This window comes from Xenopus tropicalis, chromosome 5, assembly GCF_000004195.4.
Source record: "Xenopus tropicalis strain Nigerian chromosome 5, UCB_Xtro_10.0, whole genome shotgun sequence".
Classification (NCBI taxonomy): Eukaryota; Metazoa; Chordata; class Amphibia; order Anura; family Pipidae; genus Xenopus; species Xenopus tropicalis.
In genome coordinates, this window is record NC_030681.2 from 150,559,054 (window position 1) to 150,703,232 (window position 144,179).

A 144,179-nucleotide genomic window follows, 5' to 3' on the forward strand; every position below is an offset into this window, starting at 1 on the left:
GTGCCTGAGTCTGAGCTTTCAGCCAGCGCTACTCATTAGAACTGCTTTCAGCTAACCTATTGTTTCTCCTACTCCCATGTAACTGGAGGAGTCCCAAGCCGGACTTGGATTTCTTACTATTGAGTGCTATTCTGATACCTACTGGGAGCTGCTATCTTGCTCCCTTCCCATTGTTCTGCTGATCGGCTGCTGGGGGTGAGGGGGGGATATCACTCCAACTTGCAGCGCAGCAGTAAAGTGTGAGTGAAGTTTATCAGAGCACAAGTCACATTGCTGTGGCACCCTGGGAAATGAAGACTATGGTTAGCCCCATTAAATATAAAAATTTTTTTGCATTTTCAAAAAACAGATTACAATGCAGGATTCTGCTGGAGAAGCTCTATAAACTGATGGGTTTTGAAAAAAACATGTTTTCTCATAACAGTGTTCTTTTTCGCTTCCTGGTAGACAAACGTGCAAGTCACACTTGGCGTATAGGAGGACCTTACGCAAATAGCGCAATATTATTCCTAAACGGATCAAAATATTCGCAGGAAAAGAGTGTAGAGGTTACGCAAATAGCGTAATGTTACACCTACAGGCTTCGCACCACTCCCTTTGCTTACGGCCCCTCCCCTCCTGACTGGCCGCTCATGTGACTGAGTCAGGCGGTATTATGCGGAGGGCGGGGCCTGTTGCTGGGTGAGTATATACCGCTAGACTGAGGGGGTGACTTGTGCAGCTTGATTCCTTAGTGTGAGTGAGCAGCAGCCCTCAGGTAAGGGAACAGAGCGCTTACACCCTTCCGCCTGTTATGTTTGTGGGACCTCTAGTATAAATTGTAACCCCCTATTGGCTATTGATAATGGGATTTACCGCTTTCCAATTCTGTGAAGTTTCTTTCTTTCCGCTTGTAGCCTTGGCTGGTACCATTGTGGCTAGAGGGGTCCTTTAATATGAGGCGTTTTCCCGGAAAGTTCGGGGCAAATATAAAATATAGGTGACCAGCATTGCTTAAAACTAGTTTAAAAGCCCTGGTCCCACGGCTGCTGCGATTAAGGAAAGGGAGCGGGGTGCCCGGCTTGTACCCCCAGAGCAGCGCGGAGAGGAGTAAGCGGATTGGGCGGCGAGTCATGTGACCGTGTTATGGCTGTGCCTTGTTTACTGGAACCTTGTCCTTACCGGAAGTAAGCGCTAAATAATTCTCCCCCCCCCCCCCCTCAGAGGGGTCACAATGGTACAGTCCTGTTATAACTCCAGCTTTTATCTGCTGCCAGCTGCTGGAATGGGCCCTGCCCTCTCTCTACCCACATTCAGGGTTGGCAGGTTTTCTGCCAAATTGGGCTACTAATGTAAAGCCCAGGGGGGCTTCCAAAGCACAAACCCGCCAAGGTACAAATTTGGGTTAGTTTTGGGTTTGTAGTTTAGAAACTAGCCAAAGTTTTATTCCTCTGACATGCCTATCCCAGTGCATGCTGGGTAATGTAGTTTGTATCATCCTATTAGCCTATGGATAAGATTAATATAAAACTACAATACCCAGAATGCAATTATAGACAGAAGCTCCCTTTTCTATTCCTCTTTGCTGAACCTGAAGCAGCAGAACTACAGTAACCTGCAGGGACTGGGCACAGAGGGCAGGGAAACATCAGCCATCCCAGTAACTGGAGAGGGGGCGCAGGGCATGGATAGTGATTATACGCTTTAAAAAGGAATATTTTCCCATATATACTTTTATTTTTTAGACCTTTTTTTTTTTCACTGTGCATATTGGGCTGGTATAGGGCTACTTTCAAAGTGGTTTTGGGCTATTTTAGAACTGACTGGTTTGGGAAAAATAAATCTGGCAACCCTGACCCCACATTTCCCCTCTGGATTTCTTAGTGATGGTTGATATTAGCACTTTGCACTGCTAGTGTCAGTCGTTCAACTCAGACGCTCTGTCAGCAGCTTGAGGGTTAAGTGCCAGTGGAACAGACCATTGCCCCTCTAATCATGGGTGTCCCCCCGCATGTAATGGAACAGTAACACCAAACTATAAACGTATCTTACAGTAAAGAATACAATGTACTCTCGCCCTGCACTGGTAAAACTGTTTGCAGGTAGATTCCCATTGTATCCCACAGAACTTTTCTGTTATCTACTATGTAACCTGTGCCTTTTCTCCCTTTTCCAGCTTGGGGCAGTAAACAAGCTTTGTTTATATATAAACTATAGCCGTGTTCCTGAAGCGAAAATACTTTTACCAGTGCGGGGCTACAGTACAGTATTTGTATTACTTTAAAACCCTTTTCTGGTGTTACTGTTCCTTTAAGGGGGGCTGAATAACTAGTTGTACCTATGGGCTGTCCAGGAAGTGCCTTACCTACCGGGTAGGGTTAATCATACTCTAGTTTGATTGGGTGAGGGGGTGGCACTGCCCTTTGGCTGACTGTAAAAGAACATTGGGGTTTAAAAGCATCTGTATTGGGCACAGCTGGGCAGGCATTGGTATGGGGGGGGGGGGTTCAGGGATGGGCATGCAGTACTTGCTGGTCTCCTAACTCCCCCATTGTGGCTGCATTACCCATACTTCTCACACTGACAGTGATGTAATGCAGGAATGTCCCCCCTCTGGAATTCCCAGAATCCTCTTGGAGGTGCCACTCAAGGGGACTGGGGGGGGGGGGGCAGGGTGGAGGTTGTCACTTCCTCATTGAGCAGTCACATGCCCTGAGTAGTTTCCCCTCCTACTTATGGTTTCCTAGAGGGTGTAGGAAGGGATTAAAGGGGAAGTATAAGCTACGTGTGAATGTAATTGCTATAGGGAGCAGCGGCTGGGGATCAAAGCCATTCTCCTCCAGGTCTGTCAATCACCCGGCTTCTGCTGCATTCTCTCAGGAATATAAACTGTCATGTTTAGGGAAGTTTACATGGATTTACAGTCTTTTATTGTACAAAGAAGTTTGGGTGGAGTTTCCCTTTAATGATACATTTAGTGCCTGTGTTTACTGCAGCTTTGATACAAGGCCGTCCCTGCCCTTATCGTGTGATTGGCTGCTCCAGTAGGCCTGCTTGGGCCTGCGCTGATATCCAATGCTGCTTGTATCTGTAATTATATTCCGGCTGATACTATTGGGAAATAATATCTGCTTGTTTCCAACTCTGTACAAGGGCGGTCGGATAGAGTTACAGGCCCAAAGCCAAGGTCTGGGGTTTGTTTTTTAATCTCTGATTTTGAAAGTTTCTGTAATTATAGAGGTAGATACTTAAATAGATATGATTGTTTCAAGACCATAGAAACCAGCACAGATTTAGACCTCAACCACAAGAGCTTACACTCTAAAGCAGAACTATTTAACCCTTACATCCCCCTCCAGTGTGTGTTTTGGAGACTGGGTGGCTCCTCCATCCCTGCATGGTGTTGCCAACCTATTATTGGTATAAAGTAGCCACAAGTAATACAGCTGACAGTTGCACCTGATCTGCCTTGAGCGTTACATGGTGGATTTATGAAAGGAAAGTCCATTACTGGAAGGGAATTGGCAGCTCTGCCCTAGTGGAAACCTGCATATTGATTTGATGCATTATGCATTAGAGCTCTCCTGAGAGCGTGCGAGACTGCTGGGCGCTGTAGGTGTGGGCACACAATCTCCATAGGGGGTTTGAGAGCTCAAGGTACCCTTCCTTAGTGATCCTTAGCAACTACCCAGTGACCCATAAATGCAGTTCATTGCTTTACTACTCTCTGGAAACTTAAGCAGTTAACTACTCTTCCGATAATTTTTGTTTCTAAATGTGTTGTCCTCTTCTAGGGGAGTCCTGCAACAATGTGGCAGCCTGTAGTCGTACTCTGCTTCCTGGCCTCCATTGCCAGCGCCCGGCATCTCCCCTTCTTTGCCCCCTTGTCTGGTGATATGGTGAATTATATCAACAAGATGAACACTACATGGAAGGTGAGTGGCAAGAAGCCGATCTGCTCGTAGTGGTGGAACTGGTAGGGAATCATTCATTTGTAAGGTCAGCCATTTTGTATGGTGGGAGAGCGGAGGGGCTGCATTAGTGTGAGTCTGCTGAGCTGCCATTTTGCTCCTCTGAGTGTTAGCCTTCAGTAAAATACCTGTACTTTTAAAAATTAAGGTGGCCATATACTGTAAGATTTGTGGCCATACACAGCACAGTTATATTGTGCTAATGCGATTGTTAGGCCCTAGGGCAATGAAGGGGATAGGAAAAGTCTGAATGATCGGATAAAAAATTAAGCCTGTCCAATCGACATCTGGCCAATTTTTGGCCAGATATCAGTTGGGGAGGCCTGTCGGAGGGCCCCATGCACGGGCAGATAAGCTGCAGAGTTTAAATTGGGCCCTAGATGTGTGGCCATGTGGCCTTTAAACTACAAATCCCTTCCACAACCGCTTTGTACTGCCAATGTCCGTCTGTTTGTGGGACACACTAATAAGCAGTGCCCTAGTTTACCGCCCAGTCTAGTTCTAGATGGGTTAACTGGACTAGAGAGGCTACTCATAGGGCCCTATCTGTGTCTTTTTATTGCTAGGGAAGGGAGAAACAATGTAGGTCTCTATAAAAATATATTTAATCGGCTCATATGTAAAACCCTGCTTCATCTAAATAAACCATTTTCATATAAATATACTTGTTTAGCAGTATGTGCCATTGGGTAATCCTAAATAGGAAACTGCCATTTTATGTACTAAGGGCCGCCCCCTGGGATCATAGGAGTCACAGTGCACACAAACAAGCCAAGGCACACATACATGCTAGGCCCCATCAGCCAATGAATGGGCAGAGTTCTGCCTTTTGCTCCCACACTACTTCCTGTTACAGTTAGAGCTGCATCACTTCCTGTCAGCTGATCTCTGAGGGAGCACACAGCCCATCACTAAATGGTGGCTCAAGGGAAAGGATGTAAAGGGGAGAGCTGGGTGACTGGTCAGGTGACAGACCAACCAGAACAAAGGTTGGGCACTTAGTGACGCAGGAGCCTGGATAGCTCTCGAGGTCTCTCCTGTGCGCACCTGGAATGAGCAGCGGCACTATGTACCCACTCTGCACAGCAGTGACGTGCCTGGCACTCACAAGTGGCCTCTCCATGGGGAACATGCACTTGTGCCATACCCTACAGTGTTCAAGTGCCTGTGCAGCCTGATTGGCTCATTTCCCTAAGGCACTGGTGTGAGGCTTCAGTCCGGAACGTGCTAAACCCGGCCCTAGAACTTTGCAATTAACTGAGCTCTTTCAGCTCCCTTTCTAATTCTGAGCTGTTTGCTTGTGTTTATGTTGAGTCACTTGCTTTGTGGTTTGACCTTCAATAGACTGAGATCAGATACACATCCATTTTATTTGCCTAGTGGAAATATTCAGAGCTGAATGAAATCGCGTTTCCTCTTCAGCCTTGCCTAAAATGCCATTGCCTCAGGCTGTCTGGCCACAACCTTTATTTTCCCCTCCCGTTAGTCTTGCTGCTTGGGGGTGCAGTGGCAAAGGTCCATGGCATGATGCAGATTAAGGTATAGCTTGGTTAGAGATATCAATTTTAGTCTTAGCAGGAACAGCCCCCTGCTAAGGGCTCATAGCCTGTACAGAGCGATACCATAAAACTATGGCACATAGGGATTCCCCTGTACTAAGCACAATTCAGCAGGAACAGCCCCCTGCTAAGGGCTCATAGCCTGTACAGAGCGATACCATAAAACTATGGCACATAGGGATTCCCCTGTACTAAGCACAATTCAGCAGGAACAGCCCCCTAAGTTTGCTCATAGCCTGTACAGAGAGATACCATAAAACTATGGCACATAGGGATTCCCCTGTACTAAGCACAATTCAGCAGGAACAGCCCCCTAAGTTTGCTCATAGCCTGTACAGAGAGATACCATAAAACTATGGCACATAGGGATTCCCCTGTACTAAGCACAATTCAGCAGGAACAGCCCCCTAAGTTTGCTCATAGCCTGTACAGAGAGATACCATAAAACTATGGCACATAGGGATTCCCCTGTACTAAGCACAATTCAGCAGGAACAGCCCCCTAAGTTTGCTCATAGCCTGTACAGAGAGATACCATAAAACTATGGCACATAGGGATTCCCCTGTACTAAGCACAATTCAGCAGGAACAGCCCCCTAAGTTTGCTCATAGCCTGTACAGAGAGATACCATAAAACTATGGCACATAGGGATTCCCCTGTACTAAGCACAAGTGAGGAGTAAAATGTATGTTTGTAGTGATCTTTAATTGTAATTAAACATGTCTCCTAATGAATGGGGTTAGTGGATTAAATGATTTCTCCTATTTCCAGGCTGGGCACAACTTTGCTAATGCAGATCTACACTATGTAAAACGACTCTGTGGAACACACCTTAATGGCCCCCAGCTGCAGAAGAGGTGAGGCTCACACTGTGTAAAGTTGCGTTCCCTGCCATGTCCTTCCCAGAACCCTCTTTGAGCCCCTGATTATTTTTTTCTTTTATAAAAGGTTTGGCTTCGCTGACGGCATGGAGCTTCCAGACAGCTTTGATTCGCGGGCAGCCTGGCCCAACTGTCCCACCATTAGGGAGGTCAGAGACCAGGGATCCTGTGGCTCTTGCTGGGTAAGTGGCAGAGCCTGATTTAATGGAGGAATTGGCTGCTTCGTATGAAGGCTGTTGGTTGACGTCACAATGTCCCTCCTAGGCGTTTGGTGCGGTGGAAGCCATCTCTGACCGTGTTTGTGTGCACACCAATGGGAAGGTGAATGTGGAGGTGTCTGCGGAAGATCTCCTGTCCTGCTGTGGCTTTGAATGTGGCATGGGGTAAGTGGCTCTGGCACCTGGAATTCTATAGAATGGGCTAGAAATAAAGAGCTTGTTAGAGACCGATGCTGGGAGTTGTAGTTGTCACCATAGGGGGAGGCAGAGTGTTTAACATCCATGTTAAAGGGGCAGTAAGAGCCCTGGTCATGCTGTTTTGCATTTGGCCTTTCTATGGGGCTGGCTTATGGATGCAGGGCAAGTCTGCTCAGTAACCCATGGGGGGAGGGGGGGGCGGTTGGGAAATGCCCTTTACAGCAACCAGTCACACTTGCTTTCATGTATAATTGCTGCACTGAAGCAAATGAGCCCTAAGTAACAAAAATAAAAAATTGTTGGTAAACTTTGTATAAAATACTTGCAGAAAAAAAAGGAAAGGGTATTGACCCGAAACATGTCGTGTTGCCACTACCCACAATAAATGTTTTGCACCAAACCTGCTGAAGCTTTTTTTCCTACTTTTTGGAGCCCTAAGTAACGTTTCCATTTCTTATCTTCAGCTGTAACGGAGGGTACCCATCTGGAGCCTGGAAATTCTGGACTGAGACCGGTCTGGTTTCTGGGGGCCTGTACGACTCCCACTTGGGTAAGTAAAACTGTAGAGCGGTGCTGCTTGGGGGTCCGTTCCTGTCAGTCTGGGAAACAAGATCACCTATGGGCCCAATGCCTGCTCGGCTGAAAGGAACAAATTATCCAGAATACATTTGCCTGGGGGCATAGAAACTGCTTACAGGTTACATAGCAGATAGCAAAACAACATTGTATTCTACAGAAGTTCTGTTATCTGCTATGTAACCTGTGCCTTTTGTGCTTTGAATGGCTGCCCCCGGGGCTACACAGCGGGGTATTTATATAAACTATAGTAGGGTTTCTGTAGCAAACACCCCAGCTGTACCAGTGCAGGAATGGCTGCCCCCGGGGCTACACAGCGGGGTATTTATATAAACTATAGTAGGGTTTCTGTAGCAAACACCCCAGCTGTACCAGTGCAGGAATGGCTGCCCCCGGGGCTACACAGCGGGGTATTTATATAAACTATAGTAGGGTTTCTGTAGCAAACACCCCAGCTGTACCAGTGCAGGAATGGCTGCCCCCGGGGCTACACAGCGGGGTATTTATATAAACTATAGTAGGGTTTCTGTAGCAAACACCCCAGCTGTACCAGTGCAGGAACGGCTGCCCCCGGGGCTACACAGCGGGGTATTTATATAAACTATAGTAGGGTTTCTGTAGCAAACACCCCAGCTGTACCAGTGCATTATATTTTATATACTTCCATTTTTTTGGTGTTGCCTTTAAAGGGCCACATAGTCTAACATCTCAGCCTTAATGTAATATATTTGCTAAGTTTAGTGCTGCAGGTTCTATGTTACTAGTTGCACAGTGAGATACTGTATTCTAGTTGGTTAATTGGTCCATTAACCCTTTCCCTGCCAGCCTCTTTAGAACACAAGCCGTATAGCTGTATTCTGTTGAAGGATAATTGCTTTTTTTCCTTTTGTATTTAAGGCTGCCGGCCCTACTCCATCCCTCCCTGTGAGCACCATGTGAATGGATCAAGGCCGGCCTGCAAGGGGGAAGAGGGCGATACCCCAAAGTGTGTGAAGCAGTGCGAGGACGGCTACGCTCCAGTCTATGGCAGCGACAAACACTTCGGTGAGTAAATCTGCAGCTTCATATATTAGGACCCTTTGAGCAGACTGGGGGCCCTAAAAATCCTTTGGAGGGGCCACATCAGGCCAGCAGTTCTCCAGTTGGACAGCCATGTTCTGTAGTATTAATGTGACCCTCTAGGAGCTGCTAGAGGAGAGTCTAATGGATTAACCCTTTGCAACCTTGTCTTGCAGGAGCGACCTCCTACGGCGTGCCAAGCAGTGAGAAGGAAATTATGGCTGAAATCTACAAGAACGGCCCAGTAGAGGGAGCTTTCTTGGTCTATGCCGACTTCCCAATGTACAAGTCAGGTAAGTCCCTTTGTATGCTACCCGAGTCTCCCCTGTTACTGGGATAGTAATATCTGTATGTAACCCCTTCATCTCTTTCTTCCTTTAGGTGTGTACCAGCATGAAACCGGAGAAGAACTTGGAGGTCATGCTATTAAGATCCTGGGATGGGGTGTGGAAAATGGCACCCCCTACTGGCTGTGTGCAAACTCTTGGAACACAGACTGGGGTGATAATGGTAAGAGATGGTTCTTTAGTGGTGTCTTGGGTATGCAGGGGGCTGTTCCTTCTGAATTTTGCTTAGTACAGGGGAATCCCTAAGCTGCCATAGTTTTATGGTATCTCTCTGTACAGGCTATGAGCAAACTTAGGGGGCTGTTCCTGCTGAATTGTGCTTAGTACAGGGGAATCCCTATGTGCCATAGTTTTATGGTATCTCTCTGTACAGGCTATGAGCAAACTTAGGGGGCTGTTCCTGCTGAATTGTGCTTAGTACAGGGGAATCCCTATGTGCCATAGTTTTATGGTATCTCTCTGTACGGGCTGTGAGCAAACTTAGGGGGCTGTTCCTGCTGAATTGTGCTTAGTACAGGGAGATCACTGTTCATTGCTACAGGTACAACCCTTACTGACACGACTGTTCCATTTTCAGGCTTCTTCAAGATTCTGCGTGGCAAGGATCACTGCGGGATCGAGTCTGAGATTGTTGCCGGAATTCCCAAAAACTAGAGCTTTTATCAATTTCTTTTAACTGACGCCTGCTACAATATGACCTTTTATTTAGAAAGAAGGAAAACAGAACAAAACTTTTTTTTTTTTTTTTTTTTTTTTTTTTAATTCAAGTGTTATTAGTTTTACTAGGATATCGGAGTATAGGGGTAGTTGGCCAGGCTGGGGCTACTACTCTTTTAGAGCAGAGCAGGCTGGGAAACTATAGGGGGGGGTATCCTTGTTGCCCCAGTGAGCGCTGTACTGGCCCAGGGCTTGGCATGTAACTCTGCAGGTACTGCCACTCCCAGGAACCCGCAGGGAGTTGGGTTAAACAATATCTGTTGCAAGAGGCCAATCCCTGAGCGAGACACAAGCCAATAGGAGCCCTGGCCCCATACAATGTGACCAGATTTCTGTCTTTCATTCTGGGGGGAATCTCTACAGACTCCTCCCCCTGACTAATTAGGTTTCCATAGTTGTGATTGGCTCAATCATGCTGCCGTTTAATTGGGGAATGTTCTGTAAACGGATCTATAGATATTCTGTTCTTATACACAAAGGGCACTGGGGTTGTTATACGGCTGGTACTGGCGTTTTACCCATAACCACTATATATACCGTGCCCATTGCTTCTGCTGGGAGTTGCCCCGAGGGGCACGAGTGCATTGCATGGCGTTTAAATGGGCGGAGCTAGGGGGTAAATCCTTGTTGGATACCCACGTGCCACTTGTATACGCGCCTCACGTTGCCTTTTTTTAGTTCTTGTCTTTTAAAAAGATGGTAGTGTCAAGATTTTTTTTTTAAATTTGCCAATAAAATGCCTTGTCTTCCTTTTAATGACTGTGTGTTTGTGTTCATGTGTCGGAATCTGCGGCAGAAGCGACCTCCACAACATCACGTCTATGCAATAGGGCTGAGAGATCCAATGGAAATGGCCAGAAGCTGGGGACTGATGCATGCTGGGGGATCTAGATTAAACTCTTTCAGCCTCGAGCCAAAGCTGAGTTTGTTATAAACAAAACAAAAAATTCAAATTTCCACTCTGGCATTTAACATGTTACCTGGTTGCTACAAGCACTTACCCTAACAACCAGGTAGCACATTGATTGACCAGCAGTACTACAGGTTTTAATGCATGGATGTCTGGCTTCTTAAGGGTTAGTTTACCTTTTTAAAAGAAAATTATCCATTCTCAAAACTCTCCAGTACCCAAGTAGCCTGCTGGGAGTTAGAAGCCCCTGACTGCTTCATTTTAACCCCCCCCCCCTCCCTTCCCTTTCTTCCCCTACAATTCCAACAGAGGTTTACTAATTGGTTAAACCGTATGGGAGGCTTCCATTCATAGCAGCCAATCAGCAGCTAGTATTGACTGGGGCAAACTTTGTATAGACTGTACTAAATGCCTGGAGATCTGCCCTCCTATGGGGAAACTTGGGAGCAAGCTCTTGTGACAAATTTCCCATCAGGCTCCCAGTCCAATATTTGCCCTTTTAAAGGTGAAGATTGGATATTTATATATGTTGTTGCCCTAGTGCAAGTGCAGCAGTTAGGACTCGCTTTTCTGCATTCTCCTGCCCATAGGCACCCTCGGCTCAGTCAGACTCTATGGTACATGGGGCTTATTCTGTGCTGGAAGTGCCTAAATCCCACCAAGGCAATTGCTACAGGTGTCTGTTTTTACTGGCTGGTGATGCAGCTCATCTAAGAGGGGAGAGACAATTGCAGCAATGCCAATAGGTGAGATGCAGTGTATGCGCCACCTAGGGGTCACTACATTACTATAGCGTTGAGTGGGTTGGCACTTAAGCCATGGTTCACAAACTGGGATTCTTTTATATGTGATAGTCAGCAGGGGTGGGGCCTGATAGAGGGAACTAGATGGGGGCTTTTGTTTGGGGATTAGTTCTCCTTTTAAATTCCCAAACTATGTGATGAGGTGTAATAATCTGCCCCCTAGTGTCAGAATGAGGAATCTTTTACATTATGGACTGGGTTCAAAAATAAAAGTAACCCTAAATAGTATAGAGAAAACCAATCAAGGAGAAAGTGTCCCAATTAAGACCAACTGCAAAGTGACTTCAAATGTTTGTAAAAGTTGCAGGGAGGTCCCCAAAAGTAGAAACACGGGGGGAAGTTTTACAAGAACTTTTATTTAATAAAAATGAAAGCACATTGTATAACAATGTCACAATACAGGTTATTTCCAACACTCCTACGTGTACAGGAGTTGAACTGCTACTCCCAGCGCATTATTATCTACCAGTTTAACCAGTCGGGCAGAAGCCTGAGCCGATTGGGCTGAATCTTGGGAACCAATCATGGTGTGTTATGCCGTCAATGAGAACATGCGACACATGAACAGCGACATCACGTGTGGGCGGAGTCTGTTTATGGACAGCTATGACTAATAGGGCACATTGGAGTCACTATGGTAGGTCTGTCAGCACAGGGATATGCATGGCGCAGGCTTCCCTGTTTGTGTGTGTGTGCAGCTCCATAGGAAACTATGTGCCTGATTTGCTCAGTTCCCAGAAACATAGCTGCGACCAGATCAGCTACTGGAACAGTTAGTTCATTACCTGCCCAAAACATGGGGGAAACCGTGCGCTCCAATCCCCCCTCACATGACCCACCGATCTCAGTAGGAGATTCACATCTCAGGAAACAACAATTTGCTAAAATAAACTAAAATTTGCTGAAAATCTTCCTTTAAAACCGCTGGTTTATGGTACTACCTATTAAAATAACCCGTATAATATTTATATCTGCACATCAGCCCATTTCCCATTGGCATACACATTTCCAGTTAGTCCACAATGACCAGCCTGCCTCTCTCCTGTTAAACTACAACTCCCATAGTCCCACTGACAGCACAGGGTGATGGAGGGACCACAGCTTGGTAACGACCAAGGCATCTATCAGTGGGTGCAGGCAATATGGCCACATTTCTGCGCTGATCCCACCAATTAAAGTTCAGCCCCATCCTGTTGCTGGTTGGCCTATGTTGTTCACTGGCCAATCAGGTTTATGGGTTGAGTAAACAATGCTGGTGCAACTGTTGAATGCTACATTTCAGCCTGCATGTGTTGCTATTGTTCACACAGATTATTGGATTACTGTAGCACAGTGTGGCTAAATACAGAGCAAGGCAGACGCTTTAGGGGACCCCCACCCTTATACGGGTGCCCAGGCAAGATACTGTCCATCAGGGACCCTAAAATCAATACAACTGTCTCGTCTCGCTTCTGTCCGAAACCACCAACGTCATCCAGAAGGCAGGCAGTACCGTGGCAGGAGTCACATGTTGAGCCAGGAGAGCCAATCAGAACTGTCGGCGTTTGAGGGAAATAAATCAGGAAAACGTAGAAGGGTAAGAAGGCGCCTGTGGGGCGTCGGACTCTGGATAAAGGTGCATTAAGTGCTATTATTTTCCCAATCACAAACCATCATCAGAATATTGCTGATTCAATCCCATAATCCTTTGTGTAAATAAAGTCCATTTGGGGAGGGGCGGAAGGTTCCCTTTGTGCTTGCCACATTCTGCAGTGAGAAGGATCCCAGCGCCATGGGACGTCCCTCCGTAAGCCCCGCCCTCACTGGCGGCTGTGCACCTCCTCCGACCCCTGGGACACCGTGCTGAGGTACTGCCAGCTGATGGCGGCCAATAGCATCACGCACGACAAGTAGATGGGGGAGAAATGGTTGCGGGACGCTAACGAGCCAGAGTTGGACAGACTCAAATTCCTAATTGAAACGATGATGTGTTGGGTGCGGCCGGACGAGGGGTCTGTCAGGGGGATTTTCTGATAGATCTGCAGATTAAAAGGGGGAGATTATAATATATAGTAATAACGCTGGTGGGTGTGTCCTTTTCTCCACCTATGGGAGGCGAGTTTAGCGGCGGCACAGCACTCACCTCCTCTACATACTGGTACATAATGGCTCTCACTGCCTCTATGTTGGTGGCGTCCATCATCATGGTCACTGCCTGCCCTTTGCGGATCTTTACCACCCCCTTAAACACCTGCTGGTTATTGTAACATGCGGCCAAGGTGGCGATGGCCATCACCTAGAGAGGGGAGCAGAATAATTACACAGACCATGGTGCGCCCTAAAGGAACAGTTCAGTGTAAAAATGAAACTGGGTAAAATAGACTGACTGAGCAAAATAAAAAATATTTGTAAAATAGTTAGGCAAAAATGTAATCTATAAAGGCAGATGTCTAACATAATAGCCAGAACACTACTTCCTGCTTTCAGCTCTCTAAGCCAGGGGTCCTCAAACTTTTTAAACATGGGACCAGTTCATGGTCCCTCAGACTGTTGGGGGGGTTAAACTGTAGTCCTCAAACTATGCCCCCTGGTTCCTCAAACTACGACCCGCTCCCTGCTCCTTGCTGCGTCCTCTCACTCCCTGTTCCCCATTGCATCCTCCGGCTCCCTGCTCCCCCGCAGGGTCTGCAGACAGACAGTAGCCAGGGGTGAGGACGCAGCAGGGGCCACGTAAATTACCTTGGGGGGCCGGATCTGGCCCGTGGGCCGCAGTTTGAGGATCCCTGCTCTAAGCTGTTAGCAGTCACTAGCCAATCAGTGACTTGAGGGCGGGCATATGGGACATTATGCATACACTATAGGCACATTAGATCCCCTCTGATCACATAGCATGGGGGGCTGCTGGAAAGATGGGACCTTATCTACAGAACACTGTGATTGGCTGCTGGCATCAGGCTTTATAAATGGCCAATGTGCCCCAGTCCGAAACTATCTCCATTAACCAGAGATTTCAGGACATATATATCAGGGATTCCATGCTAGTTATCCTGCCCCACTCAGGGGGTGCTTAGATGGCTTCCCAGGCGTAAGGAAGATAGCCGATTCTGGAAAAGAAAGATGGCTGCCAGACGAAGGGGAAGATGGCCCCCTGAGCAGAAGAAAGTTGGCCAGCCCAGCAGAAGGATGATGGGCAAAGAAGCAAAATGGCTCTCTGACCTGTGGAATTGCACAGAAGTTGAAGACGCTCTGGTTCTTCAGGCGGGACAGGTAAGTGAGGACGTCGGGCACGTGGTGCAACGCGTTGGTTATCAGCTCGTTCATACAGTGCACGGCGGGGACGATCCTCTCCGGGTTGGCCAGGTCTGACAGCTTCTTCCCATACTTGCCCCAAACCTGACACACAAAGCAGAATGGAAAGGTCGGTAGGCAGAAAGCTTCACAGGGTCTGGGTTTTAGGGTGAGAGATGGGGGCCCTCCAGCAGCTAACGGAGACTACAGAAGTGGAGATTATGGCTACAAGTACAAAGCACATATATATTAATTACTAGATACTCCCGCCAATGCCTGACAGGGGATCCTGGGGTTTGTGGCCCAAGCAATGCTGAAGGGCCAGTCTAGCCACTTGCCTCTTTGGGCCAGAACTCGCGGCCCTCCATCTGGTCCTCCAGGTAGTCTCGGATGATGTTGGTTTTCTGCAGGAAAAGTCCCATAGAATTTGAGAGCTTGGTGTCCAGGCCCACGATTGGATCTTCCAGCTCGGAGGCTGAAAACAATCGGGACAGACCGATGCCGACCAGGCCAGCGACATAGTGACAGTACTGCCGGGGGGGAGGGGAGACAAAGTCATTCGCTAATTACTGACACGAATAAAACACAGGGTGGGATCAGATATGTATAGACTATAACTAACATTACATGTTTAGGTTAACTTGCACTTTAGCTTTAAAAAAAGAGATGGGTTGCACATCCCCTGTGAAACTGTAAGGCAGGGGTGGGCAAACTACAGCCCGTGGGCCACGTCCAGCCTGTTGGCCTTTTTAATCCAGCCCGCCCACTCCGCGGCCCCCTTTAAAGAATTACAGGCCCTGATTGGTTGCGCCCCGTGCATGCGTGTGACATCAGTACGCATGGGGCGCAACCTATAAAAGTGTTGTGATGCAGCGGGGAGGCGGGGGACAGATGCAGCCGAAGGACGGAGGAAGCAGGCCGAAGCTGGAGGTCCCTGGAGGATGGAGCTGGGGGGAGGATGCTGGTGGGAGGATGTTGAGGAGGATGCTGGGAAGTGGGGGGGGGGCCTAGAGGATGCTGGGGAGTGGAGCTGGAGGATGCTGAGGGGGGGAGCTGGAGGATGCTGGGGTGGGAAGCTGGAGGATGCTGAGGGGGGGGAGCTGGAGGATGCTGAGAGGGGGGAGCTGGAGGATGCTGAGAGGGGGAGCTGGAGGATGCTGAGAGGGGGAGCTGGAGGATGCTGGGGTGGGGAGCTGGAGGATGCTGGGGTGGGGAGCTGAAGGATGCTGGGTGGGGAGCTGGAGGATGCTGGGGTGGGGAGCTGGAGGATGCTGGGGGGAGCTGAAGGATGCTGGGGGGGGGAGATGAGAGGCCCCGTGATTTCTGATGGCAGCCCTGGGCGTAATGTTGGCCCAGCCCGGCTGTAAGGCATAAGTTCGTGATACCAAATGGCGAATGAGTAAAGGAAGCAAGTGATGTGTGGGGGCGCAGAAGCCGTATGGGGGGGAGGGGGAGCAGGGACGGTGCCCAACGCAGCCCATACCTGGTCCCACTCCTGCAGGGTCTCGACCTTCTTCTCCAAATATTCGGCCATTCCTACTCCCATCCTGTGGCAGATATCCGCTATGACTTCCTGGTAAATCACCGCCAGTTTCCGAAACTCCAGAGAAATCTGTGAGGGGACAAATGTATCATTAGGCCGGAGGGGGGCAGTGCCCCAGGTACAGGGGTGAGTGTAGGGGCCCTTAGGCCTATTTTGTAGATTGTAAGCTCTTTTGGGCAGGGCTCTCTTCCCCTCTTGTATCGGTTATTGGTTGCTTTATATGTTACTCCTTGTAGAGTGTAAGCTCTTTTGGGCAGGGCCCTCTTCCCCTCTTGTATCGGTTATTGATTGCTTTATATGTTACTCCTTGTAGAGTGTAAGCTCTTTTGGGCAGGGCCCTCTTCCCCTCTTGTATCGGTTATTGGTTGCTTTATATGTTACTCCTTGTAGAGTGTAAGCTCTTTTGGGCAGGGCTCCCTTCCCCTCTTGTATCGGTTACTGATTGCTTTATATGTTACTCCTTGTAGAGTGTAAGCTCTTTTGGGCAGGGCTCCCTTCCCCTCTTGTATCGGTTACTGATTGCTTTATATGTTACTCCTTGTAGAGTGTAAGCTCTTTTGGGCAGGGCTCTCTTCCCCTCCTGTATCGGTTATTGGTTGCTTTATATGTTACTCCTTGTAGAGTGTAAGCTCTTTTGGGCAGGGCTCCCTTCCCCTCTTGTATCGGTTACTGATTGCTTTATATGTTACTCTGTATGCCCAATGTATGGAACCCACTTATTGTACAGCGCTGCGGGATATGTTGGCGCTTTATAAATAAATGTTAATAATAATAATAATGGCGGGGGGGGAATGGCTGCCGACCCAGAGCCCCACAGCAACATCACCTTTGAGAGACACCTAAAGAGACTGCTCTTCTCTGCGGGGCCTTCATATAGCAGAACGGTGTGAGTGGCCATTTCTTAGCAAATTTTCAGTTGGTCTTCATTTTTATTCTTTCTAGTTTTTGATTTGCTTCCCTTTGCAAAGGGGGTCACTGACCCCGGAAGCCAATAAACTATTGCTCTGTGAGGCTGCAATTCTGTCCTTATTTATTTTATGACTTTTCTTTGTATTCAGACCCGCTCCTATTCGTATTTCTGTTTCAACCCCTGCCTGGTTGCTAGGGTAATTTGGACCCTAGTAACCATACAGCTGATTAAATGCCAAACTATTGAAGAATAAACTTGAACCCCAAATTCTTTTTTTTAATTAAATCATCCATATCTGTTATAAATGTATTTAACAATCTGAGCTGTCAATCATATATTGCCTGCCCCGCCTCTATGCTGCAGGCAAAGAGGCGGGGCAGGCAATATATGATTGACAGCTCAGGTTTTTAATAACAATGACTTTAACTTCCCATTCAGCACTTCCTAGATATCACCTAGATGGCAAATGCATAAGATTTTGGGGGGATACAAAGATCCGCCTTAATAACAATGCACACAAAATGGCGCCGGCCTGCTGGCTGTGACTGTATACTCCAGGACTGAAGGGGAAATAAATTCAATAATTGAAATAGTGTAAGTAAAGTTCATTTTGCTCTACTACCCCGATTCAAAAGGATTTGGAATTATTTCTTAGGGTCCCCTTTAAAGGTGATCAAGCCCATTAAGCAGATTCTCCCATTGGTACCAATGAGACCCCATGGGGGTTCCTTACCGTGGGGAAATCCTCCAGCACCTGTTTGTCCTTCTCCTTACTGTGCATGTAGCGCCAGTCCTCCTGGTACAGGTAGGTGTGGAAGTCGTGCAACATGGGGATCTTGGTCTCCAGGGCTATGGTCATGTCGTCTTCCACCGTATCCAGAGCCCGCAGCACCAGGTAGAATATACACACCGCGTGCCTGGCACAAAAACACACGGGTTACAGGCGGGTACAGCTTGGCTATGCTTATATACATGGGCGGAGCTAATTGGGCAACCAACCATTAGATCATGGTTGCCATGGTACTATAGGGAGTGGCACTGTGCAAACCATTATCACTCCTGCCTCGTTTCCCTATATACATATTGATGTACAATACTCAGTGCTGTATCTCTCTCATCCAATCCAAAGTGGCCAAACTACTCCCAGTGCCCAGTGGGTGAACTGAATAAGGTTGGGCAGTAACCGTATCAGACCAATCAGAAGGAGCAATTAGATGGGTAAAAAGAGAGAAGTGGATTTGGGGAGAGAATAGGCAGGAAGAGAAGCACAGCAGGAAGTGGTCAGCAAACGTGTGTTTAAAGGGTTCTCTTCCTCAAGCTTTCTTCCTGTTTCATTTTGGTTGGAGAATATTGGGCTGGGGGGGCTGTTTGTGCCTCTGGGTACTGGGAATGCCGGGGGGGCTGTAAGGTGCCACAGACAGTCACTATTTATTGGGCTGGGGGGCTGTTTGTGCCTCTGGGTACTGGGAATGCCAGGGGGGCTGTAAGGTGCCACAGACAGTCACTATTTATTGGACTGGGGGGGCTGTTTGTGCCTCTGGGTACTGGGAATGCCGGGGGGGCTGTAAGGTGCCACAGACAGTCACTATTTATTGGGCTGGGGGGCTGTTTGTGCCTCTGGGTACTGGAATGCCAGGGGGGCTGTAAGGTGCCACAGACAGTCACTATTTATTGGGCTGGGGGGGCTGTTTGTGCCTCTGGGTACTGGGAATGCCAGGGGGGGCTGTAAGGTGCCACAGACAGTCACTATTTATTGGGCTGGGGGGGGGGCTGTTTGGGCCTCTGGGTACTGGGAATGCCAGGGGGGCTGTAAGGTGCCACAGACAGTCACTATTTATTGGGCTGGGGGGGCTGTTTGTGCCTCTGGGTACTGGGGAATGCCAGGGGGGCTGTAAGGTGCCACAGACAGTCACTATTTATTGGGCTGGGAGGGCTGTTTGTGCCTCTGGGTACTGGGAATGCCAGGGGGGCTGTAAGGTGCCACAGACAGTCACTATTTATTGGGCTGGGGGGGCTGTTTTGTGCCTCTGGGTACTGGGAATGCCAGGGGGGCTGTAAGGTGCCACAGACAGTCACTATTTATTGGGCTGGGAGGGCTGTTTGTGCCTCTGGGTACTGGGAATGCCAGGGGGGCTGTAAGGTGCCACAGACAGTCACTATTTATTGGGCTGGGGGGGGGGCTGTTTGTGCCTCTGGGTACTGGGAATGCCAGGGGGGCTGTAAGGTGCCACAGACAGTCACTATTTATTGGGCTGGGGGGCTGTTTGTGCCTCTGGGTACTGGGAATGCCGGGGGGGCTGTAAGGTGCCACAGATAGTCACTATTTATTGGGCTGGGGGGGGGTGCTGTTTGTGCCTCTGGGTACTGGGAATGCCAGGGGGCTGTAAGGTGCCACAGACAGTCACTATTTATTGGGCTGGGGGGCTTGTTTGTGCCTCTGGGTACTGGGAATGCCAGGGGGGCTGTAAGGTGCCACAGACAGTCACTATTTATTGGGCTGGGGGGGCTGTTTGTGCCTCTGGGTACTGGGAATGCCAGGGGGGCTGTAAGGTGCCACAGACAGTCACTATTTATTGGGCCTGGGGGGGGGGCTGTTGTGCCTCTGGGTACTGGGAATGCCAGGGGGGCTGTAAGGTGCCACAGACAGTCACTATTTATTGGGCTGGGGGGGGCTGTTTGTGCCTCTGGGTACTGGGAATGCCAGGGGGGCTGTAAGGTGCCACAGACAGTCACTATTTATTGGGCTGGGGGGGCTGTTTGTGCCTCTGGGTACTGGGAATGCCAGGGGGGCTGTAAGGTGCCACAGACAGTCACTATTTATTGGGCTGGGGGGGGGGCTGTTTGTGCCTCTGGGTACTGGGAATGCCAGGGGGGCTGTAAGGTGCCACAGACAGTCACTATTTATTGGGCTGGGGGGGGCTGTTTGTGCCTCTGGGTACTGGGAATGCCAGGGGGGCTGTAAGGTGCCACAGACAGTCACTATTTATTGGGCTGGGGGGGGGGGGCTGTTTGTGCCTCTGGTACTGGGAATACCGGGGGGGCTGTAAGGTGCCACAGATAGTCACTATTTATTGGGCTGGGGGGGGGTGCTGTTTGTGCCTCTGGGTACTGGGAATGCCAGGGGGGCTGTAAGGTGCCACAGACAGTCACTATTTATTGGGCTGGGGGGGCTGTTTGTGCCTCTGGGTACTGGGAATGCCAGGGGGGCTGTAAGGTGCCACAGACAGTCACTATTTATTGGGCTGGGGGGGGGCTGTTTGTGCCTCTGGGTACTGGGAATGCCAGGGGGGCTGTAAGGTGCCACAGACAGTCACTATTTATTGGGCTGGGGGGGGCTGTTTGTGCCTCTGGGTACTGGGAATGCCAGGGGGGCTGTAAGGTGCCACAGACAGTCACTATTTATTGGGCTGGGGGGGCTGTTTGTGCCTCTGGGTACTGGGAATGCCGGGGGGGCTGTAAGGTGCCACAGACAGTCACTATTTATTGGGCTGGGGGGGCTGTTTGTGCCTCTGGGTACTGGGAATGCCAGGGGGCTGTAAGGTGCCACAGACACTCACTATTTATTGGGCTGGGGGGGGGGGCTGTTTGTGCCTCTGGGTACTGGGAATGCCAGGGGGGCTGTAAGGTGCCATACACACTCACTATTTATTGGGCTGGGGGGGGCTGTTTGTGCCTCTGGGTACTGGGAATGCCAGGGGGGCTGTAAGGTGCCACAGACAGTCACTATTTATTGGGCTGGGGGGCTCTGGGTACTGGGAATGCCAGGGGGGCTGTAAGGTGCCACAGACAGTCACTATTTATTGGGCTGGGGGGGGCTGTTTGTGCCTCTGGGTACTGGGAATGCCAGGGGGGCTATAAGGTGCCACAGACAGTCACTATTTATTGGGCTGGGGGGGCTGTTTGTGCCTCTGGGTACTGGGAATGCCAGGGGGGCTGTAAGGTGCCACAGACAGTCACTATTTATTGGGCTGGGGGGGGGGGGGCTCTGGGTACTGGGAATGCCAGGGGGGCTGTAAGGTGCCACAGACAGTCACTATTTATTGGGCTGGGGGGGGGGCTCTGGGTACTGGGAATGCCAGGGGGGCTGTAAGGTGCCACAGACAGTCACTATTTATTGGGCTGGGGGGGGGGGGCTCTGGGTACTGGGAATGCCAGGGCCTATTCTGAATCCCAGTCCGGACCTGCACAGAATAAACAGTGACAGCTTGAAATTTCCCGCACTCCATCCATGCAACGTGCCAGGCTCTGGGCTTTATAAATAAACACTGGGCGGGGCTGGGAGTGTTAGTGCCTGGGGCAGGCAGTAGGAGTGACCAACCTAACGACAACAATACACCCAGCCGGCTGAGGGGCACAGAGGGGCAATTGTGTAAAGATCCCAGGGAGCGCAGGCACCTCTGGCCGCACTGATAAGGACACACCCACTCTGTTCTACACAAAAATGATTGGTCGTTGCTGAAAACTGACCACAGATGAAACAACAAGCAAAGGCTGCACATCCCCATAGCAATGTAACTTAACACCGGGGCTTTGTGCCCGGCTGGCATTCCAACTGCACCGGGCACACACTACTATAGGTCAGCTACAGGACTCAGGGCAGTACAGATGGTTAGGCACAGGGTGGGGTATAATATGGTGCATTGCTACAGGACCCCAGGGCAGTACAGGTGGGTAGGGGGCACATAGTGGGGTATAATGTGGCACATCGCTACAGGACTCCAGGGCAGTACAGGTGGGTAGGGGGCACATAGTGGGGTATAAGGTGGCACATTGCTACAGGACTCCAGGGCAGTACAGGTGGGTAGGGGGCACATAGTGGGGTATAAGGTGGCACATTGCTACAGGACTCCAGGGCACTACAGGTGGGTAGGGGGCACATAGTGGAGTATAATGTGGCACACTGCTACAGGACCCCAGGGCAGTACAGACGGGTAGGGGGTACATAGTGGGGTATAATGTGGTACAGTCGGGTATGCTGTACAGGCGGGTATGAGGCACATACTGGTGTATATGGAGAGAGTGCATTGCTACAGGACCCCAGGGCAGTACAGGCGGGTAGGTGGCACATAGTGGTGTATATGGAGAGAGTGCATTGCTACAGGACCCCAGGGCAGTACAGGCGGGTAGGGGGTACATAGTGATGTATATGGAGAGAGTGCATTGCTACAGGACCCCAGGGCAGTACAGGCGGGTAGGTGGCACATAGTGGTGTATATGGAGAGAGTGCATTGCTACAGGACCCCAGGGCAGTACAGGCGGGTAGGGGGTACATAGTGATGTATATGGAGAGAGTGCATTGCTACAGGACCCCAGGGCAGTACAGGCGGGTAGGGGGTACATAGTGGGGTATATGGAGAGAGTGCAATGCTACAGGACCCCAGGGCAGTACAGGCATGTAGGGGGTACATAGTGGGGTATATGGAGAGAGTGCATTGCTACAGGACCCCAGGGCAGTACAGGCGGGTAGGGGGCACATAGTGGGGTATTTGGAGAGAGTGCATTGCTACAGGACCCCAGGGCAGTACAGGCGGGTAGGGGGTACATAGTGATGTATATGGAGAGAGTGCATTGCTACAGGACCCCAGGGCAGTACAGGCGGGTAGGGGGTACATAGTGGGGTATATGGAGAGAGTGCAATGCTACAGGACCCCAGGGCAGTACAGGCGGGTAGGGGGTACATAGTGGGGTATATGGAGAGAGTGCAATGCTACAGGACCCCAGGGCAGTACAGGCGGGTAGGGGGTACATAGTGGGGTATATGGAGAGAGTGCAATGCTACAGGACCCCAGGGCAGTACAGGCGGGTAGGGGGTACATAGTGGGGTATATGGAGAGAGTGCATTGTCCCCAGGGCAGTACAGGCGGGTAGGGGGCACACAGTGGTGTATATGGAGAGAGTGCATTGTCCCCAGGGCAGTACAGTACAGACCCCTATCTGTAACAGGGCTGTGTAACACGGATCACCCCTTGTACAGAGTATCTCCCAGACCATGTGACTCACCGTAACTCGCCATCCAGCGCTTGTATGACGGCGGCAAAGCTCCTGCTGGTCTCGTTGAGGTATCGGTAGCAGGTCTGCAGGCTCTCGCTCATGGAGTCCTGTTGGAGCAAATAGACAGGATGAACCCTGCACACTGCCTGGCTCTGCGGGGAGAAGCAGATCTGCACCGTGCGGCCCTCCTTCAGGCCCCTCTCCTGTAGGCGGCTGGCAGTCAGCAGGGAGCGCTGGCCACAAGGCTTCTGAGCTGGGCCCAGAGAGAGAGTCCGCTTGAACAGGGAGACTGCTGTTTTGCAATTCACGCTGGCCATCGGCCAAACTTGGCAGAACCTTCCCCCGTGCTGGGAACCTAAAATAATGTTGCGCGAGGCCCGGGGGCAAGTGCCCTGGGGTACAGAAGGGGGGCCCTAGTGGTGCCCATAGTCACTGGCATTGCAACAGGCAACGAGGGCTTCTCCCAACACAAACTGCCAACACGCCCACCCCCCTGCAATGTTTTCATGGCTCACCCAGAGTGGGCGGGGCCAGCCTCCGAAAAACTTTAACTCTCTGCACTCCAGACTGACTGCCAGGAAGGAAGGCACAAGCACTCAGTGTTACATGAAGGTCCCAGGCCCAAACGCTGCACTTGGTACATGCCCTTTATTCACACTATATATATATATACACAACATTCCTGCCCATTTCTGGCTCCTCTGTTCCCTTCCCCCCTAAGGATATTAATGTAATCATCCCTGTCATAATTATAAGCTTAGCCAGACTTTAATTAGCCTTTAATTAGCCTTGTTGTTTATGTGACAGGTTGGTGGGTGCCATTGGGCTACTGGGCAGGTTATGATACACATATGGGGTGCTCGGCCATGCCACCCTAGATTTATATTGAGCTTAAATACTGCACAGCGCTGAGCATTAGGGGGGAGGTACAGTATAACCCCCTTATACACCCTGACCTACACATTCCAAACAATGCAGTACCCTTACCCCCAGCATGCCATCCCATGGGACTGATAGTACTCCCTGCCCCCAGCATGCCATCCTACAGAACTGACCGTATCCCATGCCCCAAGCATGCCATGCTGTAGGACTGACAGTACCCCCTGCCCCCAGCATGCCATCCTGTAGGACTGACAGTACCCCCCCATGCCATCCTGTAGGACTGACAGTACCCCCCCATGCCATCCTGTAGGACTGACAGTACCCCCCATGCCATCCTGTAGGACTGACAGTACCCCCCATGCCATCCTGTAGGACTGACAGTACCCCCCCATGCCATCCTGTAGGACTGACAGTACCCCCCCCATGCCATACTGTAGGACTGACAGTACCCCCCCCCCATGCCATACTGTAGGACTGACAGTACCCCCCATGCCATCCTGTAGGACTGACAGTACCCCCCATGCCATACTGTAGGACTGACAGTACCCCCCATGCCATACTGTAGGACTGACAGTACCCCCCATGCCATACTGTAGGACTGACAGTACCCCCCATGCCATCCTGTAGGACTGACAGTACCCCCCCCATGCCATACTGTAGGACTGACAGTACCCCCCCTGTATGCTATCCTGTAGGACTGACAGTACCCCCCATGCCATCCTGTAGGACTGACAGTACCCCCCATGCCATCCTGTAGGACTGACAGTACCCCCCATGCCATCCTGTAGGACTGACAGTACCCCCCATGCCATCCTGTAGGACTGACAGTAACCCCCATGCCATCCTGTAGGACTGACAGTACCCCCCATGCCATCCTGTAGGACTGACAGTAACCCCCATGCCATCCTGTAGGACTGACAGTACCCCCCATGCCATCCTGTAGGACTGACAGTACCCCCCATGCCATCCTGTAGGACTGACAGTACCCCCCCAGTATGCTATCCTGTAGGACTGACAGTACCCCCCCAGTATGCTATCCTGTAGGACTGACAGTACCCCCCCCAGTATGCTATCCTGTAGGACTGACAGTACCCCCCATGCCATCCTGTAGGACTGACAGTACCCCCCATGCCATCCTGTAGGACTGACAGTACCCCCCATGCCATACTGTAGGACTGACAGTACCCCCCCAGTATGCTATCCTGTAGGACTGACAGTACCCCCCATGCCATCCTGTAGGACTGACAGTACCCCCCATGCCATCCTGTAGGACTGACAGTAACCCCCATGCCATCCTGTAGGACTGACAGTACCCCCCATGCCATCCTGTAGGACTGACAGTAACCCCCATGCCATCCTGTAGGACTGACAGTACCCCCCATGCCATCCTGTAGGACTGACAGTACCCCCCATGCCATCCTGTAGGACTGACAGTACCCCCCCAGTATGCTATCCTGTAGGACTGACAGTACCCCCCCAGTATGCTATCCTGTAGGACTGACAGTACCCCCCCAGTATGCTATCCTGTAGGACTGACAGTACCCCCCCAGTATGCTATCCTGTAGGACTGACAGTACCCCCCATGCCATCCTGTAGGACTGACAGTACCCCCCATGCCATCCTGTAGGACTGACAGTACCCCCCATGCCATACTGTAGGACTGACAGTACCCCCCCAGTATGCTATCCTGTAGGACTGACAGTACCCCCCATGCCATCCTGTAGGACTGACAGTACCCCCCATGCCATCCTGTAGGACTGACAGTAACCCCCATGCCATCCTGTAGGACTGACAGTACCCCCCATGCCATCCTGTAGGACTGACAGTAACCCCCCATGCCATCCTGTAGGACTGACAGTACCCCCCATGCCATCCTGTAGGACTGACAGTACCCCCCATGCCATCCTGTAGGACTGACAGTACCCCCCCAGTATGCTATCCTGTAGGACTGACAGTACCCCCCCAGTATGCTATCCTGTAGGACTGACAGTACCCCCCCCAGTATGCTATCCTGTAGGACTGACAGTACCCCCCCATGCCATCCTGTAGGACTGACAGTACCCCCCATGCCATCCTGTAGGACTGACAGTACCCCCCATGCCATACTGTAGGACTGACAGTACCCCCCCAGTATGCTATCCTGTAGGACTGACAGTACCCCCCATGCCATCCTGTAGGACTGACAGTACCCCCCATGCCATCCTGTAGGACTGACAGTAACCCCCATGCCATCCTGTAGGACTGACAGTACCCCCCATGCCATCCTGTAGGACTGACAGTAACCCCCATGCCATCCTGTAGGACTGACAGTACCCCCCATGCCATCCTGTAGGACTGACAGTACCCCCCATGCCATCCTGTAGGACTGACAGTACCCCCCCAGTATGCTATCCTGTAGGACTGACAGTACCCCCCCAGTATGCTATCCTGTAGGACTGACAGTACCCCCCCCAGTATGCTATCCTGTAGGACTGACAGTACCCCCCATGCCATCCTGTAGGACTGACAGTACCCCCCATGCCATCCTGTAGGACTGACAGTACCCCCCATGCCATACTGTAGGACTGACAGTACCCCCCCAGTATGCTATCCTGTAGGACTGACAGTACCCCCCATGCCATCCTGTAGGACTGACAGTACCCCCCAGCATGCCATCCTGTAGGACTGACAGTACCCCCCATGCCATCCTGTAGGACTGACAGTACCCCCCCCCAGTATGCTATCCTGTAGGACTGACAGTACCCCCCCCCAGTATGCCATCCTGTAGGACTGACAGTACCCCCCATGCCATCCTGTAGGACTGACAGTAACCCCCATGCCATCCTGTAGGACTGACAGTACCCCCCCAGTATGCCATCCTGTAGGACTGACAGTACCCCCCCATGCCATCCTGTAGGACTGACAGTACCCCCCCCCCAGTATGCCATTCTGTAGGACTGACAGTACCCCCAATGCCATCCTGTAGGACTGACAGTACCCCCCATGCCATCCTGTAGGACTGACAGTACCCCCCCATGCCATCCTGTAGGACTGACAGTACCCCCCATGCCATCCTGTAGGACTGACAGTACCCCCCATGCCATCCTGTAGGACTGACAGTACCCCCCCCATGCCATCCTGTAGGACTGACAGTACCCCCCATGCCATCCTGTAGGACTGACAGTACCCCCCCCAGTATGCTATCCTGTAGGACTGACAGTACCCCCCCATGCCATCCTGTAGGACTGACAGTACCCCCCCCCAGTATGCCATCCTGTAGGACTGACAGTACCCCCATGCCATCCTGTAGGACTGACAGTACCCCCCATGCCATCCTGTAGGACTGACAGTACCCCCCATGCCATCCTGTAGGACTGACAGTACCCCCCATGCCATCCTGTAGGACTGACAGTACCCCCCATGCCATCCTGTAGGACTGACAGTACCCCCCATGCCATTCTGTAGGACTGACAGTACCCCCCATGCCATCCTGTAGGACTGACAGTACCCCCCCATGCCATCCTGTAGGACTGACAGTACCCCCCCCCATGCCATCCTGTAGGACTGACAGTACCCCCATGCCATCCTGTAGGACTGACAGTACCCCCCAGTATGCCATCCTGTAGGACTGACAGTACCCCCCATGCCATCCTGTAGGACTGACAGTACCCCCCATGCCATCCTGTAGGACTGACAGTACCCCCCAGTATGCCATCCTGTAGGACTGACAGTAACCCCCCCATGCCATCCTGTAGGACTGACAGTACCCCCCATGCCATCCTGTAGGACTGACAGTACCCCCCATGCCATCCTGTAGGACTGACAGTACCCCCCATGCCATCCTGTAGGACTGACAGTACCCCCCATGCCATCCTGTAGGACTGACAGTACCCCCCATGCCATCCTGTAGGACTGACAGTACCCCCCATGCCATCCTGTAGGACTGACAGTACCCCCATGCCATCCTGTAGGACTGACAGTACCCCCCCCCAGTATGCCATCCTGTAGGACTGACAGTACCCCCCATGCCATCCTGTAGGACTGACAGTACCCCCATGCCATCCTGTAGGACTGACAGTACCCCCCCCAGTATGCTATCCTGTAGGACTGACAGTACCCCCATGCCATCCTGTAGGACTGACAGTACCCCCCATGCCATCCTGTAGGACTGACAGTACCCCCCATGCCATCCTGTAGGACTGACAGTACCCCCCCATGCCATCCTGTAGGACTGACAGTACCCCCCCAGTATGCCATCCTGTAGGACTGACAGTACCCCCCCCCAGTATGCCATCCTGTAGGACTGACAGTACCCCCCCCCAGTATGCCATCCTGTAGGACTGACAGTACCCCCCCCCAGTATGCCATCCTGTAGGACTGACAGTACCCCCCCCCAGTATGCCATCCTGTAGGACTGACAGTACCCCCCCCCAGTATGCCATCCTGTAGGACTGACAGTACCCCCCAGTATGCCATCCTGTAGGACTGACAGTACCCCCCCCCCCCAGTATGCCATCCTGTAGGACTGACAGTACCCCCCCCCAGTATGCCATCCTGTAGGACTGACAGTACCCCCCCCCAGTATGCCATCCTGTAGGACTGACAGTACCCCCCCCCAGTATGCCATCCTGTAGGACTGACAGTACCCCCCATGCCATCCTGTAGGACTGACAGTACCCCCCAGTATGCCATCCTGTAGGACTGACAGTCCCCCCCCCCAGTATGCCATCCTGTAGGACTGACAGTACCCCCCCCCAGTATGCCATCCTGTAGGACTGACAGTACCCCCCCCCAGTATGCCATCCTGTAGGACTGACAGTACCCCCCCCCCAGTATGTCATCCTGTAGGACTGACAGTACCCCCCCCCAGTATGCCATCCTGTAGGACTGACAGTACCCCCCCCCAGTATGCCATCCTGTAGGACTGACAGTACCCCCCCCCCAGTATGCCATCCTGTAGGACTGACAGTACCCCCCCAGTATGCCATCCTGTAGGACTGACAGTACCCCCCCCCCCCCCAGTATGCCATCCTGTAGGACTGACAGTACCCCCCATGCCATCCTGTAGGACTGACAGTACCCCCCATGCCATCCTGTAGGACTGACAGTACCCCCCATGCCATCCTGTAGGACTGACAGTACCCCCCAGTATGCCATCCTGTAGGACAGGACTGACAATGCACTGAGCCCCCAAACTCACCGGGTCCAGCCTGGGCTGCACAGTCCTGCAAGCTCCCATCTTGAACCTGACGAGGTTGTATATCTCCTCCGGGTGCCCCAGAGACCTGAGGATGTCCATGGCTGCGCACATAGAAGCCGGCAAAAGAGCTCTGTGTAACCCAACCCCTTACATACCGCATCCATACAGTACCGCTACACTCCGGCGGCACCGCCCAATTCCGCACCCACAGCCAATCACCGCGCACGGTACGCCTACTTTCCCAATGGAAACCAGTAATCTGATGGTACTCTGGTGGACTGACCTTTCCTATTGGCTAGCTAGCTGTCGTACCAGTGCAAGCCAACCAATGAAGGGAGACCTGTTGCTGGGCTGACGTATGGAGCGCCGCGCCTGTTGGCTGGATAGGAAAAGTTTTCGTTCGACGTCACACATTGATGGCTCGGTGGGCGGGGCTGCAGGTTTCCCAGCCTCTAGTCAGTTGTTAAAAGGGGGTTTAAGTACCTTGTGCCAATAATGTAATACTCCCTATAAACAGATAGGGATAATACTCCCTATAAACAGGTAGGGATAATACTCCCTATAAACAGATAGGTATAATACTCCCTATAAACAGATAGGGATAATAATACTCCCTATAAACAGATAGGTATAATACTCCCTATAAACAGGTAGGGATAATACTCCCTATAAACAGATAGGTATAATACTCCCTATAAACAGGTAGGGATAATACTCCCTATAAACAGATAGGTATAATACTCCCTATAAACAGATAGGGATAATAATACTCCCTATAAACAGATAGGGATAATAATACTCCCTATAAACAGATAGGGATAATAATACTCCCTATAAACAGATAGGTATAATACTCCCTATAAACAGGTAGGGATAATACTCCCTATAAACAGATAGGTATAATACTCCCTATAAACAGATAGGGATAATAATACTCCCTATAAACAGATAGGGATAATAATACTCCCTATAAACAGGTAGGGATAATACTCCCTATAAACAGATAGGTATAATACTCCCTATAAACAGGTAGGGATAATACTCCCTATAAACAGATAGGTATAATACTCCCTATAAACAGATAGGTATAATACTCCCTATAAACAGATATGGATAATAATACTCCCTATAAACAGGTAGGGATAATAATACTCCCTATAAACAGATAGGTATAATACTCCCTATAAACAGATAGGTATAATACTCCCTATAAACAGATAGGGATAATAATACTCCCTATAAACAGATAGGTATAATACTCCCTATAAACAGATAGGGATAATACTCCCTATAAACAGATAGGGATAATAATACTCCCTATAAACAGATAGGGATAATAATACTCCCTATAAACAGATAGGGATAATACTCCCTATAAACAGATAGGGATAATAATACTCCCTATAAACAGATAGGGATAATACTCCCTATAAACAGATAGGGATAATAATACTCCCTATAAACAGATAGGGCTAATAATACTCCCTATAAACAGATAGGTATAATACTCCCTATAAACAGATAGGGATAATAATACTCCCTATAAACAGATAGGTATAATACTCCCTATAAACAGATAGGTATAATACTCCCTATAAACAGATAGGTATAATACTCCCTATAAACAGATAGGTATAATACTCCCTATAAACAGATAGGGATAATAATACTCCCTATAAACAGATAGGTATAATACTCCCTATAAACAGATAGGGATAATAATACTCCCTATAAACAGATAGGTATAATACTCCCTATAAACAGATAGGGATAATAATACTCCTTATAAACAGATAGGTATAATACTCCCTATAAACAGATAGGGATAATAATACTCCCTATAAACAGATAGGGATAATAATACTCCCTATAAACAGATAGGTATAATACTCCCTATAAACAGATAGGTATAATACTCCCTATAAACAGATAGGTATAATACTCCCTATAAACAGATAGGTATAATACTCCCTATAAACAGATAGGTATAATACTCCCTATAAACAGATAGGGATAATAATACTCCCTATAAACAGATAGGTATAATACTCCCTATAAACAGATAGGGATAATAATACTCCTTATAAACAGATAGGTATAATACTCCCTATAAACAGATAGGGATAATAATACTCCCTATAAACAGATAGGGCTAATAATACTCCCTATAAACAGATAGGGCTAATAATACTCCCTATAAACAGATAGGTATAATACTCCCTATAAACAGATAGGGATAATAATACTCCCTATAAACAGATAGGTATAATACTCCCTATAAACAGATAGGGCTAATAATACTCCCTATAAACAGATAGGGATAATAATACTCCCTATAAACAGATAGGGATAATAATACTCCCTATAAACAGGTAGGGATAATAATACTCCATATAAACAGATAGGGATAATAATACTCCATATAAACAGATAGGGATAATAATACTCCCTATAAACAGATAGGGATAATAATACTCCCTATAAACAGATAGGGATAATAATACTCCCTATAAACAGGTAGGGATAATAATACTCCCTATAAACAGATAGGGATAATAATACTCCCTATAAACAGATAGGGCTAATAATACTCCATATAAACAGATAGGGCTAATAATACTCCATATAAACAGATAGGGATAATAATACTCCATATAAACAGATAGGGATAATAATACTCCCTATAAACAGATAGGGATAATAATACTCCCTATAAACAGATAGGGCTAATAATACTCCATATAAACAGATAGGGCTAATAATACTCCATATAAACAGATAGGGCTAATAATACTCCATATAAACAGATAGGAATAATAATACTCCATATAAACAGATAGGGATAATAATACTCCATATAAACAGATAGGGCTAATACTCCCTATAAACAGATAGGGCTAATACTCCCTATAAACAGATAGGGCTAATAATACTCCCTATAAACAGATAGGGCTAATAATACTCCATATAAACAGATAGGGATAATAATACTCTATATAAACAGATAGGGATAATAATACTCCATATAAACAGATAGGGCTAATACTCCCTATAAACAGATAGGGATAATAATACTCCCTATAAACAGGTAGGGATAATAATACTCCATATAAACAGATAGGGCTAATACTCCCTATAAACAGATAGGGCTAATACTCCCTATAAACAGATAGGGCTAATAATACTCCCTATAAACAGATAGGGCTAATAATACTCCATATAAACAGATAGGGATAATAATACTCTATATAAACAGATAGGGATAATAATACTCCCTATAAACAGATAGGGATAATAATACTCCCTATAAACAGATAGGGATAATAATACTCCCTATAAACAGGTAGGGATAATAATACTCCCTATAAACAGATAGGGATAATAATACTCCCTATAAACAGATAGGGCTAATAATACTCCATATAAACAGATAGGGCTAATAATACTCCATATAAACAGATAGGGATAATAATACTCCATATAAACAGATAGGGATAATAATACTCCCTATAAACAGATAGGGATAATAATACTCCCTATAAACAGATAGGGCTAATAATACTCCATATAAACAGATAGGGCTAATAATACTCCATATAAACTGATAGGAATAATAATACTCCATATAAACAGATAGGGATAATAATACTCCATATAAACAGATAGGGCTAATACTCCCTATAAACAGATAGGGCTAATACTCCCTATAAACAGATAGGGCTAATAATACTCCCTATAAACAGATAGGGCTAATAATACTCCATATAAACAGATAGGGATAATAATACTCCATATAAACAGATAGGGCTAATACTCCCTATAAACAGATAGGGATAATAATACATAGTAACATAGTAACATAGTAAGTTGGGTTGAAAAAAGACATACGTCCATCAAGTTCAACCATAATGCCTATATATAACCTGCCTAACTGTTAGTTGATCCAGAGGAAGGCAAAAAACCCCATCTGAAGCCTCTCTAATTTGCCCCAGAGGGGAAAAAATTCCTTCCTGACTCCAAGATGGCAATCGGACCAGTCCCTGGATCAACTAGTACTAAGAGCTATCTCCCATAACCCTGTATTCCCTCACTTGCTAAGAATCCATCCAGCCCCTTCTTAAAGCTATATAATGTATCAGCCAGCACAACTGATTCGGGGAGGGAATTCCAGAACCTCACAGCTCTCACTGTAAAAAATCCTTTCCGAATATTTAAATGGAACCTCCCTTCTTCTAAACGGAGTGGGTGCCCTCGTGTCCGTTGGAAGGACCTACTGGTAAATAAAACATTAGAGAGGTTATTATATGATCCCTTTATATATTTATACATAGTTATCATGTCACCTCTTAAGCGCCTCTTCTCCAGTGTAAACAGACCCAACTTGGCCAGTCTTTCTTCATAACTGAGACTTTCCATACCCTTTACCAGCTTAGTTGCCCTTCTCTGGACCCTCTCTAACTCAATAATGTCCCGTTTGAGCACTGGAGACCAAAACTGAACAGCATATTCTAGATGGGGCCTTACCAGCGCTCTGTAAAGGGGAAGAATAACCCCCTCCTCCCGTGAATCTATACCCCTTTTAATACAGCTCAAAACCTTGTTTGCCCTTGCAGCTGCTGCCTGGCATTGCTTGCTACAGCCAAGTTTATTATCTACAAGGACTCCAAGGTCCTTCTCCATTATGGATTTGCCTAGTGCAGTCCCATTAAGGGTATACGGGGCTTGCATATTTTTACATCCCAGGTGCATGACCTTACATTTATCCACATTAAATCTCATCTGCCACTTAGCTGCCCAGATTGCCAGTTGGTCAAGATCCTGCTGCAGGGATGTCACATCCTGGATAGAATTGACTGGTCTGCAGAGTTTTGTGTCATCTGCAAACACTGATACATTACTCATAATACCCTCCCCTAAGTCATTTATGAACAAATTAAACAAAATGGACCCAGTACAGAACCCTGAGGGACCCCACTGAGAACCTTACTCCAAGTAGAGAATGTACCATTAACAACCACCCTCTGTACCCGATCCTGTAGCCAGTTTTCTATCCATGTGCAAACGACTTCACTAAGACCAATAGACCTTAGCTTAGAAAGCAGTCGTTTGTGGGGAACAGTATCAAATGCTTTGGCAAAATCCAAATAGATTATATCTACTGCATCCCCACTGTCCAGCTTCTTACTTACCTCATCATAAAAAGCAATTAAATTGGTCTGACATGACCTGTCCTTCATAAAGCCATGCTGATTACTGCTCATAATGCCATTCTCCACTACATAATTTTGAATGTGATCCCTTAACAAGCCTTCAAATAACTTGCCCACCACGGATGTCAAACTTACAGGCCTATAATTGCCAGGCTGAGATCTTACTCCCTTTTTAAATATGGGAATGACATTCGCCTTCTTCCAATCACTAGGTACCATACCTGATGAGAGCGAGTCTGAGAATATCAGAAACAAGGGCCACTGCAATTCTGCCCCTAGCTCTCTCAGTACCCGAGGGTGTATTCCATCTGGCCCAGGTGCCTTGTTTACATTTATCGTGTGTAACCCTTTAAGCACCATATCCTGTGCCAACCACTGTGTAGTTGGAGCTGAGGCAACAGTGAAGCTATTGGGTGAGACTTGGCCCACTGGCTCCTCTACTGTATACACAGAAGAAAAGAACTGGTTAAGCACATCTGCCTTTTCTGTATCCGCTGTAACCATATTGTTACTATAACTCAATGGGGCCACACCCTCAACCTGCATCTTTTTACTATTAATATACTTAAAAAACTTTTTGGGGTTAGTCTTGGCCTCGGCCGCGATGCGCTCCTCATTTTCTATCTTTGCCTTCCGGATTGCTGTTTTACACACTTGTTATAGTGTTTATAATCATTAAACGCAGCTACTGTCCCCTCTGACTTATATTTCTTAAAAGCTTTCCTTTTTTTCCTTATTAACTTCTTTACCTCAGAGTTAAGCCACATAGGGTGATTCTTAACACTTCTACTTTTTCTTATTAATGGAATGAATTGAGAACAGTAATGATTTAATATCATTTTAAATGACAACCATTTCTGCTCTGTGTTTTTATCAGAAAACATAATGCCCCAATCTATGCCCTGAAGCGCTGCCCTTAAGGAGCTAAAATTTGCCTTCCTAAAATTCAGTGTCTTTGTTGCCCCCATGTAAATTTGTTTCCTGCACCAAACATCAAATGAAATAACATTATGGTCACTATTACCCAGGGGTTCAACCACTTGCACATTTGCTATACGTTCTGGGTCATTAGAGATCACTAGATCTAGTATAGCATGGTTCCTGGTTGGCTCCTCAACAACCTGTGACATAAAGTTGTCGTGCAGCAAGTTTATAAACTTGTTCCCAGTTACTGTCCTGGCAGTACTATTGCCCCAGTCAATATCAGGGTAATTAAAATCCCCCATTATTATCACTTGCCCCAAACTAGCAGCCTTTTCTATTTGCAACAGGAGCTGGGCCTCCTCCTCTTCGCTTACATTAGGGGGTCTATAGCATACCCCTACAATTAGTTTGGTAGATTCTTTACAATCTGTGAGAAGCTCAACCCATAAGGACTCAGCTCCCTCTGTTCCCCCCATAACTTCCTCCTTAATATTTGCTTTTAAGTCGTGCTTAATGAACAGACACACTCCTCCTCCTTTTCTATTGCCCCTGTCCCTCCGAAACAATGTATACCCCCCAATATTAACAGCCCAGTCATGAGACTCATTCAACCAAGTTTCAGCAACACCAATCACATCATATTTCCGCTCCAACGCCAGTACCTCCAGCTCTCCCATTTTACCAGTCAGACTCCTTGCATTGGTAAACATACATTTAATACTGGTTCCGGCGTGAGAATGACGTGTAAACAACTTATGGGCCTCCCTGCCATTATCAGTATCCCGAAGCAAGTCTCCTCCCCCAATTTCCCTTACTATGCCCACTACCTCATCTATCCTGTCTACCACAGAATTTCCCACTGCACCCTCCCCCCCCACTCCTAGTTTAAAATCTCCTCCAACCCTATAGCCATCTTTTCCCCCAAAGCAGCTGCCCCATCATCATTGAGGTGCAGCCCATCCCTGGCAAAGAGCCTGTAGCCGATTGAGAAATCGAGAAATTGAGAAATACTCTATATAAACAGATAGGGATAATAATACTCCATATAAACAGATAGGGATAATAATACTCCCTATAAACAGATAGGGCTAATACTCCCTATAAACAGATAGGGATAATAATACTCTATATAAACAGATAGGGATAATAATACTCCCTATAAACAGATAGGGCTAATACTCCCTATTAACAGATAGGGATAATAATACTCTATATAAACAGATAGGGATAATAATACTCCCTATAAACAGATAGGGCTAATACTCCCTATAAACAGATAGGGCTAATAATACTCTATATAAACAGATAGGGATAATAATACTCCCTATAAACAGATAGGGCTAATACTCCCTATAAACAGATAGGGCTAATAATGCTCCATACAAACAGATAGGGATAATAATACTCCCTATAAACAGATAGGGCTAATACTCCCTATAAACAGATAGGGATAATAATACTCTATATAAACAGATAGGGATAATAATACTCCCTATAAACAGATAGGGCTAATAATGCTCCATACAAACAGATAGGGATAATAATACTCCCTATAAACAGATAGGGCTAATACTCCCTATAAACAGATAGGGATAATAATACTCTATATAAACAGATAGGGATAATAATACTCCCTATAAACAGATAGGGATAATAATACTCCCTATAAACAGATAGGGATAATAATACTCCCTATAAACAGATAGGGATAATAATACTCCCTATAAACAGATAGGGCTAATAATACTCCCTATAAACAGATAGGTATAATACTCCCTATAAACAGATAGGGATAATAATACTCCCTATAAACAGATAGGGATAATAATACTCTATATAAACAGATAGGGATAATACTCCCTATAAACAGATAGGGATAATACTCCCTATAAACAGATAGGGCTAAGGGGTGAGACATAATTTTGCCCCTTTATAGGTCCCTGGCCTCACCTTGAGTATGGGGTGCAGTTTTGGGCTCCAGTCCTAAAGAAGGGTATTAACGAGCTGGAGAGAATGCAGAGACTGCAACTAAACTGGTAAAGGGGATGGAAGGGTTAAACTATGAGGTTAGACTGTCAGGGTTGGGGTTGTTTTCTCTGGAAAAGAGGCGCTTGCGAGGGGATATGATTACTCTGTACAAGTACATTAGAGGGGATTATAAGCAGATGGGGGGGGTTCTTTCTTCCCATAAAAACGATCAGCGCACCAGAGGCCCCTCCCTTTAAATTAGAGGAACGGAGGGGGTTCCTCGCGGTGAGGGCAGTGGGGTTGGGGAATGCCCTGCCGGGGGATGTTGGGTAGGGGGTTCCTCACGGTGAGGGCAGTGAGGGGGTTGGGGAATGCCCTGCCGGGGGATGTTGGGTAGGGGGTTCCTCACGGTGAGGGCAGTGAGGGGGTTGGGGAATGCCCTGCCGGGGGATGTTGGGTAGGGGGTTCCTCACGGTGAGGGCAGTGAGGTTGGGGAATGCCCTGCCGGGGGATGTTGGGTAGGGGGTTCCTCACGGTGAGGGCAGTGGGGTTGGGGAATGCCCTGCCAGGGGATGTTGGGTAGGGGGTTCCTCACGGTGAGGGCAGTGGGGTTGGGGAATGCCCTGCCAGGGGATGTTGGGTAGGGGGTTCCTCACGGTGAGGGCAGTGAGGGGGTTGGGGAATGCCCTGCCGGGGGATGTTGGGTAGGGGGTTCCTCACGGTGAGGGCAGTGAGGTTGGGGAATGCCCTGCCGGGGGATGTTGGGTAGGGGGTTCCTCACGGTGAGGGCAGTGAGGGGGTTGGGGAATGCCCTGCCGGGGGATGTTGGGTAGGGGGTTCCTCACGGTGAGGGCAGTGAGGGGGTTGGGGAATGCCCTGCCGGGGGATGTTGGGTAGGGGGTTCCTCACGGTGAGGGCAGTGAGGTTGGGGAATGCCCTTCCTAGTGATGGGGTAATGGCAGATTCTGTTAATGCCTATAAGAGGGGCCTGGATGAGTTCTTGAACAAGCAGAATACCCAAGGCTATTGTGATACTAATACCTACAGTTAGTATTAGTGTTTGTATATATAGTTTATGTATGTGAGTGTATAGATTGGTAAGTATAGGGTGTGGGTGCTGGGTTTACTTGGAAGGGTTAAACTTGATGGACTCTGGTCTTTTTTCAACCCTATGTAACTGTGTAACAAACACATTGACCTGTTTACCGGCAATAAAATAGACTCTCCTAAGGAATGCTTCTCCCTCATCAAAACCATGAATACCATATTGTTATAACTGTAAACCCTTATGCGCGCCTACAGTGCCAGCCCCCCTACTTAACTCCCAGCTAGGGTGGGCACGGGATAGCAGATCAGCCAATCTCCTGATGCCCACCCATCTATCACATAACCTCAGGGATACCCAACCTTTCTGCTCGTGAGCCACAGTCAAACATAAAAAGACTTGGGGAGCAACACAAGCACCATAAAAGTTCATGTAGGTGCCAAATAAGGGCTGTGATTGGCTATTCTGGCCTGCCTATTGGCCCAGTCAAATGCCCCCTGCACTTAGGTTGTTTTTTATTGTGACTCTGTGGGTTCATTTTCTTAGGATTTAGAGTTGAGCCGAGGCAAAGTGAATCCAAACATGTAATGAGGGTTTTAAAGGGGCTGTTTTTTATCAGTATGGGATACCCCAGCAGATATAATCATTTATTCCAGCCTGGTCTGCATCCATGTGAGAAGAAAACTAAAGGTGGCCATATATGGGCCGATTGTAGCTGCCGATATCAGTCCCTTAGACCGATTCGGCAGCTTATTGGCCCGTGTATGGGCACTACCGACGGCCTGCCCGACCGATATCTGGCCTTAGATCGACCAGATCTCGGTTGGGCAGGTTTGATTTTTAGTCAGATCGGGGACCGCATCGGCTTGTTGATGTGGTCCCCGAACAAACGAACGCCCAATATCGCCAATCTGTAGGTGGGGATATCGGGAGAAGATCCTTTTGCTTGGTGACCTCGCCAAGCAAGCAGATCTTAGAGTGTATGGCCACCTTAAGCCATTTAGTGGGATCATCTCTTCTGTAATATCCCAGGGAATGGGCAGGGCAATGCTGTAGGAAATGCCAGTTCCTTTTTTTATTGCCTGGGCTTATGTGGCATTATTGATTTGTTTCCATATATTCTAATTATGAAATAGAGTATGGGCAGATTGTGGACATTTGGTTGAAATGGGGCAGATTGGAGCATGGCCAAGTGTGTTTGAATAATACATTTTAAAACCTCTGGGGCCCTATTCTGATTAGTTTGGGACAGTGGGCTGATAAGGTGCTAATACCTCTTACAGCTAGCCTGCCCAGTACTAACATGTTCAGCTTTGTCATTCCGTCACATTCATACAGCCTACAATAAGAACAGTTTTTACTCCATGTTTTAAAACAGACCTCCAAAACTTTGATAGGGTATGTTACATTGAAATTCTGTTACGCTCCACCTTGCAGTGAGTGGCCACATAGCTTAAAATATAAATTAATAACGTATAAAATACAAATGAATGAAATATAGGTTATATATTTACATGTAGGCAATATATACATTAATAGGTGCAGAGTGCTCCGATTCCTCATTCTAACAAACATGACACCTCAATATGGTTAAATATCCCCAAAGGTATTCACAAGAGTCTATACACGTGCCTTCCATGAGCGGCAATGTTCAGCCTACCCATAACCCTTGCCCCGAGGCACTGTTGTGTTACTGTGTGTGGGTATATTTGGGTTTATATGAATAGACAGAAGCAGCTGCAGTAGCATACAGGGCAGCACCTATTATTATAAACCAAAACTCCATGCCAAATGACAGGTGTTATAGTTGAATTTTCTTGTTGTTGTTGATTTTTTTTTTTCTTTATTGTCTTCATTTTAATTGTCTTCATTCATGTCAAAAGATCCCATGAAGACGACAGCTCAGAAGTATCTTCTGAAGGCCAAAAAATGGCTAAGTTCATATTAAGTCTAATTTCATATTCTTCCAAACAGAAATGTACATCAGTTGTGGAAAGTCTCCAGGTCTTTATGTGGGTTTGGTGTCAGTATCACTTTCGGGGGCCCATTCATTAAACCTAAATCATAAGAATCGTGGGGGGAAAAAAAAATCAGATTTTTTCTAATTTATAGAACTTTTTGCAATGTCCACGATAATATTGTTAAAATTGCACAACTTTTTCATGGTTTTTGTTAACTTCCAGGAAGAAGTCGTATTTTTCACAAAGGCTATGACCATTTCGGAATTCATTCAAGCTTTGTTATCGTGACTTTCCTTGGGCCGAGTTGGAGTGCCATTGAGTCCGATGGGAGGCTTCCAAAATCATACATTTTGTTTCAAAGCCAGAAAGGTTTTCACGTCGTTTATGATCATTTGGATACTTTTGTGACTTTTGGAATGCAACCACAATATTTTCAGACAACTAAGAAAGGAATTTTTGTGCAATTTTTGCACATCAGAAATTATTGTTGTTACTCCAAATTTTTTCCATGCTTTTAGTAGTGAAAATGTGCTTTAATGAATGGGCCCCAATGTGTGTGTTCTGTTTAAATAAGGTAATGGTAGGCCAGGCCACACTGGTATTGTTACAGAAAAGTTTTAGTTTCCTTTCTGTTACTGGCTGGGTACTGTCAGTGGCTCTGAGTCACACTGTAAAGCCACCTACGTTTGCACCTTGGGCACATGTGACGGAGCTGCAGTGCCACTTTGTGGAGACTCTCCTTACCTGTCCAGATTATTGTGTTAGTGTTCAGATAGTCTCCAACCCACTGTTTCTTCCTATAGTGATCATATTGCAGCTGCAGAGTAACATATACACACATGAATGGTTCTGCAGTGGCAAACAAAAATGGTATATTTAGATCATGTAATGGAAGTTGCATGGAAACACAAAATCAAAAGTCTCACACTTTCCATACCATTTAACTGTTCCCTTTAAAGAATAAGTAAACCTTTTTTTTTCTATTAATAAAATTACTCTGAACAGCTTCCCAGAATTGCCTACCTTTGATCCATTCCTCTCCTTCCTTGTTCAGAGTGAAGCTTCGCCCCCACTTCCTGTTCAGGTCTCTCATTACGTTGACTACCTGTAGTCGAATTGGAGAGCCTTCTGCGCATGCCTGGAGGCAGCAGGAGCCAGTCTGTGCATTAGCAGGTTTTTTTTTTCTTGATGAGAGACCTGAACAGGAAGTGGGGGCGGAGCTTCACTCTGAACAAGGAAGGAGAGGGATCGAGCAGCTTGTAACTGGGGAACCAGGTCAGAAAGAACAGAGGGACAAAGGTAGGCAATTCTGGGAAGCTGTTTAGAGTAATTTTATTAACAGAAAAAAAAGGTTTACTTATTCTTTAAGCCTTGTGAATATGTCCCCTCTCTATGTTTTTATTTATTTAAAGCAGTTTGAGGGGACCAAAATATTTTTATATGAAATTTTTCCAAAAAAACACCAGTTTTTGTGTTAATATGTGCTCCCATATATTATCTGCAGTAATGATGTACCAGTGTTGCCGTAATTATTATCTATTAGGGATGCACCAAATCCAGGATTCAGTTCGATATTCGGCCAGGATTCTGCCTTTTTCGGCAGGGTTCAGATTCGACAACAAATTAGCATAAATTAGCATTAGGATTTGGAAGGGTTAAATGTTAGGATTCGGTTCGGTATTTGGCCGGATCCATTGGGATGGAAAAAATATGCTGCACACAGAAAACTGGGAATACTGCCTGGGTGCAGGATTATCCTCACATAGTCATTATATATATTATATAGGATGCTGTTCACCACACACAGTAGGCCTGGAGAGACACTTTATGTACTATTTATCTCTAATACTGCTACCAATTTGTAGACTGTTTATATAGCAACTGCATTGATGGATAAATTAAGAACAAAAAACATTTAAGCAGCAAAAACATAATAGTTGCAAACTGCAATGAATACTGAGAATGCCAGGCTTACAAGCATATAACTGGCTGCAATTCAAATTGCTGCAATGAGTATGGGAGCATACTTTTATTAAAAATTATGAAAAATCCAATTGGCCCCACTAAGCACTGTGGCCTATGCACCAGGAGCCCATACATCTGCATAATGAGCGTATGTCCCCAGATCACCCCAATATCTGTATGTATAGGTCATGGAAACCATGTGACACACAATCATATAGAGCAAGCTGGGACACTCACTCATTATGTGCATGTACGTGCCCAGACATGGCCGCCTGTACCAGTAATGGGCTCCTAGTGCAGAGGCCACAATACACTATGGGGCATATTTAAGAGAACAAAAACTATTAACCTTACCTATCTACAATAAGTGCTCTTTAATGAAACTGAAAGTGATACTGACGAGAAAACAACTTTTTAAAATATGAATCTACATAAAAAGTTCCCTATAGGACAGTGATCCCCAACCAGTGGCTCGGGGGCAACAAGTTGCTCCCCAACCCCTTGGATGTTGCTCTCAGTGCCCCCAAACCAGGGAGTTATTTTTGAATTCCTGACTTGGGGGCAAGTTTTGGTTGAATAAAAACAAGATTTCCTACCAAATAAACCCCTGTAAGCCGATAGGGTGCATAGTGGCCCCTAATAGCCAATCACAGCCCTTATTTGGCTCCTCCATGAACTTTTATGGTGCTTGTGTTGCTCCCCAAGTCTTTTTACAATTGACTGTGGCTCACGAGTAAGAAAGGTTGGGGATCCCTGCTATAGGACATGATCATTTTTCACTGATAGGGCTGCTTTTGTAAGTAATTGTTACTTGAAATCCCTAAACCTGACTGTTTGGCCAACCTGACTGTCCCTTCTCAGCCTGTCAGTTACAGCTTCTAATGCTAATAGACTCCTGCTGCACAAATATGGCCGCCCCCTCATAGGGGAACATGGGGGATCAGACAGGCAATGTAAAAGCATTGGGCAAATACATATAAAGCGAAATTATAAATAGCATGCGATGGCTGTGTTATGATGTAAAATAGGTTTCATTTCTGGTGCAAGTATCTCTTTAAGGGAATCGTTGCAGAATCCTTTTGATTCTCAGGTAGAATACTCAGGCCTGTTTTCATAACAAACAATTTTTTTTTATCCATAAAATGTTAAGTATAGTTTTATTCACTATTATCCAAAAAAAAAAAACAATGAAAAGTTTACAGCATTTTCAGTCATGCTTTTTTATATAACATGCTCTCTCTTATCACACACAGACTTTTTATGTGGAATCCAATTTTGCAGAAAGCACCAGAATATTTCACTGCCGTTTCCCATAGGGAAACTATCTACACAATTATTTTTCCATTTGTTGCAGCCGCAGCTTATAACTTGTATACATTTTTATACAAAAGAACCTGCTATATAGTTTGCCTTAAGCGCTGCATTTGCCTTGAATGGATAAAACAGGCCTGACCTTACTGCCTGCCATAGAGCCAATGAGCCCTATTATCTACACATGGCTAACGCGTCACTTATGAATATAAATGTGTAGAGGTTCACAGAAAATGACTCTTCCATTCTAAAGGACCATTATGGACATCTGCTTACAACTAGTGAGGGCATTACAGGAGACAGTAAAGTTATATCTTAGACTTCACTATCTCAGAACATACTGCTGAAGAAGATGAACATCCCTTTATCTCATCCACCAATGCCGAGAGCTGTAGCTCAGGAGCTCAAAGTGCTACTGGTTTGCAAACTACAGACTGGAAGAACTCGGGTCACACTTTACTTGGGGTTGACAGACAGGACAGAAATAGGTGAGTCTCTTTATTCCATAGGGAGGTCCCAGTTTCTCTTTGATGACCTTGTGCCCTTTATCGCAATATTCCTTCATGTATATATGGTAGTGCAGGGCTTCCTTCTTCATCTTGCTAGAGAGCCAGTCAGAAGTGAAATGCAAGGTATGGCTTACCAGAGAGTGAAGCTTCTCTATAGGCAGGAGGGAGCCAAGGCAAAGTGGATGGACTTGTTCTAGAAATAGTATCTCATTCTTAATTATGTTGCCTGAAGGGATAATGTGGGAAAATTACATTGGAGACTGTAGCTTTAAGAGACAAAACACCACAATTACAAATGGCTTAAAGTGCCAGTAGTAACAGAGCACTATTTATACCCAATCTAAAACCCTGATCATGCATGGCACCATTTTTTCCAGGTAGTATAGATGTCACAAATTATAACATGAGAGCATGCCTATGGCCAAATTTGTTTTAAAGGGGACCGGACACCCACACATAAAAAGCTGAATAAAAAAAGTAATTTGCAAATTAAACATAAAACCAAAATTCTATTTATACCGGTTATAAAATGTATTTAAATATCTGAGCTGTCAATCATATATTGCCTGCCTCAGGCATAGAGGTGGGGCAGGCAATTAGTTCAATTCCTAGATATCAATGCATTTAAGCATCCTGTACATGGCCATGGGCATCAGGTGCGAGACTGAGGAGCATAAACAAGATTCTGGGACGATGCAAAGCTGGTCCTTGTAACAGTGTTCACAAAATGGCAGCTGCCAGCTTGCTGTGATTAAGATTTATAGAATTTATGTAGTGTGAGTAAAGTTTCTTTTGTTCAGCTAACATGATAAAAAGGGATTTGGAATTATTTTTTAAGGTGACAGGTCCCTCTTAAGGAAGAAAGGCTGGCTACATAATAAGGGAGCTGCATCTAAATTTCCTGTTAGCTTTCTGCATACAATCATCTTCACAAGTGACAGAGCAACTTTAATCTGAGGGCAAAGCTAAACTTTCTACTTATCCGACATGCCCCCCAGTGACACTGCAGCCATATTTAAGGAGACAAATATACACTGAACCGAACGGTGTCAGCAGACCAACTCCATACCTACTCCAGAGAAGCACTTCTGGTCCATCAAGGTAAAACAGACAGGTTGAGAAGCAGACAAAGCCCGTACAGCTTGTTCTGTATCAAACTCTGGAGACAGCACATCACAGTTGGGCTTTGAGGCTGGGGAGGAGCACCATGCCATACGGTAGTTGTAGAACACCAAGAAGCCTCCAGACTCAAAGTTCAGAATAAGCCTACAAGGGTTAACAGAATAAAGAAAAATAGAGTAAACAATGGCACATTATACATCAGTAGGGATCATCTTCCTTGTTTACCATATTTATCTATGGACCCCATGGCCTGAATTTTGTCAAAATAATAATATTATATAGCAGACAGAACAAATAAATCCATAACTTTTTGCTCAAGGTTCCACGTGTCGTTACAGTCCCTTTCACACAGACTGAGTCTATATATTATCTTTCTTCATTTCATAAATTTATAATTCATTCATTCACATTTGATCTACTGAAACCAGACTTTTTAGTTCCTTATTGAGAAAACTTAGCTAACTATGAATGGTCACAAATATATTGAGACAGTGCTTTGATTTGTTAGATGAAAAACCATTTAGGATTAAGGGTGGTTTACATGTTCCAAAGACACAGATTCTGATAAATACATGTAAGCAGTTACTAGAAAAGTGACACTATTGGAATGGGAAAACACGGATAGTTAGGTATAAGCTCTAATTACCGTAAGTTATTTAAATGAAGGATGGCGTATTCAACCTCTATATAGCCCACTATAACTGTGGGGCAATAGTTTACTAATTTAATGAATTTCTTTTTATGGAATGTTTTTGTAAAATATATTTTGAAACTGACAGTACGCTTACCGGTATCAGATGAAATGTTTTTATCTCTATTTATTTTTCACTTGACTTTGGGTGTGGTTTCGAATTAATTCATAGATTTTTTTCTTATGTTTTTAACATGAGCATTACAATAAAGGTTAAGTTTTAAGGCAGAGCACAAACAACCTTTCTTGTGTTTATCAATAGTTTCTTCTCCCTGTATTTTATTGTAACATATATGTAATTATGGATTTATCAGATTCAGGAATAGGTTCGGGATGTCAGAATCTCAGAAATTATTTTGCAGGATCAGGCCTCAGTTCAATAGAACACTTAAGAAGGCCAACATAAGGGTACAAAACAAAGTTTTGTATGATTTTATAATCATGCGTGAGCTCCAAATAATCATTCTGACAATTTTCGTAGAGTTTAATCGAACATGTAAGAAAATTGCTGTTGGATAAAGATAGTATCTTTGCATGTAGTATCTGATGATAGCCATGGGTTGACCTATAATGTATAAACAAAATGCACACACCCACAGAGGAACTTTATACATGTTGGTCAGAGTTTCATGCTTTAAAAGCCATTGCTTATTCCAACAAAACGCTTTCTCTTCTTCTCCTGATGTGCTGTAGCCAATACTTTTGCAATTGCTGCTCTGTATTTGGCATTCATGCAGTATATACTGATTTATACATTCTCATGCCAAGGGTATTTTTATGAAGTTGTTTTTCTCTTTTCTGCCATAACACCCTCTACCCTGTAAGGTAGATTAGCTTCCATTCAGCCACAAGTCCATTATTGAGGTTGGACACTGGTCATGGTTCTGTAGAGGCCAGTTCTCCCACTCACATCTCAGGAAACTACTCTAAACAGACCTAAACTAGAAAGGATTTTTCTCCAATTGTTGCCCCAAAGTAGGAAGCACTAAATGGTCAGTGTCCTTGTATACTGTAGCATTAAGGAAAACCAGAACCAGGTTCCGTAGGCCAAACCATGAAAAACATTCCCATACCACTATTACTTTTAACCATAATTTATTATAATGGATGACTTGTTTAACTCTAGAACAAGAGACAAGTAACACCAAAAAAAATAAGTGTAGTCTTCCTAAAGCAGACACACAATAGTTTATATAAATAGGCTGCTCTGTAACCATGGGGGAAGCCATTTCCATGTCTCTGAAGCAAACACACTACCAGTGTAGGGCAACACTATGTAATATTTTCATTACTTTAATATACTTTCGTTTTTTTTGGTGTTCCTGTTCCTTTAAAACAACTAAATTTATCTAACCTTGGTGTTGGGTCTCTCCAGTCCCCTCTCTTGTTTGCTTGTTTTGCGCGGGCAAACTCATTTGATCGGACGCTGCCATAAAGCCCAAAATGGAAGCGCAGCCATCTGCTCATATGAATCTCTGAATAGTCGGCATCTTGTAGACTCTCTGAGTGTTCTTCAGAGGTTGGCTGGATAATTGAATAATCTTTTTGACTACCCCCTGCTTGATCAATGTGTTCTTTAGCATCTTCTGTCCCACTCAATATATTTCCTACTGCCTTTGTGGTAAATTCCAGATACAAATTCTTACCATGAACCTAAAATCAAAGAGTGAGACAAGTTCAGTATGGTATTAAAGACTTAAAAAAAATATATTGGTGCAGAACTACTGCTATGAATGTTAAACAGGAGGATGTAGCCCCAAAGCTTGCCTACTTTTACCTGGCAATAATGGAACTGCTTCCCCTGCAGGTCCTGAAGAGCAATCTTCTTTGTACTCCCTCCAACCTTCACCACATTCTGACCCACAAAGGGGGAAACAAGAGAGCAGAAACGTCTGACTGTGGGACCTTCCGGCATGTCTGCAAAATAAATGTTAATACTATCTGTGACCCTATATATATATATATATATATATTGTAATCCTGCATGCAGGGCCCTCATTACCTAATGTATTCATTGGTTTGTAAATTATGATGAAATTATGATGTTGCCACTTTATGAATAAATGTAATAGACACAAGGCTGCAGGCTGAGTTATACAGGGAACTCTGGGTATCACTCATGTATTATAAGGGATAATGTACCCCTACTGTAAATGATAAGGATATTAGCAGTCACTGAGGGGTTCTGTGCCCATATAAAGGCACAAGGCTGCAGGCTGAGTTATACAGGGAACTCTGAGTAACACTCATGTATTATAAGGGATAATGTACCCCCTACTGTAAATGATAAGGATATTAGCAGTCACAGAGGGGTTCTGTGCCCATATAAAGGCACAAGGCTGCAGGCTGAGTTATACAGGGAACTCTGGGTATCACTCATGTATTATAAGGGATAATGTACCCCCTACTGTAAATGATAAGGATATTAGCAGTCACTGAGGGGTTCTGTGCCCATATAAAGGCACAAGGCTGCAGGCTGAGTTATACAGGGAACTCTCAAGTATCACTCATGTATTATAAGGGATAATGTACCCCCTACTGTAAATGATAAGGATATTAGCAGTCACAGAGGGGTTCTGTGCCCATATAAAGGCACAAGGCTGCAGGCTGAGTTATACAGGGAACTCTGAGTATCACTCATGTATTATAAGGGATAATGTACCCCCTACTGTAAATGATAAGGATATTAGCAGTCACTGAGGGGTTCTGTGCCCATATAAAGGCACAAGGCTGCAGGCTGAGTTATACAGGGAACTCTGAGTATCCCTCATGTATTATAAGGGATAATGTACCCCCTACTGTAAATGATAAGGATATTAGCAGTCACTGAGGGGTTCTGTGCCCATATAAAGGCACAAGGCTGCAGGCTGAGTTATACAGGGAACTCTGAGTATCACTCATGTATTATAAGGGATAATGTACCCCCTACTGTAAATGATAAGGATATTAGAAGTCACTGAGGGGCTCTGTGACCATATAAAGGCCCTTAGGCTGGAAAACTGCAATGGGAGGCACCATCCTCTATAACCAGTAAAAGCACAGACTAAACATTCCACATATTCCCCCAAAACAGCAGTGTGGAATACAATGAGCCAGTAAGAAGCAGAATTCAGTAGCAATTAAATTTACAAATAAGGATAGGGGTCACCGGGCAGATGATTCACTCCCCCATGTAGCTCCACAGACAGACATGGTGTCAGCCAGGGTGAGGCTACAATAAGCGCAAAATGCATACATGCTTTTTTGCTGAAAACTGCCCAGTGAAGCATCACACAGGCCGACACCTTTCCTGTGAGTGGAGCTACATGAAGGAACGGATGCGAGCAGAACAGCTTATCTCCACCTGCATACAAAGCACAGGTAGAGAAAAGCTGATCATCTGCCCCATGTGCCCCTAGTCTAAGGGCTGAACTACATGGGAACCAATGATAACCAATAATTCCACATCCTAAATAACTTATGCGGTGGATACAGAATACATTAAATACAGTGAGAAGCAGTGGGAAATATAATGAAGGACGGTGATTTCTGACACCCCAGACCCACTTACCCTTCCAAAAATCAGGTTTCCTGAAAGCCAGAGAGGATTTCAGCATTAGAGAGTTCAGAACGAGTTCACAAAACCTTTGCATTGATGAACCTCACTAGACATGAGAATAGCACCCTAAACTTCAGTGAGTAGACAGACCCAAATTTCAGATATAGCAGGGATGGAAAATATTTCTAATTTTAAAGAGGTTGTTCACCTTTAAATTAACTTTTAGTATGACATAGACAATGCTATTCCAAGACAATTTGCAATTGGTTTTCATTTTTTATCTTTTGTGGTTTTTTAGTTATTTAGCTTTTTGTTCTGCAGCTCTCCGGTTTGGAATTTTAGTAGCTATCTGGTTGCTGGGGTGTTATTTACCTTAGCAACCAGGCAGTGGTTTGAATGGCAGACTGGAATATAAAAAGGAAAGGGACTGAATACATACCTCCCAACTGTCCCGATTTTCACGGGACAGTCCCTCTTTTAACAGCTCAACCCGCAGTCCCGGATACTCACTGAAAAGTCCCTCACTTCCCTTTGATCTCCTGCACTGAAAAGATACATTACATTAACATTTATTTATAAAGCGCCAACATATCCCGCAGCGCTGTACAATAAGTGGGTTACATACATTGGACATACAGAGTAACATATAAAGCAATCAATAACTGATACAAGAGGGGAAGAGAGCCCTGCCCAAAAGAGCTTACACTCTACAAGGAGTAACATATAAAGCAATCAATAACCGATACAAGAGGGGAAGAGAGCCCTGCCCAAAAGAGCTTACAATCTACAAGGAGTAACATATAAAGCAATCAATAACCGATACAAGAGGTGAAGAGAGCCCTGCCCTAAAGAGCTTACACTCTACAAGGAGTAACATATAAAGCAACCAATAACCGATACAGGAGGGGAAGAGGGCCCTGCCCAAAAGAGCTTACACTCTACAAGGAGTAACATATAAAGCAATCAATAACCGATACAAGAGGGGAAGGGAGCCCTGCCCAAAAGAGCTTACAATCTACAAGGAGTAACATATAAAGCAACCAATAACCGATACAGGAGGGGAAGAGGGCCCTGTCCAAAAGAGCTTACAATCTACAAGGAGTAACATATAAAGCAACCAATAACCAATACAAGTGGTGAAGAGGGCCCTGCCCAAAAGAGCTTACAATTACAATCAACTTCCCTTTGATCTCCTGCGCTGAAACTAAAAAAGATACAAATTTAATTAAAAGTAGCTTTTGGCAGAGAGCCCAGAAATCTTAACGAGTGTCACCTGCACTTAGATACAGTGTTTCTTGCTTTTAATTAAATAAGTAGCTTTTGGCAGCCCAAAAAGGTAAAAAGCCCCCCCTGCACTGAGATACAATTGTAACTAATAAGCTAAACAGGTCTCTTGGGGGAACGGAGACTCGGAGCTTAAAGGGCAATTTCGTCTTTTTCAGCAAAACTGTGATAACACATAAAACAGGAACCCCAAAACCCAGAAATGTGTTCAAACTTTAAATAACCTGTTAAATTTAGTCAAATGGGAGTGGCATTTATGGGTGTGGTAAAAAATTGCCACATTGCATGTGGCATTTATTTTTGTCCCTCTTTCTGTTTTCAAAATGTTGGGTGGTATGTGAATAGTATAAGGTAGGATCCCCAACCTTTTTAACCCGTGAGCCACACTCAAATGTAAAAAGAGTTGGGGAGCAACACAAGCATGAAAAATGTTCATGAGGGTGCCTAATAAGGGCTGAGATTGGCTATTTGGTAACCCCTATGAGGACTAGCAGCCTACAGCAGGCTCTGTTTGTCAGTACAACTGGTTTTTATGCAGCCAAAACTTGCCCCCAAGTCAGGAATTCAAAAATAACTCCCTGGTTTGGGGGCACTGAGAGCAACACCCAAGGGATTTGGGAGCAACATGTTTCCCCGAGCCACTGGTTGGGGATCACTGGTATAAGGAATAAAATGTAACAATAATAATAAAATGGTAACCCTCACAGAGGAATAGTTCCTGGCTGCCGGGGTCAGTGACCCCCCATTTCAAAGCTGGAAAGTGTCAGACGAGAAAGGAACATAATTTAAAAGCTATAAAAAATAATTAATGAAGACCAATTACGAAGTTGCTAGGAATAGGCCATTCTATAACATACTAAAAGCTAACATGAACCACCCATAAGTAAGTCTGGAGGCCCAGGGCACACTTAGCGCATAACTATGTGTATTAATACTCCTGCACATTTGCAGCCATTTTGTATAAGATTCATATGGATACATTTAGTTGTAAACAATTTTTACATAAAATGCCGTTTTCTTCCCTGACTTCATCTGAAATCTAATTGCTGCTCCTGTACAACTCCCATCACCTTTACCAGCCCAGTCAGTGTGCTGCACCCATAGTCACAGGGCCACAACTAGGTAGAAGGGCACCCAATGCCCATAGCAACACAGGAAATTTAATTTAAAAACTTTTCAGTAGTTGCTAAACCACAATATAAAATGAAGCTGTAGGGCACATTGAAAATGAAATATTATGGGAATGGGATAATCCTCTGCACAGGCAGGTTTATTTGCGCTATCACCTCACTCTGCTGCACTCACCCACCACTTACCTAACTCGTACAGGCAGCCAATCACTCATCAGCCTCACCTGCAATCCCGGCCAATCATCTGCGACGGCGCCAGAAATGATAGGCCACGCCCACTTTGAGCCTCCCACCTCCACAGCGCAGGTACTTCCAGCAGATCTTCTGCACTGGTGCGGGAAGTGATGGGCCACGCCCACATTTAGTCGCCATTTTGTGAGAAATTGTATGTTATTGAGGTAAATACAGTACATGAGGGGTACAGTTACACATTTCTGCACCATTGCAGTAATTTCTCACTCTGTGGGAAAGGAGGTTGCGGTGTTTCTAGTCAGAAAGTTAGAAGTCATATGCTCTGTGTGTATCCTGCACATCAGATGAGGGGTATATATGGACAAGGCCATTAAATGCCCAGTTACCCTCTCATGTTCTGTTCTCTGCCCAAAGCTGTTTGTGCCAAAACCAGGTGACTTGAAAAATTTGGGAGAATTGACATATACTAATATGGTCCACAAAAGAAAAATACAACTTGTATGCCGCAAAGTGTAAAACTCAGTGAAGGGGCTCAATCAAACAGTGGTGTAGGTTTCACCAGATCCACTTCAATAAGTACCATGTAAAAATAAAAAATCCACTGGAGAGCCAAATGCGTTCTGTGAGGAAGGACCCCAGAGGTCCGAAACATATAGTGCTATGCATCTCTAAACTAATAAACAACACAGAACGCATTTGGCTCTACAGTGGATTTTTTAATTTTAATATGGTCCACGGCCTGACTAAGTTATCAGGGGCCCTTGCTCTGGCCGTCAGGGGCGGGCCAAGCCGACCGGGCGACTCAGGCAACCCGGTCGGCAAACTCCGCCCACCTCCCCGCCCCCCCCGAACGGCGCATGCGCGCCAATGCACAGGAGGAGGTGCAGGGGGGGGGGGCGGGGCGGTTAGTTCAGTCATTGCCTCCGCCGCTAATGACAAGCAGCGGAGGCAATGACAAAGTAGCGCTAGGGGTAGGCAGGAGAGGCTCCTGCCTGGCGCCCCTCCATCGTATTCAGGTCTGTAGGATGTTTAGCCTGGCGCAGGGTATCTGTGACTAGAAATGTTACTTTGCTGTTGCTGTTGCTTAAGCATCATTAATAGGAGCTGAGTAATTTTCAGTTTCTAGCTACATCCAGTTTTGAAGAAGTTCACTAAGGTTTCTTAAAGGAGAAGGAAAGGTAAAAACTCAGTAAGCTTTATCAGAAAAGTCTATGTAAATACAGCCTTAAGCACTCACAGAAATGCTGCACTTTTTGAGTCCTCTATCAAAAGAAACACAGGATTTCTTGTCTCCATTTTTGTAAACATGTTCTTCAGTAGCAGCAGGAAGCTACCAAGACCAAGCTAAAATGGCCGCTTCTATCAGAGGGAGCTTCTAGGGCTGTTACTCAGGTATAGTAAAGCTTTCTTATGAATAAATATAGCGTTCTAGGTGGCACTAATGTGGCGCATCTATTGGCAGTAAAATGCCAAAATGACTTTCCTTCTCCTTTAAAAAAGAATTGCACACTATTTGCTTTTTGCAAACAGGAAGAAAATATATCTCTAAGCAACTTTCCAATATACATTCATTAGAAATGCACAATTGTTTTAGCGGTGTTTGTAAATGTATATCCTAGTTAAAACAGTATTTCTCTATAATTTTCACTGTTAGGTGTGACTTTTGAAACAAAGTAGCAGTAACAACAGTAAAAAGACCTGTAAAAAAAAAAACGACTGCATTGCATGGTGATTATTGCACCCTTATGTAATAAAAGGTGCTAAGTGTGTGCAGGAGCAGTAACCCATAGCAACCGATAAGATGTTTGTTTTTAAACAGGTGATTGGTTGCTATGGGTTTCTGTCCTGGGCCAATTTAGTATCTTTTATTAAATAAAGTTTGGGCTTGAAGAGAGCTGGTATCTGTTCATTGTTTTAAAAGTCACAGCCAGCATGGCAGAAAGAAACACTTCTTTAAATAAAAATTGTAATTACTCTATAAAAGCATTGAAAACCTTAAGTGAATCTATATTGTGTCACTTAGTATTATATTTTATTTTATTATGCACAGGAACAAGAATGGGTGGAGTTCCCCTTTATCTCGGCAACCTCAGAGATGTCAAGGGCATCTGCGAAATGGCCCCCTTCCTAAATTCAGCTTTACCAGTCCTAACTAACACTCCACCAACGCTGACTGCTACTGAGCCTTGTTTAGGCCACTTTCTTAGGGGATACCTTGTGGTCCTTGTGTTCCAGAACCTGCATTGACTGCAGGTCAAGGTGAACAGTACAAAAACATGGTAACTTGTGTTTGTTACCCAATGGGATTTTTTTAAACCTGCCCCGATAGATATCTGGATGATTTTCAGTCAGATTTTGACGGGGCAGGCTGTCAGGAGGTCCCCATTCACTGGCCAATAAGGCCATTCCCCCTTTTAGAGTGATTGTAGGCCGAAACTGGAAAGGACAAAAAGAAATGGCGAACGTAGTGCAGTGATTTTTTTTTACCACGTCCATTTTACCACCACACCCCCTAAATACCACACCCATTTTATTACATTTGGCAGGTTATTTAAAGTTTGAACACATATCTGGGGGGTTTTGGGGTCGTTTTATACCATATTACAGTTTTGCTAATTAAGTTTAAGTTGCAAGTCTCAGTTCCCCCAAGAGACCTGTTTAGCTTATTAGTTACAACTGTATCTCAGTGCAGGTGTAGCTTGTTACCTTTCTGGGCTCTGCCAAAAGCCCACTTTTTTAATTAAGTCTGAGAAACAATGTATCTAAGTGCAGGTATAGCTTGTTAAGATAGTATGTCACATCCAATTCTCTGATTGACAGCTTTCCTCAGGTACACACAGTCATTCCAAATTTCAATCCTTTTCATTTTCTCTTTATTTTCTTCTCTCTTTATAGACTTTCAAAAACCAAGATGACATTTGAAAAGGCTGATTCTAAAAATTCCATCCCACTCCAATAATTTCTTATCAACTATAAAGCACGTGGTGTATAGTTACATTATGTACATTTACACTGGGGAACTTTTATTTTTTTTTTTTACAGTTCTAAAACGATTTAAACATATCCCCCGAACCTACTTTAATCACTGAGTTTCTAGCTAGTTATCTTTACTAAAGACATTTCCATAAATCATATACATCAATGATTATTAACATTGCACTTTGAAAATAAAAACAAAACAATAAACACAATATATTTTTTTTTTTACAGTTTGTCATTAGCTGACACCCATTCAAGAGCTTCTGGTTGCACCACGTTCTTTTAAAAAAAAATGGCATTTGAAAGACAATAAACCTTCATCCACTTCGTGAGCAAGTATCCGTATTACTATCACGTGAGTAATTTTTTAAAAAGTATTTCCCTATATAGAATTACAAGGTACGAATGAATATGAAAGCAACCATAGTGCTTGCCTTGGCAGCAGCATTCACCTTGGAAATGGTGTAATAATATCCCTGCCTCAGCTGAGGCAAGCAACATGGTAGCTTACATGGATAATTTGCAGAGAGGATAAATTCTGGGTATGCCTTTACCCATGTGCTCTTGCTTATCTGCCATAAACATATACATTCTACTTATACATATGGAACATTTTTACTTTAAACATTACCAAGTGTTGTTGACTGAGCATTTTTTTACATTATCTCTAAAGATGGACATAATCTGCCGAAGCCTTGGTTCCCCTTAGATAGCAGAAATAAATTAGATTTATAGGCTGAGGATAAGCAGAATCTTTATTATCTTCACTGACAATGTGCCTGATTTATACATTTCAGTTTATCGGATATACTTAGCCAATCAAATGCATTTTAAGACATTTCTAAACCTTTTTAAATAAGAGTCTCGATAACCCGCTCATTTTTCTGGAGTGATATATGAGATTAAATAAACAAGTAGTAAAGTAAAGGTCTGAGGTCAGGAAATGGAATAAAAGAGCCCCTGTTTATAAATTAAAAAAAAAAAATCTGCATCTTTATTTATGGCATAACTATACCTTTTTCAATCCAAATACTTTCAATACTGTGGAAAATCTAGGACAATATATTTTAATTTTAAAAAGGATTAAGCACTCCTGTATTGCTATATATATTGTGGCTTACTTATTAAACACGAACAGATCTTTTATCATAAACCCAGCATGAAAATATACCCTTGCACCGGATATCTTTCTCTGCCTTACTGGGTTTATTTCTGTGTTTACACCTCTAATCTTGTCATTGTTACAGGCAGCAATGTGTTTGGGCTGTGACTGAGCAAAATGCCGTGATCCCTACAAGGAAGGCTCAGAGGACTATGAAAAATGTTTTCAGAAACAGTCACTTCAGTTTATAGAGATGCAAAGATTCCATCCAGGATGAGATATGTTTGAGGTATTGATCTGTTTACAGCGGCATCTAGCTCTGTTGTGCGATTTCAGAATTTTTTTAACATCAGAAAAAGGCCGTTAAAGAAATGTTAGAAAGCCTTTGTGTAACTGTGCAAATGGTGCCTACATGTCAGCTATTTCCCTTCTCCTTGCTGAAAAGAAAAATGTTTAAAAAAAATGGACAAATTACAAAGTAAAATATTTGAATTGAACTACAGACAGACAGAGACTACCAAGGGGATTGAATCAATTACATAGTAGATCAATGGGAGCTGGTCGGCATTACGCTGCGACGTCAGGGCTTTTGTAGAGATTTTATCCACTGAGAAGTAAGGTTTCCAAAGTTGCGTGAAGGACGAAGCTTCATTGTATAGCCAAATTTCTATCCCAGCTACACGTCTTTCCATCTCTTCCACAATTTATATAGTCTAATGTATAAACAGTTCCTTTCTATTACAGCAAAATCTTAAATTACTTTTTTTTTTAAAGAAGTCTTTTTTTTTTATCACTTTTTTTACGCCCGAGTCTTTGGTTTCTTGAATTACACGTGTAGGTTCAACAATGAGTTTAGCACGGTCACCGACCAATGGCGCCTTATCAGCACAGTAAATGTTCAAGTGACGTTACGAGGCGGTGGATGGTATGTGCTTTAAGCTAAGACCAGGTTGTTCCAGGAGTCATGTTTGGAGCTGGCTTGTGGAGATGTGTTGATTGTAGAGTGGTGATTCTGTGGCGAGAGTTTTAAGCTCGACATTGGGTAGCTTGATGAACCATGGCTTGTGATTGTAGATAGTACAGATGCCTGAAATAAACAAACAAAAAAAATGCTTAAAATAAGTACAGTGTAAGGGCCCCAAACTTGCACACTAGGGGGTCAGGTAGATTATTACTACTATGTTAATAGTAGAAGAGCATGTCTGCAGCCCTGGCATTGGCTACAAGCCTATTTAAAAGGAAAACCATACCCCCAAAATGAATAATAACCAACAGATAGTTTATTTTATGTTAAGTGAACTATTAAAGAATCTCGCCAAACTGGAATATATATATCAGTAAATATTGCCCTTTTATATCCTTTCCCTTGAGCCGCCATTTAGTGATGGGCTGTGTGCTCCCTCAGAGATCAGCTGACAGGAAGTGATGCAGCTCTAACTGTAGTAGTGTTGGAGTAAAAGGCAGAACTCTGTCCATTCATTGGCTGATGGGGCCTAGCATGTATGTGTGCCTTGGCTTGTTTGTGTGCACGTTGAATCCTATGATCCCAGGGGGCGGCCCTTAATTCTTAAAATGGCAGTTTCCTATTTAGGATTACCCAATGCTACATACTACTAAAAAAGTACATTTTATGAAAATGGTTTATTTAGATGAAGCCGGGTTTTACATATGAGCTGTTTATGTAATATATTTTTATAGAGACCTACATTGTTAGGGGGGGTTTTAGTTTTCCTTTAAGGTTCCCGTAACCAGAGGGTCACCCATTGATAAAGTCAGATACATAGGCGACAGAGACAATGTGAACCCCTGCAGCCCCCCCCCCCCCCATCACTGATTGCATGAGATTCCATTCCTGAATAACAGCATTTTTGTGGCCTATTCTGCTCACCTGAGATAGAGAACTCGAATGGCCATATGGAGGGGATAGTCCTGGCTCAATCTTTATTGGACGCATTTCCTCTCCGGCGGAGTTCGTGGAGCTGGTGGAAGGAGTGAGGCTGTCACTGCTGTTTTGGCCTGAGGAATTAAAAAAGGAGCATTGAAGCAAATATTAATCAATACATAGGTATTTTTTACACTTATCATTAAAGTAAGGTAGTATAAGCGCCACTATTTTTTTTATCAGATAAATAACACCCCTCCTTATTAGCTGCCATTAAAGCATTCTAGTTGGGTGGTTCCCTCAGTGTAATGGCATAACGGAGACATTTGGAATAAGTGACCAAATTGCAAATACATCTAAAAAAAACTAGTAGTTAATTGCTGTGTTTATTTGTGATACCTGTTGGCGTTTTAGACTTGCTGAGGTTCTTAGGTTTGCGCTTTCGTGTCTGGATTCCTTCCTTTTTCATTGCTAGCGGCCGAGGGACCTGTTACAGAATTAAAAGAAAATGTCAGATATAGTTTTTTTTAATCAGAATCAAAATTAGACAGTACATGTTCATGGGAATTCATTTTACACCTTTTTATACAATGGAATTAGAAAGGGAGAACAGAGTCAGGTCTGACATGAAGAAGGCCAGGTATGAAATCATAGCAATTAATATTATATCTTGTGATTTTATCAGGACAGAGGAGCAATTTTAGTTGACCTTCTAGGTAGATAAAAGAGATTTCTTACCCCATGTAGCTTCATATAAAGGCCACAAGCATTGCATACTGGTTCCCCCTCTGCGTTACGGCGCCAGAGTGTAGTAGTGGTTGTATGGCAGTTAGCGCAGGATAGGCCCACACGGCGAGATGCAGACTAAAGAGACAAGATATGAAGTGGTTATTAGGGATTTCCTTAGTAGCTGTACAAATGGCTTACATCATACGTTATGTAAAAATCATACATTCAGATAAACCCATTTATTATTGCATAACTTTACAACTGATATGCAGCAGACAGAGAATCTTATCTTCAGGAAAAGTTGCTGAATTCCCATACTCATCACTATTACTGATATCTATATTATGGTGCTATATACTGTATAGATGCAATGTGAAATATTAATGGTGTCCTCTACAACCGCAATGCGTTCATTCATCACTAGGTGGCAGTATGTATGTTAGTTTCTACCCATAGCTGCCAGAAAATTAGACAGATTTGAAAATACCATTGGTTGATGATGTTTAGCACAGTGTGCCCACACATCTTTTATTTTGAGTTGCGGTGAAAATAAAGACATTACAGGAAATTCAAGAGACTAATTCAGGGGCCTTATTACTCACATAATCAGTTAAAAAATCTATTGATCTTTAGGGCTGGTTGGCCTTGGTAGGGTATTTTTAAGGGTCATTATGACAGATGGCAATTTTACTGCACTTTCTGGTGACAGAAGATATATATATATACAGAAAAGAACTGAGCACACCCTAATAGTAATCAAATGCCCCAGGTGCTTGCAAAAACCATGTATATAACAAGACAATGAGCCGCACACGCAGGGACTTTGTTAGAAAACAAAAAATTTTTTAATGAAAACGATCCAACGTTTCGAGCACCAACTGTGCTCTTCCTCAGGGACAAACCCTATATATATATATATATATATATATATATATATATGATGGTGGAAATAAATGAGCAGTACACAAGTGAGATCACTTCTTGCCCTACCAGTCCAGAGGAAGAATGGAAAACTGAGCTTTGTCAGAGTTAGGTTAAAGGTGAAGTGTAAATCGCCTCTCTGGAAGCTAAACCCATCTGGCATTACTCATGAAGGCAAGGAGGGGACCTGCAGGTATATTGTATTGTATAAGGAATTGGTTTCCAGCTGCCTCTGACCCACAACCCCGTCACCTTCCAACACACCGAAAAGGGAAACACAGAACAACTCCCTGGTTTCCTATTTAATATAATGTATCTAAATATCAGCTATGGGGTGAGGCCTTATGTCAGGGTAGTTCTACAGATAAATAACTTTAAATCTAAAGAGGTCACTTCACACTCAAGCCACCTCCACCTAAGCAATATAGCTGTCTCCTGAAGAAGTCATCACTCATTTGTTTATGATGCTGAAGGTATTAGATCAAAGTCCAGTGAAATGAATCTCTTTCCATGATGTCTTTAATAGAGGACAGTATATCTAAAGTCCTCTGTATCCACCCAAGGTCTTACAATGCAGCAGCAGCAAAAAATAAAAAAAAAATGACGTCTTTGTTTCAGTCAAGGTCTAGAAAATGCTGGCGTAGTGCACTTCTGTGCCCTTTCTCTTATATATCAAGTATTGTAAATTACATCACAGACCAGTGGCAACTCCCAATGCAGAACACTGGAACATCAGCACAACTGGCATATGAGCAGCATGTATTATAAAGTTGGTAGTGTGCTAACGTTTGTGCAGTGTCGGACTGGCCCAGCAGGATACCAGGAAAACTCCCGGTGGGCCCAGGGGTCAGTGGGCCCTCTTGCTTCTATCTATTTAGCCTATTTCATGGTCATTCCCTATTTCTGTATGGGAACATGGAAACTTGATAGATGGAAGAATATAGCATGTAGAGAAAAGTATAATAAAGAGTTTGAGAGAGGAGAGGAGGGATTGAGGGAAAGTTGTGAGAATGGGCCCATTGTCCAGTGTTTTCTGGTGGGCCCCTGCCATCTCAGTCCGATACTGCATTTGTGGCTAGGGTAACATGTACTGGTAAGCAGGTCAAATCCCTGACTGCTTGATGTGAGTGACTAGACTTGGAGCAGAGTTTGCCTTGTGACTAAACATGGAAGTATAAGTGGACCTCATAAATTAAACATAATATGCACATATGTCAGGGAGCTCAGTTAGCCAAGACCTTTGTTACCAAAACCCAGACTAGGGCTGGGGGTAATGGAGGCAGTGCAACATTTACTAATGCTTATTTTAAACCTGCTCCACTAATACACCCAGGGGTTTAAGATTGCAGTGAAGGATTTCCTAACAAATGGCCTGACTGCTTAAAGTAAACATAAATATATAGATAACGAGCAAAAAAAAGCTGTGCAAATATTCCTTACCAGTCGCCTTTGAGGCTTGATCAGAGGACGGTTGATCCCATTCATCTTATGGTATAATCCACAAGCATTGCATAGATAGTGGCCTGTTCCATCCCGCCTCCAAAGTGGGGTTGACATCGCTCCACAGTTGACACATTCTCGTCCCTCGGAGAAATCATCAAAAAACTCTGTGAATTAGAGACAAAAAAATTAAGAGGCAGCTCTGCAGCTTTATACAATTAAACCTGTTCAAATAATGACAGCATCAAAATGTAGGAGCAAGAGGGCAAATGTAATGCCCAATACACTTGGGACCCAAGTCAGCATCAGGCATTGGTAGACTACAGTAAGACATTCGTAATTAAGAACTACCAAGAACTTCCAGTCATTTGGTTTTTCCTGCTTCCTGTACATGTCTGGGGCATAAAGAAAGTCCGAACAGGTTAAGGGGAGACCAACAGGAAATGTATCTTAAGCTGGCCATACACGTGGCGATCTGACGATGTTTCGTGCGACCATCGGTCAGATCCACCACACACGGTCAGGGCTGAAACAGCAGAAACAATAGGATTTCGACCTCCTTCTGCCGATTCAGCCCTGACGGCAGATTTTGGTCAGGCGCCTTCTATGGCGCCCGATCAAAATTTTCTAACCTGGCCGATCGGCGAGTCGTCCCATATCAGCAGCTTCCTGCGATATCGGTCGACTCGCCGACATGCCATACACGCACCGAATATCGTACGAAACGAGGTTTCGTACGATAGTATCGGTGCGTGTATGGCCAGCTTAAGGGCAGGGATGCAGAGAGAGAGGAAATTGCAAGGGTGGGAGATAAGGTTGGGCTTAAGCATGCAGCAACACCATAGTACTGTGAGGTGCTTGTTATAATATTGCTTGTATATTGTACTCAACGTTTTGCTCCTGTGTAAAGGACCTTTCTCAAGACATCTGGGGGATCATCATCGAGGGATGTTCTGAGGAAGGTCCTCTTAGCAGAACAGAAATGATGACAAACTAATAAAAAAACAAATCACTTATTCCTTAATTCCTGCCCTTGATGATGAATCCCCTAAACTAAAGATGTCCGACTCATTTTTTTTTAGATTTTGTGGGATTTTGGAATAATCCAAGAGTGGGAAACCTGCGGCCTCCAGATGCCACAGCAGCCCCATATATACAACCCTGCAAATTCATTTTTTATGTGTATACTCCCCAGACAAATTTCAATGTAATACTATATACCACTATATTTATTAAGCATTTGATACTTTGGCCACAAGAGACTCCGTTTCATTGGAGTTTATATGGTAGTTCCTGCTCATTGTTAATGAATGCAAATAAACAGATACATATACAGTAGCTGGGCATATAACCTATCCCTTTGTTTTATTAAACATTTACTCAAAGTAAATCCTGCTTATAAAGTGAATATATTGTTACTTTTATGATGACGGAATTGTGATAAGATGGTAAGCTTTAAGTGTATGTAATGGGAAGACAAACAGGCAATAAGTTCTCGCTCCAAGCACCCTCTGGTAGAAATAAAGGACACAAGGATTTCCCTCTCTTAGCCAATATTTTCTTTGTTAACACCTGTGGTTTGAACTTGTAACTCCTGAATTTCTTTATGGCAGTCAGCTACTTAACTTGGCTTTAAATCCTGCCATTATGGGCTTCTTGACACTTCCCTGCCTGCCTCACTCTGCCCGCTCCCCCGCCTCTCCTTTACATACAAACAGACAGGAAAAGAAAAAAGGTTTTATTTAGCCGGCAAATTGCCTAACAATCCCCCAACTAGCTTTCAGAACAATGCAAAAGGGACAGCTATTCCCAGTGCACTGCTTGGCCACAACACACCAACAATTTCCCTTTCACTTATATGAGCACTCAGTCTGACAGATTAGGATTATAACCGGAAAGAGCAAATCCTCATTTCAGCAAGTCGTGCATATCTCTGATATAATCAGATATACACAGATTTCCACCATCTCTAAGGGGCAGAGCTCCCACAGGAAAAACTCACCCATTTACTATTCATTCCTATGGGATTTTTAGCAGTGTATTTATTAATGGGTGAAATCTAGAGTTCACCACTTTATGAATACACTTCTAAAAATCCCATGGGAATAAATAGAAAATGGGTGGGTTTTTCAGTAGTGAGCTGTAATCTCACCTTTTGATAAATCTGCCCCTCCATAGCTAAAGGTGCCCATGCACGTGAAGATTCGCTCGCTTGGCGACCTACGGGTGGGCGATATCGGGGAACATGTAGGCTAATTTGATCGTTTGGCCCCAGGCCAAATTATAATGGCGGCAATGGGGCAGTTGGTTCGGGGACTGCATCAACGAGCCAATGCCGTCCCTGATCCAACTAAATTTTTTAATTATCGGTCGGGCATACCCTTCGATTCTGCTCCTACACGGTCCGATAAGCTGCCGAATCGGTACAAGGGACCGTGTATGGCCACCTTAAGGTGGGTGATACTGGGCTGATCTGATCATTTGGCCCCAGGGACACAGGTCATCAGTGCAAGGACTGCATCAACAAGACAATGCAGTCCTTGATCTGGCAGAAAGATCAAACTTGCCTGACTGACATCTGGACGATTTTTGGCCAGATAATTGTTGACTAGGCCACTGGAGGGCCCCCTACATGGGCAGATAAGCTGCCACATTGGTCTAAAAAGGGCTTATGTTACTGGGGTGCCTAAGTAATAAGAATCTAGATGTTAATCAAAGAATTTTGATAAACAAGATTGTATTTTATATACTGAATTTATTGTAACAGCTCAGTTTCGGAAGCCCTAATGGGTTTTCTAGGGGCTCAGAATTCCCCGCTAAAGGGCTGTGATGGATATGGGCTGGTACAGAAATCCAACACATAATACGTAGCATTTCTGGCCTAATTCTTTGTTGAGCTTAAGTTCTCCTTTAAAAATGCCCAACAAATAAGGGAGGATGCCAGGAGCTGCAGGTTGCAAGAGGCTTGCAGTAAGGATTAAAAAATGCAAGGACTTGCAAGGAGTGTTTTTCTCTTGACTGGCTTCCAGGAATATGTCAAAAGAAAAATGCTAAGAATCCTTTGCAAGGTTCCTTTTGTGGACAGAACGGACGGTGCAAGGAGAAATATAATATTCACTGTTTTCCCCCTCAGATGTTTTACTTTGGTTTAAGGCGATTAACTGATATCGCAGTTCATGTAGACTTTGTAGTACAGCAAATACTGTATCTAGTGAACATGTTTTGCTATCTAAACGCTGGCTCCCATTGTACCTGTATCAGTAGAGAGAGCCGGGGCTGTGTAAATCAATATCTCATAGATAATGCCATTTGCAAACTCTGCTACATGCTAACTCTGCTACACTATGATTAGTGTGTAAAAACATCCTGCAAAGGTTATAATTATGAAATCTCTGTGGTTATAAATAAAGTCTTTCATTTAAATTCGGGAGGACCGGTGGCCTGAAGTTTCTTACTCAGCTCATTTTTTACTTACTGAGATATCCTCAAAGCCGCAGTTGCTTTAATACATGGCATTATACACATTTAATGCAGCACAGGCTGCCCCCATAGTGCACTCAGTGAAAGCGGATTCCATTACGGAATTGTTTATATTGCCAGAAGAGAGTAATATCAACATCTCTCATCAGGACTAACCTCCAACCTTTAGTAGCACAAAGAGGCACTTGCAACATTTTAAACACCACTCCAGTCTCGCTTTTAGGGGTATATTGCATTTCCGAAACAAGTTGTAAGAAATGTTTAAATGACCGCAGTGTCAGAAACATCGGCCTCTGAAAAGTCGGTTGAAACTGAAGCTGAATATTTTCTGTTTAAAACAACGGTAGGCCAGCTTTCTTCATCTTAATGCCATTTGTCTTAAGGTGGCCATACATGGGCAGATTTAAGCTAAAGATTTGGGTCCTTCAGACCGATTTAGCAGCTTATCTGTCTCTGTATAAGGACTCCCAATGAGCCCACCTGACCGATATCTGGCCTAAAATTGGGCAGATGTGAATCGGGCAGGTTTGATGTGGTCCCTGCTCTGAAGGGTGCTATTCCTGTTGTCGTAATTTAATCATTTGGCCCTCTGGCCAAACAATTGGATAACTCCGATATTGTCCGCCTTAGGGCGAAGACACAAGGGGCGATTAGTATCGAAAAGGCGATTAGTATCGAAAAGTATCAATTTGGCAAAATTGCGCGCGTGATTTGTCGCGGCGACGCAATTATTCTCTATGGGCGGAAAGACCATGAATGAGTTAATTAAAAGTTGCGACGACTAATCGCTCCGTGTGTCTTTACCCTTAGATGAGCAAACAAGCAGATTGTCTACATGTAGCAGTTTCGATCTTTTGTGCAACGATTCCCACCCTCCACTGTCGTTCAGGGCTGAATCGTCAGATATGGAGGTAGAAACAATTGAAATTCTACCTCCTTCTGCCGATTCAGCCCTGAACGAAGATTTTGCTTGGGTGCCTTTAATGGCGCCCGATCGGAATCTTATGACCTGGTCAATCGACGAGTCAACCGATATCCGCAGCCTTTTTCAATATGGGCTGCCTTGTCAAGCTGCCATACACACGAAATACACACGAAATTAGGTTTTGTACAATATCATCAGTGAGTGTATGGCCAGCTTAAGGGTGAAGACACACGGAGCTACTTAGTAGCAGCTACTTGTCACAGCTACTAAACTCCAGAAAATCCCCTGCCATAGACAATACTGAGAATTGCCTCTGCTAAAACACACGTAGAGACAATTATTAGTAAATGATCAGCATTGTCTATTTTTGTAGCCATGACAAGTAGCTGCAGATCTGTGTCAAAATTATTGTTGGCTTTTTTCAATTAAAATATGAAGGAAATAATTTAAGGTTTGTTCCACAATGTTGCATAATAGTTTTTTTGCTGTATAAGAGGCAACCTGCCTCCCAAAAGCTCTGTGGTTAAAAAAAACCCTATTATGTGTTTAATTTCCATCCTCTTTTCTACATTTTCTAAACATAGACATAGGTTTGCCACCTGGTCGCTAAAAATGATTCCTGCTGTCAGCGTTATTAATAGGTGTTAATAAGGCTGGTATTTTTTCTTCCAGAAAAAGTGACAACCCTACATAGACATTATGTTATATGTATGTTTTGTTGTATTGCCTACTGTGCACAGAACATTGGTTTTATTGGCTAAATCATTTCCACAGATTGAATTTTTATCTCTGCTTTGTTCCCTCTCACTTTGAATGGAATTGTACATGGAACCAGATTATACAAGATGGAACTACACCTTATATAATTGCTTCCTATAGATATGCGAAGTAAACACCATGCATATGGCAAAAAAATGTACTTTGCACACACACTATATTGCAGTGGAAATTGAGTCTTTACTTGTGCTTTTCACCCAGGGCAAGAGAAGGCCTTGTTAATCATATATAGTCATATACATTCTCTAGTTGTTTTTGTGCCCTCATTATCTTACTGCTACAATCTCTAACTAATTAATGATAATGTATCCCAATTAAACTTGCAATTTGTATATGATAAATCCATTGCACTTTGATAAACTGTAAAAGATTATTTGTAGCTCGAGACATTGGGTTTTCTGAAGGACAAATGGTGCTTATACAATGTCAGAGTGAACGTGTCAGGTTTCCTAAACCAGATAATCGATTAGTGCATTTATTTGCTAACTTAGAAACTAGGGTTTTCTGTGCAAAGTCACAATATCTAGATAACATATATTAGTAGTACAGTATATACTTTCAGACTGTTCTAGTTTTCCTTTAAAATTGATTAGTTTATTCAACTCCATATGTTATGGAACTATAAAGGAAGGGGTCCCCAACCTTTCTTACTTGTGAGCCACAGTCAATTGCAAAAAGACTTGGGGAGCAACACAAGCACCATAAAAGTTAATTGAGGAGCCAAATAAGGGCTGTGATTGGCTATTAGGGGCCTATATGCACCCTATTAGCTTACAGGGGCTTTATTTGGTAGGAAATCTTGTTTTTATTCAACCAAAACTTGCCCCCAAGTCAGGAATTCAAAAATAACTCCCTGGTTTGGGGGCACTGAGAGCAACATCCAAGGGGTTGGGGAGCAACATGTTGCCCCTGAGCCACTGGTTGGGGATCCCTGTATAAGGGTGAAGAGACAAAGAGCTACTTAGTAGCAGCTACTTTTTCATGGCTACTAAACATCTGAAAATACCCTGCCGTAGACAGTAAATAGTCAGTAAATGATCAGCATTGTCTATTTTAGTAGCCGTGACAAGTAGCTGCTACTAGTAGCTCCGTGTGTCTTCACCCTAAGGCTAATGCCACAGGGGGCTAATTCTCGGCCTGCAGAAAAAAGATGCAGTGGACATCAACAAAAAAACATGAGAGTTTGGCATTTAACATCTGATATCCACTGCATCTGCCTGGAGACGGCGCTCCTGGGTGCAAGCAAGGGCTAGTGTCAGTGTAGGGGCTGACTCTCAGCTCCGCGTGGCACTAGCCTTACCATGCAGAATGGCAGATTTTCTCTTTTGTGTTCACAGTTAAAGTGTTACATATGGTCCTGGTCCCTGCATATATACTTTCTGTGCCCTAACATTTGTCCCATTTGTGTCTCGGTTGTAAGATAACAGATTACAAAGACCTATTTACCTTATCAGTATACACAGAGTGATAAATGTACACACTAACTAACTCCAGCACACATACTACTCCCCCTGACTCCTTCTCTGAAGAGGGGATCAGTTTGGCCTGACAGTGATAGATTGGCCTAACTAAAACTATCACACACATACATTAAAGCTTCTGTCACAGGCTATCACAGGCACATAGGCAAACCTTTTAACAGTTGCCATGCCTTTATGGAATTTTGTAGGTTCTAAATTCTTCATACCAATCGAGCTGCCAGAAATAGCAAATTTTCCTTAGAAATAAATTCAGGGTGCGCCATTTTAATTTATATTTCATTATTTCATATTGACAAGTACTAAACTTATTAGCTGTAATTAACAGATGTAATCAGATATACTTATATAGGAAGAGGGGGGTGTATACTAAACACAAGGGTGCATTGCAGTAAAGAAAAAAGTTGGTGGTTACAAGGTGTAAAAGGTAAAATATATTTGCTTAGTTTACTGAAGGGCGATTTTTTAGTAAAAATGGTGCATTGACAGCATTTGAATTGTGAAAAATAAATATATATTTGTACATTTGTTACAGACCCATACCCAATCCCTCTGATGGAGGGGAGATTGAGAGTCAAGAGACAGTCTATCATAGAGGAATTGTGTATGTCTCCATGTTTTTTTGACAGTTCAGAGGTGTCCTCTGTCCCAGCGCGCCCAGTGGCCAGCGTGTCGGCCGGTGGGATGCGGTGATGCATCATATGATGCTCTGGGGCCGAGGCCAATGCTGAGGCAGACAGGTAGTAGGTGTGGTGAGGATGCAGTGGCCAGGGGGAAGGATCGTAGTTTGATGACTAACTATAGTCCCCCTGAACTGGCCCCCTGTTTAAAAAGTTTGGGGACCCATGTAGTATACAGTAAACCAAGGGGCCATCTTGTATTTGGGCTGGGAGGTTTATACCTCCTTGATGGTTGTTAGTGGGAATAAACATTGTATTTGTAAAATACAGCCTTCAACGGCGCCCATTCAAAATCTGCCCGATCGACGAGACAACCAATATCTGAGGCTTTTGCCATATCGGTGCGCTAATATCAGTGCGTGTACGGCCAGCTTTAGATGCAAAGCTGTGTATGTGCATTGAGTGATTCCTGGAGTAGCTTATCAGAGCCGTGTGTGAGATTATTCTTGCAGGTACTTACATTCTGACAGCTACAAGAGATGATACTTTTAGCTTTCCTGGAGTAAGTGGAATAAAATGACGCCATACGACAGTGGGTATATTGGGAAAAGAAAAACAATAAGCAGAGCCTTTCCAACTCAATTGGTTGAACTTTTTTATCTTAAATGACATACATTATTAGATAGGCAAAGCTTCAGATAAGAGCATAATTCGAGAGAGCAGGAGCACCCTGTGGACCGGTTCAAACTCCCACCTGTTTTGGACAAATCAATGAAAGTTTCTTGGCTTTGCTCTGTTTTTTTTTTTTTTTCTTTCTTTCTTTTTTGAAACGTTGCAGAACGCGGGTGAACTTTGAAACGTTTGAGTTTATTTAGTGATTATAATTAACCCACAACTCGTAACTATCGATCTGCCAGGAATGAATGTGACAAAAGTTCTTCAGTAGGTTGTGCTGCCATATCCATAGAGATGAATGTCGGCTTGGACAGTATTTAAATAACCTTTTCCTTGCATAATGGGGTGGGGGTGAATAGGAAACTGCCATTTTAAGAATTAAGGGCTCCTGGGATCATAGGATTCACAGTGCACAGACAAGAAAAGAAAAACCAAACCTATACCATCATTAGATCAATTTCAGACATCTCTGCCAGTCACAATTGGCATTTTGTCCCACTTCTCTCCACCTGCGTTTCATAGGCAGAGGGAAGTAGATCCACTCTCATCTGCAGCAGATAGGTGATCAAGTTGCCAACTATAGGCCAATATATTGTGGCTTGGAGCATAGCTATATAAGCTTCAAAACTGATTTGCTTGGGTGACAAAGAAATCAAGAAAATAGACAGTTCCATTGGTGGGTCCCTGCATCACTTATTTATTACAGGTATGGGACCTGTTAGCAAGAATGCTCGGGAGCTGGCTAAGGGACAGATCCCGGATAAAGCTGGCCATGCACATTCAGATGTTAGTCGTCTTCCCACGAACGGATACCAATCGTAGGTGTAGACGCAACAATCTAAATTGTAGGATACTATAAAGTACTAAAAATAATACATTGGAGGTTGTACTAAACATAAAATAATTGTCACACAACAAACGTGACCTCCCGAAAATGAATAGGTCACCTAAGAATATCATCAGATACACAATACACAATTTGGATCTCCGTGCCTTAAGTCTACGAAGAAATAATTTAAACATTAAATAAACCCACTAGGATTGTTCTGCCCCCAATAAGGAGTAATTGTATCTTAGTTGGGATCAAGTACAGGTACTGTTTTATTATTACAGAGAAAAGGGAATCATTTAACCATTAAATAAACCCAATAGGGCTGTTCTGCCCCAATAAGGGGTAATTATATCTTAGTTGGGATCAGGTACAGGTACTGTTTTATTATTACAGAGAAAAGGGAATCATTTAACCATGAAATAAACCCAATAGGGCTGTTCTGCCCCAATAAGGGGTAATTATATCTTAGTTGGGATCAAGTACAGGTACTGTTTTATTATTACAGAGAAAAGGGAATCATTTAACCATTAAATAAACCCAATAGGGCTGTTCTGCCCCCAATAAGGGATAATTATATCTTAGTTGGGATCAAGTACAGGTACTGTTTTATTATTACAGAGAAAAGGGAATCATTTAACCATTAAATAAACGTACAGGTACTGTTTTATTATTACAGAGAAAAGGGAATCATTTAACCATGAAATAAACCCAATAGGGCTGTTCTGCCCCCAGTAAGGGGTAATTATATCTTAGTTGGGATCAAGTACAGGTACTGTTTTATTATTACAGAGAAAAGGGATTCATTTAAACATTAAATAAACCCAATAGGGCTGTTCTGCCCCCAGTAAGGGGTAATTATATCTTAGTTGGGATCAAGTACAGGTACTGTTTTATTATTACAGAGAAAAGGGAATCATTTAAACATTAAATAAACCCAATAGGACTGTTCTGCCCCAATAAGGGGTAATTATATCTTAGTTGGGATCAAGTACAGGTACTGTTTTATTATTACAGAGAAAAAGGAAATCAATTATAAAAAATCCAATTACTTGATTGAAATGGGGCCTATGGGAGATAGCCTTCCTGTAATTCAGAGCTTTCCGGATAACAAGATTTCAGATAACATATCCCATACTTGTAGTGTCCAGACTATGTCCTTTGCCTACTTTCTGTTATCATGAAAAACTAGCCCGCCTGGCCTTAACATAATCATTTCTCCATTTTTCCTTTATCTAATCTCTGCAATCTTAATTTCGTTCATGGCAACAACTTGTTTTCCTTTTCTTCCTCATACTGGCTTGCCACATACATCCAACCAAAGCATTTCAGTTCAGGGCACAGGAATTTCCTCTATGCTATATCTGCCAGCACTCCCTTGGTGGGCAACAATGATTTTAAAGGGTCATTTTTCAAAAAGGAGCTGTGCTGAATCGCCCCACATGTCTGCTCTGTAAGCAGATCCATTGCCATTAATTACTGATTTAATGATTTTAACAGGGTTCTGTCACATTAAAGATTCCCTAAAAGTTTCATATTAAATGTTCTGCATAGCTGCTGCCAGCTAATACTAATGGGTGCTGCCTTGGGGCATAGAAGCTTGACATCTTTCTGCACAACAGGGTCCTATTTCACACGCGTGTTGTACTTTGCTATTAATTATCATCAATTCAGGAAAAGCGGTAATCATATTACAACCTGCCCATAGCCAATTCCACTTTATTGTGATGACTTTATTGTTGAAGCGTTGATAAACAATGCACTAAATGCAGAGGATAGTCCTTGGATTTATATGCATGGACATGGCAGTTTCTATATCACCGAGCTGTTTGTCACTGCATCATGTGGGAAACTGGCACCATGCAAAGCCATCAGTCACTTACATGTCAGTGTCACAGCTGCTTATCACAGCACTGAGCATTTATATATCACATTGTTTTCCTAAAAAATGTGCGTTAATTTGGAATAAAGGACATTTGGGCCAAATCATCAGAGCTTAGTGATGCAAGTTCTGTCACATGACTCACTAAAACGTGTATATTATAAAAAAAAAAAATATGAGGATAATAAAAGTCACCTTGGAGTTCCATGACCTGTATAAAAGCCTGCAGCCTTGTGCTTGTTATGGTCATGGAACTCCCTCTATTTAACAATAGGGGGTACTTTATTCACTATATATTATAAGAAATTCCTCGGGGGCTTATAATATCCCTATATGTTAAAATAGGGGGCACTTTATTCACTATATATTATAAGGAACTCCTTGGGGACTTATAATATTCCTATATGTTACAATAGGGGGCACTTTATTCACTATATATTATAAGGAACTCCTTGGGGACTTATAATATCCCTATATGTTACAATAGGGGGCACTTTATTCACTATATATTATAAGGAACTCTTCGGGGACTTATAATATCCCTATATATTACAATAGGGGGCACTTTATTCACTATATATTATAAGGAACTCCTCGGGGGCTTATAATATCCCTATATGTTACAATAGGGGGTACTTTATTCACTATATATTATAAGAAACTCCTCGGGGGCTTATAATATCCCTATATGTTACAATAGGGGGCACTTTATTCACTATTTATTATAAGGAACTCCTTGGGGACTTATAATATCCCTATATGTTCCAATAGGGGGCACTTTATTCACTATATATTATAAGGAACTCCTCGGGGGCTTATAATATCCCTATATTTTACAATAGGGGGCACTTTATTCACTATATATTATAAGGAACTCCTTGGGGGCTTATAATATCCCTATATATTACATTAGGGGGTACTTTATTCACTACATATTATAAGGAACTCTTCGGGGACTTATAATATCCCTATATGTTACAATAGGGGGCACTTTATTCACTATATATTATAAGGAACTCCTCGGGGGCTTATAATATCCCTATATGTTACAATAGGGGGCACTTTATTCACTATATATTATAAGGAACTCCTTGGGGGCTTATAATATCCCTATATATTACAATAGGGGGCACTTTATTCACTATATATTATAAGGAACTCCTCAGGGGCTTATAATATCCCTATATGTTACAATAGGGGGTACTTTATTCACTATATATTATAAGTAACTCCTCAGTAGTGACCTATAATATCCCTATATTTTACAACAGGAGGTACTTTATTTATATTATACACTACCAGCTTCCAAAAAATGACAGGTTCTAAAACTCTTGTGCAGTTGTTTTCTTTGCTTTGTTAAACTTAAGCACTTTTATAAGTTAAAGGGGAATCTACCCCATTAATATGCTCTAGGTCCCCGGAGAGGCTTCCCATCCCCTCCTGAATGGCACCACTGATGCTCCCCAATATGCAGTGGCGAAACTACCCCTTGCCGAGCCTTACACCAAAGTGTCTGCGGAGGGACCCAGCGCACAGAGCAACCTGCCCCCCATACCTGGCCACTAACCCAGCTTCCCTTGCTCCCCAGGTAGGAGAGCAGACTGGCAATCTGTGGGTTCTGGCCAATGCCTGAGGGACTGCTGTAAGATACCATAGACAGTCACTATTTATTGGGCTGGTGGGGGGCTGTTAAGGCCTCTGTGTACATGAAATGCGAGGGGCCATTTTGCCTCCCAGTCCAGGCCTGCTGGGTCTGCTTACTCTATAGTTACTCCTCTGTAGTTACACCATACACAAAGCAGAGTTGGTGACTGTGACCCCTGGCAGCATGACCTTCTCCCCAATTAGGGTCCTGGCCAAAGGCTGGGCATTCAAGTGGGACGTGAACTAAAAAAGTCAGTACAGGTGGAAGTACTCTGTAAGTGCTCACTGAAACGCTTTTGCTAGCCGTGCCGCTGACTATCACAGCTTACACATTTAACTGTGTTTACATAACCACTATGTTTGTTTAAAAGTGCTGTGTGCCCTTGTTCCCTTATTCATACAAATACATGTGTGCCCCTATGCTGTGCCTCTCACAACAATCAATAAGCTTTTGCAAGGAAAATGATCTATTCCACCCTGTCTGTTTTGCATCTGTTTCTTAGCAGAGAAAACAAAAATACTATTTACAGCTAATACCGCTCAGTGCTATGTATTTGCTCTCTCTACTTTACTGTAGCGTATAGACACATACTGCATTTTGCTTTATCCCCACAGTACAGCTCTCTTCAGCCTGTGCAGCCATCTTTCCTTTCATCGAAAATGTTGATTTGGACATTAACGTATCCCCACCTTCCCCTGAAAGTTTGTTTTTTTTTGGTGCAAATGAAGGACAATATAACATAATTAGATTTAACTGTCATTGTTTGTGGATTCTAACAATACTCAGCAATTATCCAAATGACTTTAAACACCCTTGTATTTATGTGTGTGTGTAGTGAAAGAAAGAGACTGAATAATGTCAAATGATGTTTTGTAACAAGATCTAATTGTCTTGCCCCCCCAGTAGAACAATAGATGCTGTGTGGAATCACTTTCACGGCTCGTTAGGCCTCGGGGTAGGAGTATAAAGTAATAATACTGTCTGATGCTTGTAATGAGTCCATTAAACATGTCCATGCTGTGGGTTCTGTATATGGGGTGTGTATACGGGAATACATGGCCCAAAGGGACATCAACAAAACTGATATATAAACTTACTTTTATTATGTTATAGAATGCCCAATTCTAAGCAACTTTTCAATTGGTCTTTGTTATTTATTTTTTTTTCAATTATTTGCCTTCTTCTTCCAAATCTTTGCAGTGTTTAAATGGGGGTCACTGACCCCGGCAGTGAAAAAACTATTGCTTTGAGAGGCTCCAGTTATACTGTTATTGTTACTTTTTGTAACTTTCTTTTCTATTCAGGCCCTCCCTATTCTCTCATCCAAACCACTCCCTGGTTGCTAAGGTAACCTAGCAACCAAATAGCTTTCAAACTGGAGAGCTCCTGGAAAATGAAATAACTAAAAATGACAAATAATAAAAAATGAAGACCAATTGCAAATTGTCTCAGAATATTGGAGAGGCCGCTGGCAGAGAAAAGGCTGGAATATTGCCATGTATCCATTAACTTTTGTACAATATCTCATCATTACATCCCCCCCAGGGCCCAGCCCTTCAGAATTTACAAAGGTCTATGAATAACATTTCTTTCTGAATATAAAGGCACAAGTTTACTCCAGCCCAAAGATTGGCTCATTGTGTTCACTGACACTGCACATGCCACAATGCTGAAAACTGTTTCAAATTGGAAGTGATTCATGCTACAAAAACTTGAATAACACAGAATAACAGCACTCAAGCATACAGCTCCGGAGCAAACATGGGCCTGCAGGTTATACAGTGACGGCGGCCTTACATGGGCAGATTTAAGCTGCTGAGTCGAGTCCTTTAGACCAGTGCTGTCCAACTTCTGTTGTACCGAGGGCCGGAATTTTTCCGACCTACGTGGTGGAGGGCCGATAATGGAAGCCAGTTTTGACCACTCCCCTTTTTGAAACCGCACCCACTTGAAACCACACCCATGTTATCACATGACCATACCCATATTAATGGTTGTAGTACAGCAAAAACCTGCCATACTCTGCCTGCCCTACCCTGCCTATGAGTGTGCCATACTCTGCCTACCCTACCCTGCCTGTGTGTGCCATACTCTGCCTGCCCTACCCTGCCTGCGCGCCATACTTTCACTGTGTGTGCAATTCTTGGCTGGTTTGTGCCATACTTGGCCTGTGTGTGCCATACTCTGCCTGCCCTACCCTGCCTGTGTGTGCCATACTCTGCCTTCCCTACCCTGCCTGTGTGTGCCATACTCTGCCTTCCCTACCTTGCCTGTGTGTGCCATACTCTGCCTTCCCTACCCTACCTGTGTGTGCCATACTCTGCCTTCCCTACCCTGCCTGTGTGTGCCATACTCTGCCTTCCCTACCCTGCCTGCGTGTGCCATATTTTCACTGTGTGTGCCAATCTTGGCTGGTTTGTGCCAAACTTGGCCTGTGTGTGCCATAATCTGCCTGCCCTACTCTGCCTGTGTGTGCCATACTCTGCCTTCCCTACCCTGCCTGCGTGCCATACTTTCACTGTGTGTGCCATTCTTGGCTGGTTTGTGCCAAACTTGGCCTGTGTGTGCCATACTCTGCCTGCCCTACCCTGCCTGTGTGTGCCATAACCTGCCTTCCCTACCCTGCCTGTGTGTGCCATACTCTGCCTTCCCTACCCTACCTATGTGTGCCATACTCTGCCTTCCCTACCCTGCCTGTGTGTGCCATACTCTGCCTTCCCTACCCTGCCTGTTAGGGGCGGGCCAAGCCGATAGGGCGCCCTAGGCAACCCGGTCGGCAAACTCCGCCCACCTCCCCGCCCCCCTGAACGGCGCGTGCGCGCCAATGCACAGGAGGAGGCACACAGTTAGTTCAGTCATTGCCTCCGCCGCTAATGACAAGCGGCGGAGGCAATGACAAAGTAGCACTAGGGGTAGGCAGGAGAAGCTCCTGTCTGGCGCCCCTTCATCGTTGCGCCCTAGGCAGCTGCCTCTTCTGCCTACCCCTAGTTCCGGCCCTGCTGCCTGTGTGTGCCATACTCTGCCTTCCCTACCCTGCCTGCGTGCCATACTTTCACTGTGTGTGCCATTCTTGGCTGGTTTGTGCCAAACTTGGCCTGTGTGTGCCATACTCTGCCTGCCCTACTCTGCCTGTGTGTGCCATACTCTGCCTACCCTACCCTGCCTGCGTGTGCCATACTTTCACTGTGTGTGCCATTCTTGGCTGGTTTGTGCCAAACTTGGGCTGTGTGTGCCATACTCTGCCTGCCCTACTCTTTCTGTGTGTGCCATACTCTGCCTTCCCTACCCTGCCTGTGTGTGCCATACTCTGCCTTCCCTATCCTGCCTGCGTGTGCCATACTTTCACTGTGTGTGCCATTCTTGGCTGGTTTGTGCCAAACTTGGCCTGTGTGTGCCATACTCTGCCTGCCCTACTCTGCCTGTGTGTGCCATACTCTGCCTTCCCTACCCTGCCAGCGTGTGCCATACTTTCACTGTGTGTGCCATTCTTGGCTGGTTTGTGCCAAACTTGGGCTGTGTGTGCCATACTCTGCCTGCCCTACTCTTCCTGTGTGTGCTATACTCTGCTTGCCCTATACTGCCTGTGTGTATGGCACACACAGGCAGCATACAGTGACACAATGCTGGCATTTTGGACAGCGGGCCGCCAGTTGGACAGCACTGCTTTAGACCCATTCGGCAGCTTATCTGCCTGTGTATGGGGCATATCTGGCCGAATATTGCTCTGATAGGTTTGATTTTCCTGTCAGATCAGGGAAGTTCTCAGTCCAATGGCTCCTACGACAATCAAATTAGCCCGATATTGCCCACCTTAAGTTGGCAATAACCAAGCGATCCAAATGAGCGGATCTTGAGGTGGCCATACACTGTGTACATCCTCTCGTTTGGCAAGGTCGCCGAAGTAGCTGATCTTCTCTCGATATGTCCACCTATGGGTGGGCGATATCAGGCTAATTCAATCATTAGGGCCAAATGATTGAATTAAAATGGTAGGCATAGGCACTGTACAGTCGGGGACTGCATCAATGAGCCGACAAATCAAACCTGTCCGATCAAGATCTGTCCAACTTTAGGCCAGATGTTGGTCAGGGAGGCCCACACAGGGGCAGATAAGGTGCTGAAATTGGCCCGTGTATGGCCACCTTTAGTGTGTATAGCCAACAAAACTCAGGCACGTCTGCCTTGGTACAATCCCACAATGGCACAATGAAAAATATAAGCAACTTTCCAATATACTGCATATTCTCCTCCATGTCTGTTAGTTAGTTGATTTCTGGTTTGCCTCTGCATTGTTTCAGGAGTCAGAACCAGGCAGGTTCAGCTTTCAGCTGCAGTTATATGTATGAATAGGCTTGTAAAACCAGTCATTATTTTTTTATCAATGTATATTGGAAAGTTATTATGTAAAAGTCAAAAGAGAGGAGTTCTATTTTATCAACCAGAGTTTGCTGATTACATTGGTTTATTACAGGTATAATAATCAAAGCAGAAAAGCGATTGGTCCATATGGTTAAACTGACCTATTTTGTATCGGTCTTGTAGTTTTTATTTATTTTTCTTTAGATGTTAAGCAGTAAGCTCATTTGTGCCTTAATATTTAGTAAAAGGGAGGAGGTTCTGCTTTCATGTCATACAGGGGAACTGCCTAAAAAATACAGGATCCTATTTAAGGCTAAGAGATAATGCCATTCTATCTGGTTCCTATTTAGCCTGTGTGGTTGTGTGTAACCAGGTGTGTTAGTGGGCCGGTTGCACTATGTGCACGTTAGTTTGGGTGGGTTAGTTATGCAGTAGGCACACTCCCTGCTCATTCTATCACTTTGCAGCAGGACAAACCCTCTAGCACTGGGTACAGCAGTGTTTGTGTGGCCTTTAGCAGCTCCGGGTGCATTTATAATGATACAAACATCTCTAGCTGAAGAAAAGCATTATATATGTTTAAATACTTTGCAGATAGGAAAATGTAATGTACATGAAAAAAATTACATTTTACATTAGACACACTGCAAACTAGTGCATACAGTGGGGCTTTAGGGTTACCACCTCACCCCTTTTATACCAGCCACTGAATCCACATCCTACATGCCTAGTTAGCAATTAATTTAGGTGCATGCTGCAGACTGAACTGATTTATGTGCAGCCTTGCAGCATGCATCTAAATGAACTGCTAACTAGCCATGTAGGATGTGGATTCAATATAAGGCCAGTATTAAATGAGTGAGGCTGCAGCCCTACTTGGCTTTGTGCCTTTCTCTGGTCACAAGTCCTTTGGGTATTCAATTATCCTTATCATTTACAGTAGGGGGTACATTATCCCTTATAATACATGAGTGATACTCAGAGTTCCCTGTATAACTCAGCCTGCAGCCTTGTGCCTTTATATGGGCACAGAACCCCTCAGTGACTGCTAATATCCTTATCATTTACAGTAGGGGGTACATTATCCCTTATAATACATGAGTGATACTCAGAGTTCCCTGTATAACTCAGCCTGCAGCCTTGTGCCATATATGGGCACAGAATCCCTCAGTGACTTCTAATATCCTTATCATTTACAGTAGGGGGTACATTATACACTATAATACATGAGTGATACAAAAGTAAAAGGTTCCCTGGGTTGTTTTGCCTCTGGTTGCCAGTAATATCTACAGTGCCCAAGAATATCAGCCAGTGTGTGCCAGTTTTCGGAATATTAAATAAGAGGCAGTAATTTTGCCCAGGGGCAGAACCCATAGCAACCAGTGAACGGTAACATTTACTAGTCACTGGTTTAAAAGCAATCATATTGGTTGCCATGGATTACTGCACCTGGGCACATTTTGTACATGAAATATTAAGGGTTCCTCCCCCTTCCTTGGGTGCTCAGGCCACATACACCCCCAAATCTTTTTTCCCATATATTTACTAATTAATCTATATTATATAAATATATAATACTACATTTACTAATTAAAAGCAACCGACTGATTTTCATGGACCTAGTACATAAGTATATTTCACCTTGGATTCAACAAATTTGTGGAGACCCCATGTTATGCCCCCTTAAACTAACAAGCATATATAATAGCCAAAAAAACTATTGCTCTGAGGCTACAGTTTTAGTGTTATTGTTACTTTTTGTAACTTTCTTCTCAATTCAGTCCCTCTCCTATTCATATAAAAGTGTCTCACACAAACCACTCCCTGGTTACTAAAGTAACTTGGATCCTAGCAACCAAATAGCTGCTGAAATTGCAAACTGGAGAGCTGCTGAACTGAAAATGTAATAACTAAAAAACTACAAATAATAAAAAAGGAAAACAAATTGCAAATTGTCTCAGAATATTTCTCTCTACATCATATTAAAAGTTAACCCCCTTTAAAAAACAACCATTTAATAAGCTGCCTGTGAGCACCCAGAATGCATTGCTTTCACTCTCTATACATGTGTGGTCTTAAAACTTAATAATAATGTGAATTAGTAGGGGGGAAGTCTGATGCACTGATTTCCCCTTGTGTGTAACATGAAACTGATTTCCTAGGTGAGAAGATTTATATTTTATAATTATTTGTGCCAGATTGCTCATTGTCATTATATCTCACCTATATTTTCATATATTGCCCCAATGTCTACTTGTACTGGCAGCTACCAAAATTACTGGAATTAACTTAACTAACAAATCAGAATGTGTAGCATCGGTTTGTGAGCACTTTTTGTATTTTAATTAATAATTAATGAGACCACTGAATAATCTGAAATAATTTCAGAAAAATCTGAACATTATATGTGATTAACACGTATTTCCATGATCTTAGCCTGCCCAAGCTTGGTTAGAAATGATTTAATGGCGTATCTTGATATTTGTAATATGTACTGCATTTGTATCTGTATATTTTTAAAATATACATTTTTAATTGTACATAGAAATTGAAATACGCAAATTCGTTTTAGCAGACACCAGTAGGTTTAACGCAATCCACTAGGCTGTAAATCCTTGCCTGTAGAGCTTGCAACCAATTAGTGGTATGGATCAGAAATGGCTGATGTAGAACTTAATTCTATGTAACACCCGGGGCAGATTTAGCAAAATGTGAAATGAAAAATTCACTTATTTTCTAATTATTCTTATGGAATTTGTGTAAGCGTATTTATAAAATGGGGAATTGATAAATACACTTTCTACAAATCCCACGGGAATGAACAGAAAGGTGGGTACATTATTTTGTGATGAGCACAAAATATAAATCTGTCCCTTACTACATACATAGATGTTGGCTGTTAATCTTAATTATTTTAGTTACATGTTATAGTTCAATTTCAGTTAAATGGCGTCGAAACCGGCCGCTCTCTTCACTGAATCGGAACATTAATATATCTATTTGCGCTTTAATAACTAAAATATTTTATGCTCTATGCTTAACTCGATCTGAATAAATTAATAGGATACAATTAAAGGCAATTGTTAACTTTTTGTAACAAATTCACAGCAAAAAATGAGGTGGAATCGTTTTTGTGTATTCCTTCTGTTACAATAGCAAACGAAAATGTGACAGAAACTACAATGGGGAAAAGGAATGTAGCTGCAAAGATGCCGGGTATTAAATTACTGTTACAAAAATCTCTTCCCCAGGAAACAGACTCACTAATATTATACAATGTTATAACTTTATATTTAGATCAGATGTTATTCATTTGAATTCGTGTATTGGGCAGTTATTGGGGATAAAACACGTTGAACCAAGAAAAATATTACCGCACTCACTACTTTTAGAGAACATGTACAATTACTGGATTAGTAAAAACAAAAGGTATGGAAACTAAAAACTATAATTTTATAAAATATTGTTATATTTTAATATTTAACGAGAATAAATACTAGGATATCCCGTCGTGTACATTACTTATATATACATACAATATATATCAAAGTTGTGTGTATAATGTGTGTGAGTATACAATCAAAAATGATAATATATATTATATATATATATTACTATAATAAAGATGTCAGTAGTGACATTAATATTTTATTTTACAGATACATAAATAACTGATTATTTATATCTAATATGTGTTTGTGAATGTATGAAATAATCAGGCGATTTTGCCTAAAGAAATAAATGCTGTGGGACTGAGCTGTAGTGACCCTGGTGGCTATTTGCTCAGGTGAGCCTTTGCTTTGTATGGAAAGTGGCCAAAACGCCATGTGGTGCCAGAGTGACAGGTAAGTCCTGCTGTGCCACTTACCCCTGGGTTTCCCTACTGCCGTGCAATGGTGCCAACCCACAGCCAAGAAATTCTGATATTACTGGGCCAAAACCCTGACTAAAGATTATTATAGAACCTTAATATCCAGTAACGAGAAATTCCATACAAAGTCGGATTGCCCGGATTGTACACACAATTTGCTGGCCCCTTAGTCCCTGCCTAGAAAATCTCACATATCCATGTCCTACAAAAAAAGCCACAGAATCCACTTCTATTAACTCATAGTTATTTAGTTATAGTCATAGTCCCTACATTATAGATTTTTCTCCAGAAAATAGCCCTGACTGTAACATAGCCTCTGACTGTAACATAGCCTCTGACTATGCCCCCAATAAACCCAACATTTCCATATGGACAGATGCCTAAAGCCTTACCTATGTTTGGGTGCCTTGATGCCGCCGGGCCCGCTCTGTTTTGGAGGTTGTGGAGCATGGAGCTGTCGAATGGAGAAGCAGTCCAAGCAGCACCCATGTCCGGGCTCATGTAGGCTGGGTAGGGGCTTGAATAGGTGGCCCCCAGCGCTCTTCCGTACTGCTCTCTCCCATTCGCTGATATGGCAAGGGGGCTGCTGTAGGGGACCTCTCTGTTGGAGGCTGCTGAGATGGGGGGGCTGGAGGAGAAGGTGAATCTGGGAGACACTGGGGGGTGAGAGGTTCCTGGGTTGTAGGCTGAAGGCTCCGCTCCTGCTTGTGCCCACATGTTGTGGCCAGAAACTGGGCTTCCTTGTTGAGATGAGCCGCTGGTTTGGAGGTAAGGCAGGCTGGGGATCATGGAGGAGACCCTGGTGGTGGGTACATAGACAGGTGAGGTAGCAGCAGTAGCACTGTGCATGTAGCCCCCAGCCCCCTCATAGGCAGGGGGGCCATGGTTAGCGGCCATAGCTATACTCTGATACATCCTGGCAATTCAATCCTCAGTGGGTCCCAGCACCAGAAAATCCACAGGTCCGAGAGTTTCAGCGTCCTTCAGTATTAGGCGTATGTGAGTCCATATATATGTTCTTCCTCAGGAAAAGCAAGAGCAACACCAGGCAGATCGCTCACGTCGGATCTCCAGTCTCATGGAAGCCAGGCCTGAGATAAGTCTAGAAACAATTAGCAAATCAGAAGGTCACATCCCCTCATCTTCTCTTCCCAAGTTTATTCTGAGTAGGGCCCTCCTCTCAATGGGATATTTATAGGTCACACCTAGGAGTCAGACAGAGGAGAAGAATAAGGGAGAGGACACATAGGCACCCATCACCCCTGGGGATGAAATAATGAGCTTAGAGAGAACTCTCTGGAGGTGGCAGACTCTATTGTCCCAAGCAGGGCACCCAATATACCTGTCTCACAGCCTCCCCCCTCACCTTTGTGTTGCTAATGATCTCAGCACTCCATGTTTGATCCCAAAGAATAACAAAAACAAATCACATCAGCCCCCAAAAACTCTTTAGACAAACAACATTTAATAACATTAACAGAAAATAAAGCCACCGATTTTCCACATGAATGGGAACCAGAGCTCCCCCCAATCAGGCACCATGGTCACCACTCAGTTATAACCAATTGCCTCTTATACATATATAAAAATATAAAATATCTCTCATCCATACATATATATATATACATAATATATATGGACTTTCTGAATGCATGGGAATATTGCATGGAAATCCAATAAATAAAAATTCTCAATTTGCCATAGTGATTTATAAGAAGAATACAACAAAGTTAAAGATGTGCAACTACTTTGCAACAGAAATCTACTTCATAATTGCGATTATTTACTAAAATGTATCGAATATCTTCATATAATCAGATTTATTTATTTAGACTTTTGTAATACTAGGACGCAGTTATATATACAATAACATATTATGTGCGTAATAACTATTTTTACAGTGAGCAATGTCACTGCCTACAGCCATTACTATATGTAATTAATAAGAGGCATTAAATATATAACCCACTGAGATTTGGCTAGAAAGGGGGCTGCTGCATGCGATTGTGCGACTCAATCAGAGACAATTTGCCAAACATTTAAAACAATGGGAAGAAAGCAGAGTAAATATTTGTGAGTTTTCTTGAAGTAGAAACAACTTGTGAAGTCTTGTCACGGTTCGTTGCTCAGGGAGTGACAGGGAGAAATGAGTGGGACACACTTTCAGTAGCCACACGGGCAATAAAGTCGGTGCGATTTTACCGTTTCCCACTTTATTAGATATTTAGGACAACTCAGGCAGAATGGATAGACATGGAGACCACAAATTCCCCATAAAAGCAATAGAATATTCCCAAACAAAAATGCTAATAGTAATTAAGAACCAGCAATAATTAAAATCACTTTATGTATTCTCTGGCTCTCAGGATTTCATTTGTGGGTTTTCATTGTAACATATTTAATATTGGTGCTTTTGTCACTGTGGGATAACTTTGTCAAAAAATAATAATACACTTTCCCCAATGGCTATTTAACTTTATAACTGTTTTCCCCGTTTGCAAAATCTATAACAGTTTACAAATAACAATAACTGCGTTTGTACAAAGGCCTTCATTTCTATAACGACTATGTATCTGCAGTATAAATACTTTTCTTTCCTTCTTCTCTGAAACACCTGGTTGTACAGAATCGGAATAAAAATTGTAATAAATGTGCGTAAACACGAACACCACATGTTAAAGAAACAAATTAAAAGCGAAGGTCCTTCCATCACTGATATAATACCTGCTAATACTAACAATACTAACCAAAGCGAAATGAACATAAGGCTTATACAAGATGGTGATTAAAAATAGTCACTGTGAACTTAACTCTGTGTAATTAAATGCAGTAGAATAACTAACTAATACGCACACCAAACAACACCAAATGTATGTTATGAGTATTCTCTTATTTATATGATATATTTCATATATATATATATCTCAGTAGCCTTTTGGGGGGTAGACTACTCCACAAAAATCATATGTATCATAGTACTGTAAAAATGATTATATGTACTGTACTATTATATGTATATATAAATATATACCCTATACATATGATTTTGATTTTGTTTGTGTGTTGCCCATACAGATTGTGCAACATATACACAAACACTTTCAGTTTGCAGTGGGACAATTATCCTCACCAGGAATTGATGGGATATTGGTTTAGATTGTTCTAATCTGACAGCTACAACCCCCCCCCCCTCCCCAGTATCTGTCCCCTTCTTTCTCTTTCTCTCTGACAATCTGGCATGATAGGACCCAAAAAGAGATAATCTTCCGATAAGGTGAGATAAGAGAGGGACAGGGAGACAAGTCTGACCCATCTCAGTCTCTCAGAACCCAGACACCCAGCAATGCTTTCTAACACTCTCAAAGTGAAGCAGTCTCACTGTAACTGGGTTATCTCCTGCTTAAATCAGTCCCTAGCCCCCCAGGAAAGAGAGACGCATTCGGTGCTTTCCCTGGATAAACCCATGCAAGTCAGGGGGCCAATATGGGGGCAGAGAAACGGACCAACCTTCAGGCTGCGGCACCAGTGGGTCGGATCCAGGCATCTGGGGATAATGTGGCTGCCCAAGTAAATCCTGTCCCGTTTAAAGGGCCTGGCTCATAGAGCACAAGGAGGGAGGCTGTGTCTCCTGCGCTCTCTGCCTGTCCCAGCACTCTCTGCCTGCTACTCACTGCCTCCTACTCACTGCCTTCTCCCAATCACGTGGGGCCAATATCTGTTGCACCATCAGCAGGCGCCAGACTTCATTCCTGTTTAAAAAAAAAAAAAAAACAGCAGGCAAAGTCCAAGCTTCCCCACTGGAAACTCAAATATGTATCTTAGCCTCTCATATAGAGCCCATTCTGTGTGGGAACCCCCAGTGCTTCCTCATATCCCTGTAGCCTAAGGGGGGGGGGAGGCTCCTCCACAGAAATGTCAGCTACACTGGGGGTTAAACTGCCAGATTAGAGCCAGTGACTTGACACAATTGAGCAAAAGCCTATCATGTGATCTGCTATTAAAAACCCATTACCCCCAGTCATTCCCCGTAATGACTTTATAGTGAGGTGCCAGCAGCCCCTGCTTTGAAACAATCTCCAACACCATTTGTCTCTCTCTATAAGGAGAGTGGAGAGTCATTCAGAGCCCAGTGCTGGCTGTGCAATCGCTAATTTACACTGCATTAAATCGCTAATTTACTTCTATTGCATTAATCCCCTTTAGATCAATCCCCTAAATATATCTTTTTTTTCTACATTGCTTTCCAGACCCCAATTCACTTGTGTTTAAGTTAAAATCTGCTTCCCGGCGTCTAATAACAAGAACATAAATAGTTTCTTAAATTGTAAATTGTATTAATCTCAGCTATCATCTATCTGTATATATATATATATTGAACCACAAGACCCTTGGTGTTGGCTGTGATTTATTTTATATCTATCTATCTATTTATCTATCTATCTATCTATCTATCTATCATCTATCTATACAATATCTATCTATCTATCTATCTATCTATCATCTATCTATCTATCTATCTATCTATCTATCTATCTATCTATCTATCTATCTATCTATCTATCTATCTATCATCTATATATATATATAAAGATATATATAATAAATCACATCCCACACCAAGGGTCTTGTGGTTCAAAATCTTCGGGTATTATTATAATTACATGTATAAACTATATATATAGATAGATATGTGTGAGTGTATATATGGCAGGGTATCCACTTAAATGCATTTTCACTCATTATATATTACCAACATTTTTCTCTCAAAAAAAAATATTTTGCTAAAGGATATTTTGCAAGCAGCGCTTTACTTGAATAACAATATATAAAAGGTATGGCAGTGCAGTCTGCGGGAAAAGTTACATAGCACAAAGGCAAAAAATTACAGTTTTAATTCCATTTTGGCCATAAGTCCAGACGACACTTTACTTACATTAAGGGGCTGATTTATTAAAATGTGAATTTAGAACTTATAAACTATGGGATTTTTAGAAGTGTATACATCAGTGGGTGAAAGTCTGAACTCACCATTTTATAAATACACCCCTACCAATCCCATAGGAATGAATAGAAAGTGGGTGAGTTTTCTGTAGTTATTTCACGCTTTGATAAATCTGCCCCTAAGTAAAACCGATCTGACTGCGACTGACTTACTAAAACAGTCAGCGAATTAGAACTTATAGTCAGAGGATTCATATATTATGCGAATACGATCGAATATTGTGTCTGTGTATATGCTCTAAATGTACATCTAAATTATGAATATTCCATTTAAAACTCAGGTACTGCTAACAATGACCCATTATTTTTAATTAAAGAATTGTTTGCATAATTATTCGTTGTGTTAGTGCCATTATTACTTGTTAATAGGCGTACGGGCTACAAAAGCCACTCATTTGTACTTATCTAATGCTACTCGTTGTTATTTAGCGACTACTTCATTCTAAAACTTGTCCCACATGCAGAACAATTCAATAAACACAGATCCTCCCTGCTGTTATTGTATTCAGCGCTGTACAACAATAAGAAGCTAATAATTTAACCTCTCCAGCGCCGGACCTGAGATAATTATGCGTCATTGTGTCATTGTGGGGCAGTTTATGTTCTACTAACATTGTCACTAATATCCAGATAAGATTAAAAAAGTAATGTCTTCAGCCTTTGGGGGGTGGTGTGTTTTGTTGTAAATCGGTATGTCAGTCTCAAAATCCACATTTACACACAAACTCGGCAACTAAAAATCGGCTAAAATGTAGATATTACAGGGGCGTAGATTCGTATAAACACGAATTTATATATTCGCTGTTCAGGGGTTAATTAATGTGTGCTAATTTGTTGATTGTTGCAAATTAAATGTCTTATTGATACATTATTTTTTTAAAAAACCTGGGCTTGTAAAGAAGCTTTTTATTATTTTTAAACTGACAGTATAAAAAGTTAAGCCCTATGATTACTATTATAACTACTCCATGCCTCTTAATTACTTGTTTGTTATAATTAATGATATTATAAATATTTAGAATGGACCTCCCCTACTGTAAGGACTTTCTAGGGGGAGATTTGGATTGAACATGGGGCCCATACAATTCCCCAAAGCAGGTTCAAAACGATATAAACGCTGTGATTTTTTTCCCCATTGCGCCTTTATTTATTTTGTATCTTTACTGATAAACATTTCTCCTCCTTCCAGGCTATTTTCTTCTGTATCTCTATTAGTTTTCTTCTCAGTTTCCTACTAACCCGGGTACTGGCACAGCTCTTTAACAAGACACAAAGGAACTTGTATGGATAAGGGAAATTACTGATAATATTAGCCATTCTTTATATAGCACTAATGCGTTATGCGACGAGTTTATGCAATTTTTATACGGATTTGAATGAAAATATTATTCCCCAAGCAATGTCAATGGAGACGTGTGTTGGTGGCTAATATTTAGTTATAGGTTTATTTCTTGCAGTGAGCTGTGTGTTTGCTTTATGGGAGTGTTACCCTGGTGTGTTTATTTCTGCTCCTATGTTATGTAATGAGAGTATGTTTGCCTTTTTTATATGTTTCATGTATGTTTGTGTCAATCTGTGATTTGTAAATAAGCAAAAATAAAACATGGTTTCACAACTTGTTCAAAAAATACCCCAGTGCCTTTACAAATGGACTTGGTGTGTGTGTTACAGTGGGCTGGAACTATGGGTTATTATTATTATTAACAATTATTTATAAAGCGCCAACATATCCCGCAGCGCTGTACAATAAGTGGGTTTCATACATTGGACATACAGAGTAACATATAAAGCAACCAATAACCGATACAAGAGGGGAAGAGAGCCCTGCCCAAAAGAGCTTACACTCTACAAGGAGTAACATATAAAGCAATCAATAACCAATACAAGAGGGGAAGAGAGCCCTGCCCAAAAGAGCTTACACTCTACAAGGAGTAACATATAAAGCAACCAATAACCAATACAAGATGTGAAGAGGGCCCTGCCCAAAAGAGCTTACACTCTACAAGGAGTAACATATAAAGCAACCAATAACCGATACAAGAGGGGAAGAGGGCCCTGCCCAAAAGAGCTTACAATCTACAAGGAGTAACATATAAAGCAACCGATACAAGAGGGGAAGGGAGCCCTGCCCAAAAGAGCTTACACTCTACAAGGAGTAACATATAAAGCAACCAATAACCGATACAAGAGGGGAAGAGGGCCCTGCCCAAAAGAGCTTACAATCTACAAGGAGTAACATATAAAGCAACCAATAACCGATACAAGAGGGGAAGGGAGCCCTGCCCAAAAGAGCTTACAATCTACAAGGAGTAACATATAAAGCAACCAATAACCGATACAAGAGGGGAAGAGAGCCCTGCCCAAAAGAGCTTACAATTTACAAGGAGTAACATATAAAGCAACCAATAACCGATACAAGAGGGGAAGAGAGCCCTGCCCAAAAGAGCTTACAATCTACAAGGAGTAACATATAAAGCAATCAATAATACAAGAGGTGAAGAGGGCCGTGCCCAGAAGAGCTTACACTCTACACGGAGAAAGGCTTGAGACACAAGGTGTGGGTTTGAGAGTCTAAATAATCAGGGAGAGAGGGGTCTCTTTGCCTTTTACCAAACATACCCCTGACTGTGAGATAAAGGGGTATTTGGTGGGAGAAACAGTATCAGGGCACCTTAGATGGGGCTCTTTTATCAACACTGGGCAAATTTGCACAGGGGTAGCAACCCCTAGCAACCAATCAGCGTTTGGCTTTTTTTTCAGCCAGCTGCATGTAGAACAATGAATGCAAAAATTGATTGGTTGCCATAGGTTACTGCCCAGTGTTGATAAGTGAGCCCCAGTGATTGAGGGGAGACATTAGGGTGCAGCCTGTGAGCAGTAATTGGAATTCCCAGCAGCCCCCTGGGTACCAACCCCTTCCCAGGGCATCAGACTGGCATGGGCAAGCGGAGGGAAAGTGGGGGAGGCTTTATCTGCATGGGCTGACACTGAGTGGAGCACTTACAGAATCAACTTACATTACTTATCTGATTGTCATGTCACAACTTCACAGACACTCTCCCAAACACATGTCACATCTGTTTATTCTAACAGTTCTCTTTAAATAACCCCACATGGAAAAACCAACAAGGAGGTACAGTCTGCAACAGAGTGATGCATCTGGGCACCAAGCTCAGCAGGCAGTTAGCCAGCCACACAGTCAGCTGAGCCCAACTACCTTCACTTGGGGCCTGTTTCATCCAAACTGGCAGTAATCACACTCACAGCTATCTCTAACTGCCAGCTACTTCTAATAGCAATAAGCCAATCCCAGTCATTAGGAGGCAGCTTTTAATAACTGATAGTAAGTGAAATCCAGCCAATGGGCCCCTATCTGTCTCTTAAAGGGGTTTTTCACTGTTGAGTTAACTTTTACTATGAAGTAGATTAGGGCTCCCCAACCTTTCTTACTCGTAAGTCGCAGTCAAATGTAAAAAGACTTGGGGAGCAACACAAGCACCATAAAAGTTCATGGAGGAGCCAAATAAGGGCTGTGATTGGCTATTAGGGGCCTCCATGCACCCTATCAGCTTACAGGGGCTTTATTTGGTAGGAAATCTTGTTTTTATTCAACCAAAACTTGCCCCCAAGTCAGGAATTCAAAAATAACTCCCTGGTTTGGGGGCACTGAGAGCAACACCCAAGGGGTTGGGGAGCAACATGTTGGTTCTGAGACACTGGTTGGGGATCAGTGATGTAGAGAGTGATATTCTGAGACAATTTGCAATTGGTCTTCATTTTTTATTATTTGTAGTTTTTTTTACTTATTTTACTTTTTATTCAGCAGCTCTTTAGTTTGGAATTTTATCAGTTATCTTGTTGCTAGGGTCCAAATTACCTTAGCAACCAGAGAGTGGTTTGGATGAGAGACTGGTATATGAATAGGAGAGCGGCTGAATAGAAAAATAAGTTATAAAAAGTAACAATTACAATAAAACTGGAGCCTCACAGAGCAATAGGTTTTTGGCTGCCGGGGTCAGTGACCCCCATTTGAAAGCTGCAGAAGAAGAAGTCAAATAATTAAAAAACTATAACACATAAATAATAAGGACCAATTGAAAAGTTGCTTAGAATTGGCCGTTCGTTCTAAAACACACTAAATTTAACTTATAGATTGTAAGCTCTTTTGGGCAGGGCTCTCTTCCCCTCTTGTATCGGTTATTGGTTGCTTTATATGTTACTCCTTGTAGAGTGTAAGCTCTTTTGGGCAGGGCTCTCTTCCCCTCTTGTATCGGTTATTGGTTGCTTTATATGTTACTCCTTGTAGAGTGTAAGCTCTTTTGGGCAGGGCTCTCTTCCCCTCTTGTATCGGTTATTGGTTGCTTTATATGTTACTCCTTGTAAAGTGTAAGCTCTTTTGGGCAGGGCTCTCTTCACCTCTTGTATCGGTTATTGGTTGCTTTATATGTTACTCCTTGTAGATTGTAAGCTCTTTTGGGCAGGGCTCTCTTCACCTCCTGTATCGGTTATTGGTTGCTTTATATGTTACTCCTTGTAGATTGTAAGCTCTTTTGGGCAGGGCTCTCTTCACCTCTTGTATCGGTTATTGGTTGCTTTATATGTTACTCCTTGTAGATTGTAAGCTCTTTTGGGCAGGGCTCTCTTCACCTCCTGTATCGGTTATTGGTTGCTTTATATGTTACTCCTTGTAGATTGTAAGCTCTTTTGGGCAGGGCTCTCTTCACCTCTTGTATCGGTTATTGATTGCTTTATATGTTACTCTGTATGTCCAATGTATGAAACCCACTTATTGTACAGCGCTGCGGGATATGTTGGCGCTGTATAAATAAATGTTAATAATAATAATAATAATAATAATAATAATAATAATAATTTAAAGGTGAACCACCCCTTTAATGGCACTAACTAAATGCCAGTCATTAGGATCCAACTATCTTGAACTAATAGTAAGTGTCCCAGTCCCAAGCTGTCTCCAACTGCCTGTAATTCCACAAGTGAGGCCAAGCCATCAGGGCCCTGTTTTACACTATTGGGGGGGGGTAAGGTGGGGTGATGTAGTAGGTATTAAACCCAGGGTTCTCTAGCCCCCCCCTTGTGGGAATGGCTTGGAGCAGTAACAGGGGGCTCATCCTAAAGGCCATTTTTGGTGAAACCTGGAGAGAATGGCCATTTGCTCTTCCAGTTACACCTGAGAATCCACCTTGAAGGCCAGTTAATATTATTATTATTAACATTTATTTATAAAGCGCCAACATATTCCGCAGCGCTGTACAATAGGTATTTAATATGTATTTGGGGTGAATATGTATTTGCTCTCTTGTATCAGTGACTGGGTGACTGATGGCTGACACCAGTGTTTTCCTATGTCTGTAAGTACCAGCTAAGGGGGTCCCTGTCCGAAGGTCGGAGCTGTAAGCAGGGCTGGAACTGAAAATGCTTGACAAGCACTACTCTAGGGGCTTTAGGGTTTGTATATCTGTGTTCCTATTACACACTAATATTTCAATCTAAATGTCTTTGTTGCAAGAGCAACAAATAATTACAGTGAGTTATGGTTTTAGATATTTTCGCTTTGGGTTTCTCTAAAGTATATTCTATATGTTTTCATATTTCGTTCCCACTACATAGAATTATTTTAAAATGACTCCAGAATACAAGGGAGCATAGTAAGGTAATACAGAATTGGATATGCCCCCCCCCCCCCCCCATAGGAATGGTCTCTCCCCAACTCCCATGGCCCCTACACAGAAAAGGAGACTGAGGGGTTAATGGGGGGGTTTGTGGGAAGAGGTGCTGCTATCTGTCTCCAAATTTTTGGCTGCTGGGGGGGATCAGATATTCCGTCCAAGGTCTTTGTAGTAATTGTTAGGTTTGGAGCGACCTTGATAATCTGGATATAATGGGAGAATTATTTACCTACAATCAGACAAGGGGCGGAGCTCTCTATACCAAGCATCTTACGAACTAAAGGAGTATTTTATATGTTTCATTTGTTTTTTCTTTCTTTTTTGTTTCTATTTATTTTGATGAATTTTATTCAGTGGAAGTAAAAATTATGTAACCGATAAATGTTCTAAATACCATTTATTTCGCATTTTGTAACCATATATCAATCACAAAACGCGTATCATGTATTTACTATTGGAAACAATGTAACTATTTCCTATGTAACATCCTATACTGTATTGTTACATGCACATAAGACACAAGTTTGCCATTACTGGCTGCTCTACGTCTTTCCTTGTTGGGATTTCGTTTCAAAACACGTAAAATTCGTTTAAAATAATATATACACTGTAAAAATAGCTTATTGTAAATTCCACAGCCGTCTATTTTAGATACTATAGTAAACATACTGCCAAACATCTAATATTTGTTTTTTTTTTGTTCCGACAATAACATTCTCTTGGATTAACCCTACAGACGCATTCGTGTGATCGCCGAGTAATGTGTTTATATTGTATATGTGTGTATTATTATATAACAGAGGTCGTTTAGTTATTCATTATCCATGGACAACAAATACATAATCTTCTCACGTTTTATTAAAAGACACGAATATACTTATTACTTATTATATACTTATTATATATATTTAATATTAGTTTATAACATACGTGCATATATGTTCACTTTATATATATATATATATATGTGCACATATATGCATATCGTATACTGTCAATATAATTTAATGTTTCTATACTGTATGCCATTAATACAATTGCTTAAATGTGTGCTATATATATCTATATCTATATCACACATTTAAGCAGTTGTATTAATGGCATACAGTATAGAAACACATTCAATTATATTGACAGTATATGATATGCAGGCACAGGTTAACAGCATGTAGCATTAAGACACACACTTATAATTTATATGATACAATATTTTGTATATTTAGTATTTAGAATGGAGGTAATAGTAAACAACCTTCAGGCATATGTTGAATTAATGGTATTTAGCATACAGACATAGTTAACAATAAAGTGTAGAATGTATTAAACAGCATTAAAAGGACAGAATTGAATTCGCCCTACAAAACATTCAGACATAATATAGAATGTATATCGGCTAAAATAAATTTAAAACGCATACATAAAGGATTAAATTAACAGCAAAATAACCAGAAGTGTATAGGAGCATATAGAAAGGTATATAGAGTTTGACTCATAGGACACACCATACAAACAGGAGTAAATGGATAGAATAAAACTGCCAGGGCTCAGGCTGTACATCCCAGCGCCCAGAGGCACATAGGGACACAGACACATGGAAGTCGTAGCGCACAGCGCGTATTTAATATTAATAGTACATATCGCACAGACAGTTATTCCATGAGCGCAGAGAGACAATTAGACAGATAGAGGAGTATATATTTCATACAGACACAGATCTGTGCAGCAGTTATTAGGCTGGAAGCTGCCAGTGACCCGCTGCCGGCCCTGATGGATGGGGGAGCCCTGCCGGTGTCAGCGCCATATTAATGAGGTGTTTGGTGACAGTAGTTAGTAAATAGATGCTGAGGGGGCTGAGCTTGGAGGAGCCGGGGTGTCTCCATTCTCTGGCCGCTCTCAGACACTCAGGCGCTGGGGTCAGATCCTGGGAAGACCCCGCTCAGTTGCAGAGCTTTGGCTGGGGATGGAAGGCAGAGAGCTTTGCAGGCAGGAAAAAAGCCATTAGGCAGGGGGGTGAGAGGGGACTGACAGCTGGGCTGGACCCACTTCAACTTGGCTACGTTTCCTCTGTCCTTCAGCATGAGCTAGCGATCCCAGCAAGCTAACTGCCATAGCAAGCTGGCCTCTACAGCTAGCTGCCTGCTACCTTACTGCTACCTGCCTCCTAGCTGCCTGCTACCTGCCTGCTAGTTGCCTCCTAGCTGCCTACTACCTGCCTGCTACCTGCCTCCTAGCTGCCTGCTACCTGCCTCCTACCTGCTACCTGCCTGCTACCTGCCTTCTACCTGCCTGCTAGCTGCCTCCTAGCTGCCTGCTACCTGCCTGCTAGCTGCCTCCTAGCTGCCTGCTACCTGCCTCCTACCTGCTACCTGCTAGCTGCCTCCTAGCTGCCTACTACCTGCCTGCTACCTGCCTCCTAGCTGCCTGCTACCTGGCCCTTCCTCACATCCAGCTCACTCCTGTAGTGTGTTTTTATCTAGTTGCCTGCTGCCTGGTACTGACCAATAACAATCTCACTTAAGGTGGCCATACACGCACCGATATTATCGTACGAAACCTCGTTTCGTACGATAATCGGTGCATGTATGGCATGTCAGCGAGCAGACCGATGTCGCAGGAAGCTGCTGAAATCGGTCGGCTCGTCGATCGGCCAGGTTAGAAAATTTTGGTCGGGCACCATAGAAGGCGCCTGACCAAAATTCTCCCTTCAGAGCTGAATCGGCAGAAGGAGGTAGAAATCCTATTGTTTCTACCTCCTTACCTGCCGATTCAGCCCTGAATGGTGTGTGGCGGATCTGACGATGTTTCGTGCGACCGATGGTCGTACGAAACATCGTCGGATCGCCACGTGTATGGCCAGCTTTACACACTGCAAGCTGACTGGGTCCTACAGCAAGCACATACTTCTATAGTTCATATGCCTTAGCAAGCTGGCTAACTTCCTTGTAATTCCCCCACAACAAGCTCACTCCTATAGAGTCCCAGTTCTGTGGCAGCATAGGGATCCCCCTGTACTAAGCACAATTCAGCAGGAACAGCCCCCTAAGTTTGCTCATAGCCTGTACAGAGAGATACCATAAAACGATGGCACATAGGGATTCCCCTGTACTAAGCACAATTCAGCAGGAACAGCCCCCTAAGTTTGCTCATAGCCTGTACAGAGAGATACCATAAAACTATGGCACATAGGGATTCCCCTGTACTAAGCACAATTCAGCAGGAACAGTCCCTAAGTTTGCTCATAGCCTGTACAGAGAGATACCATAAAACTATGGCACATAGGGATTCTCCTGTACTAAGCACAATTCAGCAGGAACAGCCCCCTAAGTTTGCTCATAGCCTGTACAGAGAGATACCATAAAACTATGGCACATAGGGATTCCCCTGTACTAAGCACAATTCAGCAGGAACAGCCCCCTAAGTTTGCTCATAGCCTGTACAGAGAGATACCATAAAACTATGGCACATAGGGATTCCCCTGTACTAAGCACAATTCAGCAGGAACAGCCCCCTAAGTTTGCTCATAGCCTGTACAGAGAGATACCATAAAACTATGGCACATAGGGATTCCCCTGTACTAAGCACAATGCTGTACAGAAAACATATACCTCCATAGTCACAAATAATATTTTCATAAGACCCCACATGCAGAGTATTTAATAACTTATAGAGAGGGTAGAAAACAGTCAATATATAAAGGACAATCGAGGAGAGGAGAATAGCAGTAAAATGCAACTGGAGACATTCAGAAGAAACCATTAGCAGAATTAGAAAGGGGATTTTTCTCTTGGCCACCAGAAAACCACAAGGTTTACAGATATGGGCATGTTAACTCTTGTGGGCTTAGCTCAGTCCTGGCTGTGTTAGAAGTCAGATCATCATTTGTTATGTCACTTTTCCTACCCTCTTTTTTTTTTTTTTAAAGCTGGCCATATACAACTGAGCTTATCATGAAATGATCATTTGAAGTATAATTTCTCCATCAATGAAAACTGCCATTTCATGCAATACCGTCTGAAGCCCACCAATAATATATAAAAACTGTTACTTTATTGAATTGTCGCACAAAAAAACAGGGTGAAAAGACAAAAGAAGGATCTTCAAAGAAAGGGAAGGGACCTCTGCCTCTGACTTCTACATGATCTCGGCAAGTTTTAGCCGGCGAAATGTTGGATTCAGAGTTTTAGCCATTCGGACACATAGTAAATCTCCAAAAAATTGTGATTTTTTTTTTCTGTGACTTCTGTGCTAAAAATCCAAATCGAGAAAAAAAAAATCTGATGGTTACTAAGTGAGCCCCTAAATGCTAAAGGCGCAGTTTCCAAATTGTTAAGCGATTGAAATCTGTCCTTCCCATCAAAGGTCAAAGTTAATTGGTGAAAAGATGAAAATGTTTAAACCTACCCGATCAATTTTAAGACCGATATCGGAAGAAAGATCGCCAGATGTATAATAGTTTGATACACGCCATTCGAAGATTTTGTTGGATCGCGCTGAAATTGGTCGTTAAGTACAGAAAAAAAATTGTTATGTGTATAACCAGCTTAAGTCCCATGCTTTTGTTGCTTTTTAGCAGGCAGAAGGTGCATTTCTGACCACAGCGCAGTGTGCAATTTATTCCCAGAATTCCATTGTAATTGTGGCTTGTTACCAGCCTGCAAGTAAAAATGCTAGATGGTTGTCAGGGTCACTGACCCCAGCAACCCAAAACGTCTAAGGCAGGGATCCCCAACCTTTTATACCTGTGAGTCACATTTAAATGGAAAAAGGGTTGGGGAGCAACACAAGCATGGAAGAGTTTCCTGGGGTGCCAATAAGAGCTATAATTGGCTACTTAATAGCTTCTATGTGGACTGGCAGCCTACAGGGGGCTCTGTTTGGCTTTATACTTGGTTTTTATTCAACCAAAACTTGCCTCCTTACCAGAAATTCAAAAATGAGCGTCTGCTTTAAGACCACAGGGAGCAACATCCAAGTTGGGGAGCAACATGTTGCTCACGAGCCACAGGTTGGGGATCACTGATCTAAGGGCTCACTTACAATGCCCACGCAGTGTGAAAAGTGCAATACAAGGCTACAATCAGGCATTTTGTGCAAATAGCCACAGGCTGAAACAGAGTGCAGAGACCTTTGAAATGGCTGCATTAGGCAGCTCTTGGTTCAAGAGGGGCGGCCACTGAGGTCTAAAATAACCCCTATAAAGTTAAGCTGTCCATACATGCACCGATGATATCTTACAAAACCTCATTTTGTACAATATTCGGTGCGTGTTGAGGCTTGATGAGGCAACAGATGTCGCAAAAGGCTGCGGATCGACTTGTTAAAAGATTTGTCAAAAGGAGGTAGAATTTCTATTGTTTCTACCTCTATATCTGCCTAAGCCTTAAGGGGTATGTCAGTGGAGGGTGGGAACAAACTGCTACTTGTAGCATGTAACTGCTACGTATTAAGGGGTAAGTTTGGTTGCTCCTAAAGGCTCAGGCACTCATAACTGTGCCCCCGTGAGTTCTGTTTGCTTGTTACTATTATTTTGCCCTGCTGATCATTCTGCTTTCCAAATGACTGCCTGGGTACTAGGACAATAAAGTCCTAACAGAAATCAGATGTTTCAACAAGTAATTATGAGCGAATCTGTCCCTTTTTGCCGGAAAATTCACAAAACTGCCAAAAAATTCACGAAACGGCAAAAAATTAGCAAAACGTGGTTACCGCATTACTTTTTTTGACAAGTGCAACTTTTTATGATGCAACTATGACTTTTTCTACGCAACTGCGACTTATTTGACATGCCCACAATTTTGTTTACTATTTTAGATTCGTTTTGCAAAAAATTCACCAATGCCGAAATGTGGAATTTGCTCTCCAAATCCATCTCTGGTAAAAAAATTTGCTCATTGATAGTTGCAGTTCCAAGCCTGAGAGCTGCAAGGTAAAAAATATTAAATATATATCATAAAACTGCCAGAAATAGGGACACTAAACCCCAGGCCTGGATTTGTGGCGAGGCCACATAGGCCTGGGCCTAGGGCGGCAGAAATTTAGGGGTGGCATGCCGCCCCGCCGCAACAATATTGTGACATTTCGCTCCTATACGGAGCAATGGGGACTTCTCCCCACTGCTCCGTATGGGAGTTTAAATGCCCGCGCATGCGCGATTGCGTCGGCGCGACACGGGGGAGGTGGGTTTGTTTGCGCATGCGCGGGAGGCAGTGCGCGAATGGGGGGTGGCCTAGGGGCCACCAGCGCTGCTAAACCCTGCTGCACTGCTCAACCAAACTTTACTCAGCTGTTGCTGGACTACAAATCCCAGAACATATAACATATAATAAAGGTTGAAGCATGCTGGGATGTGTAGTCACATCAGGGTTGTATTCTTAAAGCAATATTGCACAATAAAACTTTTCCCCAAATCTCCACAGCCAGCGACTGCATTAAAATACATTAAACACAGTTTCCCAGCACTGAACCAGTCTGTCCCTTTATCCCCATGTCTGATTCCTGTGCCATATAATGAAGGGAAAAATTACATAATTATCTCTATATGTAAGATAACAGCAAAATTCCTGATTCCAGGAATCACCTTTCTCATTGGTCACTTTTCTTGCATTTATAATGAGGTTTTTGGTCAGTATAATGCTTAATGATGAATTTCCTTGCAGCTATAATTACGTTTTTCGTTTTTTTCTATAGCAAAACCAGGGGGCGCAGTGGAACAGTGTTATAGTTGGGTTTACAATCCCTTTAACCTACGCCTTTAGGGAGTAAAGAGTTTGCCATTTTGTGTTTCTGGTTTGGGTTATGTATATTTACATGCAATTAAGTAACAGATGAACAAATTCAATTTCCTATCCAACTAGGTATTTACTATCCACTCAGCACTGAGTTAGCCATGGAAAGACTAAATGCCGTGTTTGCAGTAGGCAAGGGGGGATTTGATCCCTCCCAGGACCCATCCTTCCTCTATAAGAGCGCACATTCCTGAGTTGTGACAAGCGACAAGATCTGAGACTGAGCAGCAGCAGCAGCAGCGCAGAGATCAGTCTGTGAGACACTAGGCAGATGTGACACACAGTGAGTCATATTAGATGTCAAACTGTAATTTGCTTAACACAACATGTTGTATTATACCCACGGGCCCAGCCGCTGTAGGTGATGGGGGAAAAGTTCAGCAGGAGCCGCATTCTGGAAAGTGCAAGGAATGGAATAATGTATGGTTTCTGGCATCCGACACACACGCCTGCTAGTCCTGCCGACTATATCATCAAGCGAGCAATCATGGCTACTGGCACGGGAAGGGCAGGGCCGCCATCAGAAACATTGGGACCCCGTACAAGTTATTTATATGGTTCCCCCCATGAACACAAGTGCACAGTGCCAAAATGTTTGCCACACCTCTTGTGTGTGCAATATAAACAGCTAATGTCCCCTATAACAAACAGTTCATAGAAAGAGTTTAATTAATTAATGTGCTAATTAACGGTCAGTTAATTAACAATCATTGGAGTTTGCCTTAAGTTTAATCTCCTTCCTGCCCCCTCTGTGCTGCCATTGCTTGATATGGACGTTATGAAAGTTTTTGCATAAGTAAAGGTGGCCATACACGGAACGATTCTAGCTGGCGATATCAGTCCTTAGGCTTAGACCGATTTGGCAGCTTATTGGCCCGTGTATGGGCCTGCCCGACTGACATCATGATCAGGCAGGTTTGGAAATTAGTCGGATCGGGGACCGCATCAGCTCGTTGATGCGGCCCCCGAATCGACGGACGCCTATACACGGCATTCTAATTCGATTTAGCCCAATATCGCCCACCCGTAGGTGGGGATATCGGGAAAAGATCCGCTTGCTTGGCGACCTTGTCAAGCGAGCGGATTTTAGCGCGTATGGCCACCTTTACGTAAACTGCATAAGTTTAGGGCCCCAATAACTAGTCAGTAGTAGTTCATAAAAATAGTAAAAATATAGTAAAAATAATGTAGTAATAAGTCAGTCTTTTAATTGGGGGTCAGTTTATATGTAAGTTGCCTGTCAGCAATCAGGATCTATAGTCCTGTAAATAATGCAAACAATGCAATCAATGCAAAGGTGGCCGACTGCATTCTAGCAGCCTGTATGGCACCAAAACAATGGCCTCCCAAATGGATTTGGGCTTTGTGAGATATCAGTCAGGATAGCTGGGGAACGGCATGGTGCCGTGGGTGGGGTGCTATCCCAACATGTCTGCACAGGCCTCCCGTGTGATCCTGTCTGGCACAGTGGCCAGTTGACTGGATTAGCCCACTTTGGTAGCCATATTGGGGAGATGACTGTTCATTCGTAGGTATGCCAAGCTTATGGTACCTCCTGGGTAGTGACTTAAGGTGGCCATATATGTTGTGATGCACTTGTTTGACGAGGTGGGCAATATCAGGCTAATTGGATCAAGTTAAAATGGTGGGCATAGGAGCTGTCAACTGAGGACAGAATCACGAGCCAATGCGATCCCTGATCCAACGGAAAATCAAACCTGCCTGATTGAATTTTAGGCCAGATTCAGGTAGGCCCATACATACGGTGTGAAGGACCTGAATAGGCAGCCAAAATCTGTCTGTGTATGGCCACCTTTAGGGCGAAAACACATGGAGCTAATAAGTAGCAGCTACTTGTCATGGCTACAAAGCATCAGAAAATACCCTGCCATAGACAGTACTGAGAATTGCCTCTGCTAAAACACATGTAGAGACAATTATCAGTAAATGATCAGCATTGTCTGCTTTTGTAGCCGTGACAAGTAGCTGCTACTAGTAGCTCTGTGTGTCTTCACCCATAAGGGCTCTGGCACACGGGGAGATTAGTCGCCCGCGACAAATCTCCCTTGTCACGGGCCACTAATCTCCCCGAGTTGCCATGACCCGCCATCCCACCGGCGAACATGTAAGTCGCCGGCGGGATGGCACACACGGCGTCGCGATTTCCCGAAATCGCCGAAAAAGAATTGCGCTTTTGCACCTCTCTATAATGAATGTATTTCACTCAACTGAAAGTCTTTACATGGGTCTGACTGGTAAGTGTCACTTTCGGAAACCAGTAATGAGTTTTGCACTCTCAACAGTATACCCCCTGGGAAAGCTTGGCAGCATTTGGGAGACAGAATGACTAATGATTTGGGCCCTATTTAAGCTCTCACAATTATTGTTGCTTTTTCTCGCGGAACAGGATGGCAGTCCATCGGAGTAAATGCCTCCCCGAGGAGAGCGTGCTAACTTTACTACTGGCTGGGGGATTCCTGCGCTCTGTCAAGCTTAATGCAACAGCCCCTGTCTGTAACATGACTGCATTATGGAAGTATTTCATATCTGCTATGAAAATGTTGGCTACCATCGCTAGGGCCAGATGGGCAAGAAAGTTGCTTTAGGGTGAAGACACACTGGGCTACTAGTAGCAGCTACTTTTTCAAGGCTACTAAACTCCAGAAAATCCCCTGCCATAGACAATAGTGAGAATTGCCTCTGCTAAGACACACATATAGACATTTATCAATAAATGATCAGCATGGTCTTTTTTAGTAGCCGGGACAAGTATCTGCTACTAGTAGCTCTGTGTGTCTTCACCCTTAGGGCTGTGACAGACAGGGAGATTAGTCGCCGCGCGACAAATCTCCCTTGTCGTGGGCCCCGAAGTGCCATCCCACCGGCTAGAATGTAAATCTTGTAAATGTAAATCTCCCTGTCTGTCACAGCCCTTAGGGTGAAGACACACGGAGCTACTAGTAGCAGCTACTTGTCACAGCTACAGAAATAGACAATGCTGATCATGTGCGTTTTAGCAGAGGCAATTCTCAGTATTGTCTATGGCAGCATATTTTTTGCCATTTAGTAGCCGTGACAAGTAACTGCTACTAAGTAGCTCCATGTGTCTTTGCCCTTTGGGGACAAGTGTAACAGGAGGCAGTTCCCCTTGAAGGCTTATTGGCTCCGAAGGACACACAATAAATAAATGAATGAATAAATGAGCGCCACTATGGCTATTGCAGGAACATGTCTCAGCTTCCCACACTACTAAGTACATCACAGAGCCACAACAGGAGGTGCCTCATTAACCTTGGGGCCTATTGATCCTTGTACAGTACAAAGTGCACCCTTTATTATACTATTTATTATCCTATTGGGGATTTAATAGGGAATAGTTGCTGTTAAAGGAGAAGTGTTAGCTGCACATATAGCAACGCCTATTTTTACTCTGGATTCAGATATAACATCCGTGCCTCATTAAATATGTGTATTTATTAGTTGTTTGGTTAGGGGATTCCTACAGGGGATATAGGGGTTTGTATCTCATAGCGTTAGGGGATTCCTACAGGGGATATAGGGGTTTGTATCTCATAGCGTTAGGGGATTCCTACAGGGGATATAGGGGTTTGTATCTCATAGCGTTAGGGGATTCCTACAGGGGATATAGGGGTTTGTATCTCATAGCGTTAGGGGATTCCTACAGGGGATATGGGGCTTTGTATCTCATAGCGTTAGGGGATTCCTACAGGGGATATAGGGCTTTGTATCTCATAGCGTTAGGGGATTCCTACAGGGGATATAGGGGTTTGTATCTCATAGCGTTAGGGGATTCTTACAGGGGATATAGGGGTTTGTATCTCATAGCGTTAGGGGATTCCTACAGGGGATATAGGGCTTTGTATCTCATAGCGTTAGGGGATTCTTACAGGGGATATAGGGGTTTGTATCTCATAGCGTTAGGGGATTCCTACAGGGGATATAGGGGTTTGTATCTCATAGCGTTAGGGGATTCCTACAGGGATATGGGGCTTTGTATCTCATAGCGTTAGGGGATTCCTACAGGGGATATAGGGCTTTGTATCTCATAGCGTTAGGGGATTCCTACAGGGGATATAGGGGTTTGTATCTCATAGCGTTAGGGGATTCTTACAGGGGATATAGGGGTTTGTATCTCATAGCGTTAGGGGATTCCTACAGGGGATATAGGGCTTTGTATCTCATAGCGTTAGGGGATTCTTACAGGGGATATAGGGGTTTGTATCTCATAGCGTTAGGGGATTCCTACAGGGGATATAGGGGTTTGTATCTCATAGCGTTAGGGGATTCCTACAGGGGATATAGGGCTTTGTATCTCATAGCGTTAGGGGATTCCTACAGGGGATATAGGGGTTTGTGTCTCATAGCGTTAACGGATTCCTACAGGGGATATAGGGATTTGTATCTCATAGCGTTAGGGGATTCCTACAGGGGATATAGGGATTTGTATCTCATAGCGTTAGGGGATTCCTACAGGGGATATAGGGGTTTGTATCTCATAGCGTTAGGGGATTCCTACAGGGGATATAGGGATTTGTATCTCATAGCGTTAGGGGATTCCTACAGGGGATATAGGGATTTGTATCTCATAGCGTTAGGGGATTCCTACAGGGGATATAGGGGTTTGTATCTCATAGCGTTAGGGGATTCCTACAGGGGATATAGGGGTTTGTATCTCATAGCGTTAGGGGATTCTTACAGGGGATATAGGGGTTTGTATCTCATAGCGTTAGGGGATTCCTACAGGGTATATAGGGGTTTGTATCTCATAGCGTTAGGGGATTCCTACAGGGTATATAGGGGTTTGTATCTCATAGCGTTAGGGGATTCCTACAGGGGATATAGGGGTTTGTGTCTCATAGCGTTAGGGGATTCCTCCAGTGGATATAGCGGTTTGTATCTCATAGCGTTAGGGGATTCCTACAGGGGATATAGGGCTTTGTATCTCATAGCGTTAGGGGATTTCTACAGGGGATATAGGGGTTTGTATCTCATAGTGTTAGGGGATTCCTACAGGGGATATAGGGGTTTGTATCTCATAGCGTTAGGGGATTCCTACAGGGGATATAGGGGTTTGTATCTCATAGTGTTAGGGGATTCCTACAGGGGATATAGGGGTTTGTATCTCATAGCGTTAGGGGATTCTTACAGGGGCCAACATGGTGTTGGTGAGTGTGGCTCCCAAGTAAAAAAGGTTGGGGATCCCTGGGTCAGGGAAAGCAATCTCTTGGTATGGAGTGCTAGGCCTAAACAGTCCTACCTTTAGGTATAGGGTAGAATAGTGTTGGCAACCCTCTCTGTGCCCCCAGGCAGCACCGGGCCACCCCGACCAGGCACCTTAGGCAACCTGGCTGGCTACCCTTCTGAATACCCCTAGTTCCGGCCCTGCTCCCAGATAAGAATGAATCCTGTATATTATTATGCAGCTTGGGCTCAGAAGGTATGAGTAGAATGGTATTCCCCTTGTATATATATCATTAATAGTAAACTAATTCAGTGTTATCTTTAGTGAGTATGTGAACTGTGGCAGCGGCACAATCACTGCAATGCATCAGCTCAAGTACCTTAGTAAAACATGCAATAAATGAGAAATAATAATACCATAAATAATATTATTATTGGTAATAAAAACATGAAGATTTACAGGGTTATAGAATAAAGGATACAATGTTTCCTACAGGTCTAGTTACCCATAGCAACTAATTATCAGGTAGTGTTTATTGATCACCTGTTTAACAGTAAATATCCCATTGGCAATGGGTTAGTACAGCTAGACACACATAGAGCAAGTTGGAAGCAGCAGCCACACCTTTCTGTCCCCACCAATATTTAATCTGAATAGAAAATGCTGTGTTTGCCCGGTCGTATTAGCGTCGCAGACCAACGCCCCAGTACACAGCCTGCCCCAAGTGCTCATGGGTGAAACCAGGAGACCCAGGAGCAATTCATCACTTCTGGGAGTTTAAATGCTAATTATACATTATTATTATTATTAACATTTATTTATAAAGCGCCAACATATTCCGCAGCGCTGTACAATAAGATATACATAAACTATATGGCAGCCTATATGTATGGCGTCCATCTCTGTCTGAGCTCCCATCTATCATTTGTCTGTTCATCAGCCAGTTCATCCACCCACAGAGCCTCTCTGTCCCCTTATCCATTCTTTTCTACTATATTCAGTCCTTTTAGAATATTTTTATATGTTTTAACACAGAGGCAGTATACGATTGTTTAATTTTTTTGTTAAAAAATTTAACAACCAAACGAATGTTCAAGATTTAAAACTTTATGTGACATTTTTAGACTGACAAAAAGTACGCCAGGTTTAAGCTGCCGTCCTATAGAGGCTTATAATACTAGAAGAACAGAATTACCAGTGACAGCCTGTCCTTGACACATTTTCAAGAGAAAGTTAATGACATCATTGTTTCCTATTTCACCCAGTTTCACGTGAAACTTATTGTTTAACAAGAGTGAGTGCCAATGCTCCTAAAATGGCTGCTGGAGCACTTCCCGTTTGGGAAAAATAAAGAGTATTCATGGAAAGGAACAGAGATTTAAATTTCACTAATTTCTCAAATTTTTCGGCTCGGAAAAATCATGATTTTTGGACAATAAACTCAATTCTACCCTACAAACATTATCGTGACATTTATGGGGCCCATTTACAAAACCTTGATTAATTATTTATGAAACTTTTTCGTGGTTTTCATTAACTTTAATGAAAAAGTCGTACTTTTCGCAATGACTAAGACCATTTCGAAATTCATTCAAGCTTCGATATCGGGACTATCTTTCGGCCAGGTTGGAGCTGCAGAGTGCCATTGAGCCCTATGGGAGACTTTCCTTGGGCCGGGTTGGAGCTGCAGAGTGCCATTGAGCCCTATGGGAGACTTTCCTTGGGCCGGGTTGGAGCTGCAGAGTGCCATTGAGCCCTATGGGAGACTTTCCTTGGGCCAGGTTGGAGCTGCAGAGTGCCATTGGTTCCTATGGGAGACTTTCCTTGGGCCGGGTTGGAGCTGCAGAGTGCCATTGAGCCCTATGGGAGGCTTTCCTTGGGCCGGGTTGGAGCTGCAGAGTGCCATTGAGCCCTATGGGAGGCTTTCCTTGGGCCGGGTTGGAGCTGCAGAGTGCCATTGAGCCCTATGGGAGACTTTCCTTGGGCCGGGTTGGAGCTGCAGAGCGCCATTGAGCCCTATGGGAGGCTTTCCTTGGGCCAGGTTGGAGCTGCAGAGTGCCATTGGTTCCTATGGGAGACTTTCCTTGGGCCGGGTTGGAGCTGCAGAGTGCCATTGAGCCCTATGGGAGGCTTTCCTTGGGCCGGGTTGGAGCTGCAGAGTGCCATTGAGCCCTATGGGAGACTTTCCTTGGGCCGGGTTGGAGCTGCAGAGTGCCATTGAGTCCTATGGGAGACTTTCCTTGGGCCGGGTTGGAGCTGCAGAGTGCCATTGAGCCCTATGGGAGACTTTCCTTGGGCCAGGTTGGAGCTGCAGAGTGCCATTGGTTCCTATGGGAGGCTTCCAAAATCATGCATTGAAGGTTTCAAAGCCAGAAAGGCTTTCACGCCGTTTACGAACATTCGGATCCAAAAATTTTGTGACTTTAGGGAGGCAATTACAATATTTTCGTACGACCGATAAAAGCATTTTCGTGACATTTTAGAACATCATAAATTATTGTGGTTACTCCGAATTTTTTCCTAATCATGATTTTAAGATAAAAAAATTCAGACTTTAGTGAGTGGGCCCCTACGTGTATAGAAATGCTACACATTTTAGTAGCCTAAAAACATGAAGCCAATGCACCTGAAATGGCACCTTTAATGTAAATTGCCTGGGGATTGCCTTTGCAGTCATACATTTGGAAGAATAATTGTCCTTCATGCTGGCCCCCCTTCCACTGGTTTGGGCAGCCCTATTGGGGAACAGCCTTACATGTTGGGATCCATTGCTGGTAGAGTTTACAGCACCCAGTAAAGGAGTATTGGCCTTACCTTGAGCAGAACATAGCAGGGACAGGCCAGTACAACACAGGTGGAAGTAAAGGGTGTCAGAGAGTTGTGGTGGAAAGTTCACTTCTAGGCGTTCCCAGTAATTAAAATATCATTAGTCTGTTTCTTTTCATTAGGGTGACAAGTTGGGCTGCACATCCAAGTCAGAGACTGACGCCTAGAGGTTTACAGTTCCTGGAGATTGAGAGCTGACTGTTATCAGATCTTGGCCTCCCCCTTCAGCTCCTACTCTGGCAGGGGTGTCTCTGTATGGGGGGGCACCCACTGACTTGCTGTTAATACACGGGGGTCTCCCTGTGATCAGACAAGTGACAGCTATTTCAGATATCCAGCCAATCAGGAACTTAGCTTTATTGCGCAGATATCTTTATTCTATTTAACTGATATTAACTATGTCTCTGCTGAGCATTACTAACATTTTAAAGGGGCATATATGCCTTAACATCCCCTTTAGACAGCAATAATCTAAGGGTGACGTCACACGGAGCTACTAGTAGCAGCTACTTGTCACAGCTACAAAAATAGACAATGCTGTTGTAGCAGAGGCAGCTCTTAGAATTGTTACGGCACAGTATTTTCTGGCGTTTAGTAGCTGTGAAAAGTAGCTGCTACTAAGTAGCTCCACGTATCCAATATTCTAGAAAAAATATGCTAGAATTTTTGTGTAATTAACTTCTGTAACAAGATATAGGCTTCCAAATATTTAATATATGAAGAAAAATAATTGTATCCATAATATAAACACATATATCAGAAACATAAACTATTGTATGCACAAAAATACAACTGATATGGAAAGTCCAATATCTCCTGAATGCGCCAATACTAAATATATATAGTTTTATGGAGATTTGTCACTTGTATAGGTCAGAAACTCCCAGCAGTACACTGCCAAATTTCCATAGCACTGCTCCAGAAAGCTGTATACTTTATATTTCAAGGCCAAATATTCCACTTACTGTCTTTCTGCGCCAAATTACCAAGTTGCAATGCTTTCCTAAATTTATCAGGTTTTATAAGAATTTGTGACATTTTTAAAAATCATTTCAAAGTTTAAAGTCTACAGCATCTTATCTCCCACATATCATTACTGAGATAAAACACCCTAAATATGACTGCCAGGGGTCCACTGAACAGTTTGATGCCCAATATGTATAGGTTTAGCTAAGTATGTGGCATGTAGGGGCCCCAATGGGAACATACCCCCATATGATCTATCATTTCTGTCATTTAAGCTTCTGCAAAATCAACACATTTACATCATTTTATGTGGAATAAAGCTACAAAAACGTAAGTTGACCCCAAAAAACCATATATTTTTGGAAAGTACACATTCCCCTAAATAAAAAATGGGTAACCATGTCTTTCTACTCCAAAGTACCAAACTGCAAAGCTTTCCTAAGGTTTGACAACATTTCCGAAAATCACCTCCAAGCTTCCACTTTGCAGCATCTTATCTCCCACAGATCATTAGGTACCAAGATAAAACATCCTAAATATAAATTCCAGGGGTCCACTGAGCAGTTTCATGGCTAATGTGTATAAGTTTACCAAAATATGTGGAGTATAGGGACCCCCCGCAAAAAAATATCCCCAATGTATTCCTAAATTTTTGTCATTTCAGCTGCTGCAAAATGAACACATTTCAACATTTTATGTGGGGTAAAGCTACAAAAAATAAATTCATCCTAGAATGCCAAATATTTTTGGCAAGTACACTTTCCACCAAAGTCCAAAATGGGTACCAGTGCCTTTCTACTCCAAAATACCAAACCACAAAGCTTTTCCTAATGTTCATAAAGGCAATTGATGACATTTCTCAAAAATCACCTCATAGCTTCCAGTTTGCAGTATCTTATCTCCCACATACCATTAGGTTCCAAGATCAAATTCCCTAAATATGAATGCCAGGGTCCGCATGAACAGTTTGATGCCCAATGTGCATAGGTTAACCTAAGTATGTGGCATATAGGGTCCCCAAAATGAAAATACCCCCATCTGATCTATTAATTTTTGTCATTAGTCATTTTACAGTATGTGGGGTAAAGCTACAAAAAGTTCACCCCAGAAAACCATATATATTTGGAAAGTACACATTCTGCCAAGTCCAAAATGGCTAAATCGGTCTTTCTACACTAAAGTACCAAACCACAAAGCTTTCCTAAAGTTGGTGATTTTGTTGACATTTCTCAAAACTTCCAATTTGCAGCATCTTATCTCCCACGTATCAATATGCATAGATATACCAATGTATGTGGTTATGTACGGACCCCAAATGAAAATAGTGCAAATGCATTTTCTCGGCTGCCAGGTTAGCTTCTGCAGACAAGACCCCCTGCTTGCGTATTATGTGTTGTAATAACCCCTAACTGTACAGAGACCCCTGAAAAACAATATATTTTTAGAAAGTACACTTTCTGACAAATCCAAGATTTATAAAAATTGCTTACAAATGTGTCAATTTGGTACATTTATCTTGCACAATTTCTTAAATACAAAGGTAAATTGCCCCAAATATTAACGCCAGTGGTCTACTGTACAGTTTGATACCCAATATAAATAGATACACTAAATTATGTGGTTATGAGTGGTCACCAAATGAAAATTGGTAATATGAATTTTCTTGTCTGCCAGATCCCCCCTGACTGTGTATTATCTGCTGTAAGCCCCCCTAACTAAAACCATATCTTTTTGCAAAGTACACATTCTGACAACGTTTGGGCTGTCAAAATGAGAAATAAATGGATAATTAGAAGTTGCTTAAAATTAAATTTCTTGTTGTTGCAGTGAGCAACAACAGTTTTTGGGTGGACGACCCCTTCAACGAAAACTACTTCTGGGCCCTCTTCTACCAGACATTTAGCCTGTGACCCCCCTCTCAGTCCCTCCACATGTCTAGCCCCTTCTTGTTACCCAGTTGGTATCTAGTAGCCAGGCCTGGACTGGGAGTCAAAATAGTCCCTGGCAATTCAAGTACACAGAGGCCAAACAGCACCCCCCAGCCCAATAAATAGTGACTGTCTGTGGCACCTTACAGCCCCCCTGGCATTCCCAGTACCCAGAGGCACAAACAGCCCCCCCCCCAGCCCAATAAATAGTGACTGTCTGTGGCACCTTACAGCCCCCCTGGCATTCCCAGTACCCAAAGGCACAAACAGCCCCCCCCCCAGCCCAATAAATAGTGACTGTCTGTGGCACCTTACAGCCCCCATGGCATTCCCAGTACCCAGAGGCACAAACAGCCCCCCAGCCCAATAAATAGTGACTGTCTGTGGCACTTTACAGCCCCCCTGGCATTCCCAGTACCCAGAGGCACAAACAGCCCCCCCCCAGCCCAATAAATAGTGACTGTCTGTGGCACCTTACAGCCCCCCTGTCATTCCCAGTACCCAGAGGCACAAACAGCCCCCCCAGCCCAATAAATAGTGACTGTCTGTGGCACCTTACAGCCCCCCTGGCATTCCCAGTACCCAGAGGCACAAACAGCACCCCCAGCCCAATAAATAGTGACTGTCTGTGGCACCTTACAGCAGCCCCCCTGGCATTCCCAGTACCCAGAGGCACAAACAGCCCCCCCAGCCCAATAAATAGTGACTGTCTGTGGCACCTTAAAGCCCCCCTGGCATTCCCAGTACCCAGAGGCACAAACAGCCCCCCAGCCCAATAAATAGTGAGTGTCTGTGGCACCTTACAGCCCCCCTGGCATTCCCAGTACCCAGAGGCACAAACAGCCCCCCAGCCCAATAAATAGTGACTGTCTGTGGCACCTTACAGCCCCCCTGGCATTCCCAGTACCCAGAGGCACAAACAGCCCCCCCAGCCCAATAAATAGTGACTGTCTGTGGCACCTTACAGCCCCCCTGACATTCCCAGTACCCAGAGGCACAAACAGCCCCCCCAGCCCAATAAATAGTGACTGTCTGTGGCACCTTACAGCCCCCCTGGCATTCCCAGTACCCAGAGGCACAAACAGCCCCCCCCAGCCCAATAAATAGTGACTGACTGTGGCACCTTACAACCCCCCTGGCATTCCCAGTACCCAGAGGCACAAACAGCCCCCCCAGCCCAATAAATAGTGACTGTCTGTGGTACCTTACAGCCCCCCTGGCATTCCCAGTACCCAGAGGCACAAACAGCCCCCCCAGCCCAATAAATAGTGAGTGTGTATGGCATCTTACAGCAGCCCCCTGGCATTGGCCAGAACCCACAGATTGCCAGTCCGGGCCTGCTAGTAGCCTTTGTGCCTACCATATACTAACTGTGCTTTTAAGAGGACCATAACCCACTTGGATCCATAATTCTTTTTCCCCAGAGTTGGATAAGCAGGAAAGGATAAGCTTATGTCTATGCTGGCGTTCAGTGCCTACTGTTGCTGTAAACTAATGTATCTCTTCTGATACATCTGATTTTTATGGTTTTTAATCCCCAAAATTGCTTCGGTTCTGCAAGAGGACGGCCCGTGATTAATGATCCAGTCTCTGTTTAGGTGAATTGCAGGTTAAAGGATTTGCTGCTGTAAAACCATGACTTATTGCTTGTTAATGCCAGCTAAGCCTGTTAAGACATTTTAAGAACAAATAAAACATCCCGAAGATAATTTCACTAAAGCCATAATGGCCCGAACTGTTTTATTTACACATAAAGCCTATAATAAATGATTTGACAGTAGAACCTGCATTAGTAACTGTTTAGAAACACATTAGCCACGTTTGCAAAATGTTTTGTGCCATTTACATCACTTGCTGGCTGTGTCTGTGTGAGTTTTACAGCTAAAGTATAATATTTGGCTTGTTCCAGAAAATATCTCACTTCTTTGCCAGGGCGATTAGGTGGCCTAAATACCATCTCTCTGCCAACTGTGGGCTTGTGTCTGTAGTCACCTTGCTGATTTCTGCACCTTTCAGATTTGGGGTTCGGCCGAATCCGAAAGGTGCAGAAATCACTGTAGCCAGATATTAGCCCCTGAGCATTCCCACCAACTAGCAAGGTGACTACCGTCATCATTCTGAATTCTTAGTTTAACAGTTGGATATAGATTCCTCTTCAGTTATCTGCCATAGGGGTTTCCCGAAAGGCTGAGGAATGTGATTCCTGTTGGAGCATTTCATCTGGTTCCCCCTATAGGGACTATAACTCCAGCAACGTCGATACATTCCATGTGGTGTGTTATGGTGCCTATAGTAGCAGTGGGGGAATAATAGCCTCTGGGAAGGGACTGGGGCTGTGGGATAGCAGGTATAGTAGGGAGAGATGGTGCCTATAGTAGCAGTGGGGGGATAATAGCCTCTGGGAAGGGACTGGGGCTGTGGGATAGCAGGTATAGTAGGGAGAGATGGTGCCTATAGTAGCAGTGGGATAATAGCCTCTGGGAAGGGACTGGGGCTGTGGGATAGCAGGTATAGTAGGGAGAGATGGTGCCTATAGTAGCAGTGGGGGAATAATAGCCTCTGGGAAAGGACTGGGGCTGTGGGATAGCAGGTATAGTAGGGAGAGATGGTGCCTATAGTAGCAGTGGGATAATAGCCTCTGGGAAGGGACTGGGGCTGTGGGATAGCAGGTATAGTAGGGAGAGATGGTGCCTATAGTAGCAGTGGGATAATAGCCTCTGGGAAGGGACTGGGGCTGTGGGATAGCAGGTATAGTAGGGAGAGATGGTGCCTATAGTAGCAGTGGGGGATAATAGCCTCTGGGAAAGGACTGGGGCTGTGGGATAGCAGGTATAGTAGGGAGAGATGGTGCCTATAGTAGCAGTGGGGGGGATAATAGCCTCTGGGAAGGGACTGTGGCTTTGGGATAGCAGGTATAGTAGGGCGAAATGGTGCCTATAGTAGCAGTGGGATAATAGCCTCTGGGAAGGGACTGGGGCTGTGGGATAGCAGGTATAGTAGGGAGAGATGGTGCCTATAGTAGCAGTGGGGGGATAATAGCCTCTGGGAAAGGACTGGGGCTGTGGGATAGCAGGTATAGTAGGGAGAGATGGTGCCTATAGTAGCAGTGGGGGGATAATAGCCTCTGGGAAGGGACTGTGGCTGTGGGATAGCAGGTATAGTAGGGAGAGATGGTGCCTATAGTAGCAGTGGGGGAATAATATCCTCTGGGAAGGGACTGGGGCTGTGGGATAGCAGGTATAGTAGGGAGAGATGGTGCCTATAGTAGCAGTGGGGGATAATAGCCTCTAGGAAGGGACTGGGGTTGTGGGATAGCAGGTATAGTAGGGAGAGATGGTGCCTATAGTAGCAGTGGGGGGATAATAGCCTCTGGGAAGGGACTGGGGCTGTGGGATAGCAGGTATAGTAGGGAGAGATGGTGCCTATAGTAGCAGTGGGATAATAGCCTCTGGGAAGGGACTGGGGCTGTGGGATAGCAGGTATAGTAGGGAGAGATGGTGTCTATAGTAGCAGTGGGGGGGATAATAGCCTCTGGGAAGGGACTGTGGCTTTGGGATAGCAGGTATAGTAGGGAGAGATGGTGCCTATAGTAGCAGTGGGATAATAGCCTCTGGGAAGGGACTGGGGCTGTGGGATAGCAGATATAGTAGGGAGAGATGGTGCCTATAGTAGCAGTGGGGGGATAATAGCCTCTGGGAAGGGACTGGGGCTGTGGGATAGCAGGTATAGTAGGGAGAGATGGTGCCTATAGTAGCAGTGGGGGGATAATAGCCTCTGGGAAGGGACTGGGGCTGTGGGATAGCAGGTATAGTAGGGAGAGATGGTGCCTATAGTAGCAGTGGGGGGATAATAGCCTCTGGGAAAGGACTGGGGCTGTGGGATAGCAGGTATAGTAGGGAGAGATGGTGCCTATAGTAGCAGTGGGGGGATAATAGCCTCTGGGAAGGGACTGTGGCTGTGGGATAGCAGGTATAGTAGGGAGAGATGGTGCCTATAGTAGCAGTGGGGGAATAATATCCTCTGGGAAGGGACTGGGGCTGTGGGATAGCAGGTATAGTAGGGAGAGATGGTGCCTATAGTAGCAGTGGGGGAATAATATCCTCTGGGAAGGGACTGGGGCTGTGGGATAGCAGGTATAGTAGGGAGAGATGGTGCCTATAGTAGCAGTGGGGGATAATAGCCTCTAGGAAGGGACTGGGGTTGTGGATAGCAGGTATAGTAGGGAGAGATGGTGCCTATAGTAGCAGTGGGGGGATAATAGCCTCTGGGAAGGGACTGGGGCTGTGGGATAGCAGGTATAGTAGGGAGAGATGGTGCCTATAGTAGCAGTGGGATAATAGCCTCTGGGAAGGGACTGGGGCTGTGGGATAGCAGGTATAGTAGGGAGAGATGGTGTCTATAGTAGCAGTGGGGGGGATAATAGCCTCTGGGAAGGGACTGTGGCTTTGGGATAGCAGGTATAGTAGGGAGAGATGGTGCCTATAGTAGCAGTGGGATAATAGCCTCTGGGAAGGGACTGGGGCTGTGGGATAGCAGATATAGTAGGGAGAGATGGTGCCTATAGTAGCAGTGGGGGGATAATAGCCTCTGGGAAGGGACTGGGGCTGTGGGATAGCAGGTATAGTAGGGAGAGATGGTGCCTATAGTAGCAGTGGGGGGATAATAGCCTCTGGGAAGGGACTGGGGCTGTGGGATAGCAGGTATAGTAGGGAGAGATGGTGCCTATAGTAGCAGTGGGGGGATAATAGCCTCTGGGAAGGGACTGGGGCTGTGGGATAGCAGGTATAGTAGGGAGAGATGGTGCCTATAGTAGCAGTGGGATAATAGCCTCTGGGAAGGGACTGGGGCTGTGGGATAGCAGGTATAGTAGGGAGAGATGGTGCCTATAGTAGCAGTGGGGGGATAATAGCCTCTGGGAAGGGACTGGGGCTGTGGGATAGCAGGTATAGTAGGGAGAGATGGTGCCTATAGTAGCAGTGGGGGGATAGTATCCTGATCACTGCCTACACATTGGCCAGCTCTGGTGTAAGTGCCAGCTCATCGCCACAGAGCTTCTGTCCAAAATGTGTAAGAGGCACATACGGACACAGAGTTCCCCACATGGCTGTATAATCTGTGTGCCAACAAACTCCTCACATCACATGGTGCAAATATTGGAACAAGGATACGCAGATACAAATAACATGAAGGCCACAACTGACTCACTAGCAGAACTGCTTTCCCTCCCTATTTGTATGTGAGCGCTCCTAGTAATAATAATGACTGCAACAAAATATACCGATATTCACACATTGGCATTTAAAACATTTTTATCTAAAATGACATTTTTCTTTCATGCTCTTCCTTAGCCACCCCATTTTGGGGAAACATTAATTCCCCTTGAAAATAAATGTGGCTGGGCAGGTGTCTAACATAACAGCCAGAACACTACTCCCTGCTTTACAGCTCTCCAACCTCTTAGTTAACCAATCAGTGACTTGAAGGGGGGCCATATGGGACATAACTGTTAGTTTGCATTTGAATCTGACCTGCCTGCTCACAAACTAACTGACAGTTATGTCCCATACGGCACCCCCTAAAGTCACTGACTAACTAAGAGCTTAGAGAGCTGAAAGCAAGAAGTACAGTTCTGGCTATTATGTTAGACATCTGCCCAATCCAGCCTTTATAGATTACACTTTTGCCTAACTAACTATATTACAAATATGTTTTATTTTGCGCAGTTTGTCTATTTTACCCAGTTTCATGTTTACACTGTACTGTTCCTTTAAAGGTGAAGCACATTCCTCTCACAGGCTTTCCTTAGCAGAGCTACTTCTAAAGCATTGGTGGTCCGCTATATAAAGCCTCATTATCATACCTTCACGGGGCTCATACCAGAAACCTTCTCAGACTCGGGTCTAAACAAATCCTTTCAACTAGCAGAAGTCGGAACACTTTCTAAATATTATTCCAGTGCCGCAGTGAAAGGAACAAGGGATCAGATAGCGCCCGCGGGCTTATTATCACCCAGACATTCAGTGGGATTCTCACTGCCTGATCCCAACTGTCAGAGGCTAATTGATGGCTTTGGCTGGACCTCCCATTTGGCTAAGTGGGATCTTGGCAATGTTTCTTTTAAGGAACTTTGTGTGTAATAATAATATATGTGAGGTTTGTGTTTGTAAAGAAGGAGAACTGCGCCGCCCATACAGGCACTTCTATAGAAAGGCACCCAATCCATTATTGTCAGGTTCGGCCAAACCCTGAATTCTTCATAAAAGCATTGATTTGGCTGAATCCAAATCCTGCTGAAAAAGGCCGAATCTTTGCCAAATCCTGAACTGACTCCTAGTTATTTTATTTTCTAAAATCGCTCATATTGATATTGTGCCGTCACAACAAAAATGGCGTTATAGTCGGATGTCCATTATCCCAATAGAACACGGGAGCTGGTAGATTGCTCCAAATATCCATTATTCAGAAACCTGTTATCCTGAAAGTTGCGAATTATGGGAAGCCCATTTCCCACAGACTCCATTTTAATCAAATAATTTACATTTTTAAAAATGATTCCCTTTTCTCTGTAATAATAAAACCGTACCTGTACTTGATCCCAACTAAGATATAATTACCCCTTATTGGGGGCAGAACAGCCCTATTGGGTTTATTTAATGGTTAAATGATTCCCTTTTCTCTGTAATAATAAAACAGTACCTGTACTTGATCCCAACTAAGATATAATTACCCCTTATTGGGGGCAGAACAGCCCTATTGGGTTAATTTAATGGTTAAATGATTCCCTTTTCTCTGTAATAATAAAACAGTACCTGTACTTGATCCCAACTAAGATATAATTACCCCTTATTGGGGGCAGAACAGCCCTATTGGGTTTATTTAATGGTTAAATGATTCCCTTTTCTCTGTAATAATAAAACAGTACCTGTACTTGATCCCAACTAAGATATAATTACCCCTTATTGGGGCAGAACAGCCCTATTGGGTTTATTTCATGGTTAAATGATTCCCTTTTCTCTGTAATAATAAAACAGTACCTGTACTTGATCCCAACTAAGATATAATTACCCCTTATTGGGGCAGAACAGCCCTATTGGGTTTATTTCATGGTTAAATGATTCCCTTTTCTCTGTAATAATAAAACAGTACCTGTACTTGATCCCAACTAAGATATAATTACCCCTTATTGGGCAGAACAGCCCTATTGGGTTTATTTCATGGTTAAATGATTCCCTTTTCTCTGTAATAATAAAACAGTACCTGTACTTGATCCCAACTAAGATATAATTACCCCTTATTGGGGCAGAACAGCCCTATTGGGTTTATTTCATGGTTAAATGATTCCCTTTTCTCTGTAATAATAAAACAGTACCTGTACTTGATCCCAACTAAGATATAATTACCCCTTATTGGGGCAGAACAGCCCTATTGGGTTTATTTCATGGTTAAATGATTCCCTTTTCTCTGTAATAATAAAACAGTACCTGTACTTGATCCCAACTAAGATATAATTACCCCTTATTGGGGGCAGAACAGCCCTATTGGGTTTATTTAATGGTTAAATGATTCCCTTTTCTCTGTAATAATAAAACAGTACCTGTACTTGATCCCAACTAAGATATAATTACCCCTTATTGGGGCAGAACAGCCCTATTGGGTTTATTTAATGGTTAAATGATTCCCTTTTCTCTGTAATAATAAAACAGTACCTGTACTTGATCCCAACTAAGATATAATTACCCCTTATTGGGGCAGAACAGCCCTATTGGGTTTATTTAATGGTTAAATGATTCCCTTTTCTCTGTAATAATAAAACAGTACCTGTACTTGATCCCAACTAAGATATAATTACCCCTTATTGGGGGCAGAACAGCCCTATTGGGTTTCATTAATATTCAAATGATTTTTTAGAAGACTAAGGGGCTGATTTATCAAAATGGGAGATTAAACTCACGCACGTTCTATTCATTCCTACAGGATTTTTAGAAGCTTATTTATCAAATGGTGAACTCTAATTTTCACCCATTGATAAATACACTGCTAAAACTACCGTAGGAATGAATAGAACGTGAGTTTTTATGTATTTAAGGTTTAAACTCGTATTTAGAGAAATCTGCCCCTTAAGCTATGAAGATCCATATAACAGGAAGACCCTTTATCCTGAAAACCTCAGGTACCAAGCTTTCTAGGTAACATGGTCCCATATGAAAAAACTCTCAAAATAACTGTATATATGGGAAAAATGCCAGATTCTGAAAATATTTGGAAAGTCACTAGTGTGTTTTCTAAAATATTCTATTCTTAATTGCACTTAGTTTATGGAAACTCATATACAGGACAATGAAGAATTCTGGGATATTAATGCAGTAATATCATGAAATGGCAATTGAAGGATAGTATAATGATATAAATATATTAGCACTGCGCTAAGTTTATAAATGAGCCCCACCCTGCGCTTCCTGTTAAAAAAGTCAAAGTTTTCAATTGCTTTGAAAAACTCAAATTTTAAAACTGTTTGAATGTGGAGATTTTGAAACTCCATTTGACTTCTACAGTAACTTTCCAGCTTTCAGCTGCTGGTTTTTTTTATATTTAAGTTTTAATACATATAATACATACAAATATTCAAGTTATTGGAACTCACATTTGTATCTATGTTTTTTAGTGCCAAACTATAAAATTGATTAATAACCACCGCAGAGTATAACAACATAGCCAAATGTAATTATATGTGTGATTATTTAGCTCCTATTGTAATTATATGCCTACTACTATACAGGTATGGGACCTGTTATCCAGAAAGCTCAGGACCTGGAATTTCTGGACAAGAGGTCTTTACATAGTCTATTAAAAAATATTTTAAACATTAATTAAACCCAATAGGACTGTTATGCCCCAATAAGGGGTAATTATATCTTAGTTGGGATCAAGTACAGGTACTGTTTTATTATTACAGAGAAAAGGGAATCATTTAACCATTAAATAAACCCAATAGGGCTGTTCTGCCCCCAATAAGGGGTAATTATATCTTAGTTGGGATCAAGTACAGGTACTGTTTTATTATTACAGAGAAAAGGGAATCATTTAACCATGAAATAAACCCAATAGGGCTGTTCTGCCCCAATAAGGGGTAATTATATCTTAGTTGGGATCAAGTACAGGTACTGTTTTATTATTACAGAGAAAAGGGAATCAATTAACCAATAAATAAACCCAATAGGATTGTTCTGCCCCAATAAGGGGTAATTATATCTTAGTTGGGATCAAGTACAGGTACTGTTTTATTATTACAGAGAAAAGGGAATCATTTAACCATTAAATAAACCCAATAGGGCTGTTCTGCCCCAATAAGGGGTAATTATATCTTAGTTGGGATCAAGTACAGGTACTGTTTTATTACTACAGAGAAAAGGGAATCATTTAACCATTAAATAAACCCAATAGGGCTGTTCTGCCCCAATAAGGGGTAATTATATCTTAGTTGGGATCAAGTACAGGTACTGTTTTATTATTACAGAGAAAAGGGAATCATTTAACCATTAAATAAACCCAATAGGGCTGTTCTGCCCCAATAAGGGGTAATTATATCTTAGTTGGGATCAAGTACAGGTACTGTTTTATTATTACAGAGAAAAGGGAATCATTTAACCATTAAATAAACCCAATAGGGCTGTTCTGCCCCAATAAGGGGTAATTATATCTTAGTTGGGATCAAGTACAGGTACTGTTTTATTACTACAGAGAAAAGGGAATCATTTAACCATTAAATAAACCCAATAGGGCTGTTCTGCCCCAATAAGGGGTAATTATATCTTAGTTGGGATCAAGTACAGGTACTGTTTTATTACTACAGAGAAAATGGAATCATTTAACCATTAAATAAACCCAATAGGGCTGTTCTGCCCCAATAAGGGGTAATTATATCTTAGTTGGGATCAAGTACAGGTACTGTTTTATTACTACAGAGAAAATGGAATCATTTAACCATTAAATAAACCCAATAGGATTGTTCTGCCCCCAATAAGGGGTAATTACATCTTAGTTGGGATCAAGTACAGGTACTGTTTTATTATTACAGAGAAAAGGGAATCATTTAACCATTAAATAAACCCAATAGGGCTGTTCTGCCCCCAATAAGGGGTAATTATATCTTAGTTGGGATCAAGTACAGGTACTGTTTTATTACTACAGAGAAAAAGAAAATTACTTCTAAAAATGGGAATAAATAATCTTCTCCATTTTTAAGGTGCCTGATCATGCAATAAAAATTGACAATTTACAGCTCCAAATGTAAGAAATGTTAATTGTAAAGCATGTCTCTAGGAGTTCAGACTAAGGGGCTGATTTACTAACCCACGAATCCGACCCGAATTGGAAAAGTTCCGACTTGAAAACGAACATTTTGCGAGTTTTTCGTATGTTTTGCGATTTTTTTGGATTCTTTACGAATTTTTCGTTACCAATACGATTTTTGCGTAAAAACGCGAGTTTTTCGTATCCATTACGAAAGTTGCGTAAAAAGTTGCGCATTTTTCGTAGCGTTAAAACTTACGCGAAAAGTTGCGCATTTTTCGTAGCGTTAAAACTTAAAAGGTGCAAAGTTTCGCGTAAGTTTTAACGCTACGAAAAAAGCGCAACTTTTTGCGCAAGTTTTAACGCTACGAAAAATCGCCAGATTTTACGCAACTTTCATAATGGCTACGAAAAACTCGCGTTTTTACGCAAAAATCGTATTGGTAACGAAAAATTCGTAAAGAATCCGAAAAAATCGCAAAAAATATGAAAAAATCGCAAAATACCGATCATTACGAAAAAAACGCAATCGGACTCATTTCGACCCGTTCGTGGGTAAGTAAATCAGCCCCTAAGTGGTTTTTTTATCAAAATGTGAGTTTAGAGCTTAATACATAAAATCTCTCCCACCTTCTATTCATTGCTATGGGATATTTAGAAGCATATTTATCAAATGGTGAGTACTAACTTTCACACATTGATAAATATAATTCTATAAACCCCATAGGAATGAATAGAACGTGGGTGAGTTTTTATGTATTGAGCTCTAAACTCACATTTTAAAGAAATCTGCCCTTTATTTGTTGTTTATATATCATAGCCCTTAGGAATCCCCAATGCTTAAAGAATAAAGCACTTTACCTTAGCCCCACTCTCTGCTAATGCCGAGGCTGCTGGATCCAGACTTACAGAGGCCGATGGGCTCCCCGGGGCTGTTGTGCGGAACCATGGAGCGTATGGAGAGTAAAAGAAGCAGAATCTCCAGCCCTGAGATGTTTCCTTTGGAATTTGATAACAATAAACTAGATAAGAAAGTGGTTTATTAACCACTAGGAGGGTTCACAAAACTTCTCCGTGTTCTACTAATTCCCTAATATACAAACGGAGCAGGAATGAACTGTGTCAGAGCTCAATGGACGCGGATTGTGACAGAGCCCCATTAGCACCCATCATGGCGACAGGAAGGGGGTGATTTATCAACACTGGAGTTTGATTTTTACACTTAAAAAACTCAAATTCAAGTTATGGTTCGAATACTTGAATGTCTGGTGTTTATTAGGTGCAAAAAACCTGAAAACTCAAATGTAAACATTCCCCATCTAAAAGCTTGCGAGTTTGTAGAGAAGTTAATGGGAGCTGTCATAGGCAAAGTCAAGCTTTATTCTCAAACTCCATTTTTCCAGTTTTTCCAGTTTTTTGAGGTCGTAAACGCGAAAAAATTCAAGATATTTTATTTTTTTATCAAACGAGTTTTCTATATTAATAAATCAGTGACCCATTGAAATGCGAGTTTAATCAATTGAAAAAAACAAACCCCCATTTAGAAAAACAAAGCCCCCATATTGGAATGAGCCTCATTGCGCCCACTCTCACAACAAATATATGCAGGCAATTCTTAAACCTTCTTAGATTTACTAAAACTCTAACATTTCTCATATTTTTATTTTTAAAAAATTCAACTAAACCCATTTCCATGAATGTCTGACATTTACAAAAGTCCTCGTGGGAAATTGCTGCCCCGAGAAGCCGAATTTTGTCACACAAAAATCCGAAATCTCTAAAGTTTCGAGGCAAAGGAAGGATCTTTCTGGAAAGAGAAGGGACCTCTGCCATTGACTTCTACATGATTTCGGCAAATTTTAGCTGGAGAATTGTCAGATTTAGATTTAGATGTTTGCATGCATAGTAAATCTTGAAAAAGTTGCAACTTTTTCCCCCGCAACTTTTAGTGCTATAAAAAAAATCAGACGGTTAGTAAATGTCCCCCCCACTGTAATAGGTTAAATAGACCTATGTTTGATATTTATGCATGGGCATCAGGTCCCCCATTCTGTTGCCTACACAAGATTTTGGGGTGATGCAAAGCTTGCATAAAAGGGCACCTATCAGGGCTAAATTGTCTCCCCCCCCTAGGGTTGCCAGTCATTAGGGGAGTGGTGACGAAGGGGGCAGCCTGCGATGCCAAATGGGGTGGGTTGATGACAAAAGGGGTGGAGCTATGACATCACAGGGGACTCCAGGAGGACCCGGGTTAAGGAAAAGTGTTAGTTTCCACTAGATTCTGGGTGGATCAGGGTCTTAAGGGGGTGGGCCATGGGCTGAACTTAAGGATATTACAAACTGACCAGCTATTACATTACTGGTAAATTTGTAACACCGGCCCTGACTTTGGCAGCCCAGCTGGGTGGCAATCCTACCCTCAGCTCCCCAACACCAATAGAGGTGTGAGCCAGTAGTGTTCACATTCTGGTTGGGGCAAGATATAGGGGTAGATTTATCAAAATGTGAGTTTAGAGCTTAATAGAAACTCACCCACGTTCTATTCATTCCTATGGGATATTTAGAAGCATATTTATCAATGGGTGAAAGTTAGAACTCCCCATTTGATAAATGTACTTCTTATGGGGCACATTTACTAAAACTCTAACATTTCCCAATAATTTCATTTTAAGATCCAAGTAAACTCGAGTCCACTAATATTTTACATTTAAAAAAGTCTGACCTGAAAAAGTTTGAGAAAAAAAGAGGCATAATTTTTTTCTACTTATTCACTCGTCACTACTTATCGCATAAAAACCGCAACGTTTTCGAATTGTCACACGAAAAAACCAGTGTCAAATATCCGAAATCTCTGAAGTTCCGAAGCAAAAGAAGGCTCTTTCTGGGAAAGGAAGGAACATCTGCCATTGGCTTCTACACCATCTCAGATTTTCAGCCGGTTGGTCACATAGTAAATTTCAAAAAAGTTGTGACTTTTTTTTTAAAAATCCAAATTGGGGGGAAAAAAATCTGCCGGTTAGTAAATGGCCCCCCACATGCAGGCCCGGATTTGCGGAGAGGCCGCAAAGGCCCGGGCCTAGGGCGGCACAAATTTGGGGGCGGCATGCCGCCCCGCAATCTAAAGCTTTTTCACCCATACGAAGCAGTGGGGACCTCTCCCCCACTGCTCCGTATGCGAATGCTTACACGCCGTGTCGATCGCGCATGCGCGCGGGGAGTGGCGCTCGTTTGTCCGCGCATGCGCGTGGGTGCCGACCGTGCGTTTGCGCATGCGCGGAGCAAGACGGACAGGGGCGGCCTTGGGGCGGCGGGATTGCAAATCCGGCCCTGCCTACATGTAGTAGTTATGGGGTTCTAAACTAGAAACAGATCCTTCATCCATAAAAAGCCTAGGATCCCAACGTTCTGAATAACAGATCCCCCCTCCCTAACAATTTGCTGGCAGATTATTTTCATACTTGAACATATTTAAATAGACTAAAACCATTGATTTCCATGTTATTAAACATTGCTAGAATGTGTTTGGCTGCAGGAACACAGGTCAAGGAACTCTTGTTATTGGCTCAGCCCAGCAAAGAATTCCTCAAATGTTTGTTTATTGAAAGTCTGGGCACTTCCCTGGATGAGACATATACAGTTAGAATATCACAGTGCCTGTTTGTTAGACCTCAATATCTAAAATATAACACACAAGAGCCGGGAATATCCTGTAATTAAATTCTTAAAAATGGTGCTTGGTGATGTCATCAGTTATAATCAGTGTTTAGTGATGTCATTTCTGTCACATGACTGACTGGAACTTGAGTATTATAGTTAGTAGTAGACAAATCGGAGTTCCAAGCCGTTTTTAAAAGCTTGTTTCCCGGTGACTTATAATATCCTTATATTTTACAATAGGGGGTACTTTATTCACTATATATTATAAGGAACTCCTCGGGGGCTTATAATATCCCTATATGTTACAATAGGGGGTACTTTATTCACTATATATTATAAGGAACTCCTCGGGGACTTATAATATCCCTATATGTTACAATAGGGGGCACTTTATTCACTATATATTATAAGGAACCCCTCGGGGACTTATAATATCCCTATATGTTACAATAGGGGGCACTTTATTCACTATATATTATAAGGAACTCCTCGGGGACTTATAATATCCCTATATGTTACAATAGGGGGTACTTTATTCACTATATATTATAAGGAACCCCTCGGGGACATATAATATCCCTATATGTTACAATAGGGGGTACTTTATTCACTATATATTATAAGGAACCCCTTGGGGACTTATAATATCCCTATATGTTACAATAGGGGGTACTTTATTCACTATATATTATAAGGAACTCCTCGGGAACTTATAATATCCCTATATGTTACAATAGGGGGCACTTTATTCACTATATATTATAAGGAACTCCCCGGGGACATATAATATCCTTATGTTTTACAATAGGGGTTACTTTGTTCACTATATAAACTGAGTTGTGAATCAGCCCAGGGGCCTGTGTAGGTATCTGGCTTCACACCTCATACACAGATAAAGTGTAAGGAGACCCTGGTGCAGATCTGCAGATAAAGGGCCCAGCGGGGGGCACTCACTTACATCTCACCCCTATTTACTTACACTCAGCTCATCAGATAAAGCTGCTATGTCACAAGGCATGTGATTGGGTCATTTAGCCTACAATTGCAGAGGGACAATGACTGCCCAAGAGTTTGGGTTTAGGCCCTTTATTTTGTACAGGTATGGGACCTGTTATCCAGAATGCTTGGGACCTGGGGTTTTCCGGATAAGGGGTCTTTCCGTAATTTGGATCTCCATAACTTAAGTCTGCTAAAAAAACATTTAAATATTGAATAAACCCAATAGGACTGTTCTTCTTCCAATAAGGGGTAATTATATCTTAGTTGGGATCAAGTACAGGTACTGTTTTATTATTACAGAGAAAAGGGAATCATTTAACCATTAAATAAACCCAATAGGGCTGTTCTGCCCCAATAAGGGGTAATTATATCTTAGTTGGGATCAAGTACAGGTACTGTTTTATTATTACAGAGAAAAGGGAATCATTTTACCATTAAATAAACCCAATAGGGCTGTTCTGCCCCAATAAGGGGTAATTATATCTTAGTTGGGATCAAGTACAGGTACTGTTTTATTATTACAGAGAAAAGGGAATCATTTAACCATTAAATAAACCCAATAGGGCTGTTCTGCCCCCAATAAGGGGTAATTATATCTTAGTTGGGATCAAGTACAGGTACTGTTTTATTATTACAGAGAAAAGGGAATCATTTAACCATTAAATAAACCCAATAGGGCTGTTCTGCCCCAATAAGGGGTAATTATATCTTAGTTGGGATCAAGTACAGGTACTGTTTTATTATTACAGAGAAAAGGGAATCATTTTACCATTAAATAAACCCAATAGGGCTGTTCTGCCCCAATAAGGGGTAATTATATCTTAGTTGGGATCAAGTACAGGTACTGTTTTATTATTACAGAGAAAAGGGAATCATTTAACCATGAAATAAACCCAATAGGGCTGTTCTGCCCCCAATAAGGGGTAATTATATCTTAGTTAGGATCAAGTACAGGTACTGTTTTATTATTATAGAGAAAAGGGAAATCATTTTTAAAAATTAGAATTATTTGCTTATAATGGAGTCTATCGGAGATGGCCTTTCCGTAATTCGGAACTTTCTGGATAACGGGTTACATACTATATGTATAGGGTATAAGGGAGGGAGGAGGGTCCATTTATCCACTTTGAGCAAAGTATAAAACATCGGTACAATTTGTTGCACCTTTGCCAGCCCACCACTAATTACCCCTCATGTGGTAATCCAGGTGTAGAAGTTTGCACCTCATTGAACTAATTGTACATGTTTCTTTGTAGTTGTCCTCGAGGACACAAGGTCACAAAAACAATATTCGTGAAATTTTAATGGCAGAACCTATAGTCACAAAACGCAGTGGACTCCCTTTTGCCTGTTTAAAGGAAAACTATACCCCCCAACAATGTAGGTCTCTATGAAAATATATTGCATAAACAGCTCATATGTAAAACCCTGCTTCATCTAAATAAACCATTTTCATATAAATATACTTGTTTAGCAGTATGTGCCATTGGGTAATCCTAAATAGGAAACTGCCATTTTATGTACTAAGGGCCGCCCCCTTGGATCATAGGAGTCACAGTGCACACAAACAAGCCAAGGCACACATACATGCTAGGCCCCATCAGCCAATGAATGGGCAGAGTTCTGCCTTTTACTCCCACACTACTATAAAAAAAAACCCCAGAATGAATACGTAACCAACAGACAGTTTATATTATGTTAAGTGACCTATTAAAGAATCTCCCCAAACTGGAATATATATATCAGTAAATATTGCCCTTTTACATCCTTTCCCTTGAGCCGCCATTTAGTGATAGGCTGTGTGCTCCCTCAGAGATCAGCTGACAGGAAGTGATGCAGCTCTAACTGTAACAGGAAGTAGTCAGTAAAGCACACAGCTCTGTGCATTCATTGGCTAATGTGACCTAATATATACGTGTGCCTTGGTTTGCACCTTGAATCCTATGATCCCAGGGGGCGGCACTTTGTACTGTAAATGGCAGTTTTCTATTTAGGATTACCCAATAGCACATACTACTAGAAAGCTATATTTTTATGAAAATAGGTTATTAAATGAAACATTTGAGCTGTTGTATTCAATATATTTTTATACAAGCCAACATTGTTTGGGGGGGGGTTGATTTCCTTTGAAGAAGAAAACATTTTCTAATATGAATGGTCTACAGCCTTTGCCTTCATTCTGCCGATTAGCCTTGACAACACACATATACTGTTCATTTATATACATTTTGCCGTATGTATAATGCGTGTGTTCTCTCAGAATCCTACACAATCCTCCAGTAATCGCATTCAACCTGATCCCATTAATTCCAGTTTCTTGCCTGTTCATGCAAGTTAATCCTTCCCCACAAACCACTTTATCTCCATGCTTGTCTGCTGTTCCACTTTACTTCAAATATCCCGTCCCGTTGTTGTGGGGATTTCATGTGAGGCAAACCAGTCGCCTTGCTGTGCATTAAGCATATTGGAGCTAATCTCTTATCTCCACTGGAGGCCTCCATCCCCCCCAGCAAGGGACCCTTTAACATGGAGACTATTTTTGGGTTTTCCCAATTTGTAAGGCAAGAAATGGAGAACGTAATAGAAAGTGTTATATTATATGTGCGGTAAACTTTGGCTAACCCTGTGGTTATTCACGGACAGAAAGCAGATGATGGTCCCCGGGGTACGGACAGCTGACACCTGCATATGGGCTGCTGTTTTGGACTGACTGTGTCCTCAGTTTCGTAAGCATTGCTGTGTGTGGCTTAGGGTCATCTGTGCTATTCTGGATAGAAGCGTAGCATTACAATACAAATCAATATATGTTTGTTGTCTCCAAGTAACTCTTTTCCCCTAAGGTTCTTGGTAATTAAGCTATACTCAAACCTAAAGGGCTGGTCCTGCTATTTCTGGTCTTTTACATTGCCCTTGTGATGGCAGACAACATATACTTTGCCCTCCCCTTCCATGTTTTTCTTTTTTGTGTCCAGACAATGGAGCCTTATGGAAACATGAAACCACAACACCTGGGGTGAGGTTCTCCAGTGGGTCCCTATGTACCTCTGTCCTGGGGTAAAGCTTGTAAGGCATTGTTTCCATTAATATTTCTTTCCCTCCTGGAGTTGACTGTGGAAACAATAGACTGTGGAATTTCTGGAGATCCCAGCTGATAATATTATTGTAATGCTATATTTTTTTAAGCAGAGTTTTCCCAAAAGCAGAGAGCAAATAAATGCATGGTGTGAACATCTCCAACCCACAGCTGTGCTGGGAAACCTGTGTTTGAGTGTGCCGTGGCCACTGGAGAGGTATTAGTATTGTACAGTTACTCTTCCTATTAGCCGTCTCCAAAGCTTCCCCAATGCTCACTCCAGGGCAGAGGATTAAAGTGGCCATACTTGGTTAGATCTGCTTGTTTCAGGAGGTCACCAAACAAGCTGATCTTCTCCCAGTATGCCCACCTAAGGTGAGTACCCGGTGATGTCTAGAGATGCAGAGTGGGACAGAGCTTTGCATTGCTTAGAATGTCAGGGTCCTTGGTCTAAATTTTAGTCTGAATAGTAGTGGAGGCCACTGCAGAGACTAGCAGGGTGGCATGGCAGAGAGAGACTGGCAGGGTGGCATGGCAGAGAGACACTGGCAGGGTGGCATGGAACAGAGACTAGCAGGATGGCATAGAACAGAGACTAGCAGGGTGGCATGGCAGAGAGAGACTGGCAGGGTGGCATGGAAGAGAGACTAGCAGGGTGGCATGCAGAGAGACTGGCAGTATTCATTATGGACTGGACTATGTACGTGGACCAGTTTTTCTTTATCCCAACTGAATGGGACTCATTGGGACTATGCAGTCTGAGTGCATAGCTACATGGCAACATGGCTCACATATGGATTGTCCAAATGCTCATCCACAAAGGCAGCGTTACTAAAGCAGTGGGAATGTAATAATCTGGCACAAAAGTCTGGCACAGCTGTGCAATTCTCATCTGAAAAAGCTCTGGGACTAAACCATCACCCTCACTAAGTTATTGTATGTTTGGGTTTCTCCTTGTAGTGTTTGTTGTAGTTATTACAGGGTTTGCTACAGGTTGCAGAGTTTTAGTTACAGTTAGTTATCAGCGGCTCCTTTGGGGGTTGCCAGACCTTCTCCCGCAGGAGACAGAGATTAGACTCCGTATAAATAGCCCTGCATGCGTAGCGCTCATGGGAAATGGCTTCTCAACAGCAGCAGGTGATATTCCTTGTCCAAACAGCGTATTGGAAACAGACTCAAGGTCAGGATAGGCTCAAAAAAGGCACAACAGTCGCAGTAATTCCAGCAGGACTCACAGAGTCACAAAGAGTTGTAACCGACGCGGGCACCAGATGTTCTGCCTCCAAAGCCAAAATATATATTATGTTAAAGGAGAACTATACCCCCGACCAATGTAGGTCTCTTCAGAAATATATATCACATAAAGAAGATAATTATATTATTATTATTAACATTTATTTAAAAAGCGTCAACATATGCTGCAGCGCTGTACAATAAGTGGGTTTCATACTTTGGACATACAGAGTAACATATAAAGCAATCAATAACCGATACAGGAGGTGAAGAGAGCCCTGCCCAAAAGAGCTTACACTCTACAAGGCGTAACATATAAAGCAACCAATAACCGATACAAGAGGGGAAGGGAGCCCTGCCCAAAAGAGCTTACACTCTACAAGGAGTAACATATAAAGCAATCAGTAACCGATACAAGAGGGGAAGAGGGCCCTGCCCAAAAGAGCTTACACTCTACAAGGAGTAACATATAAAGCAATCAGTAACCGATACAAGAGGTGAAGAGAGCCCTGCCCAAAAGAGCTTACACTCTACAAGGAGTAACATATAAAGCAACCAATAACCGATACAAGAGGTGAAGAGAGCCCTGCCCAAAAGAGCTTACAATCTACAAGGAGTAACATATAAAGCAACCAATAACTGATACAAGAGGTGAAGAGAGCCCTGCCCAAAAGAGCTTACAATCTACAAGCTCATAATTAAAACCCGGCTTCATCTAAATAAACCATTTTCATATAAATATACTTTTTTAGTAGTATGTGCCATTGGGTAATCCTAAATAGAAAACTGCCATTTTAAGAATTAAGGGCCGCCCCCTGGGATCATAGGATTCACAGTGCACACAAACAAGCCAAGGCACACATACATGCTAGGCCCCATCAGCCAATGAATGGGCAGAGTTCTGCCTTTTGCTCCCACACTACTTCCTGTTACAGTTAGAGCTGCATCACTTCCTGTCAGTTGATCTCTGAGGGAGCACACAGCCCATCACTAAATGGCGGCTCAAGGGAAAGGATGTAAAAGGGCAATATTTACTGATATATATATTCCAGTTTGGGGAGATTCTTTAATAGGTATTTTAACATAATCTACCTGTTGGTTAAGTATTCTTTTTGGGGATATAGTTTTCCTTTAATAGGGAGTTGTAATAATTGCCCTTTACTAAATTAATCATTTATGGCAGTTACTGCAGCCATTTCTGGGAGCTCATCGGCTTGTAAGCCTGTTGGTCCAATTATAGTTTTAGTATATATCGTGGTGACGTGGCCGCATTTTCCAGAATAATTGTTGGATTTCCATTGTAAGTCTCCGACAATTTAACTGATTTTCCCAGAAAATTATTGACAGTTTTTTTAATGATTTTACTTTTTGTTCCACAGCTCCCCACTTTGGAATTTCAGCAGTTATCTGGTTGCTAGGGTCCACTTTACCTTAGTAACCAGGGAGTGATTTGAGAGAGTGACTAATATATGAATAGCAGAGGGGCTGTAGTGAGAGATAAGTAAAACAATAACAATAAAACTGGAGCCTCACAGAGCAATAGTTTTTGGCTGCCGGGGGCAAGTGACCCCCATTTGAAAGATGGAAAGAGTCAGAAGAAGAAGGCAAATCATTCAAAAACTATAAAAGATAGATATAGAAGAGATTCTATATCATATTAATGTTTATATTAAAGGTGAACCACCCCTTTATTAAAACTACATACTTCTGTTCATCTTCTCTCCCTATGTCCCACATGTGGTACCATTCAAACCACTGCCACCAATTCATAGATCTTGTTTCCACTGTGTTCATCTTTCCAGCTTCCACATGGGGGTCACTGACCCCGGCAGCCAAAAACATTTGCTCTTTGAGGCTACAGCTCTATTGATATTGTTACTTTTTATTCCTTATCTTTGTATTTAATCCCTCTTCTATTTATATTCCAGTGTCTCATTCACACTGCTGCCTGGTTGCTAAGGTAAACAAGACCCTAGCAACCAGATAGCTGCTGAAATTCCAACCTTATTTAAAAGCTAAATAAAAAAAACATAAAAAATGAAGACCAATTGCAAATTGTCTCAGAATACCAATGTCTATACCATACTAAAAGTTAATTTCAAGGTGAACAAAGTGAATGGGAATTGTTCCACAGCAGTTTGATCACCCCCGCGACTGTATCAGAATGATAAGTGTATGATAGCCCTTAATATAACCTGGTTAATACGGAACTTAGCTCCTATCTGCCACTTGGGAGAATTCCACCTCTGCCCGGAGTTTATTTACCTTCAAATCACTTTCATTCCTCTTCTATTATTAGTCGGGTAGTGGTATCTGGCACGGGTATTGGTTTATCAGAAGAATGAACTGAATTTACTAGCGGCCTTCCTATATACAGGCAGTAAGTGGATACTTTATTTTTGATATTTATTTATTTTGCTTTTCGTTAGCTATTAGCTTGCCAGTATGGGGTTTATCCAGTCCCAGTTGCTTTATACATTCCAGATACAAACATTGGGCAGCAGCAGTATGCAACCTAGGGAGTATATCCTACTTATAAGCAATGGGAGTTGGTTTTGGGCACTTTGGCACCATGATACCATGATACCTAGAACTCAAAGCTCTCATAAGCTTCCCTAGTGTAATTCGCTTAGCTGACCATTGTCATATGCTGGCTGCCCATACACTTTATAAATATCTGCTATACTTCTTCTACTCTTACAATTCCGTAGGAATCAGTAGGAACAGCCCCCTAAGTTTTCTCATAGCCTGTACAGAGAGATAACATAAAACTATGGCACATAGGGATTCCCCTGTACTAAGCACAATTCAGCAGGAACAGCCCCCTAAGTTTGCTCATAGCCTGTACAGAGAGATACCATAAAACTATGGCAGCATAGGGATTCCCCTGTACTAAGCACAATTCAGCAGGAACAGCCCCCTAAGTTTGCCCATAGACTGTACAGAGAGATGCCATAAAACTATGGCACATAGGGATTCCCCTGTACTAAGCACAATTCAGCAGTAACAGCCCCCTAAGTTTGCCCATAGCTTGTACATAGAGATACCATAAAACTATGGCACATAGGGATTCCCCTGTACTAAGCACAATTCAGCAGGAACAGCCCCCTAAGTTTGCTCATAGCCTGTACAGAGAGATACCATAAAACAATGGCAGCATAGGGATTCCCCTGTACTAAGCACAATTCAGCAGGAACAGCCCCCTAAGTTTGCCCATAGCCTGTACAGAGAGATACCATAAAACTATGGCACATAGGGATTCCCCTGTACTAAGCACAATTCAGCAGGAACAGCCCCCTAAGTTTGCCCATAGCCTGTACAGAGAGATACCATAAAACTATGGCACATAGGGATTCCCCTGTACTAAGCACAATTCAGCAGGAACAGCCCCCTAAGTTTGCTCATAGCCTGTACAGAGATATACCATAAAACTATGGCACATAGGGATTCCCCTGTACTAAGCACAATTCAGCAGGAACAGCCCCTAAGTTTGCTCATAGCCTGTACAGAGAGATACCATAAAACTATGGCACATAGGGATTCCCCTGTACTAAGCACAATTCAGCAGGAACAGCCCCCTAAGTTACTAAAGTTCCACATCACCCCATGTGCCATAAACCTAAGGGAAATGTAGGTAAATGAAGGAGCGATGTAATAATAATAGACATATTTAATGAGAACCAGTGAGAACAATAGGCTGCCCTGTGTTACATTAAGTAGGTTATTGGGATCCGTGTCTTTACATAAGAACCAGAACAACATAGGATATTGGAATATTCAGACATATTGACATTGTGTAATGCATTATTCTCCCATTTCTGTTTTGTATTTGTTCAGCTCGAGCCTTATCACTATCCCTGGGGTTATACATATGAATGGTGTATATTTTGGTCTCTGGGACATTAGGAAATATATGGCAGGGAGTGATCAGCCATTATTAGCTGTGTGTATTACAAGTGACTTATTGTTTGTCTAGGTTATTTCCCCTTGTTACATTGCATTTCAATCAGCTTGTTTGAATACATGTATTGATCCAGGCAGGTACACCGCCGTGTTTGTTGTTAAAAAACACACAATCTTTTGTCCGGTTCCTCCTCAACGCAGACAAGTGAGCGTCCGTTTCATTAGCGGGGTATGTGCTATGCAGTCATTGGATGCAACAAATGGGAATCAAGAAAAGCATCTGTAGAAATATTCTTATCACATAAAAGAGTGGTTATGTTATAGAATGGCTTTTTCTAAACAACTTTTCAAAGTTCTGGATTATGGAAAGGCCATCTCCCATAGACTCCATTATAAACAAATCATTTTAATTTTATAAAATTATTCCCTTTTCTCTGTAATAATAAAACAGTACCTGTACTTGATCCCAACTAAGATATAATTACCCCTTATTGGGGCAGAACAGCCCTATTGGGTTTATTTAATGGTTAAATGATTCCCTTTTCTCTGTAATAATAAAACAGTACCTGTACTTGATCCCAACTAAGATATAATTACCCCTTATTGGGGGCAGAACAGCCCTATTGGGTTTATTTCATGGTTAAATGATTCCCTTTTCTCTGTAATAATAAAACAGTACCTGTACTTGATCCCAACTAAGATATAATTACCCCTTATTGGGGGCAGAACAGCCCTATTGGGTTTATTTCATGGTTAAATGTTTCTCTTTTCTCTGTAATAATAAAACAGTACCTGTACTTGATCCCAACTAAGATATAATTACCCCTTATTGGGGGCAGAACAGCCCTATTGGGTTTATTTCATGGTTAAATGATTCCCTTTTCTCTGTAATAATAAAACAGTACCTGTACTTGATCCCAATTAAGATATAATTACCCCTTATTGGGGGCAGAACAGCCCTATTGGGTTTATTTAATGGTTAAATTATTCCCTTTTCTCTGTAATAATAAAACAGTACCTGTACTTGATCCCAACTAAGATATAATTACCCCTTATTGGGGGCAGAACAGCCCTATTGGGTTTATTTAATGGTTAAATGATTCCCTTTTCTCTGTAATAATAAAACAGTACCTGTACTTGATACCAATCAACATACAGAATTAGATGTCAATTAACTGATTGGTGGATGGAGGAAACATACCTAGACTGGGAGACATTATTTAAGCTGTTTCTGGATATATCCAGGTAGCAATTGCAGGGGATGTGGGATATATCCATGTAATTACTGCACGTGTAAATGTGTTATAGTAACGCACCATGTCCCGTGGCACTGCTTGTGTCTTTCCATGGTACCCGCGGAACAGAGGCGGTATTGCTGTAATATTTCTGTACATGCCATAAACTAAATGGTTCCATTTCCCTGTCTATTGGTGTCGGTTTCCTGGATATGCACCGAAACTTGTTGTTTGATCTGTGTGCGACATGCACAACCCACACTTGGTGCAAAACCAACAAAGATCTTCCCATATTCCAGAGCTATAATGATCCCCTAATCTCTTGTAAATGGCTTCAAAGGTCATTCCATGAGCGCCGACATAACGTCAAACACTTTCCATGGCCTCCCCCATCATAAGCCTGGAATGCAAATCACTAACTGGATTCCCATCTTGCCCCAATCGGCCACATATTCTTTGCCTCAACTCTCCAAAAAACCCTCCTTATTAGCAGTTCCAGAAGCAATGAAGTCATTTTGATGATAAAGCAGGACCCATTTCCTTATTATATAATCAATTATTCTGTATTGTTTTGTGTGCTCATCATTTTGTAAGTTTCTGCACAATTACAAAAAATACTGATTTCTTTTAAAACTAAAATAACAGTTTTGTAACTGAAGGACAACCCAGTCTTCTGAAGCGTCTGTCCTTAAGCCTAGAGAATGATCGGAGTCTTTATTAAAGGGGTTGTTCACCTTTACAGCTTACTTTTAGTATATAGACCAGGGGTCCCCAACCTTTCTTACTCAGGAGCCACAGTCAAATGTAAAAAGACTTGGGGAGCAACACAAGCACCATAAAAGTTCATGGAGGTGCCAAATAAGGGCTGTGATTGGCTATTAGGGGCCTCTATGCACCCTATCAGCTTACAGGGGCTTTATTTGGTAGGAAATCTTGTTTTTATTCAACCAAAACTTGCCCCCAAGTCAGGAATTCAAAAATAACTCCCTGGTTTGGGGGAAGTGAGAGCAACACCCAAGGGGTTGGGGAGCAACATGTTCCCCCCGAGCCACTGGTTGGGGATCCCTGATTTAGACAGTGATATTCTGAGACGATTTGCAATTGATCTTTATTTTTTATTATGGTTTTTCAGTTATTTAACTTTTTGTTCAGCTGCTCTTCAGTATGGTTGTTCAGCAATTGGGTTACTAGGGTCTTATTTTCCCTAGCAAATAGGCAGTCATTTCAATAAGGGACTGGAATAAGTATTGTAGATGGACTAAATAGGTAGATAAGTAATAAAGAGTAACAATAACAATACAATTGTAGTCTCACAGAGCAATAGTTATTGGCTGCCGGGCCCATTTGAATGCTGGAAAGGGGTAGAAGAAGAAGGAAAATAACTCAAAAACTATAACGAATAAATAATGAAGACCAATTGCTAATAAAAAGCTATTTTATAACATACATAAAGTTAACTTAAACGTGAACGAGCCCTTTAAGTTGGGCATACACAGTGAGGTAAGGTAATCTTTGCTCAATTTGGCTACTAACTAAATTGTGTTGATCCAATCACTTGTTCTCCAGAACAACGACTGGATCCTTATCGGGGGGCCTACAGAGACCTATCTGAAGAGGACTAAAATTGATCAGATAGGACCTCCCATACATGGGTAGATAACTGGCCAACTTGGTCTGGAGGGACCAGAATGCTTTTGCAATACATAAAAGCTAACATTATGCCAATGAATAATTCTAGCTTTTGGGTATTGCAACTTTTGTGTTCTGAAACCCCCCAGTTATCTGATTGCTTGGCTTGTTGACCCTTGCAACCAGACATCTCTTTGAATGCCAGAATGAATGATGAGCAGAAAAACACCTGAAATGAAAGAAAAGTAACTTATAAAAAGCAAAAGACATTGCAAAGTTGCTATAACATCCATCTAGAACTACCTTCCCTCATCTTGTGCTCTACAGAACCATACAAATCTGAACAATGAAATGGATACATTGATGACAAACTGTGCTGCCAAAGATTCCTTACCTACAGAACTAAAATATCATTGGGAGCACTAAAAGGAAATAACACAGATACTGTATATTTTCATACAGGTTTATGCTTTTCCTTATATTAAGATATTAGGGGCATATTGTTATATCCCTGGGGCCCCCCAGCAAAGTATATTTCTGGGCCAGCTACCATGAAAGCAAAGGTTCAGATCTTTGCTTGATTTGACTACAAAGGTGCGGGACAAATTGTGTTGATCCAATCACTTGTTCTCCAGAACAAATGATTGGATCCTTATCGGGGGGCCTACAGAGACCTATCTGGAGAAGACTAAAATTGATCAGATAGGACCTCCCATACATGGGTAGATAACCGGCCAACTTGGTCTGGAGACACCAAAATGCTAGCTTTTGCAATACAGTTATAGGACCCGTTATCCAGAATGTTCGGGACCAAGGTATTCCGGATAAGGGGTCTTTCCGTAATTTGAATCTCCATACCTTATGTCTACTAAAAAAATCAATTAAACATTAAATAAACCCAATAGGGCTGTTCTGCCCCAATAAGGGGTAATTATATCTTAGTTGGGATCAAGTACAGGTACTGTTTTATTATTACAGAGAAAAGGGAATCATTTAACCATTAAATAAACCCAATAGGGCTGTTCTGCCCCCAATAAGGGGTAATTATATCTTAGTTGGGATCAAGTACAGGTACTGTTTTATTATTACAGAGAAAAGGGAATCATTTAACCATTAAAGAAACCCAATAGGGCTGTTCTGCCCCAATAAGGGGTAATTATATCTTAGTTTGGATCAAGTACAGGTACTGTTTTATTGCTACAGAGAAAAAGGGAATCAGTTTTAAAATTCTAAATTATTTGCTTAGAATGGAGTCTATGGGAGATGGGCTTACCGTATTTGGAGCTTTCTGGATAACGGGTTTCCAGATAAGGGATCCCATACCTGTATATAAAAGCTAACATTATTCCAATGAATAATTCTAGCTTTTGGGTATTGCAGAAGGAAGTGAATCATGGACATTAATGGGCCATCTCTCCCCGTCCCCTTGGGGGCTGCTTCTCCAGTATTTGCACCATTGACACCCCATGGGGCAGCTATTTCCCATAATACCCCTTACTGCAGAATGGCATGGCCCAAAAGAACTACTTTTTCCATTTCCCTAGACCTATGAAGCTACGAAGAGAGTAAAACATTATCCAACTCCTGGAAACTGCAGCTCAGAAACATTTTCTACAGTCGGAGGAAGACTTTCTCTGGAATGTACTTTCAAACCTTTGAGAATAGCAGGACATTTTACTAGAAACCAAGAACGTGCTTTTCCTGAAATCCAGAGGTTCATGGGGGAAAAAATACGTCCCTGGGGCCCTTACAATAAGCACATTAGCTTTAGACATCGATGTATTCTGCAAAATGTTACAGAATTCACTTCCCAATATACATTTATTCCTCGTGGTTTATATATTCTGCATTTAAATGGTCTGTAGGGAAGAAAAGCACACGGACAGGCCAGTGGGGCAACCTTGACTGTTCCCTGACCCCCTGCCCGGGGCATGACAGCCTGTGTGCAAACACACGTTAATGTGCGGATCCTTATCAGCCATATTTAAATAGTGAGAGTAGCCAGCTGAGAGCTCTCTCTGTGTGAGATGGTCAATCATTTCATTGTATTTATCTTATCCCCCACAGCCCCCATAGAGATTCCCAGGTAGGTATTGCACAGGGGTAATTAGCAGGGAATAGCCAGCATTCACATTGGGCTGGTTGGTTGGACTGTCTGACAGTGATATCCCAATAATGGGTCATTATACTGACTATTGATGGATTTATAAAGTCGTTAAGATCTGGAGCAGACCTTCTCCTAAAAAGTGGGCGATATTGGGCTAATTGGATCATTTGAACCTAGGGCTAAACCAGGGGTGGGCAAACTACGGCGCGAGGGCCACGTCCGGCCCGTTCGGCTTTTTAATCCGGCCCCCCGACTCCACAAGTCTCATCATGCAAGACTTGGACTGACGAGCGGAGATGGCGTAACGCTGGCCCAGCCCATCTGTCAAACCCTCGGCCATCTGTTAGCCCCTGAGCCAAAAAGTTTGCCCACCCCTGGGATAAACAATAGAATTACAATGGCGGGCATAGCCGCAGTTGGACTGAGGACCACACCAATGAGACAAAAAAGACAGTCCCCGATCTGACGGAAAATCAATCATGGAAAATCAAACCTGCCCAATTGAGATTTGACCAATTTCAGCCAGATATGGGTTGGGTAGGCCCGTCGGGGGTCCCCATACATGGGAAGATAAACTAGCGAATCAGGCTGAAGGACCCAAATCGCCAACTAAAATCTGCCCTTCTTTACTTGTGAATGGATTTCCTTGCTGAATTTAAGAAGAAGTGGAGCCACATAAGCATACAGTTATTTTTATAATAACATGGCCACTGGAGGGCACTATTTCTTTCAACTATATTTAAAGGGGTGGTTCACCTTTAACCTAACTTTTAGTATGTTATAAAATTCATTATTTATTTGTCATAGTTTTTGAATTATTTGCCTTCTTCTTCCAACTCTTTGGAGTTTTTAAATGGGGGTCATTGACCCCGGCAGCCAAATAACTAGTAAAGGCTACAATTTTATTGTTACTTTTTGTAACTTTCTTTTCTCTTCAGCCCTTCCCCTATTCATATACCAGTCTCTCATCCAAGCCACTCCCTGGTTGCTGAGGTAACTTGGACCCTAGCAACCAAATAACCGCTGAAACTCCAAACTGGAGAGCTGTTGAACTGAAAATGAAAACTAAAAAACTACAAATAATACAAAAATGAAGACCAATTGCAAATTGTCTCAGAATATTATTGTGATCAAGTACAGGTACTGTTTTATTATTACAGAGAAAAGGGAATTATTTAACCATGAAATAAACCCAATAGGGCTGTTCTGCCCCCAATAAGGGGTAATTATATCTTAGTTGGGATCAAGTACAGGTACTGTTTTATTATTACAGAGAAAAGGGAATCATTTAACCATGAAATAAACCCAATAGGGCTGTTCTGCCCCCAATAAGGGGTAATTATATCTTAGTTGGGATCAAGTACAGGTACTGTTTTATTATTACAGAGAAAAGGGAATCATTTAACCATGAAATAAACCCAATAGGGCTGTTCTGCCCCCAATAAGGGGTAATTATATCTTAGTTGGGATCAAGTACAGGTACTGTTTTATTATTACTGAGAAAAGGGAATCATTTAACCATTAAATAAACCCAATAGGGCTGTTCTGCCCCCAATAAAGGGTAATTATATCTTAGTTGGGATCAAGTACAGGTACTGTTTTATTATTACAGAGAAAAGGGAATCATTTAACCATGAAATAAACCCAAAAGGGCTGTTCTGCCCCAATAAGGGGTAATTATATCTTAGTTGGGATCAAGTACAGGTACTGTTTTATTATTACAGAAAAAAAGGAAACCATTTTTAAAAATGTGAATTATTTCATTAAAATGGAGTCTATGGGAGATGGTCTTTCTGTTATTCGGAACTTTCTGGATAAGGGGTCCGATACCTGTAATTAAAGCACATTTCCAATCAAGCTATGCAGTGTCTAGTAATGCAAATACAGATTGGCCCCGCTGTCGTTGACCTTTACATTAGAAGGGTAAATCACTCCTTATTATGATTAAAGTAAAAACTTAGGAACAAAAAAGAAAAAAAAAATCAATTTTACTCGGCGATTCCTTAATGCGGGTCTATTATTTCTGGTTAATTAAAGGCCTGGTATGCCATTAACTTCTTCTCAACAATGTCGTCTTTGCTAATAAAACAAGTCATATTGTGCTGTGGGGCTGCCGTCGGTAGCTCCTTTATCTCCAGCGCTCAATAGCTCTATAGACAGGATTATCTCCAGGTTTGTGATTAATAATTATTTGCTCGCCTTAGTGTAAACTGGTTTGCTATTACTTTTTGTATTGGTTCCATCGGTGTCACACTGTGAAGCTCACTCTATCTTTATTTGCCCTGTTCTGCTTTCCTTCAATCAGGCGACAGAATCACCCAGTATGGAAATACAGGCCCTTCCCTTGATAGAGCTAATCTAACAATAGGCAAAGATTTAAGGGGAAACTTCAGCTTTCAAGCCCCATATGACACAGAAACCCCTAATATCCCTATCACTGACATCTGTTCCTTCAAAAACTATGAATAAATCCCATGTTTATATGATAAGATCCAGCTGCAAAACTCTTCTTCTTTTTCTGCATCATTTATAATCCTAGCAGGGGAGGAGGTACTAAAACATTCTTTAATGGATGAATATGGCAAAGTTGCTTGAAATTATGTTTACTTTTAAAAAAGTTTAAGTTGTGTTTGGGTGCAGTTCCCCTTTAAGTCCCTAGCAAAAAATGACAAACTTTCTATAGGTACCTCTTTGGGGGTTCCGTTTGGAACAAGAGTGGTAGACAAACACACAGCTATATTAGTCGCCCGTGATAATGAAGATTTGTCGCGGGGAAGCTTATCTCCCCGTCTGCCACTGCCCTAAGGGTGAAGACACACGGAGCTACTTAGTAGCAGCTACTTGCCATGGCTACTAAACCCCAGAAAATCCCCTGCCATAGACAATACTGAGAATTGCTTCTGCTAAACTCATGTAGAGACAATTATCAGTAAAGGATCAGCATTGTCTATTTTAATTGCCGCGACAAGTAGCTGCTACTGGTAGCTCTGTGTGTCTTCACCCTAAGGGCAAAAACACACTGAGCTACTAGTAGCAGCAACTTTTTCACAGCTGCTAAACTCCAGAAAATACCCTACCATAGACAATACTGAGAATTGCCTCTGCTAAAACACACGTAGAGACAATTATCAGTAAATGAGCAGCATTGTCTATTTTAGTAGCCACGACAAGTAGCTGCTACTAGTAGCTCTGTGTGTAATAAAAGCTGCCTGCTCTGTCCTTTTGGGCCAAGTTGGCAGCTCATTGGCCTGTGTATGGGGCCTGCCCTACTGCGATCTGGCCAAAAATCAGCAGGTATTAACCGGGCGAGTTTGATGAGGACTGCATCAGTGCGTTGATGGTCCTTTGAAGGGTCGGACTGGGGGGTGCAGGGGCCACCGGGGCTTCTGCCTCAGGGGCCCCTGCACCCCCCAATGACCCCCGCCGCCTTCACTGTCCCCACCCCCCCCCAGAGGCCCCCAACACCCTCCGGCCCACTCTCCCAAGCGCTCCTAAAAGAAACTTACCTGCAGCCCATCGGGGGAGGGAGACGGCGGATCGTGGGAGCTCCCTGGGGGGGCGTTAAATCTGGGCTGGAGCCCACCAGGTTTTTTCCCGGTATCCTGGTAGCCCAGTCCCATGCTGGTCCTTTGCTGGCAGCTGCAATGGTAGCCATTATGATCTTATCGCTGCCCACGGGTGGGCCAAGGTGAGCAAATATGGGAGATCACCCTCCATGATACAATAAGGGGCAGATTAATCAGAATTCGTTTCTTTTTTCTTGCAGAATTGTGTCGCAGTATCGAAGTATCATTTGCCGCTCCAATTCTCTCCATTATGACTGGGAATTGTGCAACATCCCATAGATTTTAATGTTTACTAAACACTAGAATTCTCCATCATTTGTCAAGAACATGAAGAGACTGCAATATTTCAATTGAGTTGCTGTACCCACTGCTTGGACCAAGGTTGGCACTTCACACTTTATTTTACATTTTGCATTTATATTATGATACATAGGGATAAACACATTTTTCCCCTGATACAGTTTCGCTGTGAAATCCCCATTTTCACCAGTGAAAAGACAGAAAAAATATATCAAAATATGTCTTCTTTTTGTGCCAGAAAGATGCTTATTGACTCCATTGGGTCTGACACAAGAAAAATCACAGAGAAAAAAAGAGAATGAAAGAAACTCCCATTGACTCCAATGCATTTGGCTAAATTTCAGCTATTTTTTTAATGCAGATTTGTCTGTGAAGCAAAACAGAGCAGCTTTGCTCATCACTAATGATATTTTTTATTCATCAATGTGACAATTAAATATTTTAGAAAAATAATCTTAATGAATATATTTCTAAGACTTTCCATTTCTCTTCCAATAATTTCCCCATTTGAAATCTTTCCATTTGTAGTATATCTAATAAATGGTGAGGCTTTTTTCCCAAGAAATCTCATCTTAAATCTGCTGAACTTTTTCTTTATATCTTTTCTATATCAGCCTCCGTCTTTTTAACCCATCCACACCCACTGCGCTCTCTCACCTTAACCCTTTCTATCCCGCTGCCCCTTCCCGCTGGAACTCTATCCCTGAATCCCTCCGTAGGGAACACTCACCCACTCTCTTTAAGGTAAAACTCAGATGTACCTTCTGGAGCACTAAAACATTATCTTGCCCAGTCCTGCGCTTAAGGGCAAATGCCCATACCTGGTGCCTCTTACCTTCCAATTTGTGCCTGTATGTTACCCAACCACTTAGATTGTAAGCTCTACAGGGCAGGGACCTCCTTCCTACTGTGTCTCATACCACATGGCACTTACTCCCTGTGTATTTATACTTATTTATTGTATTTATTATAACACTTGCCCTCCCTGTGTGTAATTGTGTATATTGTAAGATTGTACAGAGCTGCGTACCCTTGTGGCGCTTCATAAATAAAGTTATACATACATACATACATACATACATACATACACACATACATACATACATACATACATATATACATACATACATACATATATACATACATACATATCAGACCCCCATGCAGTGTTCGACAAGTAATAAAGGTCAAGTCACAAAAATGTTGGTAAAGGAAAAGGTCGTATTTGCGCCGATCTATTCACAGACTCCGTCATTTTTCAATTTTCAAAAAATGACGTTTAAAAGTGGGTGTGGCTTATTTTGTGTCGTATGTACCACCATAACGAAAATGTCGGGGAAAATTGCGAGTAGGTTCTTTTGGTTTAAGTCTGAGAGTTAGAGAGAACTTTTTTTGACACACAAACGACATTATCACAGTTCACTAATGACAATTTTTTACCATGTCTACAACAAATCCATAAAACTATGATCCCTTTTGTTGACTTGGATTAGCACTGAATTTCCACATTTCGCCACAGGCGGATTGTTTTACGAAACAGGTGCGAAAATTAGCTGCGGAAAAATTCACTGCACAACAAGAAAAAAAGTTGTGCACACTTTAAAAAATGACACGCAACAATTATTCTTGTTGTGCATCATTTTTTGAAGCGTGCACAGCAATTTTTTTGATGCGTCATTTCTAGCGATGAGCAAATTTTTTCACCAGGCATAGATTCGCCATTGGAGAATTGTTTCTCTAAACTCACCACCGAAAAATTCACGGTTGAATCAAAAAAGGGCACAGTCGTGTAAAAAACAGCACGGTCACGTCAAAATGGGCGTGGGCGACAACAAAAGACTAGGGCAAAAAAAAAATCGCGCGACAAACATGTTTCGCGACTTTTGCTGTTGTTTGCCGAATTTTTTGACAAAGCGAAACGGGACAGATTTGCTCGTCACTAGTCATTTCCCATGTTTTGTGGATTTTTCGCAGGGCAGATTCACTCATCGCTACTTTTTACAATTTGGTGACTGACACTTTAAGAACTTTGTACTAACTAACACTTTCGCAAATTCCCCCTATAGAATTAGCCGTCTTATCCTGTGCTACAGAATAGAGAGGTGAGCATTTTCTGTGCCTTGTAGTAATGAGCGGATTTCTTTACCAGGCATGGATTCACAGCGAAATTTCGCATTTTGCCGTCGACAATTTTTTCACGAAACTGCAGCAAAAATATTCAGGAAGACAATAAAGTCGCCAAGAAAAAATGTCGCTGAGACATAAAGTCACCACAACAAAATGCCTATTGACTTTAATGCATACGGAATAAGAAAAAATTACATGTAAACACAGGGTCAGACTGGGCCGCTGGGACA

At 43.2% G+C, this 144,179-nt stretch overlaps 4 protein-coding genes across 8 annotated transcripts; 1 reads left to right on the plus strand and 3 right to left on the minus strand.

The window, feature by feature from the left end:
- The first annotated feature begins 735 nt into the window (after positions 1 to 735).
- ctsb (cathepsin B) lies at positions 736 to 10,261 on the plus strand. Of its 2 annotated transcripts, none has more exon segments than NM_203894.1 (10): positions 736 to 757; positions 3,774 to 3,914; positions 6,281 to 6,366; positions 6,458 to 6,572; positions 6,655 to 6,773; positions 7,271 to 7,356; positions 8,280 to 8,426; positions 8,618 to 8,734; positions 8,823 to 8,951; positions 9,366 to 10,261. In NM_203894.1, coding segments are annotated over 9 exon segments (1,002 nt in total). In that variant the 5' UTR covers positions 736 to 757; positions 3,774 to 3,788; the 3' UTR covers positions 9,443 to 10,261.
- A 1,293-nt stretch (positions 10,262 to 11,554) lies between these two features.
- On the minus strand, positions 11,555 to 29,099 carry fdft1 (farnesyl-diphosphate farnesyltransferase 1). Its single transcript, NM_001142170.3, is given in 8 exon segments — positions 11,555 to 13,236; positions 13,341 to 13,493; positions 14,414 to 14,590; positions 14,824 to 15,015; positions 15,969 to 16,097; positions 17,672 to 17,855; positions 22,939 to 23,036; positions 28,991 to 29,099. Coding segments are annotated over 8 exon segments (1,251 nt in total). The 5' UTR covers positions 29,090 to 29,099; the 3' UTR covers positions 11,555 to 13,017.
- A 14,107-nt stretch (positions 29,100 to 43,206) lies between these two features.
- neil2 (nei-like DNA glycosylase 2) lies at positions 43,207 to 49,720 on the minus strand. Its single transcript, NM_001113910.1, is given in 5 exon segments — positions 43,207 to 44,109; positions 44,953 to 45,149; positions 47,051 to 47,349; positions 47,474 to 47,613; positions 49,674 to 49,720. Coding segments are annotated over 4 exon segments (942 nt in total). The 5' UTR covers positions 47,612 to 47,613; positions 49,674 to 49,720; the 3' UTR covers positions 43,207 to 43,801.
- A 5,107-nt stretch (positions 49,721 to 54,827) lies between these two features.
- gata4 (GATA binding protein 4) lies at positions 54,828 to 121,005 on the minus strand. 4 transcript variants are annotated; one of them, XM_031901723.1, is made up of 7 exons: positions 120,982 to 121,005; positions 81,827 to 82,639; positions 60,894 to 61,060; positions 58,542 to 58,667; positions 58,203 to 58,290; positions 57,810 to 57,937; positions 54,828 to 57,008 (listed from the first exon to the last, which is right to left on the minus strand). In XM_031901723.1, exons 2-7 carry the CDS (start codon positions 82,347 to 82,349, stop codon positions 56,856 to 56,858), a joined length of 1,185 nt encoding a protein of 394 aa, XP_031757583.1. In that variant the 5' UTR covers positions 82,350 to 82,639; positions 120,982 to 121,005; the 3' UTR covers positions 54,828 to 56,855.
- Positions 121,006 to 144,179: the final 23,174 nt, after the last annotated feature.

What these genes read in the sequence shown, in the direction of transcription:
- ctsb (XM_012964019.2), top strand. Translation starts at nt 3,789, where the DNA reads ATGTGGCAGCCTGTAGTCGTACTCTGCTTCCTGGCCTCCATTGCCAGC. An exon ending in AGATGAACACTACATGGAAG is followed by an intron (nt 3,915 to 6,280) that starts GTGAGTGGCAAG and finishes TCCTATTTCCAG; the next exon opens with GCTGGGCACAACTTTGCTAA. An exon ending in CTTCCCAATGTACAAGTCAG is followed by an intron (nt 8,735 to 8,822) that starts GTAAGTCCCTTT and finishes TTCTTCCTTTAG; the next exon opens with GTGTGTACCAGCATGAAACC.
- gata4 (XM_031901723.1), bottom strand. Translation starts at nt 82,349, where the DNA reads ATGTATCAGAGTATAGCTATGGCCGCTAACCATGGCCCCCCTGCCTAT. An exon ending in TCAAGCCTCAAAGGCGACTG is followed by an intron (nt 58,668 to 60,893) that starts GTAAGGAATATT and finishes TTGTCTCTTTAG; the next exon opens with TCTGCATCTCGCCGTGTGGG. An exon ending in ATTCGAGTTCTCTATCTCAG is followed by an intron (nt 57,009 to 57,809) that starts GTGAGCAGAATA and finishes TGTTTATTTCAG; the next exon opens with GCATCTGTACTATCTACAAT.